At 49.6% G+C, this 138,264-nt stretch overlaps 6 protein-coding genes across 17 annotated transcripts; 5 read left to right on the top strand and 1 right to left on the bottom strand.

Moving 5' to 3' along the window:
• Positions 1-2,104: 2,104 nt before the first annotated feature.
• On the top strand, positions 2,105-5,838 carry PSMG3 (proteasome assembly chaperone 3). The gene is made up of 3 exons (XM_069870490.1): positions 2,105-2,163; positions 3,080-3,297; positions 5,290-5,838. The coding sequence occupies exons 2-3, from the start codon at positions 3,082-3,084 to the stop codon at positions 5,440-5,442; spliced, it is 369 nt and encodes a 122-aa protein (XP_069726591.1). The 5' UTR covers positions 2,105-2,163; positions 3,080-3,081; the 3' UTR covers positions 5,443-5,838.
• A 1,727-nt stretch (positions 5,839-7,565) lies between these two features.
• Positions 7,566-14,969, top strand: TMEM184A (transmembrane protein 184A). 2 transcript variants are annotated; one of them, XM_069870462.1, is made up of 9 exons: positions 7,566-7,775; positions 10,276-10,500; positions 11,194-11,359; positions 12,263-12,353; positions 12,445-12,520; positions 13,146-13,237; positions 13,636-13,805; positions 13,898-14,095; positions 14,500-14,969. In XM_069870462.1, the coding sequence occupies exons 2-9, from the start codon at positions 10,276-10,278 to the stop codon at positions 14,748-14,750; spliced, it is 1,269 nt and encodes a 422-aa protein (XP_069726563.1). In that variant the 5' UTR covers positions 7,566-7,775; the 3' UTR covers positions 14,751-14,969. The 2 variants fall into 2 exon arrangements, with proteins under 2 accessions (XP_069726563.1, XP_069726562.1); XM_069870461.1 differs by lacking the exon at positions 7,566-7,775 and adding an exon at positions 9,297-9,383.
• A 4,144-nt stretch (positions 14,970-19,113) lies between these two features.
• MAFK (MAF bZIP transcription factor K) lies at positions 19,114-33,502 on the bottom strand. Of its 6 annotated transcripts, none has more exons than XM_069870489.1 (3): positions 33,402-33,502; positions 25,073-25,152; positions 19,114-23,941 (listed from the first exon to the last, which is right to left on the bottom strand). In XM_069870489.1, the coding sequence occupies exons 2-3, from the start codon at positions 25,106-25,108 to the stop codon at positions 23,507-23,509; spliced, it is 471 nt and encodes a 156-aa protein (XP_069726590.1). In that variant the 5' UTR covers positions 25,109-25,152; positions 33,402-33,502; the 3' UTR covers positions 19,114-23,506. The 6 variants fall into 6 exon arrangements, with proteins under 6 accessions (XP_069726590.1, XP_069726587.1, XP_069726585.1 ...); XM_069870486.1 differs by lacking the exon at positions 33,402-33,502 and adding an exon at positions 29,350-29,789; XM_069870484.1 differs by lacking the exon at positions 33,402-33,502 and adding an exon at positions 27,221-27,455.
• LOC138727716 (lysosomal alpha-glucosidase-like) lies at positions 31,410-47,249 on the top strand. Of its 5 annotated transcripts, none has more exons than XM_069870442.1 (20): positions 31,410-31,578; positions 37,841-38,378; positions 38,577-38,722; positions 39,678-39,843; positions 40,369-40,465; positions 41,427-41,546; positions 41,810-41,928; positions 41,998-42,129; positions 42,902-43,012; positions 43,814-43,927; positions 44,080-44,164; positions 44,521-44,638; positions 44,992-45,125; positions 45,245-45,396; positions 45,561-45,709; positions 45,801-45,942; positions 46,143-46,241; positions 46,366-46,530; positions 46,611-46,757; positions 46,958-47,249. In XM_069870442.1, the coding sequence occupies exons 2-20, from the start codon at positions 37,851-37,853 to the stop codon at positions 47,018-47,020; spliced, it is 2,787 nt and encodes a 928-aa protein (XP_069726543.1). In that variant the 5' UTR covers positions 31,410-31,578; positions 37,841-37,850; the 3' UTR covers positions 47,021-47,249. The 5 variants fall into 5 exon arrangements, with proteins under 5 accessions (XP_069726543.1, XP_069726538.1, XP_069726540.1 ...); XM_069870437.1 differs by having other exon boundaries at positions 31,411-31,578; positions 37,817-38,378; XM_069870439.1 differs by lacking the exon at positions 31,410-31,578 and adding an exon at positions 34,925-34,943 and having other exon boundaries at positions 37,817-38,378.
• A 732-nt stretch (positions 47,250-47,981) lies between these two features.
• INTS1 (integrator complex subunit 1) lies at positions 47,982-76,129 on the top strand. Of its 2 annotated transcripts, none has more exons than XM_069870436.1 (47): positions 47,982-48,066; positions 48,709-48,999; positions 49,585-49,781; positions 50,012-50,149; positions 50,882-51,041; positions 51,396-51,501; positions 51,748-51,934; positions 52,073-52,218; positions 52,465-52,606; positions 52,955-53,131; positions 53,386-53,494; positions 54,101-54,221; positions 54,865-54,942; positions 55,427-55,584; positions 56,750-56,846; positions 56,946-57,037; positions 57,341-57,401; positions 57,783-57,980; positions 58,234-58,363; positions 58,551-58,730; positions 58,823-58,972; positions 59,541-59,720; positions 59,894-59,998; positions 60,518-60,685; positions 61,038-61,149; positions 61,568-61,726; positions 62,920-63,066; positions 63,481-63,579; positions 63,947-64,071; positions 64,756-65,010; positions 65,675-65,834; positions 66,448-66,588; positions 66,997-67,177; positions 67,261-67,384; positions 67,915-68,033; positions 69,070-69,157; positions 69,790-70,016; positions 70,302-70,425; positions 70,897-71,030; positions 71,430-71,622; positions 71,880-72,007; positions 72,493-72,605; positions 73,183-73,296; positions 74,200-74,270; positions 74,817-74,908; positions 75,025-75,134; positions 75,514-76,129. In XM_069870436.1, the coding sequence occupies exons 1-47, from the start codon at positions 48,009-48,011 to the stop codon at positions 75,627-75,629; spliced, it is 6,561 nt and encodes a 2,186-aa protein (XP_069726537.1). In that variant the 5' UTR covers positions 47,982-48,008; the 3' UTR covers positions 75,630-76,129. The 2 variants fall into 2 exon arrangements, with proteins under 2 accessions (XP_069726537.1, XP_069726536.1); XM_069870435.1 differs by having other exon boundaries at positions 61,565-61,726.
• An 8,816-nt stretch (positions 76,130-84,945) lies between these two features.
• On the top strand, positions 84,946-109,887 carry MICALL2 (MICAL like 2). The gene is made up of 17 exons (XM_069870453.1): positions 84,946-85,109; positions 91,966-92,014; positions 95,596-95,737; positions 98,147-98,298; positions 98,970-99,091; positions 99,474-100,139; positions 100,339-100,511; positions 101,369-101,444; positions 101,767-101,882; positions 102,393-102,542; positions 105,203-105,258; positions 105,567-105,690; positions 106,289-106,379; positions 106,758-106,831; positions 107,173-107,287; positions 108,236-108,282; positions 108,375-109,887. The coding sequence occupies exons 1-17, from the start codon at positions 84,967-84,969 to the stop codon at positions 108,470-108,472; spliced, it is 2,394 nt and encodes a 797-aa protein (XP_069726554.1). The 5' UTR covers positions 84,946-84,966; the 3' UTR covers positions 108,473-109,887.
• The last annotated feature ends 28,377 nt before the right edge of the window (positions 109,888-138,264 follow it).

Genomic DNA, 138,264 nt, shown 5'->3' with positions numbered 1-138,264 from the left:
GTGATGCATGATGCTTCCATGTAAATCTGAACTAGAGTGGACTCTCTTTGTCCTCTGTCATGGAAAAAGTGAAATGGAGGCTAGCAAGGATGGCAGGAAGAATCTGGTCCTGTCTTTCATGAAGTAAATTTATTCCCTGGAGAAGGCAGAGCAGGAATAAACTTCATAAGTCAGGAGGATTTACTGACAAGAGTTGCTATTATCTCTATCAAACAGGCAAAGCCTTTAGTGATTGTGGTAAGCAAAAAAAAGAGGAATTTTTCGCAGTGCTAGGAAACAGACTATTTGCCAGATTGCACGGAGCGCCGAAACGGTATCGAGCCTCTCTCTTTGAATTAACCACGAGAATAACCTGCTGAATTAAAGCTGTTCCGTGGACCTCTGCTGCTCTCTAACGGTGCCTGAAAGGATTCTCAGCACCAAGTTAACGTGCCGTTAAGTTCTCTTAAAATTTTTAATGCAAACCAAATAAAACCGTTTGTGAGGTCCTTAACAGGTGCTACCTGAACAAACAACCCACAGCTTAAGCAGCTGTGCTGCTGCCACACCTGGGATATTTTGTGTGCACAGGGAATGACAGTCAAGGAGAGCCAACACACAGAAATGAAGGTCTGGAGCATATTTTAGCAACTGCAGGAGTCTGCAAGGGTGCAAAGCTCTGAGAAATCCCACATTTCAGAGCTTTGCATAGCTTAGTATATAAAATTATTATCTATGAATACCCGTATTTCAAAGAAAAATAGTAGCACTGAACTAACATGTGGAAATGGGGAAAATGTTGGGACAGCAGACAAGGACCTGGGGGTCCTGGTGGATCAGAAGCTGGACAAGAGCTGGCAATGTGTGCTCGCAGCCCAGTGTCCAGCTCTGGAGCCCTCAGCACAGGAAAGATATGGATCTGTTGGAGTGGGTCAAGGAGGGCCACAAAAATGATCAAAAGCTTGGAACACCTACCCTGTGAAGAAAGGCTGAGAGTGCTGGGGTTGTTCAGCTTGGAGAAGACTCCAAGGAGGACTTATAACAGCCTTTGAGTACTTAAAGGGGACTTGTAAGAAAGTGAAAAACTTTTTTTAGCAGGGCCTGTAGGACAAGGGGTAATGGTTTTAAACTAACGGGAGAGGTTTAGATGAGATCTTGGGAAGAAATGTTTTACTGTGAGGGTGGGGAGGCCAAGGAAGTCGTGGCTGCCCCAGCCCTGGAAGTGTTCAAGGCCAGGTTGGATGGGGCTCTGAGCCCCTGATCCATTGGAAGGTGTCCCTGCCTGTGGCAGGGGCCTTGGACTTGATGACCTTCATGGTCCCTTCCAACCCAAACCATTCTATGACATGGATGTATGACATCCTTCGGGGCTCCAGTGGCTCAAACTCAGCCCGTTTTGGCCTGGGAGAGCACAGTCAGGGGCTTGAAGTGTGTCCCAACAGCTCCCAGTGGGTGGGAGCTGTCACATCCCATGTGGAAATGGGGAAAAAGGAAGAAAACATAGAATCATAGAATGGGTTGGGTTGGAAGGGACCTTGAAGATCATCTGGTGCCACCCTCCCTGCCATGGGCAGGGACACCTCCCATGGGATCAGGCTGCCCAAGGCCCCATCCAACCCGGCCTTGAGCCCCCCCAGGGATGAGGCAGCCACAGCTTCCCTGGGCAACCTCCTCCAGTGTCTCACCACCCTCAGGGTGAAGAAATTCTTCCTCATGTCTAGCCTAACTCTGCCCCTCTCCAGTTTATACCTGTTTCCCCTCATCCTATCACCACAAGCTTTGAACAGCCCCTCCCCAGCTTTCCTGTAGCCCCTTCAGGCACTGGAAGGTCGCTCTAAGGTCTCCTCAGAGCCTTCTCTTCTCCAGGCTGAACACCCCCAACTCTCAGCCTGTCCCCTATGGGAGCTGCTCCAGCCCTCGGATCATCCTTGCAGCCTCCTCTGGACCCGCTTTAACAGCTCCATCTCCTCCTTACGCCGAGGCTCCCAGAGCGGGACACGGCGCTCCAGCTGAGGTCTCACAAGGGAGGAGCGGGGGGGGGCCACAACCACGTCCCCCCAACCCCGCTGCCCGCTCTCCCCGGCGGGGGGCGCTGTCCCGGGGCCGGGAGGGCCCGCCCTGCGCCATCGCCGCGCGCCGCAGCGGCCGGAGGAGGCGGCGCTTCCGCCCAGCGCGCGGGGCCGGGTAGGGGCGGCGGGGCCGGGGCCGGGGCCGGGGAGATGGAGACTCGGTCCCGGTGCCTCCGCGACGAGCACGGGGGCTGCGAGCGGCGGGGGCTGCGGGGCGGGGAGAGCGCCCGGCGCAGGGAGGTGGCCCTGCCCGTGGCGGGGGGGACTGGGTGGGCTTTAAGGTCTCTTCTAACCCAAACCGTTCTGTGAGGGGGCTGGGGGGGCTGTTCACGAAGGCTTGTGGTGCTAGGACGGGGGGCAGTGGGTATAAACTGGAGAGGGGCAGGTTTAGGCTAAATATAAGGAGGAATTTCTTCACCATGAGGGTGGGGAGGCCCTAGCCCAGGTTGCCCAGGGAAGCTGTGGCTGCCCCATCCCTGGAGGGGCTCAAGGCCGGGTTGGATGAGGCCTTGGGCAGCCTGATCCCATGGGAGGTGTCCCTGCCCATCGCAGCGGGGTGGAACTGGATGGGCTTTAAGGTCCCTTCCAACCCAAACTATTCTATGATCCTGCTCAGGGACCGGGTGCCCCTGCCTGGCCACACGCCCCTCCAGGTGCTCCGAAATCTGCTTAACCTGGGCATTAGATTTCCCAGAGAAGCCAAGGGTGTCCCGTCCCTGGAGGTGCTCAAGGCTGGGGTGGATGAGACTTCGAACAACCCGGTCTGGTGGGACATATCCCTGCCCATGGCCGGGGGGTTGGAACTTTATGATCTTTAAGGTCACTTCCGACCCAAACCATTCTGTGACTCTGTGATTCCAAGTCATAGAATCATGGAATCACTAGGTTGGAAAAGACCTTTCAGACCATCCAGCCCATCTGTGCCTGTTGGAGCATAAACAGAGGGAAGAAGCTGGGCTTTTTATACCCCCCGCTCTGTGTTTCTAATCTAACTTTGTTTTATTGTTTTGTTGGGGTTTTTTTTCCCACAGCAATGGAAGCAAATCCCATCGTGATGTCCAAGCAGCACGAGGCGGTGGTGCGCGGGGTCCCCACTGAGGTGGTGTGCACGGCATTTTCCAACTCCATCCTTGTGGTGGTCACCCAGTACGGCAAGCTGGGCACCATCGTCTACGTGGACCCCAACACGATCGGTGACAACGTGGGCAGGCCCTCGCTCACCACAAAGGTGCTCTTGGGCAAGGATGAGGTGAGAGCTGGGTGCACAGTGCACAGGCAGCAAGGATAAGGGGGGAATGGGGTAGGTGGAGCGGTGTGATGTGCCAAGGAGTTGATGAATCACATCAAGTAAGTGGTGTTTGCGCAGCGGTAAGATTAATTTTAAAATCTCTTCTGAGGGAAGAGGGGTTCACCAGAAGAGTATGCTTGCTCATCTGCTCTTTGACATCAGAAATGTTTAACTAACTGTGAGTGGTTTGGGGATCTGTTATTTTGTGTCCTGAGGGATATGGATTGCTTTGCCGTGGTTATGGAAGGTTTGATAAAGCTTCTGTTGATTTAAGGGTTGCAAGATCAACTGTGCAGCCTTTGATAACCTTTTTGGGGGTTTCTGTTCCAGTGAGTTTGTTTTGAAGTCCTTTTTTTCACCCCTGCCCCAATCTGTGGCAGCCCCGTAATGGACTTCAGTTGCCCTCTCACGAGTGTGCCTGCCAGCACCTTCCCTTGATAAAGTTTAATTTGTTTTGCCTCAACAAAATGAGTTTTTATCGACCGTTTCACAAAGCTGGAGAGAAAGCAGAAGAAAATGTATTTCGCAAAGCGTCAGCTAGTCAAGCATTAAAACAGAAAGTTACAGAGCTACAAGATTATGAGGCTTTCCATCAGGGCTGGAGCTATCAAATATTACTTGCTAACCTTAACTGGAAAAACTCTAGCAACACAAGTTCTCACTGTTCACAGTAGTCTTCCTTCTCTGAATGGAAGATGGCTTTGCTTTCTGTGGTGTGATGGCTGCCAGTTCTGACTAGCTCCACTCCCAAGCTGGGTTTGAGTTTTATTTGGAAATGGGAAGTACCTTTGTTTACTTTGTTACATAGTGGTTTTAAATAATTTTACCAGTGTAATCAATCTAAACTTTAAGAAAAGGCTTTTGATAGTTTGCTGCCTTCCTGCTTGTCACCATTAACATCATTCGGGATGGTGCACACTTCCAAATCACGCTGGTAGTTAAAATCAAACAAACTCGTCCTTATGATAAATATATAATTCTGAGTGTACACCAAACCTAGACAAGCTGAATGGTTCAAAGCCGCACCAAGGGAGGTTTAAACTGGACGTTTTTTACCAAGAGGGTGGTCAGACACTGGAACAGGCTTCCTAGAGAGCTGGTCGATGCCCCAAGCCTGTCAGTGTTTAAGAGGTGCTTAGACAATGCCCTGAATGACTTGCTGACTTGGTCAGTCCTGAATTGGTCAGGCAGTGGGACTAGATGATCGTTGTAGGTCCCTTCCAACAGAAATAGTGTATGCTATTGTAGACTATTCTTGTGACAGAAACGTCATTAAGAAAATTATACCCCTTTTCTTCCCTTCTTCAGCCTCGCTGCTTTTTTCTGGTTTTCATTATTCTATTAAAACTATAACAAACATGTCTTTTACACATGGCATCCAAAAACTGTGTATATAACTCTATATGTCTCTAGGAATTGCAAAAGTAACATTTTTTTCCAGAGCTTGTCAGCAAAACATACCCACTTCAGCGACAAGTTTTTAAAAGGAAATTGTACTTGGAGACTTCTTCAGAAATCTGGTTATGATGGAAATAGAAGCGTTTTGATCAGTGGTATTTCATATAATTTGATATTTGGTGACATAGTTTGGGTGGGAGGATTAACAGAAGGAAAGGTTCTCTGTACCAACTTCCCAGGTTTTCCAAAACAGTGCAAAACTCAATTGAGAGTATAGCTCCGGTTAAGTTGTTTCATGATGGTTTGGGTGGCTGTCACTCATGGATCCAAACTCCTCCCTTTTAAGCTGGTTGAGAAAGTGCTTCCTGAAGTTCCCCAAACCATGGCTTGGCGTTGCTGACCAGCCACATAGCATGACTGTTCCCAGTCATACTGGAACCGCTGTCAACAGGTTCTTGACGTGCTCTGTGCTATTGGAGGACTCTTCCTCGCCAAACTTGCGTGGGAGGTTTCTCACAGCTGTAAGAATAGTACATCTGTATGTTTGTTTTTCAGCCCCTCGTCCACGTTTGTGCCAAAAACCTGGTGGCGTTTGTGTCTCAAGAAGCTGGGAACAAACCTGTTCTTCTTGCCATGGCTTTAAAGGACAAGACCATGGAAGGAATACAAGCTCTACGGGAAGTGATCCGAAGTTGCCAAGTGTGGTGAAGTTGTGCCATCTGGATTCAAGGAAATGATCTTGAGTCCATGACTCATCACCATTTATTTAAAAGGACAAAAAATGAAAATGATGGAACGTCTTTGTGCTGGTTTTGGACCTAACGAGGAATTTCATGAATTTTTCTCTACTGTGTAGAACATTTGTGGGTTTGTTACTGTGACAGGTTTGCAGTCCATATAGTCAGCAATGAGACGAGAACAATTGTCTCAACGTTCAGGAGAAATGTTCTTTTTATGACCTTGGGTGGGATGTGTATTTGGGAAACGGCCCGGCTCTGCGTTTGTGTCCTGTGGAGCAATAGATGCCAAGCTCTGTAGCTACACTGTACCGCAAAGGGGAAACGCCCAGTGCAGAGTGAATAAAAGAAACATTGATGAGTCTAATTTTACCTGTTTTCTTTTTCGCTCTGTGAAAGTCACTTTCAATTGAAATACAAGCCTCAGTAACAAATCAACAGTAATTGCATAATAGGAAAGATTTTCTTGCCTGTTTTTAAGGAAATGACTCCTATATGACTGCTGTTGTCCTTATGTCAGTCTCTTTCCTATGTAGTCTGAAAATGTTCCACTTTCACTCTGATTTTAAAGAGAGGCAGATAATTATGCTCTGCAGTTTTCATGAAAGTGGATGTCAAGGTGGAAGACAGGAACCCAAATTAGCGGCAAGAAGAAGACAGAATAACACCTGTTTATGAGTTATGTGGTACCAGCATGTCAGAGAGGCAGCACGTACGTAGCTTGAACCGCCTGCAAGGAGCTATCCCTCTCCTGAAGCAGCTGTTGTAGGAGACGGGGGGACAGAAGGGTTTGTGGGGGCTACACGGGGGTGTTTCTCCTGAGTCCGTTGAAAAAAAGTGTTGGGTGAAGTCATATGAGTTGTTGTAATGCTGAATAGACAAACTTTTGCTGTTTGCTTGGAAAGCACATTTGTTTTTATCTCTTCTTGTAACAAATAACACCAACTAGTAAATTTTTAAGCGAGCTTAAGTAGCGTGCTGTCACTTACGAACTTGACAGAGCAGGCAGAGGCCAGGGCTTGTATTTAGGTTGTGGGGAGGGAAGATCTCTGTTGTGTTAAGACCTGCTGGTATCTGCAGGATCAGCACAGAGCCCGTGCCTGCCCCACATAGACCCTGTTGCTGGGTCATTTCTGTTGCTAAGAAATTCCCCTAAATGTAGAAAAGCAGAAAATGTATTTCAAAAGAACTCTTCTCTGAAGTAAGGGTTATTTACAGTATTTAAGGGATTATGAGAAATGAAACTTTTTTTGAAAGTACTTTCAAACACTGCAGGCTTGCAGCTGCCCTTGACAAGAAATTTAATCTAAAAATAACTTTCCGAGCTGTGCTTCCAAGAATCAAAGATTTGCATCTGTCAGAACTCCAGATTTTCCCTCTTTTACACTTATTTTTTATGTCTAAGAGGGCTGAGAGAGGCATGTGGAATTTGTTAATGTTGATCCTGGTTTGCTAGTATGTATTCTTTCCTGACACAAAATTCAAGGTATTTACCAAGTCCTGGTGCTTTTATGGTGTCCATAGCTCCAGCAGCTTGTGGAAACCATACATTAATTAGTAAATTGAATGTAAATCCTATCTTCCACTGCAGTGATATGGTGACATACCACCACTATGCCCTGAAGACCTGAGTGTTACGACCTAGAAGCCAACTACAAGTTAACCACCTTAATTGCCTGGCTCTGTGTGCCACCAGTTCTGCACAGGGGGGCAGGTAAAGAAAGGTCGTGGAGATCTCTTCCATCTGAAGCTCGGGGCCAGGACAGACTTATCTTCCTGCCTTTCCATGTGCAATAAATTAGACCACAAGCGACTGCTCCTTCAACTTTGCTCTCCTCTGCTCTGCAGTAAACTCAAGCGAAGGCCTGCCTCAAAACCCACAAGTTTGCCGGCACCACCTGTCTTTTAGTCGCCTCTATCCTCCAGGTAAGGATTAATTCCCAAATGCAGGAAAACCTGCCTTTGTCACCCAGGCAGAGCTCTCACCCGCAGCCACAAGACATGTGTCGGGCTGCACCCTGGCTTTCTATCCGTGTTTGCTTTCCGGGCGTGGGTGCCAAGCGCAGCGGACTGGAAAGGTAAGTTCGGTGGCTTTTCTGCAGGAGAGAAGGGCCGACCCGCTGCTCCAGCCCCCGCGAAGCCTGGGGTGCAGCGGGGTGCAGGCAGGGCCCGCTGCCAGCAGGCGGGCAGGGCTGGGAGGGTGCCCAGAGGAGGAGTGTCCTGCGGGTGCAGGTGGAGGAGGGCGCAGGGGATGCGGAGGCAGGTGCCTGGCAGCCAGACCTGCTCCTGGAGGAGCCCCACAGGGTGAGTGGGGCGCGGGGGGAGGTCTGCGGTGGCTGGGGGCACCCACTCACGGAGCAGAGGTTGTTCCAGCCATCTGTCCCGAATAACCGTGGGAGCTGCTGCGACGGCTAAGCCTGCTGCAAGAGCCTTGTGCGTGTGTCACCCACTCCTCTGGATGAGCTTTCAGGAGGGCTTGGTACTGCCCTGCCTAGATTTATAGCCGTGTTCTACAGGTCTTTCTTCCTGGGTGGTGTGGGGGTGGTACAGAGAGGTGGATCAGGTAAATAACCCCTGGGTCATGGCTTTATGTGCACTGGTGAGGCTGAGCCTGGATGCTTCCCTCCCTGGGAAGGGGCTCAGGGATTTCTTTCCCTTTATAAGGACGCACAGCCAGCACCGCAGAGGCACTAGTGGGGGGCTGTAGAGGTTTTCCTGCCCTTTCTGACCACCCTGGCCCCTGGGGGCTGCTGCCAAGGTGGGGATTTGTCCCGTGTGCCTTGGGACACTGAGAGGGTGGGAGCTGGCACCCCACCCCTGGCAGCCTGCAGCTGGAGTGGAATCCCTGGCAAAGTGAAAAGCCCCATTTTCAGGTTGCCTGCCTGAACACCGGTTTCATTGCTCAGTTTACTTTCTGCTCTGTGCTCACTTAACATCTCTAATATCCCAGGAGGTGGATGTAACAGGTACGCACCTGTGTGTGGCAGGTATCTGCGAGGTGTCCAAAACCAGCCTGACTGGATGTGGCACTGGCACAGTCTCATCAAGAAGCTGAATTTTGCAGCTAATATTCTCTGTGTCTTCTCGCTGCCTTTGTTTTGGAAGCAAATGGCCCTCTAGCTGCATTGAATTGCTCGGCTACCTTGCGTAGCAAGGATCTAATTACCTCTAGAGCTGGGAGCCCTGTCTCCAAGCGGCACCAAGGCTTTGTTTTTAATGACTTGCTCCGCCACGTTCAGAGTGTGACAATGTAGGGGAGCTTGCCAGGACCGGCTGCTGGTGCCACCATGCTCGTACTGCAATGACTGCAGCCAGGCTGGGAAAGCTAATAGGAGTCAGAATGTCTCGGGCCAAGCATCTGTGGCACAGCACCAGGTTGAAAACAGAATAAACAGGTCTAGCGATGAGCACAGCACTTCGCTGCATCCTGGGAAGCAAGCTGGATTGCATCTGTCCCTACTGTGATGCTTGGGTGGAGGGAACATGTAGGCAAATGTGGCCCTATGTCCCCAACGTGTGGCAGGGTGGCCCCCAGAACGGGTGAGGAGCAGCAGGGCATGGGGCACAGCTGGGCTCTTGGCTCCCTCCCTGTGCCGCAAGCTATCTCTGGCCTCCTGTTAATGTTTACAAGGCAGGTCCAGTGGCGTTACAGCCTGTCCAAAGACCAGATCCCTCCCCGTCTCTCCCTGGGATCCTGCTTCCTGCTGGCCATGGGACAGTCACAGGGAGGAAAAACCTGGCTCCTGCTGCCTCTGTAACACTATCAGCCCTGCTCTCCCTGCAGCCACCTCCAGCTCCACTTCCCCGCTCGAAGGCGCAGGTACCGGGTGAGCTCCTGGGACCTTGCCAGCACACCACTAGCCCGGGCATCTCCGCTTACAGGCGGCTCCTGCCAGGCAGAGGGGAGGAAAGGTATTTTTAGGACTGTTGATCCGACACCAGCTGCATTTCCTCTGCTATGAGGCTGGGGTTCAGGGAGCGGGCAGGAGAGGAAGCCACAGGGAGAGCTCCTGCTTTGGTGTGTTTTCTGTGTTTAATTGCCGTGAGGTCATTCCCTATCACTCTTATCTGTGGCAGATATTTTCTTGCCTCTCACCACCTCGCGCTTACAGTTTTACCCCAGGCAATGGTTACCCAGCAGCTCAAATCTTTGTTTATTAACAATGTACTGAGAAGCATCTATATTGTTAAAGCTCCGCTTGCAGGTTGTTGTTAGTGTTTTTTTTAAAATCTCTATCGTTATACTTGGGGGAAAAGCAGCTTTCCTCAGATTAGCAGAAAGAGAGGCCAAACGTGGCAGTTTATGCATCTGTTGGCCTCGAGATATGGAGCTGCCCCATAAATATGAGCATATTATTAGGGGCTTGCTGTAGCCGTGGGTGAGGGATGCCTTTAACCCATAAGTCCTGATGGAAAAGGGTCCTGAACTCACAGGGCCAAAAGTGCAGGCAGATCTTTTCTTTTCGAACGGGATAGGGACCACAGAGAAAACAAGGAGGTGCAAGGCTGGGAAGGAGAAGTATGCGTTTTGGGGAACACAAAGACCACATGCACCTCCTTGGAGAAAAGAAGGTCTGCTCTTGAAGGACGTTTTTATCTTCCTGCTGGGAGAAGAAGACCCAGCCGTGGTGAATAGGCTGATTTGAGTGAGGGACACCCTGGAAAAAGCCTGGGGAGGAGACAAACCTCACAGGAAGTTTGTCCATAGTGTGTGGGCTGGGAAACCTGCTGGGACCTTCCCCTTCCACAGCTTACCTTGGTCCTACCTTCTTGTGCTGCTCCCTTTGCCTCTCCCTCTCTGCAGATGAGTAATGCCACTCATGCCTTGCCCTCTCCCACGGAGCCTGGCACGCCGGGGCCCAGCACAGCAGCCACACTGGCCTCAGCTCTCCCATCCCCAGACCTCGTCCTGCTCACAGCTGCCCACAATGACTCTGAGGATGGCCAGCAGCTTTTCCTGACCACAACAGCAGCACAGGTCATCTCTGGCATCTTTGTGTGGTCGGCGCTTATCGTCACCTTCCACCAGGTACGGGCTTGGGCGGAGAAGGGGCTCAGTGCTGGGTTTGACACAAAGGCAAAACTATTGATTGCCCCCGAGTTCATTGCAAATCACTCAGCTCCGGATAAACATTTCCTCCTGTTGCTGCCCAGAGGGGATATCTCTGCTGTCGGAGCCTGGTGCCGGCAGCTTGGAGTGGTGGACTTTGCCCATGTGTTCCCCAGGTAGCTGCCGGAGCTGGGAGAGGCTGCAGGGCATCAGCGCTGCCTGGAGACAACACCCAGTGGGGGTTCTCATCAGACACCCCAGGGTCTGCTGCGCTTTTGGGGTGCACACCACTAGCTGCCTTGAAACACACTGCCAGGGGGCACGTTTTTCGGTGCTGCACAGATCCATGTTGCTGACGGCAGCCCTGGGGAAAGGTGGTGGCTCCAAGCGCTGGGATGAAGCTGCATGGGGGCTGGCACAGTGGAGGCCACGCTCTTCACACAGCCCTGGGAAAGGAACCCCATTTCCACCTGTTTTCGTGTGAAGGGGTTGACCCAGGGACCCGGATGGAGCCTGTATTGTGCCTGTTCGCTGCAATGGGTCTGTGGTGGAAAGCTGGTGCTGCTTGCACACCCAGGAAGAAAACTAACACGGGAAAAAACTGCTGGGGGTACCTCTGGTTTCCTTCCTGAGTGGTGGTAGCCACTGTTCTGTATGCTGGGCTCTTTGCAGATTTACACACACCTGAGGAACTACACCATCCCCAAGGAGCAGCGCTACATCATCCGCATCCTCTTCATTGTGCCCATCTATGCCTTTGACTCCTGGCTCAGCCTCCTCCTCCTCGGCAGCCACCAGTACTACGTCTACTTTGACTCGGTGCGCGACTGCTATGAAGGTGAGCAGAGCCTCTCTTAGCAGGGAGGCTGATGGCAAAGCAGAGTTCTGACCTCGCTGACCAGTGTCTCTGGAGTGAGCTGCATAGCACAAAGTGGCAAATATCCACCTCTTCCACTTCCCACTCTCCCTTCCTCTGAGCAGAGGTTTTCTCCTTCCTTTTCCATCAGCAGCAGGGAGGGGATGCCCCACGAGCAGACACAAGCCGGTGCTTTTCCACTGCCTGCCTGCAGGCTCAGAAGTACCTCAGAGTAGGCTCCCAGGGATAGAGGTTTTCTGGTTGCCTTTGGGGTAGAAATGGAGCTTCTCTAAAGTGAAAGGTAGACTTACCTAAAAAACTGAGGAGTTGAGATGTTTTGAGGTGCAGGGGTAGCTTGTCACGATTGAGGATGAGGTTGCTCTTGTTGCTCTCCCCCCAGAACAGAGGGGTGTGGGCATGTGTATTACCTCAGATTTGGGGTATAAGGGAAATAAGTGATGGAGACATCCAGGAAGACTGTTCAGGACCTACTCCTTGCTGGCCACCAGCTGCTTGTCCTGCCCCTTAGCATTTTTGAGATCCTCCCATGCGGATGGTCTCTGGCCATTGCCCTGCTGCCTGGGCTTGTCTGGGTGTGCATGGAGGCTTTGTGAGCACTGCTGGGATGTCCAACTGCTGCCACATGCACACAGGGGCTGTGTGCATGGAGGAGCTGCTGCTCCTGCAACACTGACTCTGTTTGGAAGTCAGATGGATTTGACCTGCTGTTCCTCTCACTGGGCTCCCACCCATCGGTGTCCCAAATCCTGATGCCGTGCTGGAGTGGATGAGAAAACACCTGAGCAGGAAGGAATGTGAAATGTAACAACCCCCTCCCAGATCTCCAATCAACCCTGCTGATCACGCATGCCTTTGCCTTGCCAGCTTTCGTGATTTACAGCTTCCTGAGCCTCTGCTTCGAGTACCTTGGAGGGGAGAGCACCATCATGACAGAGATCCGGGGGAAGCCTATTGCGTAAGTCTCAGCACCCCCTGAGTTCCTCGGCCCTCCACCTGCTTTCACCAGCCAGCAGCCCCAGCTGCATCTCCTCGGCTTCTGCTTCCAGGTCCAGCTGCTTTTATGGGACCTGCTGCCTTCAGGGTATGTCCTACTCCATTGGGTTCCTGCGCTTCTGCAAGCAGGTGGGTACATTAGCACCGCTCCCCTCTGCAGCAGGGGACAAGGGCTCTCTGGGCGGTGGTAGGTCCCTTCCCTGCTGCCCTGCCAAGAGGGCTCTCCTTCATCATTCTCCTGAGATGCTCTTTTGGGTATTTTTGGTTTTTTTTCCTCTAAGAGAGGCAGCTTGCCGGCACCTGGCCAGCAGCAGGGCGCTGTGCTCGCTGTCCTTTCCTCTGACTCACTGCTGAGTCAGGGTCTCCTCCCACTGCAGAGCTGAGACTGCCATCTCTGTCCAGTCCCAGGTTTGCCTGGATGCCTCTCTGACACTCCAAGGCTGTGCTGCAGGCCAAATCCTTGGCACCAGTCTGTCCCCACGCCACCCAGTCCCCTGCCTCGGAGCGGCTACGCTGCCTTTCAGGAGGTCTCTCTTGGGTGCCCTTCTCCCCCCTGTCCTCAGACCTTGAGCTGGTTCATATTTCACCCTGCAGCACTGGTCGCTCCCGTGATGGAGAACTGGTGTCTCCTTTGCGTCTGCCCCAGGAGCAGAGAGGTTGGCTTTCATGGAGGGGTTGGGGGGTGGCAGGAGCTGCAGGGAGGGCAGCGGGTTGTCCCTGCAGTCCCGAGTGCATGGTGTCTCTCTCTGTGCAGGCCACACTGCAGTTCTGCATCGTGAAACCCCTCATGGCAATCACCACCATCATCTTGCAGGCGTTTGGGAAGTACCACGACGGGGACTTCAAGTGAGGATGCTGGGCCGGGACAAAGGGGGGTGACGGGCATGGTACAGGTCCCTGCTCCATCACAAGGGACAGGGTGTCCTGCCAGCACCTTCCCCCAGGGAGCTGCTCCATGGGTAGTGAGAGCACAGGGAGCCCAAAGCACTGGGGAAGAGAGACTTGCTGCCCACAAATAAGAAAGGGAAGAAACTCCCGTGAGGTCCCACCAACAGAGGAAAAGCTGAGACCGGCTCCCTGCTCTCTCCTTTTGTCCCTGCCTCTCCTTCCCGTCTTGGGCTGTGCTCTCCCCTGTAGCAGCGCCACACACTTCTCTGCCCTCATTCCTTCCCTCCTTGCCTCCAGTTGGCCTTGCTTTGCTGCCTACAGCCCAGGGCAGAGTCTCTCTCTCTCTCCCCCCACAGCGTCCGAAGTGGCTACCTCTACATCACCATCATCTACAACTTCTCTGTCAGCCTAGCACTTTACGCCCTCTTCCTCTTCTACTTTGCCACCATGGACCTGCTGCGCCCGTTTGAACCAGTCCTCAAGTTCATCACCATCAAGGCGGTCATCTTCCTCTCCTTCTGGCAAGGTGGGTCCCCCCACAGATGCTTCTCCTCCCATAGCCCTACCTGACTCAGGGACGCAGGACCAGAGCTGATCCCTCTCCCTTCCCCTGCACAGGGACACTGCTTGCCATCCTAGAGAAATGCGGGGTGATCCCTGAAGTTCAGATCATTGATGGGAAGGAGGTGGGAGCCGGGACAGTGGCTGCTGGCTACCAGAACTTCATCATCTGCATCGAAATGTTCTTTGCTTCCATTGCGCTGCGCTACGCGTTCACCTGCCAGGTGTACAGAGAAAAGAAAGAAAACTCAACAGGTAACTAACTCTTCCTCTCTTCTTCCTTCCTTCAGTGAATGAAGAAAGGGGAGACACCCCCCCTTATAGCATTAGTAATTGGGATGCTAACAGCCACTAGAGAAGTTCCTTTTCCCTCTTCCCTCGTGACAGCCATGACCCACAGCAAGTGGATAGGAAAAGAGACCTTGGTGTGGATGAGCAGAATCAGGGGATTACAGTATTATTTCACATTCTGCTGGGAAGGTTCCATCCTCTTTGAAACATGGAGCTGGGGCTGCCTTTCATCTCCTTGCCACTTGCCACCACAAGCAGACATGGCCCAAGATGAGGCCCCATTTTGAACCTCTAAGGAAAAGTGTCACTCCAGTCTTGTAGCTGACTACCTGACGTCCCATCACCTTCCCCCTCTCCCTCTTTTTCAGCAAACCTTGCCCCAATGCAGAGTATCTCAAGTGGGCTGAAGGAGACCATAAGCCCCCAGGACATCGTGCAGGACGCGATCCACAACTTCTCGCCTGCGTACCAGCAGTACACCCAGCAGTCCATGCAGGACGCAGAGCGCAAAGCGCCAGGGGAGAACGGGCACGTGGCCACCAAGCTGGAGGGACTGAGTGGCAGAAAGAGCAAAAACATCGAGAAGAGAGTGCTGATCCTGTCAGACGAGGACCTGTAGGAAGCATCGGAGGGGACAGTGACACTGGAGAGGTTTAAACCCGCGCAAATGGGAGCTGTCGCACAGAGGAGACAACCTGGTCTCAGTGGAGTACCAAGAAGCCAGGAATTCTACCCCAAAAGCCAGTCATTCAAAGGGAAGATGCAATAACCCAGGGAACCGTTAAATCATATAGTGCCAGCTTCTGCTGTCCCATCTTTACTGGTGCTAGGGACTGGGCTGACTTTGCTTCTGTGACCCAGAAGCTGTGGTCTGGGCTTTGCCGCCCCACTTGCTGGTGTCGTGATGCCAGCCCAGCGCCCACACTGGGGGATGCCAGGCAGGGAGGGGAGCTGGGCTGCAGGACAGACCAGCCACCCTCGCCCTTCCTTTACCTCCAGCTAGCACTGAGGACCAAAAGAAGTGCTTTTCTCAGCACAGTTCTGCTCTAGTTTCTCCCTGTTTGAATAAAAAATTATCTCAAACGGCCCCATGGAGAAAACCAGCCCAGGAAGGTGACTTCGCTTCACCTCAAAACCTGGTAACAGTTGAAAGACGTCATTCTTTATTTTTACATCTTCTCCCCTCTCCTTCCCCCAGAAAAGCCTACGGAGTTGGGCAGGGAATCTTTACCAGGGAGGAAGAGCAAGTCATCCTCTTCTCCCTCCGGCTGGGGATACAGCTGTCCGAGTAACTCCCCCAGGAGCGGAGTCCGGACCTCCCTCGGGGCACAGGCAGGGGCTCACAGCTGCATTCTGCCGGTGTCAGAAGCGCTTGTTTATGTCTGAAGTGAGTTATCGTTGAATGGATCAGAAGTTAAAAGGGATTCCAGCTTTCTTATCAGGGTCTTTATTAGGGAACCAGACTGTGACTAGTGGTGCTAAGAATGCACTTGCTGGGAACTGTCTGTTCCTCCTAACCCTTTGCTATTTACTGTCCCTCAGCTTTGTCCAACCTGCAAAAAGGCAAGCGGGACCTAAGCCTGGCTGGGTGACAGAGGCAGGGATGGAGAGGTGCTGGGGGCTGCTGCTGCTCACATCAGGACTGCTGGCAGAAAAAGATGCTGCATGGAGGGATTCTCCCCATATCAAACAGTGATGGAGAGCTCACATCCTTCTGCTAAACTTCCCCTCTGTTGGTTTTTTTTTTTTTTCCTCTGGTGTTTTTCAATTTTTAGCCCAATTTCTATTCCCCTGTTAATCAGATGATCCCTGGTAACTAACTCAGGCACTGTCCAGGCTGTTGTTTGAGGGTGGAAGCTGGGTAGTGAAAGGCCGAAGACAAGTCAACAGCCTCAGATTTGCACTCGCCTGGCAAACAAAGCAATGGGTAAGGCTTAGAGCCATTTTACACACACCTCCTACTGGGGTTTGGTTTTCCCTGCTCTTAAGCTGCAAAATGTAAATCAAAATATGAAATTATTTTATTTATAAATTTTTTTCTAATAAACAGCTATTTCTACCACGGAGCGAGCAAGTGTTTTCACTTAGCTCAGCAAGCAAAGCCCACGATCTGCCTGTTCCTGTTCTAATGCTGATGCTCTTAAGATCGACGTCCTCCCTGCCCCTCGATGCTGGCCCAGCAGAAATACCTGCACACGCAGCATCCTGCACATTTTGGCATTCCCATGGCATTTCTGCTCATCTTTTTCACTCCACAAACAGTGTGTGTGTGTGTCCCACTTCCTCTCTGCACCTTCCAACCCCGACTTAAGCTGTGGATGCAGCAATTCAGAGCTGCTGAATCCACTTTAGCCAAGCTAAGCCCAGACTCCAGCAGCAACAAGACATCCCCTGTTTATTATTATTGGAGAAATCAAATCTTGCTGTAAGCCCAGACTCTACGTGGGCAACCTGTACCTAAGCCAGTCTTGCAAGCCCCTCTGCTCTGAAGAACTGCTGCTCTTACCTGCTCAGCCGGTGACACCACTGCCGCTTTTCCTTCAATGAGGTCCATAAAATGAGCTCCACACTCTGTGCGTGCAGGCATCCATCCAGAGTCTTGCACATCCTGGGAGCAGGACCCTCCTGCCCGCAACATGCAGCCTCAGTGGTGAGGGGCACAGCAAGCGCTGAAGCAGGGACAACTCCCAGCTGAACATCTTGGTCTTCTCCACCCGTCTGGGAGAGGGACGGCTACAGCTGCAGGAACAGAGGCTGCTCTGGCTCCCAGGGCGAGGACAGACTGCAAAGGTGATGATGGCACATCTGTCGGCATGCTCATAGCCGCTGAGACAAAGACTTGCACAAGAACACAGCAAGAAACATAGTTGTACTTCATTGCACAAATGATCAACTCCGGCACATAATGGGCTGCATTCATTGCTCTTACCAGCAGGTGCAATTCCCACTGCAGACAGTAACATTTGCCTATTTATGTCAAGCCCTGATTACTGTATTATATGTAAAACAGGTCTTTTTTTGCAAGCAAAACAAGGGGGAAGAAAAAAAAAATCATCTGTGACTCATCCAAGTCAGCAGTGTGATACCAGCCTGAAGGAACCATGCTGGGCTGGCCACCAGCTGGCTGCTGGGCTGTGCAACAGCAGGCAACACTCCCCTCTCCAGCAGGCACCAGGTTGGCCTCCTGGTCATTCTTCTTCTTGGAGAGGGGAGAGAGGCAAATGCTCACAGCTCAGGCTGGGCGCCATCACAGCCCTCAAACCGTTACGCTGTCAAAACGCATCCACGGAGAACAGAAATGCCAACGGTGTTGTAGGCTGAACGCGTTTCCCAGCAGACACGGTCCTGCGCTTCTCTGCTAATGCGTCTCCTCCACTTCAACAAGGACACAGGGAAAGCTGGCAGCGAGCACAGGGGTGACCTACACAGGAGCCCGGCTGTGCCTGGAGCCACGCCAGCAGGCAGCTTGGGAGGAACAGGCTTTTCTCGCTGCCAGCAGCAGGCTCTGATGATGGTGGTCGGTAGATTTGTTTTCCAGTCATTGCTTGTCCTCAGGCTTTCCCCAAGGACAAGGCTAGGCTGTGGCTATCAATCCTCCTGGTGCTTTTCGGGCTTGAGTCAGGCAGGTTTACAATCTGCTCGTGTCAGGGATACATCCTCACAGGGCACACTCTGCCATCGCAGCCCCAAGAGCCGGGGCAAATCATGCTTCCTATGAGCAGAGGGGAAGGAAGGTGGCAGTGACTGGCACAGCACAGCCAGTGCTCCCGCACACAGCTGCTTGCCTCACAGCACCCAGTCAGAGCAGAGACTTCTTTTTAGTCTGTTAGCACCCACCAGCGAGACCCTGAGCCCAGCTGCTGACAGGCAGCAGGTTGCCATACCCTCATCAGGGAGCAGGATTCATGTTTTTGCAGTCCTTTTTATTGATGCTCTTCTCCCCCCAGCTCTGAGACTTTCTCCTCCTCAACCATGATGAAGGTTGTTTCCTTTCACTGGTGAACCTCCACCTTGCCCATTCCTGATGCCTTTTTCCTTCAGAACTAGCGCTCCTTCATCCCTCTGACAGACACAACTGGCTCATCTCCCTCTTCTCTCCATCATCATCAGCAGCTTCTCTCTGCCATCTCTCCAGGCAGGGTCTGAAGCAGATGGAGATTTTCTTGCTTAGCAGGGAAACTGCAATCACCTTCAGGCTTCACCCATGCCTCACTCAGCCAAGCCTGCCTGGCCCCACCCTGGCACCTAATGACCATCCCTTACCAGCCCATACACAAAGCCTTTTCAGCCCTGCTTCTCTCCACTTTGTCTATATAAAACCCTACCCAACTTTGGCCAAGGAAACTGGCCACTGGGAATGGGGGATTAAAGGTAACATGGCCCCAGGAGCTCACTGGCACAAGGTACCACCTCTTTAAAGCGCAAACAGGAAAAACAGAAATATTGAGGTAAGGAGTTAAAGCCATTTATTCACAAGTAGCAGCACTGGAAAGCGGTGAAGGGATATCTTGCAACCCAAAGGAGGAGGGGAGTGTCTCTCTCCAACACAGTTTCACCTGTCTCACAGCACAGGCTCTCCAAGCCAGCTCTGAGCATCACAACCGAGGGCAGGTGCCTGCTTAGCAATCATTCCCCACCTGAACTACCACAAACACCCCCCGATTCTATATTCCCCAGCTGGAGGAACAGATACATGTGGTCTGAGCATGAGATCTACCAGACAAGCAGCTTGGGCAAGCGCTATCCACTGGGCACGTTCCACATACACAAAGGAAGCACCACGGCAAGGCTGGGGATGGACAAGCTGGCTGTGCCGGGTCAGACGTTCACAAAGCCCGAGCAGCCACCGCGCTCACCTTGGCCCAGCCTCCCAAAACCACATCGTGCAGCAGCACGGCTGACAGGCAGCTGTACGCAGGCAAAGAAACCCAAGGAAAACACTCCACTGAAGAGAAATTCAAGCTCCAAAACGCTGACCATAGACCAGGGCAAGTCTGAAACCAGAAAATGCTTTATTGGAAAGGTACAAAAAAACCAGTCACTGCAGCTAAATTTACAGCAATAAATTACGTTGTGGCTGTCAAGAGAAAGTAATGGACACATACACAGGGCTATTCGCCTTACAAATAGGAATCCACATTGCTTGGTATATCAATAATTTATTTTATAATAAAAAAGCAGCACAAAAATAAATATTGAAATGAAATTACTGAGTAACCACAGAGGATAGAATGAGCTGGTGATAAAAAACAACTTAAAACAGAAGACTTCTATCATTAAAAAAATGAAAGCAAGTATCCACCATCTACAGAAACACCCCAGCAGACTGAAATACAGACAAAGGAAAACAAATCCACGTTACAAAAGGTTTTTTGTTTTTGTTTTGTTTCTTTTTTAAAATAAAAACAATCATGACAATGGAGTTTAAATGATTTGAGAGAGAAAAAAATGCCACCTTACCCTCCTCCCTGGGTCTGAGCCGTCCAGTGGCCTGATCGCTCCAGGCTCCCGTGGTGGCCCTGCCACAGCTCACCCACCAGCACCTTGTCCCCTCCCCAGCTGTCCCCTGTGTCACCCACGTCTCTAACCTTGCGCTTTTCGGTCTCCTCCGGCAGATGGTAGAGTTGGGCAAGAGCGGAGAACGCTGACTTGCTTCAAAGGGATGTGGAGCTGGCCTGGAGGAAAAGGTTCCCCACTCCCAATGGAGAGCACAGCAAACACGGCGACAAGAACACAGGTGGCCCTTCCAGTCCCTGCCCAACACTTTCATCGTCTCCTGCCTCCTGCCCAGCCCACGGTTCCCACGTCACACTGCAGATGAGGGCAACCAAAGACCAGGTCCAAGGGAGAGGATCCCAGCGTTCAAACCCAGAGCACCCGCTCCTCAGCGGGACAGGGAGGGGACAAATTAAGAGGGGCAAAGAAGGGAGCCCCAGTATCCAAACTACTGCAGCAGAGAGACAAGCGAGAGGTATGGCTGTGGGGAGCGCTGCCGGAGCTCTCTGGGCGACTCCGCGGGCAGCAGCCGGCTCCCCACGCGGTGCTCGCCCTGGGTGTCAGGCTTGCAAGTGCAAGACAAGAGAAAAAAAAAAAACAAAACAAAACAAAGACACAACAGAAACAAACCAAACCCCAGAGGAATGCAATGCGACAACCCCAAGCTGGAGGGCCCTCCAGGGTGGAGGGTGGAGGAGCTGGATCTCCAACACGGTCAACAGCTTTTGGGTCATTCCTCCCTCCACGTTACCTTGCAATTCTGATCCCTCTGTGGAAGTTTAGCCAGGACATTTCATTCCCCTCCAGGTCACCACCCAGGGAGCCCTGGACTGGCAATTTCTCTTAATAAAGATTTACAGTATCAAACTTGGAAAAAAAATTATTTTTTTTTTTTACGAAAAAATCTGTACGATAAAATGTATATAATTATATATTTATATATATATTTCTCTCTCTTTAAATATTTCCACGTGGTCCTTATGGATATCCAATATGGATTACCTACCATGGCTATGGTATCAACAGCTTTAACAACACCCAGGCCTCTTGTTCTTTACCGAGTGACCAGAGATTTAAGCGCCTACTGGCACTAAACTAGTGGTCACTTGGACAAGCCTTTGGCACCCTTCCAAGAACTGGAAAAAAAAGAAATACTTGGCTGCAAGGGAAGTGCCACGTAAAGATATGTTTCTCAACTCATTCCAACAGCAAGAAGACCCCACAGAACAAAGTTCGACCTCCATCCCCCTCTGTGCAACTGGTCTGATTTCCCCAGTGAGGGGGTCAAGGGAAGCCAGAGGGTGTTCCTATCTAGCCAGGAATGTTATGGAGCTCTGGAGCTGTTTTAAAGACTGGAAGCATTTGAGCATTTTCAAGTCAACTGGCCTTTTTCATTAAAGTTTTCATTCAAAGCTCCAACAGTGCCAGGAGTCTCCATTTTGCCTGTTTTCGGAGGCACCTGTAAGGTCTGGGAAAGTTTCCAATATTTGTGAGCTGGAGAACATGAGAGGACCGGGAAATGACAGTAACATCTTTCTCTTCCTCAGCTTCTGCTGTGGGAGTCAATAACTGGTACTGATACACAGGACACCAATCTGCCTGTTAGGAGATAGGGAGGGAGTGGAGGAGAAATGAGGTAACGCTAAGTGTCATCCAAACTCTACGTGCTGGAAAAATCACTTGAAGGAAACTCCCTGCTCCCCTCCATAACACGTGGATCTGGCAGGGGTAACAGGCCTTCAGGAAGCATTTCACTTACACCCTTTCTGGCTCAGTAAGGTCACGGATGTTGATGCTGAGGACTGAATGAGAACCCAGTCTGAGGTTTCTCTTTTCATTAACCTATTTCACAAAGGACCCTCCTGGGAAATCCAGAGACTCCAATGACAAGGTGAAAAAAAAGAAAAAGCAAGCTAACAACTTCTTCCAAAGGCAAGTAGGGCTTCACTAAATTTCTACAAACTTCCTGCCATTCATGGCAAGGCAAAACCTCAACAAATTACACCATGTGTCAGATGCCAGTTCACTGTCCCCTCTGCAACAATACTGGCACTTGATCATCCTCCCTCAGTCCAAAACACTCATGATTCTCCGTGATCTTTGTTTTCTGTTCTGGAGCCTAAATTATCTAAGCTCCTCTCATCTTAAACTTCAGCAATCTCATTCTCGTCTCACCTGCATGACAACAGGCATCGTCCATTCCACTAACCTCTGATCTGCCCTGCAAAACTCAGTCCCTTTTCTTTCCTACTTAAAAAAACCCAAAACAAACAAAACACAACAACAAAACACAAACACCAACATAGCTTTTTTTTTTTTTTTTTACAGTGACCTGGAAACATCTGTCTTTTCAGCGCTGCTGCGCCACAGCAGAATCTCTCCTTTTGGCTTCCCACTTCCTGCCCATTGCGGAGCCAGAAAACTCTCTCCCAAACCATTACTCAGAGCCATACGAACAACTTGACAATCCCAATTCTTCCATCTCCATACGCACCAATTTTCATCCTGCCCTCCGTGTGCCACTCGGGATAATTCACCCATTCCCAAAAGAAAGCATCAAGTTTCAGGGTCACAGTCACACAGGTTGCCTGAACACTGAGGGCTGTACACTGTCCTCTTTGGATCCCAACTTCAGCACCTGACATGCTATGGAGAGGAAGAGACTCCTCCAGCTCCCATCTGACCTCCCCGTAGCCCTTCTCTGGTCATCAAAGACTGGTGAGCCCAGCTCTTCAAGCAGGGGTGTTCATTGCTAACCTACCAAGGCTTTTGTCAAAGAGGAGGTTCCATAAGTTCTCTCCTCCCATTTGAACGCTATTGCCCTCTAGTTACAATTCAGTGCTTTAAAAACATCTTTCCTAAATACTCTGCACAAACCCCTTCTCATAGTGCTGAACCCAGCAGAACTGTCCCATCTCTTGCAGCCAGTTCTGCCTCCACCTGGCAATACTTGCAGCATTTTTCCTCCTCGTCTATCCCCCTCCTCCCCATCACACAGCTCTTCACAGCATTTACTGTGCCTCCTTCCCTTAAGCTTCAGTGAATCCAGAATAAAAAAAAAAAGCTGCTACTTCAAGCCTGCGGATCATTTGGAAGAAATAAACTGCATAAATATACCCAATTCACAGGCACACCTTAGGGAAGGAACTATCGGGAATCTTGGGCTTGGAATAAGGAGGCTGCAATGTAGTTTTTATAGGCCACACAGGTAATGGAGCATATTAAAATATGTAAAATATATATTTTTCCATATTTTAACAGCATGGATTGAAAACAAAAGGTTATTCCTAATGGGTGTGGTCAGACACAAGCATTAGTCTCCATCGTCCTCCCACTCCCATCCACTCACAGCCTATATCCCTGCCCTTGTATTATCAGATAGAAGTGGGGAAAGTAGGGGGGGACCCCTCTTACAGGGAGTAGGATGCCACTAAAAGAAACTCTTTTTTTTTTTCCCATACATTCATCTCACATGATGATTTCTACAGTCCATCTGTTTCCTGGCTCTTGAGCATCATTCACAAAGACTCTGCAGGCTCCTCAGGCATCTTCTCCCAGCTGGAAAGCTGCCCACGGCTGAGAGAGGTTTGGGGAGGCAGGGGGAAGCAGATCTTGCAACTTGTACTGCATACAGAGCTCTAATCCTGGACACAAGAGGTTGATGGAGCCACTGAGCCCAGACAGAAGCAGCCAGTTAAGTTCCCTTTGTAGGTTTGGTTTTTGGTTTTTTTCTTCTCTTTTCTTTTTTTCTATTTTTTGCACTTTTGGAAGAGAACTGTTAAAATGCCAATTCTTGACGTGACCAAGGACTCTGGAACAATGCATAAGAGCCTCTTCCCCTCCCTTCTGAAAGGCTGCTAGTTCCCCGCACCGAGGGCACTAGGACGCTGCTGAAAACGGCACAGAACTGGATGAGATTTCAGCTGATTTCACAATGGTGATGACACTGGTGGTGGCAACTTTGGTGGGGGTAATAGGCCCTCGCGCCACAGTACGAGCAAAGGTCTGGAGTGCTTCGTACTTGGAGCGCAAGGCGTCCAGCTCTAGCTTCATGCTGCTGTTTTCTCTGGCCAGCTTCTCCACCTCTTGCTGCAGCTCAACCCGCTGCCTCTCTAGCTCCTCTTTCTGAGTCACACGCTTGATGCGGCAGCTGGCAGCGTAGCCTCGGTTCTTCAGCGTGCGCCTTCGCTGCTTCAGACGGATGACCTCCTCTTTGGTTAGACCCCTCAGGTGCTGGTTCAGCTCCCGTACGGACATTGACACGAGTTCATCATCACTCAGCACTGGGGCATTCTCTCCTGACTCCTCCTTTACCTGCAAATACCAACAGCATGGGGGTAGCAGCAACCCTACGCGAACAGATGTTCCGGACAGTGAAGAGAGACAGGCCACCCCTCAGCAGCATGACATCCCTACACGGAAAACAACCCTGAAGCACTGCAGAGAGCACCTGCAGCACTAAAACATCTGGGTAAAACATGGCAGAGATTCAAGCACTGCTGTCATCTGGGTTTGGGTCACCTCTTAAGTCAGAGAAAGCAGTGAGGCTTAACCAGCCAGTGTGAACTAACAGTAAGATTTTTAAGGAGATAAATGTAAAGCAGATTGAAACCCTTTGTGTTCCTTTGTCAGGACCCAGAATTCATACTGAATGCTAAAGATGACACCGTTTCCCAGCATAATGCTGGGACACCAGCATGGCATCTCAAAAGCAGATTAGCCACTTGTATGCAAGGATTAATTCACCATTTCGTGGCTTTTCATTGAAGACTGCTCATGCAAGTAGTGAACAAAACCAATCCTGCTTGGCGTCAGGGGCCACCGCCTGCTTTGGTTTTCCTGGTGCACAGGCCAGACTGAAGTTATGTGAGAAAGACATCAACGCCTTGTGCCTTTTTCTCAAGCTGTTTTTCTACCACAATGATATTCAGGACGTTTAAGACATCATCCTTTTGTCTTTTCAGAAGTCTTATTCCAGGATTTTTGGAACAAAGAGCTAAGACACTGAAAAGAAACTCCAACAATGCATGCACAACCCATGCAAAGATCACCACCAAGCCAGTCCGAATCATTTACTGTTTCACAGATCTGATACATCAGCTGAACACATCCTTTCCCCAGTACCAACCAGTCCTCAGAGAAGTACTTCACTGACAGGCCTGGGAGCACTGGTTTCAGGACGCTGCCAATACCAGCTATAGTCAAAAGACTGTTGGATAGCAATTGGGATTCTCTAGCCTCCACCCCAGAGACTTCAGACTTTTCTGTATACTGCCAGTATTCTTCTACCCTAACCTTTCCTGCAGATAGTGATAAATTGTACTGATGCCCATTTGTCAGAGTCTGTCAGAATGAAAAAGAACAGTCATGTATGACCAATGTCACAAAGGTTCCGCAACAGCCTCCCCTGCCACCCAGCATCACCCACTCAGCATTCCTCCCTACCTTTAATGCCTTGTTCGGTTTGGGATTAGTCGTCATAACCTGAGCACAGTCTTCCGGACAAAACTGCTCAGAAATTGCAACTGGAAAAACAAAACAAGATTTTCAGGTTACAAGAATCTCGGAGATGAAAAGTAGGATGAAAATACCAAACACCCAGTCCAAATCCCCAGCTCAACCACCATTAAAAGAAATAACCACACAGTTGTTTAAAACACCGGGAGGGATTCAGAAACTTGTTTACCCATTCAGGTACAAGAAAGAGAAATCTGCGTTGACAAATGCACTGCTCTTAATGCTAAAGACTTAAGACCTTGTATTTTGCTATTAACTACACTAAGATCAAGCAGCAAAGACAGGGCAGGGAGGGGGAAAAGACACCAGCTCATGTCTGTAAACAGCAGTTAGGCTAACTACCATACACCACCTTGCAGAGCGTGGCCTCTCAGGCCCAGTCACTCACTCACCTCCCTCCGGAGGAATCTCAGACGCTCAGAATGGCCCATTAGGGACAGAATTAAGAGTTACCTCTGCTCATAAAAGCTGCGCTGAAAAGCCACAAGACAACAACTCCCTTCATTCTTATTTTGATTATTATTAACCCAGCTCTAAACTGAATCAGCAACCCAGAAGGAAGCTGCCTGGTTTGTAACCTTCTTTCAGTGCTGTCCCCACCCAAAGGAGACACTACCAGAAAACCCAAACAACAAAAACAAAATCCCCCAACAACAAAGCAAGGCAGTTCACCTCTCCCAATTCACTAAGACTGTTGCTTCCCCATCCTCTTAGTCTCAGGCTGTGAAAGCTGACCTGCTGGATATTTCTAGCGATGTTGAAGCATCTCTGCTGACAGAGAGAGCATCCCCTGCCGAGACGCTGCCCTTCACTCTCACCTTAGCCAGCGACTACACCTCTTGGAGCAGCACCTTGCAGAAAATCCACCTGCCCGCACCTCCACCCGATACCTTCACCCTGTGGGGACAGCAGCACGACACTCCATCAGGTACCTACTGCGAGAGAGGCGACCGCAGCCGTGCCACCATCACAGCCTCTGCCTATCGCTCCCCAGCGGGGAGGGTGCAAGGTGCTGGTCCCCCCCGCACCGCACAGCTTCGAGGGTTGCACACCCAGCCGCACCGCAGAGCGCACAGCGTGTCTGGCGGGAGTCCTCTCTCTTTCTCCCCTCCGCCCCTCCAGCCCAGCCCAAACCCTCCTTATTTCCACGTCTGCATCGTGTCACACATCCTAATCATTCATGAAAAATCCAGCCAAAGCATCCCAAGCATGATTCCCTTCTGATAGTTGCCATGGTGACCTTGGGAAAGTAGCCAACCCGGAGACAGTCACCATGGAAACAGAGAAGCCCAAAAGCAATAATGACTTCAGGTCATGTCTGTGCAAAGACATCACGAGGTCGTCGGAGAGTAAACAAACTCATTCATATCGGCAAACAGGGGGTGGCAGGATTTGGGGGAGCACAAAGATGGGGTGCAGGAACCAGTGGGAGCTGTGTGGGTGAAGGTGCTGGCTCAGCCCGCGCTGCTGTTACTTGAATTTTATCAGCGAAGACACCTCATAGTCACACGACTTACGTAAAAATCAAGATGAAGAGCACGGGGCGGGGGGGGAAAAATAATCCTGTAAGCGCAAAGCCATGAGATACTATCCTAGATATAAAGGAGTGTATTTAGGCGCCTCCTCTATTTTTAAGCCTGAGACAGCACAGCTCTCCATGTCTGGAGGAGGGACAAGGACAGCCACACAGCACACTAGCCAAGATGCTCCGTGATGAATGGACCACTTAACAGCAACTGGTGTGCACTGCATTTTCTAGCGCATCACCACGTCTTTCCTTCCCTTTCTCCGGCACTGCACCCCACCCTGGGCACAATTCCAGCAGCCCCTGCCTCCTCACCGGGGCTGCTGGAGCAGGCTGGGCACGGGGCAGAAGAGCAAGTGCCAGTCCCCTGCGGTCACCTCCAAGGGACGGGGATGCTCCTGACCTCCACCTGCTGCCACACGGCGCGTTTCTCACGAGGGCTGACCGGGCAGGATCTCCTGCGAGCGCAGGGCACCTCTTGAGACCCAAGCACTGCCCTTTCGCCATCCATCGCTTCCCCTCCGCGCCAGGCGTTCGCCGCCTACCCCTACCTCCGAGCCGGAGGCGCAGACGTAAGCGCTAGCACGGAGGAGGAAGGAAAAAGCTCCCGGTCTTGGCCAAACGGGTCCCGGCGAGTTGAGGAGAGCGGAGGCGCTGCCAGTGCGTAGAGGAAAGGGCCAGCAGCCCCCTCCCTGTCGAGGCTCAGCCCCGCGGCCGCGCAGGCAGTTGGTGCCATAGTTATGCAGTGAGTCACCCGCTGTTTACAGAGTTTGAGAGCTCACATTCCCACAGCATCAGAAACTCTTCCTTCCCCCGGCGTGCCCCCCCTTCCCTTGCCGCCCCCGTCCCTACAAGGGAAGGGGCACTGGACCGTCGGTCGTCGTCCGGCTGGGCACCCCCGGCTGCTAAAAGCGGAAAAGGAAAAGTCAGAAAGGAGGGGGAGGCTGTAGGCAGACCCATCACACCCACCCGTTGCACAAAAAGCCTTTTGATCCTCACCCAGCCCGGCTTCAAAGCGCTTAGTTCTACGCCAGCCGATGGAAAAATTGAACAGGGCCGCTTGGCCGCACGGAGATGGAAAGAAACGTAAAATACGGCGGAAAACAAGAGGCGAGAGGTGAGGTCGCCTCGGTTGGGGGTCACCACTCAGGTCCAAGCGATGCTTCGGCTCCACGTGACAAACCCCCTCCTGGTCACCTGTTGCTCTATGTCACCAAAGCGACATCTCCTTACCCTGCACATTCCTGGGCAGGCAGTGCAGACGCCCTCCTCGTGCTCGGTACAGGGATTTCTGCTGCACGCTCGTCTCTCCGTGCGCGGGGAAGCACCCTGGATGGTCCAGCATCTGTCCCGCTGCACCAAGGGTGACGTGCCAGAAGAGTGGCTGGCACAGAGATGAGCAGGGAGGCTGAGCACACTGTCAGGAGCAGGGATGCCAGGACCTCTTCAAACAAGGGTAGGAGATTGGGGTCTGCCCCAACCCCAGGGGCAGGATTTGGTAGTGCAGGTGGGAACTCTCAAACATACTCAAGTTTCACACTCAGACACGACCACCAGGGCGAGTCTTATCTCTGCACTAGGTGAACTTACAGGTGTGGTCCAGGCTGTGATGAAAACTGATACACCACCACCTGCAATCCTCACCAGCCATCCTCCAGGACCTCCTAGTCAGCCCGCAGCTCCTCACCTACAAAAGCCTTCTCATCAGGACTATTCCAACCTGGTTATTCTATGATTCTATGATTTGGGACCACTCAGCCACCACCAACAAGCAACTAAAATCAGCTCGGCACCTCCCACAGTTAAGAGGCAAAAGCACACGACAAAAATCGTAAACCATCCTGCAAACATGCCGTATCCATGTCTCCTAAATATGTCGCACGAGGGTCTTCTGGGACCCTGCCTGTGATTTGATTACTAGAACCCTTTTAGACTTTACCCTATTCCTGCCCTTCTTTTCTTAATTGTGTTTCCTGCATCACATCTAAAATTAGGAGCTCAGTTTTTTGGAACAAGGACCGCATTACATTTCTAATCTGTAAGCTGTACGACACACTTTGAACACCACATAAATAAAGCTGCGAGTAGTAAGACACCAACTCTAAGGGGCAAAGGCTTTCCAATACAGCTCGGTGCTTGTATTTAAAGCAAGTGTTTTGACTGCGGGTTACATAAAGAGCCCTTGTAATTCTGCAATAAAGTTACCCATTGACAGCCTTGCCAACGCCCACTCCCTCTTTCAGAGCACTCCTATCCCCTTGCAACACCCTCCCAAAAACCTGGAGCTCTCCAGCTGATGTCCCAAGGCTGATGGTATCAGCTTGGACCATCTAGAGATCCCCAGCTCCTTTGCTTTGAAAGGTAAAAACGACAGAAAGCCTGACTCGGGCAAAGGTAGGACAGAGCTTTCCACAGAAGGCTTGCAATTAAGAAAGAAAACATGCCAGAATGAGATTTCATACTTTCCACGCTACAGGGCTTTTAAAGTGCATTACGCATTAAGGAATTACTATAAAGTCATTGCCGATGCCCAACAACTGCAGATGAACTTTAATTTTAAAACTGTTTCTACACCAAAAGGCAACTCTGGCCAGAACATGAGCACTTGGCAGACAGCCCCGATGGTGTTAAGCTTCCATCCTCAGACATGTACAGCAAACTGAAAACATGCAACCCTCACCTTCAGCCAGGCCAGTGACGACTTCCAGAGGGCAGAAAAACAACGTGAGGTTCAAGCAGCGATGGGGATCTCTGCCATCGTGTCTCAATTCAGCACCAACAGCTACACAGGGAACACTCTACTCATTCCCAAATGCAGAGACTTCATTCCCGGAGAGCCGTTTTAGTAAAGTCACACAAATTTCATTTATCCACAAGTTGTTATTCCCAGTTCCCGAGCGCTAGCCAAATGGACGCCCCTACCCAGCATAACATCAGAGATGACAGGTGAAGGGAACTACAGATGCTTAAATCTTTGTTGACGTGTCTCTGCCGCTCGGAGGCACGACATGAATTTCCAGCACATTGCAGCATGGCAAGCAGAGCACCATCCCTCTCCCCATTATTCAAAAAGCCATTCTGCTCTGACAATCTTCACACATCCTGTAAGGCAGACTGATGCTTGTCACTCATTTGTAATGAGAGCGAGGAGGGACCGGCTGATGGTGTGAATCAGAGAATAGAAGCATATGTGAGGCAATATATTTGACATGAAGAGAGAGAAGACACAAGGAGGGGGTGAGTCACTGTTTACTGTTCTAGAGGAGCTCCATGCAGCCCTCGCCCAGCTGGCCAGCTTTCCATTTCCCTTATGGATCGGAACCAGCATCCAGCAGCAAAGAGGAGATTCAGGAACCTTCAGAGCACATTTGAGGGCTGCCAGGACACAGCTCTCTGAGGCACTCTCTGGGGAAGCCTGGACACGGATCAGACAGTCTTCAGTGGTTTGGTAAACAACCTAGTCAGATGCTGCAGAGAGCCTGTGGTTAGGGAGCAGAGGATACAGAGTGCCAGAAGGGTACGCTTGTGTGTCACCTCAGAAAATCCATAAAGAAGGTGGCTGAAGGGGAAAGGTACGCAGCATACAGCCCTGGTAGTGACAAGCATCCAGCATTTCTTCCATCATGCGCTTATAAAACGCGGTGACAGAGCTACACCAGAATTACGCCTCAGCGTCACAAGCCCAGAGATGCATCTACTCCAGACAGCCAAGCTGAGCCACAGAGCAACTAATAACTTGCTTGGACACACAGACAGATCCTGGGGCAAAGCTGGGATTCCTGACTTGACTGCTCCTGACCCTACATGCCAGCCACAGAGTTGGACATCTTCACCGACTGCTAATAATGGAACACAACAGCGTTGCTATGCAAGGTCCTGCTGTATCACAAAGTACTGGGATTTGCTACACAACCTGTCCCTCCACCCAGGAGTTTAGTGGTAGAGTAATCACTCTCATTACCGCCCTTTCCCGTACCAGCGCTTGTGTTGGTGGTCACAGAGCACTGCATCACTTGTGCTCGCTTCATGCTTGGAAGACTCTCCACCCAAGTTTGAAGATAGCCTGAAACAACAGCTCAGACAGAAGTGGAAAGTGCTTGTTCATCTCTACAGGGTTCTGAGCCTGAAACTTCCTGGTAATTAAAGTGATAGCAGCACTCAAGTATTGCACAGCTGGATGTTTACAAAAACGATCAGTAAGCAAGCTTATCCCACAAACCCCAACTGCCATGGGGGCCACTGCTCCCAGTTGTCCTTTCTTCACTTCCCAAACATCTCACACAGCTAGATATTTTCAATAACAAGTTCCGCAGCACATTCCATACCATTAATCATCTTCCAATGTCAATGGAAATAAGAGCATATCAAGCTGATCTGTGTTTTTCCCTTGCAGGAGGCACACAATAGTACCGAACTCCTTTGCTGCAACAGATTGCCGAGACGGGCGACAGCACAGAAATGAGATGAAACATGACAAAGCACACTGTCCTTGACAGGCAAGTGAAAAAAAAAAAAGCTAACAAATTTCTGCCTCTGGTTCAGAAACACTTGTGAGCACAAGCCTGATGTAATATAACCAGGAAACTTAACACGGCTCAAGTGCAAAGCCTCTGACCAGCCCACAGAAGCAGGCAGGGTGCCCTGACAGCAAGGGTCACCGCACGCCCCAATCTCGTGGCCATCACCCCATTGCTATCGGACTGTAATCCGGCACCTCTGCCGGGTAGGAGCAGAGTTAACCGCGGTGCCGCGCAGCCCTGCGCGCTGCCATTGGGCAACCACGGCGTCCATCACCTCTAGGAAGTGACTGCACGAGAAAGGCTTCTCCGCAGGCAGGACTGCGTACACACGGAAGGAGAGAGGGGAAAGCAGAGCAACACGCATCTATTCCATCAGTGATAATCACGAGGTAAATTCACTTGCTGCTAAAAGCCCTGAGAGTGCCATGGCACAACATGCCAGCGCAGGAGGGCGCGGAGCTCCGCTTCTTCACAGACAGAGCTCACGGAGACCGAAAGTGCAAGAAAAAGGCGTGCAGCTCTGTGGGGCAACACTTTCCTCCAAGCGGCTCCCCTCGCCTCCGCAATCCCAGCTCAGGTTTACGACTCCACTGGGGCAGGAGGGGGCGGCCAGGTGAGAGTGAAAATGGAGGCCTCGCCCTTTTCTGTAACAACCTGGCCCAAAGGGGGCTCGTTCCTAATTCGGGACCTCATGGCCTGCTTTCAGCACAACCTGTGAAATAAATCCTCCAGGAGCAGCCCACGAGGGAGCCAAGCGGGCTCGCAGCCTGAGGAAGAGGAGGAGGAAGGTGTTTCTCAAACAGACCCTGACACACCATGAGAGGGTGGCGATCTCAGTTCCCCTCGCTCGCAGCCTGGATGTTCCCCGGCTTACGGCACTGCCCTCGCAGAGAGCCTGGAAGAGCTTCCCCCACCCACCCACCCCACTCCTGACTAAATCCCCAAACTGTCCCATGACAGCACCCACTCCTAAAGCGTCACCATCCCCTTTCGTCCCACTGGAATGTCCCCGGGCAGGCACAGGGCGCCCCAATTTCAAGGCTGCTCTCCTCCACACCCCTCCTGCCAGCTCCAGGACCAGTTTGAACACACAACACGCTTCTCGCTCTTCCAAGCCCATAAACATAAACCCTATGTTAGTATTGAACACTCCATCCCACCACACAGGCAGCGAGGAGCTTGGACATCATTTCTCACCCAATAACGCGGGGCAGAGAGCGGCTCACGGTGTCCGCCACGCCACGCTGCCCGGTGTCCCAGCTCCCTCCATACTACAAAACCAGCTATTTTTAGTTGGCGGAGCGTGCGGCGTCACAACAGGTTTCCTCGCATGTATTTTAAGAGCCATTCAAAGGCAGAGGCAGGCTGCACGCTCATCCTTGGGGAGGGGGAAGCACAAAAACAATCACAACAGGGGTGAGAAGCACAGCTCAGCTGGGGACACAGAGACCCCTCCCGAGGGGATCCCAGCCCCGCAAGCCTAGGGGTGCGGAGGGAACCCAGCCCCACATCCACAGAGATTGGGGGGGGGACCCGCTGGCCCTCCTCGAGGAGACCCCAGCCCCATGTCCATAGGGATGTGGGGGGACCCACTGACTCCTCCAGAGGGGACCGCAGCACCGCAACCCTAAGGGTGAGGGGGGACCCACCGGCCACCCCCGAGAGGGTCCCAGCCCTGCGTCCACGGAGATGTGGGGGGACCCACTTGTCCCTCCCGAGGAGACCCCAGCCCCACGTCCACAGGGGTGGGGGGGGGGGGGACTCAACGGCCCCTCCCGAGGGGACCCCAGCCCCGCGTCCACGGGGGTGCGGGGGGACCCACCTGCCCCTCCCGCGGGGACCCCAGCCCCGCAGGGCGGCCGAGCGACACGAGGTTCGGGGGAAGGCGTGGCCGCGGTTCCCCGGCCGCGGTTCGCGGTGCCGCTGCCGCCGCCACCGCCCCCCCCATCCCCGGTTCCCCCCGCCGGGCCCCACGTGCGCAGCGCTCGGTGCGAGGGGCGGCGGCGGCACCACCACGTGCCCGGCGCGGTGGTGACTCAGCACTTTTTATCTCACCCGCCCCGCCCGACCGGACCGAGCCGAGCCACCACCTCCCCCCGAACCCCCCTCCCTCCCTCCCTCCCCGAACCCCCCCACAGTCCCCAACGGGAGCGGCGCGCGCGCCCCCGTCTTCCCCCCCCCCCCGGCCCCGCCGCGCCCGGGCGCTGCTCACCTGCGTGCCGGCGGGAGCGCGCGCGCGCGCCCGTGCGGGGCGGGGGCTGCGGGGAGGGGGGGGGGGGGTTGGTTGCAGCGCTCAGGGGAGGAGGAGGAGGAGGAGGAAGAGGGAGGGGAGGGGGCGGTGGCGGCGGCGGCGGGGTCGCTGCGCGGCTCCCTCCTCCCTCCCTGGCTCAGCGAGTCCCGCGGACAACAACAAGCGCGGGGCGGCCCCCTACGCGCCCTCCGCGCCGCCGACCAACCAGCGCCCCCGCCGCTTCCGGCATGGCGCGTCACCGCCGGGGCCCGCCCGCGCCGTTCATTCATGGGGAAGGGCGCGCGCGGGGGGCGGGGCCGCGGCCGCACGTACGCCCCCCCCCACCCTCCCCGCCGCCTCAAAACAAGGAGCTCCGAGCTCATGGGTCCGCTTGGGAGGGGGGGTGTCTAGCGGGGGAAGGATGAGGAGAGGCTGGGAGGGCTGGAGTTGTTCAGCCTGGAGAGGAGAAGGCTCCCAGGAGACCTTAGAGCGACCTGCCAGTGCCTGAAGGGGCTACGAGAGAGCTGGGGATGTTTACAAAGGCCTGTGGGTGTAAACTGGAGAGGGGCAGAGGTGATTTTGTCCCTCTGCTCCTCCCTTGTGAGACCTCAGCTAGAGGACTCTGTCCACTTCTGGGGTCCTCGGCGTAAGGAGGGGATGGAGCTGTTAAAGCGGGTCCAGAGGAGGCTACAAGGATGATCCGAGGGCTGGAGCAGCTCCCATAGGGGACAGGCTGAGAGTTGGGGGTGTTCAGCCTGGAGAAGAGAAGGCTCTGAGGAGACCTTAGAGCGACCTTCCAGTGCCTGAAGGGACTACCAGAAAGCTGAGGAAGGACTCTTCAAAGGCTTGTGGCGATAGAATGAGAGGGAACGGGTATAAGCTGGAGAGGGGCAGATTTAGACTAGACATGAGGAAGAATTTCCTCACCATGAGGGTGGTGAGACACTGGGACAGGTTTCCCAGAGAAGTTGTGGCTGCCCCATCACTGGAGGTGCCCAAGGCCAGGTTGGATGGGCCTTGGGCAGCCTGATCCCGTGGGAGGTGCCCCTGCCCATGGCAGGGGGTGGAACTAGATGATCTTTAAGGTCCCTTCCTACCCAAACCATTCTTTTTTATTATTATTGTTATTGTTTGTAACTCTAATATATTAGAAAGTCTGTGTCAGGCCCATACAATTTGTACTTTGCAGCCTCAGGGCCAAATAATTCTCATTGGAGCAGATCTAAGGGCCACAGTTGAGGCTTTGAGTAAGATCCTGTCTTTTGGTGCTCCCTTTGCACAACTAGAGCTGTAAAACACAAGGAGCCCCAGGTCCATGTGGCTGGAGCAAGCCTTGCCTGAAGCAGGGTTCAGACAGACGCACCTCCCTGCTGTTAAGAAACCCTTGTTTTTATTAGAACTGAGCTAATGAGGTTGGTGGAAGTTCCCAGACAATGGCATGAAGCTGCCACCTGGTGTGACTGAAGCAGCGTTGGTGTTCATCACTCCTAGATTTGCAAACTCTGGTTGAAAACCTTGGACAAGGTGAGCTCAGGGCTGTGGTACCCTCTGAGGTTTGTCTCCAGATATTTTTTTTACATCCTGGGGGAGGTTCTAGTGGTTGAGGGAGCCAAGACAAGCAAGGAGAAGAATGCTGCTAGTGGGAGCCTTTGGTCCACCCATGTCCCCAGCATGGCCACCTGCCCCCATCACCTCTCCAAGTGGTAATAACCAGGAGTGGCTGTAATAGCTAGGAGTGGCTGGAGCCATCCTGCATCATCCAGAGAGACAAACACAAGGCCGTTGTCCCTGAATGTAGGTAGGAGCCCTGGCTGCATCCTGGGTGGCAGTCTTGCCCTCTGGTGACAGGCCCATGCATGGGGCTCACTAGAATTGGAGTGTTTTCCCCTGTCTTTGCATGTCTGTATGGGTTTGGTGGATCACATAGGGCACAGGAGTGTCATGTTGCCTGAAATTCTGTTTCTGGTGAAACCATCCTGTTCACAACTCTTTCTGTTTTCATTCCCTGGGGAAAGCAACTTTGCTCCAAAGGTCTGTTGTCCTTTGCTGTTGACCTTTAGACTGTGGTGGCCTTCAGCAGTAAAAAAGGAGCAGCTCTCCAGTCCCGTTAGAGTGGGGAAGACTAGGCAGGGAATGTGGCTTTATATACTCTTGTTAACTACATCAACAGGAGTGCATAGGAGAAGGGACCTCTGGTGAAAACCTGGGTGGAAAATGGGCTTTGTTTTGTGAAGTGTGGGAGGTTGTGGGTCTAGCCCACCCACTGTGTGCTCAAAACACATCTGGCATCATGAGTACCCAAACCCGTGGTGGGGGATTCAGCACAGGCACCTCATTCACACTGCTTTGACTAGAGTGCAGTCACCCTGAAATTAGGGAGAGGCATTTACTCTGGGTTTTGAGACCCTGCATGCATCTCAGCTGGAAAAAAATCTAAAAAATTGCTATCTCCGTTATTCTCCCCCTCAGGGCTTTCAAACAGCATTCAGTATAATACATATATTTTTTTTAAAAAGCACAAAGTGCCCAAAGCAGAGGAGCGAGCTGTGGGGTAACCACTGGAGAGGAGAGTTTGGAGGCGCTGCTACTAGAGAGGAGTGGGGCTACTTTTGAGGTATTAATTAATTCATACTCTGGGTTTTGAGAATCTGTGTGCATCTAGGCTCAGAAAAATCTAAAAAATCGTTCATCTCCCATATTCTACCCCTTTGGGGCTTTCAAATAGAATCACAGAACCACTAGGTTGGAAAAGACCTCTTGGATCACTGAGTCCAACCATCCCTATCTACCACTAAACCATGTCCCTCAGCACCTCGTCTACCCGTCTTTTAAGTATCTCCAGGGATGGGGACTCAACCACCTCCCTGGGCAGCCTCTGCCAGTGTTTGATGGCCGTTTTTGTGAATTTTTTTTTTCTTGATATCCAGTCTAAACCTCCCTGGTGCAGCTTGAGGCCATCCCCCTTGTCTTATCCCCTATCACTTGGGAGAGGAGCCCGGCTCCCTCCTCTCCACAACCTCCTTTCAGGTAGTTGTAGAGAGCAATGAGGTCTCAGCCTCCTTTTCTCAAGGCTAAACACCCCCAGCTCCCTCAGCCGCTCCTCATAAGGCCCTCCATCCCCTTCACCAGCTTCGTTGCTCTTCTCTGGACACGCTCCATAACATTGAGTATAATACATACATTTAAAGAGAACCCACAAACCCCCCCAGAGCGCAGGCGAGTTTGGGGGCGCTGCTACTAGAGAGAAGCGGTAGGAGCCGCGCGCCTAGTCGGGTGTTTACGGCGGCGCCGGGCGCCCGCCCTGCCCGCAGCCCCAAAGCCGAGGGGAGACACGTGCGCGTAAGCCCTGGGCTGGGGGGGGGCCCGGGGCGCGACGCCTGCTGGGGACCCCCCCCCACCCCGTCCCCGTGCGTGTCCCCTCGCTTCCCACCCCCCCCCCCCCAGGGCGGCATCGCGGGCCGGAGCACGGGGGGGCACGGGCTGGTGGCTGCCCGGGGTTCGCCTGCGGGGCGCGGGGCTGGGGGGGTGGGAGATGCCGCCCCCCTCGCCTTCCCCGGGTGTCACCCGCGCGTGGGGAAAGCGACAGGCGGTAGCGTTAAGGCCGAGGCGCTGCGGGGGGGGGATACTCGGGGGTGGCCTTGGAGCCAGGCCCTCGGAATAAAATCTGCTCCTCGGGGAGAGCCGCTTTGCTGAGGTTTTGGAGGTTGCGGGGTGGAGGTGAGCAGGGTCTGGGTGCCTATGGTGTGGGCAGGAGATGGAGGGAGGAAAGTTGTATCTCTTATTTAAGGTGCTGGGGTCTCCTAAGTCGTCTCCATGTGCAGTCTGGGAGATATTTGCCTGAGAGGTTGTTAAAATCAGATTTTACCAGTGGGAAGCAGAACCTGAAGGCATATTCCCTGCCGTCCCTTGCCTAGCCCTCTCCAAGGCTAAAAGCTCTGACTCAGGGCCTTTGGTGCTGACAAAGGATGCTCGGAGCAGAGCGGAGGATGCTCAGAGTAGATGATGCTCTGCACCTTGGACCTGCAGTTACCAGCACCACAGCTCTGCTCCAGCAGGCAGAGGGAGCTCGGTTTTGCTTGTAGCTTCCAGAAATGCTGCATCTCATAAATTCAGACCGGGGAAAAACTCCCTAAGAGGCCACTCTACCACCCTTTGAGAGCAGGCCCGGTTCAGGTGGATGGTGCTTTATCCCTTGGGGTTGCCAGAGAGTCGTGTGGCAGTGTCTACCCAGACTCCGGCAAAGCCATCCTGTGCCGAGTTAGCCAAGGGTGCAGACATCACAGTGCAGGGTGCTGAGGCAGGCAGAGGTGGGCAGGTTCTGCCTGAACTGTGGGCATCAGTAGCAGTGAAGCTGTCCTTGAGACTCAATCAAGCTCCCCCTCTCTGTCTCCTTCCAGCCTGCTTCCATCTCCTTGCTCCAGCACCAGGACGATGAAGTCGTACCAGAAGCTGACAACGACAGTGCCACAGCCAGCAGCATACGGGGTGGAGGAGGAAGGGGCCACCCCAACACCCCCCGGCCGTGGGAAGCTGGCCTCGTGGTGGGTAGGCAGTGGGCTGCTGGTGACCGCCGTGCTGCTGAGCACCATCACCGTCTGGGTGCTGCGGCAAGTATCAGGGGGCTGGCCTGGACCCACACCACCACCTGAATGTCTCCTGGTACCTGAAAACCACCGCTTTGACTGCTACCCGGAACAGAGTGTGGTGGTGACCCAGGAGCTTTGTGAAAGCCGGGGGTGCTGCTTCATCGAGAGCCCACCACCAGCGGAGGGCAAGCGGGGGGTGCCTTGGTGCTTCTACCCCCCTGACTTCCCCAGCTACACTCTGGAGAGCCTCAACTGGACAGCATTGGGTATGGTGGGGTTGCTGGTGCGGAAGCAGAAGGCCTATTATCCCCGCGACATCGAGGTGCTGCGGCTGGATGTGGAGTTTGAGACAGACACACGGCTGCACATCAAGGTGAGCTCCCCATGGCTGCCTTCTGGAGCTCATGACTGTGCTCCCACACCCCTGCACTCTCCATCCTGTAGGTGACCATGCCCTGCTCAGACAGTCTGGAAGGTACCGTGCTCTAGGCATGTCTGTATGTAGCCTCAATGAGTATCTCCAGCCCTTTGCCCTTTTGGTCTAAAGAAGAACGTTTTCTCCCTTTTGTAGATAACAGATGCAGCCAACCCACGGTATGAGGTTCCCCTCGATGTTCCCCGGGCAACGAAGAGAGCAGAAAATCCCATCTACAGCCTGGACTTCTCCCGGGCCCCCTTTGGCATGCTGCTGCGGCGCAAGGCGACGGGGACGGTGCTGTAAGAACCCACCTTGTTCACATCCCACAGCAGCTGGGGGAAAGCTCACTGTCATAGGCAGGATCCAGCATGCTTCCCAAAGATTTTTTGCTAGGGAAAACTACACTTTGAGGTCTCCAGCTAGTAATTATTATTCATCATCTTCCCAGCAGTGCTTAGATGGGGATGCAGCAGCAGGTGGCTTCCCAGCCCCATAGGATAGCCACGTGCTTGTGGTGGCCATGGCAGGGCTGGGTGGGATGAGCCTGGGTGAGCACCTGTCCAAAAGCCTCCCAGTACCCTTGTCAGGACCTACAGCAGCCAAACTTTGTGCAGGTCCTCAACGTGTTACTGATAAGGGACCAGGAAAGGGCCACTAAAGGGTTGTGGCTTTGCCTGTTTCACCCTGCTTTTGGGTTTCCCTGGCTGTCCAGGCTATACCCACGGTTCCAAGCTTTTTGTGGAAAAGGACTGTGGGTGGCTTTGCTGTGCTGCTCTCTGTCACCTCCATGGCTTTGACTACACTAAGCCATTGGTGAACACCAGTGACTGGTTGACATATGGCCAGGGTGTTTTGAGATCCCATCCTTTCCTCCTCCTTCCCATTTGCTGGTGCCTGTGGTCCATACGTTACTTGGGAGCTGCTTATCAGCAACAACAGGCTGAGAAACTTCACCACCACATTGCCTTGGTGGTTAATAATAACCTGGGGCACAAACTTCTGGTGTCAAAGGGAAGGCTGCACCAAACTGGGTCAGGCTGGTTCAGGCTCGGGCTGTGCCTCGCATCCGGCCAGACCCGAATTTGCCGCCTGGGCCAAGATGTTTGGGCTGGATGAAAGGTGGGACATAGACTGATGTGCTGGCTTTTTGGGATACTGTAAGAGGATAGGGGTAAATTGTTCGTAGGAAATGTATCCCAATGGATCCCAGCATCCCCTCCTGACCTGCTGTTTCCTTTGGTATCACCCGGACAGGCTCAACACCACCGTGGCCCCCTTGATCTTCGCTGACCAGTTTCTCCAGATATCCACATTGCTTCCGTCCAGATTTCTGTATGGGTTGGGGGAGCACCGCAGCACCCTCCTGCACAGCCTGGACTGGAATACCCTCACGCTGTGGGCACGCGATGTGCCCCCCACGGTATCATCCCTCCGCTTCCCGCAGGGGTGCAGGGAGTGAGGACAGGGGTACCTCTCTCCAGCACATTGTACAAGCTAAGCCCTGGGAAAACGTGGCAGGAGTGGGCAGTGGTGCTGGGAGAAGCAAAGGGTGGTTGAGGCTGGTAGGCAGATATGTGCCAGGGAGAATTTCAGAGCAATTGCAAAATGCCCTTGACACTCCAAGGGCCCAGGGTGTTTTCTGCTCCACCCTGCCACTCATGCAACAGGTTGTGGTGAGGCAGGAGGCTTCCCCTTCACCCAGCCTAGCTCAACAGCAGCCCCCAAGCTGCGAGGAAGAAGGAGCCTCCCATGACCTTGAGCGCCAGCTCCAAATCATTCCTCATCTCTTGCCTTGTCCTCCACAGTGGGGCGAGAGATGCCTGATTAGGTGGTGAATCATGTCGGTCAGCAGATACGACTCAGGGCCCTTTATTTGCCCACAGGGATGTGGAGCTCTCCTGCTTTGCCTTGGACTGCTCTCTCACCCAGCAACTTCTCTTTGCAGGAATCATTCAACCTCTATGGTGCTCACCCCTTCTACCTGATGATGGAGCAGGGTGGAGATGCTCATGGGGTTTTCCTCCTCAACAGCAACGCGATGGGTAGGTGTCCTGGGGTACTCTAGGCCAGCTTGTCCCTGGAGGAGGACCCAGCAGGTCGGGGCAGATGGGAGCTCCCTGAGTGGCCAGTCCGGGAACGTGGGGCAAGAGGAAGCCATAAAAGGGAAAGATGTGGTTTGATGGCTCCGTTATTGAGCATAGCCATCTGTTTCCTGGCTACTGCGAGGCTCTTTAGCAACTGCCGAGCAGTTTAACCACATGCCCAGCTGCAAAGTTGCTGTTGGAAAAGCATGTCCCTCACGTGAGGGTCCGAGCCTGTTCCCTCTCCACCCAAAATGGCCTTTCCCCCAGGCCCAGCTGTGTGGTGTGGCTGGGGTGCAGCCAGGGATGCCGTCTGTCACCTGCAGTCTTCCCAGCTGTATTCTGCCAGATGCAGCCCTGGGATCTGCCTGTGTGTGCCAGCTGATAACACAGCAGCTCCCACGGGCTTCTGCCCTGTCAGGCACAGCACTGGCAACCACCCGGCCTTCCCAGCAGTTGCCGTTTGCAGCCAGCTGGGCCGATGCTGCACAGGCTCTCATAGCTCCAGCTGTGCTCAGCTTTATTGCAGCAATGTTCTCAAGAATGGGCTCACAGGAGGTGCAGTTTGAGGTTCAAGGGCTCATACAAGTAACTCTCACTTCACTTAGGAAGGGATTTGGGGGAGGACATGAAGGAAAGCCCTGCATGTGCTAGGTCTTTAAGTGGAAGCTGGGAGAATTGCACAGCTTTGGGCTTAAAGGGTAAATTTTTAAGAAAGTGAGCTTTCTCTGTGTGTAAATAAGTGATCTCCCTAGGCTGTGATTATTTAAGTGTCCAGGTGCCTGTTTAGCATCCTCTGAGTGGAAGGCAGGGATTTCTCTGTACCCCTGCCAGAGGCTGCTGCTTGGTCCGTGCTGCGGGCATTTGGTCTGGGGGTTGCTCTCTGGTTTTAACTGTCTTTTTCTCTCCCCTCCCCACAAAGAGGTGGCCCTGCAGCCAGCTCCGGGCCTGACCTGGAGAACCATTGGGGGGGTGCTGGACTTTTACATCTTCCTGGGACCCGATCCCAACATGGTCATCCAGCAGTACCAGCAGGTGATAGGTAAGTGCTCACACCCCACTGTGCCTGTCTGGAGGCAACTTACCTGCACCCCATCCCTGTCTCACCCCAGCTTCACCACCATCCCCAGCCCTCCCAGCTGGGGAAGGGTCAGCGGTCCCCTGACATCCACTGCCCTATTCCTTCCAGCATGTTAGGGGGCAGTGGTCACCTCTTTTCTCCCTTCCCCCTTTTCCTTCCTATCCTTACGAAATGCTGCTGTCATCTTGGAATACCCCATTCATGCTCCCACACTCCTGCTGCAGGTTTCCCAGCCATGCCACCCCTCTGGGCACTTGGTTTCCACCTCTGCCGCTGGGGCTATGGATCCAGCAATGAGACCTGGCAAACCGTGAGAGCCATGAGGAACTACCAGATCCCCCAGGTAATCCCCTAGACCTAGGGAGGGAGGGTCCAGGCTCTGTCACCCGATCACTGAGCCTGTGTCCTGCAGGATGCACAGTGGAACGACATTGATTACATGGACGGGTACCGAGACTTCACCTTCGATCATGAGAAATTCGCCTCCCTCCCCTCACTGGTGGAAGACCTCCACAAGCATGGACAGCGCTACGTTATGATCTTGGTACTCACCCTTCTGTTGCCCTTTGCTGCAGAGCTGGGATGCAAAGCAGAGGCGTAAGGGATGCTCACTGCCCTGGCTAAGCATCCAAGGTGCTGGGGCGGGGTTTATTCAAGGCTGATCCCTAGTGCTGGGCATGCATTGCAAACTGCCACTGGAAATCTCACTAATACAGAGGCCAGGGAGGCACAGACCAGGTTCTTGTGCTGTGCTCCTGTCTGTAGCAGAAGTGCAAAGATGCCTCTGTCCCGCATGAGCAAAAGAATGGAGGAACCGTGAGTCAGGCTGTTGAACTTGTAGGTGCTTGGCTTGAGTGCCCCTACATCCCCGTGCGTGCTGTGATGTTGTGACCCATCTGTGATCTCTCTTCTTACTTTTGCGAGGAAAGGGTGTGTGGGTTCTGTGTGCTAGGGGCAGTGGGGACCAGGGCGTCCTGGGGAGGAAAAAGACAGGTTTCCTCCCTGATGAATTCCCCATTGTGGCCCAAGCCCAGCTGTGACCCGAAGTTTCTTGCATAAGCACAAGATTTCTTATATTTGTTCCCCCCTTCCCAACATGCCCTAACAGGTCCTGGGGACTTGCAGAAGTGGCATTTTAGAAAATATGCCTGGAAGTGTTGAAGCAAGTTTCTGTTCCCCTTGGGGAAAACAGCCACTGTGTGTGAGCTCTGGCTAACGCTGTCTGGATTGTCATCTTCTCTGAATCACACCGGCTTGTCATGGGGAGGGGACCACGGCCTGGTGGAAAAGGCGCTAACTCTCTGCTCTGTCCCCAGGATCCTGGCATCAGCAGCACCAACCCTCACGGCTCCTACTGGCCTTTCGATGAAGGCTTGAGACGGGGCTTGTTCCTCAACACCACCCAAGGGCAGCCGCTCATCGGGAAGGTAAGGGGCTCTGGGGGGAAATCCCAGCCTTGTGGGGTTGTGCAATAGCTCTGGAGGGAAAGCCAAGCAGCTGAGGATCCTCTCCAGGACTATTGCCAGAGCTTGGCTCAGCCCTTGGCCTTGCGTGTCACCTCTTGGCATCTCTACCAGCCCCAGGAGCCAGGCTCTGCCCAGCAGAGGAGCCCGTGGAAGTCATGTGAGCTTAACAGAGTTGGCGGTGCTGCCCAAGGCCAGTCATCTGATTTCTCTCCCTTCCCATTTCTTGGCTGAGGGGAGTTTGTCCACAATGGACATACACTTCCAGATCTGCCTTTCAGCAGTTCCCAATCATTTTGTCCCCCCACTTCCCCAGCTGTTTGCACCCACCAGCTCTCCCTTGCCATCTACAAGGAGGGTGCTTTTTGTGCAGCCTGAAAACTTGGTGAAAAATTAATTGTCCAAATTCCTGGAGTGAGGCAAAGTGTGAAGAAATCAGCTCTTCCTTGATGTGACCTAGCCTGGATGGTGTCAGGGCTCATGCAAACAGAGGCAGAGCAGCTGCTCCATCAGCTGCTGCTGCCTGCCCAGCTGTGGGGAGTTCCCCAGCACCCTGAGGCTCACGGGTACCACAAAGACAGGAGGGATGCTGTGTGCGCAGCATCCAGAACTTGAAGCAGTCAGCCTGGGTTTATCTTCTGTCTCATTGCCCATTTCACCCCCTGGTCCTTCGGCATGCTCACAGTCCCATAGCACCCTGTTCCTCGTGGCCACCCCTGTAAGCCTCCTGCCCACTGAACTCATGCTTTTGTGGTCTCCCTACAGGTCTGGCCTGGCTTCACTGCCTTCGCAGACTTCTCCAACCCAGACACGCACCAATGGTGGCTGGAGAACCTGCAGCGCTTTCATGCCCATGTGTCCTTTGATGGCCTCTGGATTGTAAGTCCTGCCTTGCCCCCTGGTTTACTTCCAGGCCGGCACCCAGTGTGTGTCGCAGCAGGATCATCTGTTCCTCACTTGCAGCTTTTCCAGGTTTATGTGCTTAATCCCCAAAATATGCTCTTTAAATTGCTTTGATTTTCTTTGCTTAGGACATGAATGAGCCGTCCAACTTCATGGATGGGTCTGAAGATGGCTGCCCCCCAGGAGAGCTCGACAGCCCACCCTATACCCCAGGTACGAAGGAAGATGAAATATAAGTCTGGGCTGGTGGGTACCACATGCTTTGAGATCACTGGTAGCTGAGTGCTGTGGGAGAAAAACGTTCTTAAGAGACATGTCTCTGTTTTACACCCTGCACCTCTCCATTCCTACTTCTTTGTGTGGGTATCCGTGCCCAAGCCTCACACGGTTGTCGGGCCCGTGTTGGGGTGCAGGATGGAACTGTCTGCATGAGCTCTTGGTGCTGGGTTGGCAGCAATGGCTGGCGCCTATGTGTGGGAGGGCTGGCCCAGAGCCAGCAAGTGTGGGGTGTCTGTGTTCCCTGTGACCTGGCCCTGCCGCCTCCCAATGGGGGATCTCCCTCCTGGCAGCCGTGCTGGGCAATTCCATCTCTGCAAAGACGGTGTGTGCCTCGGCGAAGCAGAAAGCTTCGGTGCACTACAACCTCCACAACCTCTACGGGCTGATGGAAGCCAAAGCTACAGCAAGGTACCCAAGCATCCTGCTTCCCACTGGCCTGGGGATGGGATGGCACAAAATCCTGCTCTTTAGGGTTGCATTGGAAAAGAACGGAGATTTGAGTGCCTGACCTGAAAGGGAGATGCTCTGGCTGCTCACAGCCTCCAGGACGGGAATAACCCAGCAGAGGGCTGGGAGCTGACACTGCTCTGGGGGGGCAGGTTGGTCCTGGTACTGAGCCTTCCCTGTACCACCTGGGCTGACCCTCTGGCACCACAGGGCTGACCTGGGGCCAGACCTCTCCCTTCACTATTGTCGGATAAGATGAGCTCTTGGTGGGATGCTCTCACTTCCTGCCTGTGAGTCTTCCCATTGTTTTCCAGTGCCTTGATCCAGATCCTGGGGAAGCGCCCCTTTGTCATCTCCCGCTCCACCTTCCCCAGCCAGGGCCGGTACTCGGGGCACTGGCTGGGCGACAATCGGAGCCAGTGGAAAGACATGTATTACTCCATCCCAGGTGAGTGGCATGGGCTGCACACAGCCCCCCTCCCAGCACCTCCAGCTCCATTGAGCTTTCTGCTTGTTTGGAGACACCTTCAAATCTCCCTACGCTCTGCTGACCGTTCCTGTCCACAGGGCTGCTGAGCTTCGGTCTCTTTGGCATCCCACTGGTTGGGGCGGACATCTGTGGCTTCTCCGGCAGCACCTCGGAGGAGCTGTGCACCCGCTGGATGCAGCTCGGCGCCTTCTACCCCTTCGCTCGCAACCACAACACCCAGAACGAGAAGGTCGAGGGCAGTGCACCTGGTGGGAGGCATCCCAGTGGTGGGATGCGGGATGTGGAATGTGGGACGGGGTATATGGGACGCAGCTTGTGGGAGGGCACGTGGTAACAAGGATGCCCGTCAGGGATGGAGATGGGGTGGCCACTGAGTCCCTGCATCTCCCCCAGGCCCAGGACCCAACAGTGTTCAGCCCAGCAGCAAGGACAGCCATGAAGGATGTGCTGCTTACCCGCTACTCCCTCCTGCCCTTCCTCTACACCCTGTTCCACCGTGCCCACCTGCAAGGGGACACTGTTGCCCGGCCCTTGTTTTTTGAGTAAGTGCATTCCCACTGGGAGCTGGGGAGACACTTAGGCTGCATCATGGAGAAGCGGCCTCCATCTGAGTGTTGTCTCCATCTGCTGTAGGTTCCCCCAGGATGTGGCCACGTTGGAGCTAGACAGGCAGTTCCTGTGGGGCCGGAGCCTGCTGGTGACACCAGTGCTGGAACCAGGTGTGGACTCAGTTTCAGGCTACTTTCCCCGAGGCGTGTGGTATGACTTCTACACGGTGAGGAGCACTGCGACACTTGGATGGTGGTCAGATAGTCCTTGCTTGACCATCTCAGGGCTGTGGGTGGGGAGCCATGCTTGAGCCCAGTGAGCCCCACTGGAGGAGGATTTTGGGGTTGGCTGCTCCCCAGATCCATGCCCGAGCCCCCCACTGTGCCCCCAGTTTCCTCACTCCCATGTTTCTTACCACCTGCCCAGGGCTCCTCGGTGAACAGCAGCGGTGAGATCTTGAAGATGTCAGCCCCCCTGGAGCGCCTCAACCTGCATGTCCGGGAGGGAGCTGTTCTGCCCACCCAGGTGAGTGTCCACCCATCACCTCCATGGGGACTGTCCACAACATGTGTCCCTACCAGGACTTCAGCTCCTGGACCCCTATCCTGGATGCTCAAAGCCTTACAGCACCCTTGTCTTTGAACTCCAGAAACCAGGAACCACCAGTGAGGCAACTCGAGGAAACCCCCTGCGTCTTATTGTGGCCTTGTCCTCGAATGCCACTGCCTTGGGGGACCTCTTCTGGGATGATGGCGAGAGCCTGGACACCTTTGAGCGGGGAAATTACTCCTACATCGTGTTCAACGTCACGCAGGTGGGAGGTGGTGAGGAGGGCAGGAGTGAGGGGTCCTGTGGCACCTGACTAACTTGACTTCATGCCATCCCCTCCCACAGAACATCTTCACCTCCACCGTCCTCCACACCAGCACTGAGGCCACTGAGGTCACCATTGGCACACTGAGCATCTTTGGGGTGCAGGAGCCACCCAGCAAGGTCCTCCTGGATGGCAAGGAGAAGCCCTTCTCCTACTTGGACAACCAGGTATGGCCCCACCCTGGGCATCTCCATCCCTCCTCCCCCAGCCCTTATTCAGGGTTGGTGGCTGAGGAGGTGGGTGGGGATTCTGGAGTGGCTCTCCTCCCTTCAAGGGGACTGGAGCTCAGCCAAGCTGGGTAGGGAAAAGGATGCTCTGCATCTCCCTGCTGAGGCTGTACCCCAGAACGTCTCCTCTCCTCCCACAGGTTCTCACAGTGAGTGACCTTGGCCTCAGCCTCAGCCAGGGCTTCTCTCTGCGGTGGCTGTGAGTGGGGGGCCGCAGGTCACTCTCACCTTGCCAAGACCACCTCTTCAGGAGACGCTCAATGCCCCAGCCCTCAAGGCTGGGATGCTGCCATGGAGCAGGCAGTGGGGACTGTCACCTGCTGCGGGGTGGGGCTTGGCTGCCGGGTGCCCCGTGTGGTCCGGGGTGAGCGGTTTGGGTCGAGGTGTGGGCGTCCGCGGTCCCCGCTTCAATAAAGGCATATGGAGAGCTTGTCCCGGGAGTGTGACGTGGGGATGGGGTTAGTGGCACAGGGGGTGAGGGTCCCCATGTTCCCTTAAGACCCCCACTTTCAGTCATAGAATCACGAGCTTGGAAAACACCTCCTAGATCATGGAGTCCAACTAGTTCATATCTGCCACTAAACCATGTCCTTGAGCACCTCATCTACCTTTCTTTTAAACACCTCCAGCGATGGGGACTCAACCACCTCCCTGGGCAGCCTCTGCCAGTGTTTGATAACCCTTTCTGTGAAATTTTTTTTCCTGATGTCCAGCCTGAACCTCCCCTGGCGGAGCTTGAGGCCATTCCCTCTCGTCCTGTCCCCTGTCACTTGGGAGAAGGGCCCAGCTCCCTCCTCTCCACAACCTCCTCTCAGGTAGTTGGAGAGAGCAATGAGGTCTCCCCTCAGCCTCCTCTTCTCCAGGCTAAACACCCCCAGCTCTCTCAGCTGCTCCTCTTGTTCTCCAGCCCCTTCACCAGCTTCGTTGCTCTTCTCTGGACTCGCTCCAGAGTCTCATCATCCTTCTTGTGGAGAGAGGTCCAGAACTGAACCCAGGACTGGGGGTGCGGCCCTCCCGGTTCCCCCAGCTCAGCCTGTTGGATCCCGGCCCCTCTCGCCCTCCCGCCCGCAGGGGGCGCTGTCCGGGCGGGGGCGGGACTGGAGGCACCGCCCCGGGGCGGGGCGCGGCCCTTCACTTCCGGCAGCGCCGCGGTTCCGCTTCCGGCCGGCGGGGGCTGCGCTCGGCGGCACCATGAACCGTCCGAAGGCCGGGGCCGTGCGGCGGCCCAGCGCGGTGCCCAAGCCCTCCGGTGAGTCCCGGGCGGCGCCAGCGCCTCGCCGGGGAGGGGCCGGGCCGCCGCTCTCGCGTCTCCCTGTTGATCCCGAAAATGATGCCGGAAATGCCGGCGAATAAACTTTCTAAGACTCCTTTTGGAGTTCTGGAAAGTGAGAGCTCTTTATCAGGCCTGGGCAACGGCAGGGAGCGATCTCCATCGGCTGTGAGCTCTGGGCCCGGAGCTGGGCCCGGAGGGGATTTCACATTTGTGTGCACGTGTATAAATTTTTCTTAAGTGTATTCCTTTGCTTTCCAAGGACTACATTTAATGATATGATGAACTTCACAACAGTCAAATCTCTTGCCAATTTGGAGTTGTCTCCAGCTCTTTGCCTGGCGTTGCGTTTGGGATGGGGAAGGGCTGCAAGCAAGTGATTGCGGAAAATGCGTGTTCAGCACAGATCAGACAGAGCACAAGATGTAACAGTGTCTGGGAAAGCGCTAGTTGTAAAAACCATGCTATGAAAACCCATGCTGTCACAGGGATGTTCTGTCTGACTTTCAGAAAACTTGAACTTAACTCTGCTTTAGCTTAAATCAAAATATTCCGCTTTTTGTAGTAACAGCTACTTTTTGTATCACCATGCTGTCACATCTCCCTGCTGTCCACTTGCAGCGCACCCACCGCCAGGAGACTTCATCGCGCTGGGCTCCAAGGGGCAGAGCAGTGAGGGCAAAGCTGCTGTCACGCTGCTGAAGACAGCACCCACTGGGCTGCCCTCTGAGCGTAAACGGGAGGCGGCAGCTGCCTTGGCGGGCCCAGCCGGGCTGACTGGCCTGACAAAGCGGCCCAAGCTCTCCTCCACGCCTCCCCTCAGTGCTCTGGGACGCCTGGCAGAGGCGGCTGTAGCAGAGAAGCGAGCCATCTCGCCCTCCATCAAGGAGCCGTCTGTCATCCCGATCGAAGGTGAGGGCTCACTGCACTTCTGCCATGTCAGGCGGGTGAGGATACAGATTCAATTTCTCTGTCCCTGGGCATATATTTCTAGGGCCTTTTCCTAAACTCCTACATACACATTTGTGCTCTGCCTTTAAGGGTTTCTCCTGCTGGGTATAGGGCCAGAGTCACAATTCTGTCTCTTTTTCTGTTGGTGTTGGGTTGTGTTTATTCTCTCTGATAGTTGTGCAACAGCAGCATCTAAAAAGGCTCCCTGAGCAAATCTTGTAGTCTGCATTGTGTTATTTTATTCATATGTTTATTTAGTAGGCTCAGGATTTGAACGTTACTTGGGTTTTGAAGCATCACTGTTTTCTGGTGTTTGGTGCATTGACAGAGGAGTATCCTAACACAGACTAATCAAAAAACAATCAAGGGGTATCGTCTGGTGCAATGCAGAACTTTTAATAGCAATTAGGTGGGGAAAAGCTGTTGCACAGGCTAAAGGTGAGCTTGGACCATGCTTTGCTTTCCTGGTGACTGGCTCTGCCAGCATCCCAGAAGGGTTATTTTGCATGAGAATAAATACTGATACCCATGTGGGGATGATTGCAGTTGTCCCCACGGTGCTGCTGGATGAAATTGAGGCAGCAGAGGCAGAAGGCAACGACGACCGTATTGAAGGGGTGCTGTGTGGAGCCGTGAAGCAGCTGAAAATGAACAGAGCCAAACCTGATACCACTCTGTACCTGAGCCTCATGTACCTGGCAAAAATCAAACCAAACATATTTGCTACTGAAGGAGTTATTGAGGTGAGGGCTGTGCCCTGTTGGGACTCTTGTGCTTGCTGACGTGTTGTTGGTGCCAGCTTGCGAGCAGAGCTGCAGTTGCTCTCAAGCCAGAGGTCTCATTTTGCACATCTTTGTAAATACCACACTTCTGTGGCAAGCTGCTGCAATATGTATTTAATGTCCTAAAGTTTTTCTGTATCCTTTCTTACTTAATTGTATTTAAAGTTTACTTCCTGTGGATGATATTCCAGGCACTGTGCAGCCTACTCCGAAGAGATGCCTCTATCAATTTCAAAGCCAAAGGCAATAGCCTCGTGTCTGTCTTGGCCTGCAACCTTCTCATGGCAGCTTATGAAGAGGATGAGAACTGGCCAGAGATCTTTGTCAAGGTTGTTAAACTAAGGGGGCTTCTGCCAGAACGTGAGCGGGCTGGGTGAAGGTGGCCAGGGCTGGGGAGGCTGTGTGTGTTCGGGGCAGGACAGAGGCAGAGGATTTATTCCCACTGCAAGGGAAGGGGTTGTAGTGACCTGTTACCCAGTGTGGGGAATGCAGCTGGAGGAGACAGAAATTGGAGTTTGGCCTTATGCTGTATGGACAAGGGAGAAAACAGAGTCCTTGGTTTTATTAAAGGAAAACCTCCACTGGTTGTTGAAATGCTGTGGTCTCCTTTACCTTTTGTTGCCTTATGTCTGCTCCCTTTTGAGATGCCTTTGACAATCTGTACTGCTATAAATGTTCCAGAGGCTTCTTGCTCTCTAGTTTGTCTGTAGGGATTAACACCACCTGTTGATTTAAAAACTCTGAGCTTTTAAAAGGCCAGCTTCTATATTTTGATGGTAGAAATGGTTGTAAACTCTTTGCTAAAGCTTAGTCAGCTTTGCTGCTTGAGAGGGTTGGTGCCCAGTAGAGCTTGGGATGTGATGGTTGGTTTTTTTGCTCTTACGTGATTTACCTGCAGTCATCTGTTCTCCATTTTTCATCTTTGCAGTGATTGTGCTGCTTTCGTACTTCACAGCTAAAAACAAATACAGACTTGGGAAGCGCATAAATACTGCTCTGATTAAATGGTACAAAAAGGGCTTGAGCATGGTTTGTGTTGTCTTCTGCTTTCTGTCCTGTAGGTTTACATTGAGGACTCCTTAGGGGAGCGCATCTGGGTGGACAGTCCTCACTGCAAGACATTTGTGGATAACATCCAAACAGCATTTAACACAAAGATGCCTCCTAAGAGCATGCTCTTGCATGGGGAAGCTGGACGTAGTGGAGGGGACCTTAGTGCTGGTAAGAAGATGTTTGGGAAGCGGGAACAAAGGGGTAGGGAGAGAATGGAGCCTGGTAAGCTTATTGACTGGTGAGAATAGTTGTGTTACTGCATGTAGTGACAGAGACCAGGCTTTGAGTTCCAGGCAATGCTTTTCTGGTCTTTGAGGTTCTACATGATGTTTGAGGCAGGCAGTGAAAGAGGCTTGGGGAACGTGCATGTATGTGATAGTGTGAGGAAGTTGTGTCACTGGTTGTGACTTTCTGCAGTGTTGCTGAAGGGGATCCTTGAAAAAAGCTGAACGCGTAATGAGTGAGTGATCTGTAGAAAGAAGAGTTGTCTCATGAAGCATGCTGTGGGCTGGTCTTTCTTAGGGAGTAGTCCACACCCTTCCATGACGGAGGAGGAGGACAGCCAGAGTGAGCTTCTGATTGCAGAGGAGAAAATGAGCCCAGAGCAGGAGGGCCAGCTCATGCCCAGGTACAGCATCTCTTCTGACACAGCCGTGTGGCAAATCTGTCTGTGCTTACGCACTCTTGCAGTTCTGCAGCAGGGAGCTCCCTCTCTGCACTAACTGTCCCGTGGCTCTTGCTAGGTGGTGTTGAACATCAGATGTTTTTGTTTGTTTATGTGTACCACAAACCAGAAAGGATACTGATGTATCATGCAGCAAAGTGTGACCAAGCTGTGAAAAGTGAAGAATAAAATGTAGTTTGTGTGGCCCAGGTATGATGACCTTGCAGAGAGCGTGGAGGAATATGTTCTAGACATGCTGCGGGACCAAGTGAACCGTCGCCAGCCAATGGACAATGTGTCCAGGAACCTCCTTCGACTGCTGACGGCAACCTGTGGCTACAAAGAGGTGCGGCAAATGGCTGTGCAGAGACTGGAGATGTGGTTGCAGAATCCGAAGGTAAGTACAGAAGCTATTGAAGCACAGGAGTCCTAGACCTGGTCTGGAATCCAGCCAGGAAGGCCACAAACTGTGTGCCAGTTAGGTTTCTGACCTGTGGTGGCAGGTGACTGTAGCCTTTCTGTTCCTCCTGTGCAGCTGACCAAGCCAGCTCAGGACTTGCTGATGTCAGTCTGTATGAACTGCAACACCCACAGCTCAGAGGACATGGAAGTTATCTCCAACCTGATCAAGATTCGTCTCAAGCCAAAAGTCCTTCTCAACCACTACATGCTGTGTATCAGGTGAGTGACCGGGTCTGATGTGAAGAGAAAGCACTCTGGAAGGCTTGATGGTCTTGGTGTCTCTGCATAGCGGTTTTAAACACCAGCTTGGACCATGGGATGTTCTGTGTAACATTTGAATTGCTGGACAGATGTGCTGTTCTATCCTCTTCACTTTTACCTGTTAAATACTTCAAAGAAAAATCAAAATAGTGGGTCTAGCTGCAATGAAACTTCAGCTCAAGTACATCTGGTCTTCTCTTGCAGAGAGCTGCTGAATGCGCACAGGGATAACTTGGGCACCACAATTAAGTTTGTGATTTTCAATGAGCTATCAAATGCAAGAAATCCCAACAATATGCAGATCCTGTATACTGTGCTTCAGCATAGCTCAGAACAGGCTCCAAAGGTAGGTATAGTGTCTTGTATGACTGCCGACAGTCATAGAACCCCACCCGAGAGACAAAGTTGAGCTGGGGGTTCACATGAAACCTTTCCACAATCAGCTGTGTGATCTGTATCATACTGTTTAGAAATTACATTATTGCACTTGTAGGAATAAATATGCATGAGTGTTTTCTGACTCCTGCATTCTGAGTAGCCAACCTTGTGGTAATGAAGTTTTGCAAGAGAAATGTAGTAGCTCCCCAGGGGTCTGAAGGGCAGACATACCATTAGCATTGTATCCATATGTCTTTTAATTTTATGGATGCAGTACAATCCACTGAAAGTTTTTTCTCTTTCTGTATGGCCTCAGTACCTAGCAATGGTGTTCCAGGATCTTTTGACTACTAAGGATGATTACCTGCGGGCTTCACGGGCTCTGCTGCGGGAGATCATAAAACAGACAAAACATGAGATCAACTTCCAGGCCTTCTGCTTGGGTCTTATGCAGGAACGGAAGGAGGCCCAATATGCAGAAATGGAATTCAAGGTACTGCTTTCTTTGACCCTTGTGCTGCTGAAGGTACCAGTGCTGTACTGGGCTCTTCTATGTGTGCTTTTCTGGCCATTCTTTCTTCTGCTATTTGTTATCCAAGCGAGTCAGTGTTTGTCTCACATTTCATAGCAATGGTCCCACATCCCATTTCCAAACGTCTGTGAATGTCATTTTTGGTGATGAAACACTTTTCCAGAAGGCAGCTTTGGTATTGCTGATTCAACTAATTTGTTTTTTTTTCTTTTAAGGAGCGGTTTGTCATCCACATAACTGATCTGCTGGCTGTCTCCATGATGCTTGGTATCACAGCCCAGGTGAAGGAGGCTGGAATTGCTTGGGACAAAGGAGAGAAAAAGAGTAAGCAGAACCACCTAGGATCCTTCTGAAGACGGGCAGCTTGGTAGATATCTTCTGCCAGTGCTGGGGTTGGGGGAACATTGTGGCTGATGTTAGGAAGGGGTGGAAACCCCTGTTTTGAATAGAGACATGGGGGTGCTTGCTTTCATTCTGAGACTGATGGAGTTGGCATATGTGACATTTGGATAGCTCGGTGAATATATAGGTGCTTTTTATATCTATTGAAGTGGTGGGAGAGGGAACTGTGTATGGAGGGGACTGAAGAACAGGGTCGCACCTGAAGGGTTAGCTATAAGCTTTACCAGTGACCTAATGCTGAGAAAACAGGCCTTTGGAGTGGCACCGAAGTGACTGCCCAGATGTCCTCTTCTTGCAGTGCTGATTTGTCCAGGCTGCATCCTAGGGTTTTGTTGCAACATGACAAAGCAGAAAGCACGTGCTGACGATGCTGAGATGCTTAATGTTGTTTGATATACCTCTCCCTAGTTTACTGTTGATGCTTTGCAGCTCTGGTTACTACCTGCTCTTGAAACAGCCACCCTCTCCCACTTGGCTCCTTGACAAGGCTCTGATACACATGTAGTTTGTAACTTGACTGTTTTTCAGACCTGGAAGTGCTGCGTTCTTTCCAGAACCAAATTGCTGCTATCCAACGAGATGCTGTCTGGTGGCTTCACACAGTCGTTCCATCTATCAGCAAGCTGGCTCCAAAGGACTATGTGCACTGGTAAGAGTGTCAGCCTGGTGATCTGTCTGCATAACCAGTCACCTTCTCAACATACTATGAGAAACCATGTATATATCAGGGTTTGTCAGATTTCGCTGCCTTTATCAGCGGAAACAGTTTTAGCAGGGTTCGGGCTGGAACTGTCTCCCTCTCACGAATTACTGCAGGTGCATCCTCTTACCAGAAATACATGATAATGGAGAATACTTCTGATTTCTATTATTTGTGTTCACTCAATAGGGAATTTTCAGTTACCTGACCAAGCATGATCCCTGAGGACCCGTCATTGTCCTTTTTTCTGGCATGCTTTTTCAGGCTCTGTGGTTGAGGGCTCCATTTATAGTGTTGTCTTGTCTGCCTGCTTCTGATTGTCTGCTGGGGTCTGGTTCAAGGCATTACTGAAGCAGATCAATCTGGAATTAATAGCATGTGACATGTGTTCAGGGGAAGTGTAAGTGCCCTATGCCCATACTGTGTAGTTCTCTCTCTTACGATTCATGTTACTTCTGCTAGACTCACTTATCTGAGGGGGCTTCTTCATGTGTAGGGTGGGAAGCATTAGCTGGAATTTGGGGAGACTGAACTGTTGAGTGTGTTTGAGCCTCACAACAGGTGATGTTTACTGTCCTTTTCATCTCTACAGCCTTCACAAGGTGCTTTTCACAGAACAGCCAGAAACCTACTACAAATGGGACAACTGGCCCCCCGAGAGTGACCGCAAGTGAGTGCAAGCCTTATCCTTTGGGGTGGGTACAGGCACAGAGCTGCTGTAGCTGAAGGCAGAAGAATAGTTGTTTTTTGGTGTTCCTTTTATAGCTCTGTGTTTGGAAAGGCTTGGAACTGTGCTTTGATTTACTTCATCTGTTACATTGCCTTAAAATTGAGGGATGTTGCTCCATTCTCCATCTGTTCCTCTTCCTCCTTCACTCCTGTTCTCCGTGCCAAGCTGGTCTTTATCTTGATGCCGTAATTGTAAGGAGGACAGTCCTGCACTGTCTGGGTTGTACTGAGGTAACCTTAGGAAGCTCAGACTCAAGCAGGGTGAAGTGCAGAGGTACAAAGCAACATGAGCAATATTCCATAAAACAAAGGGTTGTAAACCAAGCTGTGATTTATCACCTGCTCAGGTGAACTCTAAGGTTTGTGGAAGGTTTCATGAATCCTTGTGCTGCTGTTGAAAGAAGTGTGATTCATGTCTCATGCAGCTTCTTTCTTCGCCTCTGCTCTGAGGTGCCTATCCTTGAAGACACTCTGATGCGGATCCTTGTGATTGGTTTGTCGCGGGACCTTCCTCTTGGCCCTGCGGATGCCATGGAGCTTGCTGACCACTTGGTGAAGCGAGCGGCAGCTGTGCAAGCAGATGGTAAGACTGCACAAAGCTTCAGCCAGCCAGTGGTTCCTTTTTTCTGTGTCCTCTTATTGCCACCCAGGGCTGAGATGGCTCCTGCTACCTGCCAAAGAACTTTTGCATCACTTAGCCATCATGACCAAAACATGCTTTAAGTATTTGATTCAAAGCCAGACACATATTACTGGTGCTTTCTCACTAGAGAAGCTTATATTCTCTTACTGTTTCTCTCTATTACTGATTTTCTGTCATGGAATGTGTGGGAAATTATTGGTTGTGTGGAGGATGAAGGACTGTGAATAACCACCCAAAGTTTGGGGTTAGCATTTTAATTTCAATTTAGTCCTTTATACAAACTGTAAATTGAATAGAAATGTTTAGGCCATGCAAAAATTAAAGGGTTGGAAATTGAAGTAGTTAAAGTAACTCACTCATGCTCCTCTCAATTCCATTGTTCAAACTTTATTACAGAACAGCAGTTACAAAAGCAGGTTTATCTCTTAACCTCTCATGAATTTTATTCAGCATTTGTCCAAATTCCTGTATCCTTGGAGAGTTTGTCTGTTCAATTGAACTGTATGTTTGTGTGCAAGAGTTGAGGGACGGGGTTGTTGGAGTTTGATTCTAGAACATCTTACATGCTCTTAGTGCTCTGATCCAGATCTGGTCTGTGGAAGTGCAATATGCTGGACTTCACTGTTGAATGTCCTGTGAAAATGTCCCCAGCCTCCCAGTACAGCATTTTAAATGCTGTACCATTTCAAATACTAGAAGTCTCATTAAGGTGGAGTGAGTCTGAAAAGTTGAAATGCATTTTTAGTTCCTCTGAGTCCCAGAAGTTGTGAGCAGATTCACTGCTTACCTGAAGGAACGTATCTGAGTGCTGAAAAAGATACAGGTATTACATTGGATGCATTTGGGAAAAAACTGCCCTTATGAAGAATTTAAACCAAATTGCAGCTGAAAAGGTCGATATCCTTATATATTGACTTGTAGCTTTAAGTGTTTCTGCTTTTTAAGTGGTATTGGTTTTTTGTTCCTGTAATATCGTAGGAACAACCCCACTATAACATAGTTGCTTGAAGTGAAATTTTTGTTATACTGTGATGCTTTTCTTGAAGGACTTTCAGTCAGGTAGACAGTTCAATAACTTCCATAGCCTTTTCTTCTCCTCCTCCAGATGTCGAGGTTCTGAGGGTAGAAAGAATCCAGCTGATTGATGCAGTCTTAAATCTGTGCACTTATCACCATCCAGAGAATATCCAGCTACCCCCAGGGTAAGGCTTCTAAACAGTGCATGATTAAGGAGAAAAGCCATCTTGAGATGGGCTTAAATAACCAAATCCAACCATTTGTGTCTTTTGATGGTTTTGCAGGTACCAACCTCCAAATCTAGCCATTTCTACCCTCTACTGGAAAGCTTGGCCTCTCTTGCTTGTAGTGGCTGCGTTCAATCCTGAAAACATTGGTGAGTGTGGATGTTTCTTGGGATACTAGTTCTGCTGCAAAAATCAGCCAGGGTGCTTTCTGTTGTGGTTTGGTTGCCTCTGTGCTGGATTGGTGAAATAACTGCAGTTAAACTGTGTGAGTAAAAACGCAGTGTTGGGGTTTGGACCAGCATATGGCTGGCATCACGTTGTCTGTGCTCTGAGTGTGGTGAGCTGCTCCAAGGTGAGTTTGTGTCTGACAGCTTTGGAGTGTGTTAGAATATATATAAAGATCCTCCCTTTTTTCCCTGTATCCCTGATTGCCCTTATCTTCTCTTTTGTAGGTCTGGCTGCGTGGGAGGACTATCCTTCTCTAAAGATGCTCATGGAAATGGTCATGACCAAGTTAGTATGCTTAAATCCCTACACAGATCAAATAGGCCACCAAAACCACTTATTTCTGTATGAAGCTTGTGCTATCTGGCTCCTTCCTTTCCACGAGGACTGGTGTAAAATAAGCTGTCAGCAACACTGGAGTTCAAGTGGGAAAGGTGCCTTCCCCCAAGAGAAATGTTATAAGCAAGTGAATAAAGCTGAGAAACAGGGAGGGATGACTGTGGTGTACCTTGCAGAAAAGGTCTCAGCCTCCGTGGTGCTGTTGGGAAGCTGCCTTGTTTCTTCTGTGTTGCCTTACGGAGCTGATGTTCTTGGATCTTCCTGACTGTGGTTGATAGTTTTCTTTGCATATTCAAAACTAGTTTTCTTTTTTTAATTTATTTTTTTCAGTAATTATTCGTATCCTCAGTGTACCTTGACGGATGAGGAGACGCGCACAGAGATGATTAATCGTGAGCTTCAAATCTCCCAGAGAGAAAAACAGGAGATTCTTGCATTTGAGGGTCATCTGGCTGCTGCATCCACAAAGCAAACAATTACAGAAAGCAGCAGCCTCTTGCTGTCTCAGCTGACAAGTCTGGACCCTCAGTAAGTAGCCTTCTGCAGTCTGGTGCCATCATGAAGTCCCAGTGATTCTTAGTCATGAAACGCTATTGCTCACAGGGTGGTTTATGTGGGCAAGAACCCTGAGATTTGGTAGCCTGTGGGATGTACATCACATTCAGTCCTTGTCCTTCTCTTGTCTCTTGCACACGGCCCTCACACACTACTGATCTGACTGACCCTCATCAACAGAGTGAAAGAATATCTGCCTGTGGGTAACTTCTTGTTTCTCTGGCAGGGGACCCCCACGAAGACCTCCGCCCCATGTCCTGGAGCAGGTGAAAAGCCTCAACCAGTCGCTTCGCTTGGGCCACCTCCTGTGTCGCAGTCGTCATCCTGACTTTCTGCTCAACATCATTCAGAGACAGGTGGGCTCCCTCAGTAGCTTGACTTAGTTGGGATCTGATCCCTTGTCTCTGAAGCTTCAGCAGAATCAGGAGCAAAAGGAAGCTAAGGAAGATGCAGGGGAAGGTGGTTTACTAGTCAGGAATTAAACGATCAGTGTGCTGCAGCTGTGTTTTGCTGATATTGCATTGTTGCTGTCTTGCTTCCTAGGCCTCATCGCAGTCAATGCCATGGCTGGCAGATCTGGTTCAGTCCAGCGAGGGTTCCTTGGATGTCCTACCTGTGCAGTGCCTTTGTGAGTTCCTGCTTCATGATGCTGCTGATGAGTCAACTTCAGGTGAAGAAGAAGAGGAGGGTGAGAGTAAGGAGCAGCGTGCCAAGAAGCGCCAGGTGAGTAGTCTCCTGGGGGACCAGTTCTGTTATCTACCTTCTGTGCATCCCAGATTCGATTTCATTGGGAAGGCTATCTTCTCATTTGGCAGAGACAACAGAAGCAGAGGCAGTTGCTTGGACGGTTGCAAGACTTGCTGTTGGGTCCCAAAGCAGATGAACAGACAACCTGCGAGGTGCTTGACTATTTCCTACGACGCTTGAGTTCCTCCCAGGTGGCCTCAAGGGTCTTGGCCATGAAGGTGAGCAAAATGAAAATCTTCTTAACTAGGGTTTGTCAGAAGCTCAGGGCGGAGTCCTAGATTCTCATGAGTCCAGGCCCAGCATAGCGAAATTGTTTCATGTTATCCTTCTTCAGTAACTTGTCTCAGTCTCCAAACCCCATCAAATGCACTTCTGCTCACTGCTGCTTAGACCCCTCTTTGTTTAACAGCCAAGTAGTGCTTTTCTTAAGATGGAGCTGGATTTTGCTATGTCTCTTGTGAAGTTCAGGTGTAGGTTCAGCAGCTCATGTGCTACATGGAGTAATTGGCAGTGGCTGTTGTCTGTGGAGAATGTAAATGAGTGAGTGAGAGCATACTTATGGCAAGTAGAATTGTAGAGAGCTCGGAAGGGTTATGCTTAGAGAAGACTGAAATTTAAAGCAGGGCAGCTGTCAAGCAAACACATTATATGAGGTGTGAAACCTGTTGTGTGCTGCATTTGGGTTCCATGATGTTTGAAGCTTGTTTCTATTGTGCTTAGTAGTATGAAATTAGTGGTCCAGCTGTGACTTCAAATACAATAGGTGAATCTGTGTGGCTTCTGCAGGGCTTGTCCTTGGTGCTGTCAGAAGGGGGACTGCGTGATGGAGAGGAGAAAGATCACCCCATGGAGGAAGACTCTGGTGATTCTGAACTGCTGCAGGGGTATCAGTGGCTGCTGAGAGACCTCCCGAGGCTGCCGCTGTTTGACAGCGTTAGAGCCACAACATCTCTTGCCTTGCAACAGGTAGGTGTTAGTAGCTGGAAAGGGTAAGTGCAGTGTTTATGCTAACATGTATCTGAGCAATCTGCATGTGGGTATGATATCGGCATGTTTATATGCTTGCAGAAGAATTTTTCTTGTGCTGGTGCTCGTTTTCATTGAACTCTGATTTCTAATGAGTGGAATTTTATTTCTAGGCCATCCACATGGAGACAGATCCCCAAACCATCAGTGCTTACCTGGTGTACCTCTCCCAGCATGCTCCAGTGGAGGACCAGGCACAGCACAATGACCTCGCTCTGGTGAGATGTCAGGTTGCTAGGGCAGAGGGATTGTATGGTGGAGACTTGGCATGTCTTAGGACAGTGGTAGGCATGGGACTTGCTGTACCAGTACAGTGAGGTGTTTGGGACCATGTGAATCTGATGTGTGTTTGCGTTTATGAGGATGTGTTGGAAGGCAGCCTGTGTGTTTTGGTTTCATATCATGAAACGCTATCAGAGCAATAACCTCCAGTCCAGCAGCCCATTTCATATGGTATGGGGACTACAAGACTGGATAGTGATTTGAAGTAAATGCTCACTTTGTAATGAGATGCATCAAAATGCAGCTGTGCTAGGACTGAGGACACTAAGGTGTCACAAGAGACATGCAAATCACTGGTGTTTTTCCTGTTGTGACCACTCCACTCTGGACTCCACATGTTTATCTCCAGGGTGGTATTAACTGGACTGATGAGGCAGACTGGGGAGTGTCATGCAATGAAGCAGGAGGACCTGGCTTTGTTCAGTAAAGACCCCATGTATCATTTCTGCCTGCAGGATGTAGCCCGACTCATAGTGGAACGCTCTACCATCATGTCTCACCTCTTCTCCAAGCTCTCATACTGTGCTGAATCAGATGCAGTGCTTGTTGCTCTTCTCTCCATCTTTTCTCGCTACATCAAACGCATGCGCCAGAGCAAGGAGGGCGAGGAGGTGTATAGCTGGGTGAGTGCCTCCCTGTCTTTCTTAAGCAGGTAGAAGAAATTGGATAAGTTAGCAAGAGAAGCACGTTGTGGGTTACTGAGCATGTAGAAACCACATCTGGCTCAAGATTTCCCTGATCTGAGAATAACTGAGGTTGTCACAGTATCAGAGCTAAGAGTGTGTGTACATGAAAAGCTTTCTTAACTTTTTTTTTTCAGGTATCTTTTGTGCCACTGTGGGAGATATTGGGCTGAGTGAAACTTACGTCTGCTCAAATTTGTCCGTTCTCAGGTTCTCCTTTCATCTGTATCTCACATCTCTCCCTTCTCTCCTTGTCTTTATTCATTGTGGTTTTTTTTCTGCCCTTTTCCAGTCAGAGTCCCAGGATCAGGTGTTTCTTCGTTGGACTAGTGGGGAAACAGCCACTATGCACATCCTTGTGGTTCATGCCATGGTTATTCTCCTGACGCTAGGGCCACCTCAAGGTTAGTGAAGTATGTTCGGACTTATTCAAGGGAGCATGAACAATACAGAGAGCCTTTCCTCTATCTGCCATCTCCTAAGAGGTCAGGCTGGTGTTAATCCTTCTACTCACAAGCTTGTCCTTTGCAGTATTTGTTTTTAGCTGTAATATCCATCAGAATATTGCTGCACAGAGTGAAGGATTTGCAGGCTTATTTTTTTGCCTTCTGCAGACAGAAGGAAGTCCTAAAATGATGGTGTCTGTCCCTAATAAGCCATAAGGACTCAGACTTCCTCTAGTACACATTTTGACTTGATAACGTTTGTTCTCAGATTATTTCTGACCTTTGAACAAGAAAGGGTCCTGGTGTATAGAGAGGGGCAGGGTGTTCTAGATGCTTAAGAACACGGGAGATAATTTTTTAATCCACTCTTAAGCAGGGGATGGTGATTTTTATACCTTACTGGATATATGGTTCCCGGAGAAGAAGCCTCTTCCGACTGCTTTTCTGGTTGACACCTCAGAGGAGGCTCTGCTGCTCCCCGACTGGCTAAAGCTGCGTATGATCCGCTCTGAAGTCCCACGTCTTGTGGATGCAGGTGAGCCCATGGGATGTTTGTTGGTGTTTCAGAGTCTCCTGAAAAGAAAGGAAGGGGCTTCCCTGCTCAAATGCTCTGTGTGCCAAGCCATCCTGCTTGGGTACCTTTGGGTGGGGTCATCTGTCACTGCAGACCCTGCAGCTGAGCAGGGAGCTTGGATTTAGAACGCAGGATGTCTCTGGGTTTTGTGACAGTCAGAATCTAAGCATACTATAGATTCTTCACTTAGGGCTGTCAAACAGATGTACAGAATATGAGCTGGTTTCAGGCAGGGGATGTTCTGGGATGTCCCAGGATGATTCCCTACTCAGCTATGATGCATAGTTCACGTACCAAGGGTTTAACAACTGATACAACCTTGCTAACCATCAGACCCACAGGTTAATCCCCACAGCATGAAAAGCAGAACTTGGTGAAAGCTCAGACTGAGGAAGAAGTCAGTGCCTTTGGATAGGGCTCCTTACTGCAGTCTGGAAGGCAGTTCCTCCTACTCCTATCCAAGTGCTGGATCTTGCTGGCTTTTATATGCAGTCACTGTTACACTTAAAGTAGGGGAGCGAGTCTGTATATTGTGCTTTCAATTATTCTAAATGAAACGAGGGACTTTGAATTGGATGCCATCTTTGTTACAGCAATTCAGATTGAACTAAGATATGCAGTCCCCTGAACAGCAGGCTCAGCACTGCTTCCAGAAGGCATGGTGTGCTTGCAATGTGGAAAGCAGTGTCTGAAGGATGTAAGCTATACCTGTAGTTACTTTTGTCCTTCCATGGTTCATCAGTGCTCTTTTTCTTCTTGGTATTCAGAGCTTTTGTCCCTTTCTTACTAATTAAATGACAGCTCTCTGTAGCCAGTGATTGAATTATTCAATAATTCCTGCCTGCAGCCATCAACAGATAGGGTGGAAGTTATTTTTTAATATGAATGATTGGGTTCCTGAGGTTTTAATCAAATTAAACAGAAGATCAAATTAACCAGTGAGTAAATTAACTGGAAGATGCAATAAGAAGGCAATGATTTGCAGAGCAAAGAAAACATAGTAGACAGCTGTCAGGGTTCTGGCTGTAAGCTCTCCGTAGCCCTGTCATTAATGTGCCACAGCTGGTCCAGCCAAAAGCACAAAGATCAGGTAATAAAGATGACCCTCTATGAGCAGCTGAGAGGTCTGAGGACTCATTGTTTGTCTGTTTCAGCCCTGCAGGACCTGGAGCCACAGCAGCTGCTTCTCTTTGTTCAGTCCTTTGGAATCCCAGTTTCCAGCATGAGCAAACTTCTGCAGTACCTGGATCAGGCAGTATCTCACGATCCACAGACACTGGAGCAGAACATCATGGACAAGAGTAAGAGCTTCATAAGAGTCTGACTAGGCATTTTACTTTTTCTTGAACAGTTTTCATGAGTATCTCCTGAGACTTCCTTGGAAAAATCCAAACTAGTTCAGCAAACTGTGCTTAGGCTGCTCTGACAGGCTATTCTCACTGTAGGCACTTCTTCTGAGCTTGTCTGAATGGCTCTTGACTATATTTCCTGAAGTAGAGAAGAATTTTCTGGATTGGATTGTACAGAGACTAAAAAGTAATCTAGAGGCTAACTTCTAAAAGAAGCAAAGCTTAGAAGTATTGTGTTCACAAAGTGCTTAGGAGCTGCAAATTCTCTTCACTGTGGGAGCTGTGAAGAGCAGACAACAACCAGTTCTGTTCTGCTTTACTAAAAAGGGTGAGATGATGATGTGTTTGTGTTTTCTCCTTTTTCAGACTACATGGCTCATCTTGTGGAAGTTCAGCATGAGAGAGGAGCAACAGGAGGCCAGACTTTCCACTCGCTGCTCACGGCCTCCTTACCAGCCCGCCGAGGTACTGTCTGGGATAGCCTAAGCTTTTGAATATCCAAGTCATCTTCCAGCCTTCTGTTGCTGTTAGAAGGACAGGAAAAGCAGTCTTCAAGAGGAGTTGTGTTGCGATCTATCAGCAAGCTATAGTTGGGCACCAGTCCTTGCTAGAGTTTTTTGTTCCTGGCAAAGGGAGAAATTCCAATATTTTTGGTGTTTACTAAAATGATTTGTTTGGAATTATATGGAAAATAGGTCTTGCTCAGCCTCAAGATGAAAGATATTAAACTCCTTAGTAGAGACTTTAGAGCTGAAGGTGATCCATTGTTGAGGCTCCAGATGCTGGTTACCATAACAGCATTTTGCTTTCTTTTCTTTTATTCCTCTTGCAGATAGTGCTGAGACTGCAAGGTCAAAATCTAGTCCTGAGAACTCTCAAGGCCAGGGCCGGATCCGGGCCTTAAGCCAGGTGCGGGTTCTGGGCCCAGAAGATGATCTAGCTGGCATCTTTCTGCAGGTACTTGTATAACCTCTAGCTGATCAACTACTTCCCTGCAGCAGCTTTACAAAATCCATTTCTCTTGTATCTTCTGACCCCTTCCTCCTGCAGGGTCTGTAGGCAATAAGTAGGAAAGCCCTGCATGTAGTGAGGCTGCACCAGTACAGCCTGATGGGATTGATACTGGAAGGACTTTTTTTTCCATGTAGTTTGAACATGATATGGCTTTTGATCATGCCCAGTGCTGTCAGTGCCTGTTACTGTCTCTGCACCTTGTTTGTTCTGTGTATAGTGCCTCTCTTCTCAGCAGTGGATGAAGGATTTGTGAAATGCTCGAAGGGCCTTGGCAGTAAAGCTGTGTGCAAACAGCATTTGTGCTCTGGCTTGTCTGCTTGCAGAGCCTCCTTCTCTCCATTGAATCCAGAAGGAGACTACGGGGAATTAGTTGGCCAAGTTGGTTGCGTGTGTTTGGGTAGAATGGCGATTCCCCCGCAGTGTCAATATTGATAGTTATGTTGGGGTTGCATAGATGCTGTGCCTGTTTCTGTACCAAGCACTATAATATTGAAAAAGCTGCATTGGAGGGTTCCAGTTAGTCCATAAATTGTACAAAATTAGTCAGTCCTCTGCTTCAGGATGTTTATGGTATAGCAAGTCCTTTCATTTGCTGTCATTATCTTATTCCCTTCTGTATCCTACCAGCTTTTCCCACTAAATCCAGACCCACGATGGCAGAATTCAAACCTGCGCCCGCTTGCCCTGGCCCTTCAGCAGGCTTTGGGGCAGGAACTGGCTTGTATCCGCCAGGGGAACACTCAGGTGACTGGGATCACAGCACAACTTCTCCAGGCAGTAGCTGCCCTGATGAACTCACCGCACAGTGGTGCGTTGGTGATGACAATGCATCGCAACCACTTCATCTCCTGCCCGCTGATGCGCCAGTTGTACCAGTATCAGGTGAGCAGTGTAGGACAAGAATCTTTGTAGCATTGAACAAAGAGGGGTGGGGAGGAAGCAAAAAAATCTACAGTGCATCTGCTTTGTTGTGTATAGACCCTCTAACTGTGTAATGCTGGAAATGGAGTCTGGGGAGCGTGACACAGAGGGACTTAATTTGTCTGGACTTGGGCATCTGGGTGCAAACTAGCCACGTTAGCCTGAGAATTTGGGCTTACACACAGAGTCAGATGTATAATACTTAGTCTGTTAACTGTGCAGCACTGTGGATTTGCAGCTGTGGGTCTCTGTTCATTTTGGGATCTCTGGTCTGTGGTGTTTTGTAGTGTGGACATGTCTTGGAAGCCAAGGCATTTGCAGACAACTTGAGAGCTCAAGTCTGTGATTCTCAAAGAAATCTTCAGACTAGGCTGAGATTTATCCAATTAAATCTCATTTGTTTCATTGTGATTAAAGAAGGCACAGAGTCACCACTTATTGCGCTGGGAGGGGTATTGTGTGTGTGACTGAGTCTTCTGCCTGGCATTTGTACACTAGAAGGTGCTGCCTTGATTTGAGGGAGCTGTGGTCTGACAGTGTAGGTGCCACTATTTGCACCTTTCCTTCTATCTTTGTGGTATTCTTGAAATGTGTATAAGCAAGTCTTTTTGGCTGCTCTCCCCAGCGCTGCATGCCACAAGACACTGCCTTTTCCTCGCTCTTCTTCAAAGTCCTCATGCAGATGCTGCAGTGGTTGGAGAATCCTGCGGTGGAAGATGGTCCTCTGCGTGCTCAGCTGAAGGCCTTTGCTGTGCAGTACTCCTCCAGGCACAGGATCAGTGATGGTACTGGCATTGTGCAGCTTATGGGACTCAGTAGACTAAGTGGGACAAGAAGGGGACAGAAACAAAGCTGCATCCAAAGCAGAAAGAGTGGGCTGCCTTTTGGAGTGCTATGCTTAGGAATAGTGAAGAGAGGTTTTGTACTGTGCTATGTAAACTCCATGGGGATGCAGAGAAGCGATTTAGCTCTGAGGGTTTGCAGTAGACATCTAGTAGCATCTCATCAAGCACAGTAGCTCTTTCAGGAAAATATTCTAATTGCTTAGGCCTGGAATATTGTGCTTGCTGTAGTCCTGAAAGTTGGGCATGCAAGAATGCCTCTGGAACAAGGTCACACCATGACTTGTAGAGTTGTTTTATCATCTGCCATCTATTAGGAGGAGTCTATGACTAACAGCTTAGGCATGGAATTGGATTTGTAGTTATAAGAGTTTTCTTAGCCATGTCCCTCTAAGATGCAGAAGATTGTTTGGTGGGAGTAAAATGGCAGTAGAGTGTAGTGTGCTTGTATGTTTGAGTACTTGTGCCCTGGAGGCACATGAGGCATCTGTAAAAGGGAAGCCTGATGTTGGGGCTGGCTTGGCTCTTTGACGCCAATGCTGTGACTTCTTTGCAGTTCGAGGTGGCTTCTTGCATCTCACAGAGGCTCTGACTTTCCGTCGTGACCCTGACTTGATCAGTTCCACGGTCCGTGCCATCATTGCAACCCTGAAATCAGGAGAGAAGTGTAACGTGGAGCCAGAGCTCATCAGCAAAGGTATAGCTGTCTTGCTTTCCTTCCCTGTTGCAGCAGCAGGTTCAGCTGCCCAGTAAGGGAGTGCAGTGGCTACTGTGCAGGCTGCAGGAAGCTGCCTTCTGCCTGGATCAGAAAATGTGACCTGATCTAAACTTGGTCCTGTCTTCGATCAGCTCCTTCCCCCGCACTGGTATGTGCGTTTATAAAATGTGGTCTGGGGCTGGGATTGAGTCTCTCTTCAAAGTGTCGATTTTCACTAACAAAATGAGAAATAGAAGCCTACCATCCCAGATAAAAATCGCATCCCTCTTCCTTACTGAGCCAGGCTCTCAGGAACATTGAACTGATCACCTTCATGATACTCTATAAGGTTCCATAGCTTTCATCACATACTGAAGTTAATGAGTGATATCTTTCTCCCTCTGCTAGTCCTTCAAGGTCTGATTGAAACTCACTCTCCATACTTGGAGGAACTCCTGACTGTCCTCTTCTCAGCTACTGTTGAGACCACTGCCAGGTTTCCTGCCATGAAACCAGTTGCTGTGGTGAGCTCCTTGTTGCTCCAGGACAAAGAGGAAACCCCAGTGAAGCAGGAGCTGGACAGTTGCAGGTGAGCCTAGGCAATGATGGGGATTCACTGGTAGGTCTGGTTTCGTAACATCACCACTGATACTGGCTTTGTTGTCTCCTCAGTACTGAAGCCGCTTGGCTAGGGCCTTCCTCTGGCCTTCTTAATGACTGGCTGGAGATGTTGGACCCAGAGGTGATCAGCAGCTGCCCTGACCTCCAGCAGAAGCTACTGTTCTCCTGGAACAAAGTAAGAGTTCTTGGGAAGAGAAACTACTGTGCTAAACCCACCTTTCTGGGGCACTCACCTGCACCTGGAAGCAGGGCAAGGGGTAGCTTTGTTTTGCCACATGTTGCTATCCCAGTTCCAAAGCAGTATAGGCTGTCTAGGAGGGGGATTCTGGTGCATACTTTTCAGTACAAGGCTTGTGTTTCGTCTTATCTTTGTATTTCCTCAGTTGTGTTCTTTTCAGGATTTTGAAGTGCATTACAGACAAAACGTAGCCCCATAACAGCCCAGCCAGTTGTGTTTTCACTGGTATTTTTGCAGGCAGATAAATAGTCTGCCCAGAATGCTGTGCTGAAGCTAAGACTAAAACTGAATTTCATGACTAATGTCACATTCTGTTAAAGTACTGCAGCTCATATCCTAAATCTATGTGTTGTCTTCTGTGCTGTCTGCCTGAATTGTCATCCTTCTGTAATATACATAGTATGTCCTACACCCACCTGGCAGCAAGGATCTGTTTGTTAAATCTCTTTCTTGTTTGATCCTTTCAGGCAGGGTCTCAGGTGCCCTCCTTCCGCCCATATCTCTTGGCTCTTCTCACTCACCAGTCCAGCTGGACCACGCTGCACCAGTGCATCAGGCTTCTACTTTGCAGAAACCGGGAGCAAAGGTGAGTCCTGTTTTTTGGACCTAGCAAGGAGTTTTGAATCGGGCAACTCTGTCTGTGAGAGAACAAACAGAAGCTGGGAACAAGAGCTGCCACGTTCTATGGTGCATCGGCCAGGAGGTATAACCCAGCCAAAAAGAGGCTTTGTGAGAAGGGTTTCAGTCATGCTGATTTGTGTACCTTGATATAAATATTACCTGCTGTTCGATGGAAGCAGCAATAAAGATTTGGCTGTGTTCTAAACAGGAAGTGCTAATTACTGGGTAAATCTGTTTAGCATTACTTGTTGATAATCTTTGTGAACATGGGGTTTGAAAGATGGCTTGGCTGGCAAACTGATGGCAGTCTCTGTACCTGGGCAGGCTCTGCTAGATCTTTTGGATGTACTAAACTCCATTATCAGTCTTTCTCTAATCCTCTTCCTGGCATCAAGCTCCAAGTTCTGATCTCTGGAGCAGCCTGTGCTCTCGGCTTCTGTACGTTGCTCTCAAATACTGAAGGGACGCTGTAGAAGTGTCTTGCTTAAACTTGTTATGCTTATGGACCAGGAAATTCTAACACCTAATAGTAGTAATCCAGGGCATGACTAAAGCAGCGATACTTCTAAATCTACCAGTATTTCAGTTTGCTTATTGTTTTATTATTGATTTCTTGCTCACTAGTAATTCCATTACTTTCTGCAATCCAGGATAACATGTTTTGTATGCTGGACAGTAAGGTCATGGTCTGATTGTACTAATTGTTCATGTTGATGAATGATTTCTACCTTTGTGATGCAAGGTTATGTAGCTGCCACACTCTTGCTGAATGCCATTTGTTGAGCTCCATACTCTGTACTGTGCTTACTGCAAATACTTAGTCATAATCTGGGAACAAAACCAAACCCCTTCATGGGACTTAATGGATCCTATTTTTACATTTGCAGATGTTTCTTTCTTCACAGTACTCATTATATTTAGGGATGCTACCATGTGTTTGTGTGGCACCTGAGGACTGCATTGACTCTAATTGCAGATCTGTCTTCTTTGTCTTCTGGCAGGTTTGACCCAACTGCATCCTTGGATTTCTTGTGGGCCTGTATTCACATTCCTCGGATCTGGCAGGGAAGAGACCAAAGAACTCCTCAGGTAGTGGTTCAGTTCTTCCAAGATTCCTTTCTGGATGGAGCGAGAGGCGATGCTTTCACAATGCCTGATTTTTCCAGAGCCCAAGAGGTGGCAGGAGTGCTACAGGTGCAGCATGCCAAGTTTGCTGCCTGCATCTCAGCTGATCACTTAGCTGCTCTGCTGTGTTTCATATTACAGTGGTTAATTTTGAGTCTAAAAAGCTGAAATGAACACACATAAGTTTGCCCACTTGGCATTTCCTCTGCAGCTCCTGCAGCAGTTGCCACAATATCTGTTAAAGATCTAGGCACAAAAAACTACAGTAGTGAGCAGGCTAAAACCCAGTGTGGGATAATTTCTATTTTGCCAAGAAAAGGGGATTGCATCTCTTCTCCACAGAGGAATTTCTTTGGTTTGGTGACTGAATTATGGTTTCTGACCCATCACACGTGCTGGGATGGAAGTAAATGAGTTCATAAGTAGGAGAGGAGTGAAGAGGTTTCATTTGGGCCTGTGCTACATACTTTCAGAGTGCTAGATGGGGGCAGTTGTTAAGTCTAGGTGTAAGAGATGTTCCGTTCCAGTTGGAGAAGGTGTGACTAGAAGGAACCAAGAATCTAGGGATTCATTTGGGGTGTTGTCTTGCATTACAGAAGCGCCATGAGGAATTTGTGCTTCACCTAAAGGCATCAGAATTGATCAGCATGGTGGAACTGATCCTGGCTGAAGCAGAAACCAGATACCAGAACACAGAAGAGGCCTCCTGCACACTCATCCAGTCTCGGCTGCCTTTGTTGCTCAGTTGTTCTCATGGGGACCTGGAGAGCATCAAAAAAGTAACGGAGTACCTGACTAGCTGCATCCAGCAGTGGGGAAGCAGGTGAGATTGCAAATGGAGAGCACAGTCTACTCTAATTGTAGTTACTTGTCATTTTAAATGGTACTTATGGTACTCAGATCAGGATCCCTGTTGGCTGTGGATTATTTGGGAAGTTGAAAAGAAGCAAAGACTGAAAAAACACTGATTCAGATTTGCGGTGGCTACTCTTTCACATAATCTGTCTTCCATATGCAGGAAGGCTGCTACTAATCTGATGGGTCTGGGATGTTTGCTGGTTGCAAGAACGTAATAACCAGAGGATGACCTCTCCCTTTTTTATTTCAGCTCTGTGGGGAAATGCTGCCAGGACCTTCTGCTTCAGATATACCTGCAACTGCCTGAGCTCCTTGTGCCTATGCCTGAGATGCTTCTTACCAGTGAAGGAGCCAGAGACAGCAGCACTTGCAAGGTAAAGTCAGAGGCATAGGAAAGCCCCTTTCCAGAGCTGTACCCCGAGTTGATGCTACTTTGATGCCCAGTCTAAAAGGAGAGGACTGGCAAAAGCTTCCCAGGTCACTTTGGTTTCTTTACCTTGCTCTTCTGCTACACCTTCCCTGCCTGCTTTCTCAGGAGCAGAGTTGAGGTGTGGTTTATTTTGCAGTGTCCTATAAAACAGTATAAGCTGCACAAGCTTCTGTGTGCCAAAGCCTTCTGTAAAGCACAAGTGTGCAGGCATCTGATCCTGCTTTGATGTCTGTAGGGACTGTGGACTTCAGATCCTGTACCAGCTGGAACATTACATCTGCTCACAGATTCTACCTGAAAATAATTTGTTAACCCCCTCTATGGTTCGAAAGGAATTGGAGAAATGCTGATGAAGAGCTAGGGGCTCGACTGTGCTTTAAACTTCTTAACTGTTTACTCATTACTCTTCTTCTAGCTCGATGCCCTAGTTCACAGATTCATTAACCTCCTCGCAGACACCAGTGACTCCAAGTCATCAGAAAGCCGTGTGTGGGATGCCAATATGGCCTGCAGGAAGCTAGCTGTGGCTCATCCCATCCTACTTCTTAGGTACCACTCTCCCCTTTCACCTTTTGTGTGGCTGGAGTTCATTGAAGAGCATCCACCCTTGTCCTAGAAAGGGAACAAACTTGCAGCAATCATGATGATTGTGACAGAATACACATTCATGTACAAATGTCAAGAGAAAAAGCCACGAAGTTATATCTCATATAATGAGACAGCACTTCTTTTGGCTTTTTGTTTGTCTCTAAACAATCACCTTGCAATTGGAAAACAGAACAGAACATGAGTGGGAAATGGGGCCTGCTGATTTTATGGATACAAGGATCAAATCCAGAACCCTAGGAGAGGATAAGGGACACTTCCTTCTAGAAACTGAAGTGTAACAATGTGTAACTCTTTCTAGAAAGAGGCTAGATTTTGATTTTCTTCTGTTTGGTATTTCAGGCACTTGCCAATGATTGCAGCTCTGCTGCACGGCCGTGTTCACCTCAATTTCCAGGAGTTCAGACAGCAGAACCACTTGACCTTCTTCATCCATGTCCTGGGGATCTTGGAGCTGCTCCAGCCACAAGTCTTTCAGAACGAGCACCAGGCGGCACTATGGGATTGTCTCCTGTCCTTCATCCGTCTGCTGCTGGTAGGAAATTTTCTGTTCCCCTTCCATGCGCGGGTTCCAGCCACTAGAGGGAGAAGCTCATGTAGCGTAGGGCCAGCCCAGCTCTCTCCCATTTGAAGGGAAAACCTTCATATACCTAAGAACGAATAAGTGTGTCAAGTACCTTGGAGAGCTTAAAGATAAGACAGGAGCTCAAGAAATTATTCATCGTACAAGGTGCAAGATGGGACGGTGTAGCATTGCACTTTTTGTAACTCATCTTCTGAATCTTTCCTCAGAACTACCGAAAATCCTCACGGCACCTGGCTGCCTTCATCAGCAAGTTTGTCCAGTTTATCCACAAGTACATCACGTGCAACGCCCAGGCAGCTGTCTCCTTCTTGCAGAAGCACTCGGATCCACTCCAGTAAGCTTACTTACTCCTGTTTGCCCTTGGTTAGCTGCTGGAGAGCTTGCGTAGTCACACTGCCGTGAGCTAATGAGACAGAAGACAGCAAAAGCAAAATGGTTATTAACATGGCATTCTTCACCCTCAGCTCCCTTAAGTCTCTATTGAGATGAGCAGTGCTTTTTTGTAGGTGAAAGCTGAGCCCAAGGAAGTCAGATGACAATTTCAACTCACATAATGGCCTAAATGTCCTATTGAGGCATTGGAGTGCCCTGCAGTCATTTCCAGTGGGCCAGAAGGAGAGTCTTTTCTCTGAGCAATGGCTGCAGGGTCCCACCTGCATATATCGGGGGAAAATATATTTGAGTTCCAGTTATGATGAAAGGAAAAATCTTGTTTCTTCTTCTGAAAAACTACTTGGTTTAGTGTACATATACGTGCTCTATTTGTCCTTGTGCCCTTTCTGCTAAACAGAAAGCTAAACATGCCATCTCTTCCCCCAGTGACCTATCATCAGACAACAGTGACCTAGCAATGCTGAAGTCTCTCCTGGCTGGGCTGAGTCTGCCCAGTAAAAGTGGCATCTTGGACAGGGGCTCTGATGAAGAGAAGGATGGTGAGTCTGAGAGGAGGGAAGAGTTATCGCAGCTGGTGAACCTGCAGTTTGTTTTGGAGCACAGATGCTTTTGTGGGCTGTATGCTGTGGTTGTTCTCTTAACAGCCCAACGAAAGGGTGTTTAGAGCGGAGAATGGCATTTCTATACTTGGCGATTTGGAACCAGTATCTGGGATGGGTTCATTTCTTTTCCTGTCAGTGGTATCGCTACTGGAGCAGAAGAACAGCTCCTAAGAAGGACAAGTTTTATTGTGGATTTTGCCTTCCTCAGCCTTCAGAATTGACCTGTTAAGATACCCTAAGGGTCCATCCACTTCTCCACTGTTTTCTTTACAACTTGCATGGGAAAATTATTAAGTATTTAGACAGCTTAGGAAGATTCCTTCTCTTTGCATCTGATGAGGGGTACCAGGAGGTGCAGTGAGGCTGAAGGCTGAAAGCCAGGAATTGTATTACAGTGTTGCTGGTCAGCTCATGGTATACCACTGTACTGCTAGGGAATGCTGGGCCTGTCTCCCTGTTAAAACTGAACATACTGTCCGGAGTGACCTGTTCCCTCTTTCTCTCTCTCCACCAGATGAAGCAGCAGCTGGCTCTCTGCCCCTTGTCAGTGTGTCTCTCTTCACTCCTCTCACGCCAGCTGAAATGGCCCCATATATGAAGAGGCTTTCTAGAGGACAGACAGTTGAGGGTAAGTGATGACTTGCAGAGCTGTACAGGGCAAATGCAGACAATTGCCAACCCTGTTACTTACCTGTTATCCACAGGAAAGTTTCCTGTTTCAGTCTTGTGTTTGGAAGTCTCCAGCAGTTTGAATGTGGTTTTGTTTTGGATGATCTTGTCCATAACCTTGTGTGATCCTGTGACAGAGGCTTCCTGTGTTGCTGTTATCATTTAGCTGATAACAGTGTTGCAACTGCCTCTGCTTTAGAACTCTTCAAGGATCTTGTAAGTTCTCTGGGAGATAGTATGAATAATTCTAGGAGCACTGCAGTTTATGTTGAGCCAGGTCTGGAATGCTGATAGGAATGCCATATTTTGAATGATATAGAAATACCAGAGTGACTAGAAGCAGTATTTTTTTTTCTTTAGAAACACGTAAACAGCCTTCGTAGAAGAAAATCGTGTTAACCTGGCATATGGGAATAACATGCTACTTCTCAAAAGGTCTTCTGAAATCACCAGGTGTCCGGTGTTCAGACCTAATTTGTGGTATTGGGGTGACAATTTTCCTTCCATGCTAGAGATGCAGGGAAGAAATCCTGCCTGGATACTGGTTTTAAGAGGCTTTCTGTTAAGACCTTTCAGTTGCAGGAAATGTGTTCTGGAACTGAAATCTCACACTCCACTCCATTCCTTCTCTTGCCTGTGGTGTGACAGTGCTGGTGACCTCTGCCTGGGCAGGTCAGGAGGTGCTGATGTGGCACATGACCCACCTGTTCTCATCCTTTTAGAATGCCTTTATTGCTCTAGCTCTGTGTGTAGGTGGGAAAACTTGACTTCTTGGGAGATTGTGTTTGTAGGGAAAAACAAAAAGATCCTTTGCTGGATCAGTGAATTCTAGTCACCCATTTCAACCTGTGTCTTCCACCAGACATCCTGGAGGTGCTGACAGACATTGATGAGATGTCCAGGCGGAGGCCAGAAATCCTCTCCTTTTTTGCTGTGAGTATTAGTATCTCAAATTTGCCACTAGAAGGAAGAGATTTTTCTCACTAGAGTCTGTGTTGCACAGCCAGCTAAGTACTCCCCTTTCCTTCCTCTGCTTTTTGGGTGGTTGTTGCAGCATCTTTGGAGAAATTTTTCTTCAGTTAGGCATTCAGATAGCAGGCAGTATTTACTTCCCTGCTGTCTTCTCTCCATTGCACACTGGGTCTGCCAACATCTACTTTAATTTCTCTTTATGTTAAAGGAAGAATTAACCCTCTATCCTCTTCCCAGTATTGGAGCAAGGAGAGAGCAGAACAGTTCTGTCAAACAGTGGAGCCTAGGAAAAACTCAGCTATTCCACGTGGAACTAGATTATAGAAGGGTGCTTTAAAGTACTCAAAAACAGGATAATCCTTCTTACAGAGAGGGATTTTCTGGCTCAGGCAGTACCTGCTGGGTGTGTGTTGGGCTGGATCGGTGCCGGAAGGGTAGCAATACAAGCCTGAGGAGTTGGCGCTCTCTGAATTGCCCTATGACCCTAATACGTGTATCTTCTTTCAGACAAACCTCCAGAAGCTGATGAGCTCATCAGAGGAGTCCTGCCGTAATCTAGCCTTTAGCCTGGCTTTGCGCTCCATTCAGAACAACCCCAGGTGAGGACCGCTGGAACTTGGGCTGTCCCAAGTCACTGACGGGCACTGGCTGCCCACTTTGCATGCCTGTTGATGGAGATCTGGACTGTGCCAGCACTATCCTGTTTTACTCCTAGCATTGCTGCCGACTTCCTTCCCACCTTCATGTACTGCCTGGGCAGCCGAGACTTTGAGGTGGTGCAGACCGCACTGAGGCACTTGCCTGAATACACCCTCCTTTGCCAAGGTAAGTTGATGTCTGCCACCTCTGGCGTGAGCTGGGCCTCACAAGGGTCAAAGCTGGACCATTGGAAGCTGCCAGTGGTCAGCGTTGCCTAGGCTAGTCCATCAAACACCCAGGTGAGCTATACCAATAGTAGCTTTGGGCTGAGCATTACAGGGGAGATTCATAATAGAGACAAGGAAGGAGACTTGCTCCCTTATGATTTTCTGTGTTGTGATCACATCCCATGGAGCTATTAAAGGGTGGATTGCATTATTTTGTTATGGAAGGAAAGAATTTTTTGGACAGCTGCAAACATTCATCCCAGTGTTTGTTGGTAAATTGCTCTTGCCTGAAGGTCAGAGCTCTTGGTCAACCCTCGTGCTGTCTTTCCCTTTCACAGAGCACGCAGCAGTGTTACTGCACAGGGCCTTCCTGGTGGGGATGTACGGCCAGATCGACACCAGCTCTCAGATTTCAGAGGCCTTGAAGGTTCTGCACATGGAGGCCACAATATGAACAGGTGTTTTTGGAAGCTTCACTTCCAGAAGAATTAATTTAACTGGACTCATCACCTGCATTGAAGCCTTGTAAGAAGACGGTGTATTTCAGCCCTTGTGCCGAAGGATCAAAGACATGATGTAGCAGGTCATACTGTGCTGGAAAAGGAGAGTGTGCTGACTGAAGATCAGAAAGGACAAGGATCCATCTCTCTGGTGAAGACACCATTGCTGTGGGAGAAAAATCTCCTGAACGTTGTGCCAAACAGGGACCACTTCCTTCGTGGGGTCTTGGAGCAGTGGCTGTTGGCTTGTTTTTCTGGTTTTTTTCCTCTCTCCAAGTAGGCTGATCTGCTGGGAGAGCAGAAGGGAGCACTGGCCCTTGCACTTGAAGTCTCTGCACTCTGTGTTGGAGGGAACATGCAGATCTGTGCAGGGGGAGAGACTGCTTTGTTTTCTAGGTGTGGGTGTTCATGGGTTTTTTTTTTCTTTTTTTAATTAAAAATCTCTTTATTTCCAGTGTGCCTTTCTCTGCTCTGTGCTGCCTTAGATGTAGCTTGACATCCTTCTCTCCGTGTCCTTCAGCCTCTTGTTATTCTAGACAAAACATCTCTGGAAGGCCTGTCTCCATGGCCAAATGCTCACAGAGCTGTCTTGGCCTTTTACAAGATATGCGGGACACTGAGAAGGTTTAGAAGGGTTGGTAGGGTAAATAGATGAGTTTGGTCAGCACCAGCTGCTGACAGGATGACTTTGAAGAGCTTCCTTAGAATACCTTTCTTTAGAAACAAATAAAACAGACTTCCTGGTACGTCAACAAACATCCCAGCAGCTGGCCATTGTCACACTGGAGTCATCGAACAAGCAGCTGGGTGTCCTCTTTGGGATCTGCCATTTCCTCCGTGTGACTCTTCTGACCACTGCTCTCTGGCCGTTGTCTGCTGATAGGGGTGATGGCCACTTTGCCAGCTGTCATTTGAGGACAGAAAAAGCAGTGTCTTCCTTCTCTTTGCTCCAGAGAAATAACTGCTGTGTATGCTCGTTCTCAGTTCTAGTCAGTGGTTTGCTTTTGTATCATTTGTCTCTATTCCTCTGGCACTCCACTTGTAATTAGAGAATCTTTGTAGTATTCTAAAGACAAAGATTCTGGAGAAATTTTATGAGTAGGTGTCAAGAAGTCTATTTCTCCTTGCTGGAGACGGGGACAATTGTGACCTCGGGGGTGGCTGGGTGAAATATGTCTGTTCCTGCAAATGAGGAGCTGGTGAGCACTTCTGCTGTTGTGTCAAAATACGAATGAATGTCCGGCTGGCTTTGCAGAGAGATGGAAGAAGAAAAGAGAGATCTGAACCTCCCATCAACTGTAAGTTGCCTTTAAATAAAGAGATTAGAGCCATCACTCAAGGATGGAACATGCTTTTTTCCACAGCAGCATCTGCTTCACATCCAGAGCCACTACTGTGGCAATTAGCTTCATATAAATTAGGTGGAGGAGCAGCTGAAAAAAATCAAGTCAGTGAAATGGTTTTCCTGAGGGGCTTGGTGACAGCAGGATTAACGCATGTCTAAAGGGTTCCCAGTGAGATTACTGGCTCCTTTTACTGTAGTCCCTTATCAGACATCATTAAGGTACTGCTCAGTTGCCTGGTTCAGAGGAGCAGGGGATGCTTGGATGTTGGCAGAAGTACTTAATGATCTCTCAGATCAGGATGGCCGTGCTTTGCAGACCACTACGGGGAGAGGTAGAAGGGAGCATCTCTCTACTGTCATCAGAAATAACTTTTTGGGAAATCAGGAAACAAATTCGAAGAGATGGAATGGTGGTGGAACTTACTCTGCAGAGCTGGGCCTCCTCATAAATCTCCTGATACAAAAAGCATCATCTATGATTTGTTAATCTCTCTCCTTTTTGCTGTATTGACGGTTCCCATGATGCATTTGCTCTGCTGCCACCCTCTGCTTGGATCTAGCAGAGCTAAACGGGTTGCCCTGGCTTGAAGCACGTCGCTGAAACCAAAGCAGGGCTGTCAAGGGGTGCCTGGCTGTGCAGAAACAGCTCAGGACAGAAGCCCATCCCTCCTTTCTGGGAAGGCAGCTGTGACAGTTCTAAAACAGTTAGCAATGGCATTACTGATGCCTTGACACTTGCCTGCCTTTTAATCATCGCTCTGTAACTTTCATCTCCGCCTGGCTGAGCTCTTTCTCTCCTCCCATCCCTGCTGAGCTGACAGTGTTATCCTTCACATGTCTCCTGGGCTTCTCCTGGGGCTGGGGCCATCTCCTGTCTTCAAGGAGAGCTGGTGCCTTGAAGGGTTGTTCCTGGTTAAGGCCATGAGGTGCCCGTGAATCATCGAGCTGGAAATCACTGCTTCCCATCTGCATTCCAGACAACGCATCCAAATGTGGTGCAGAATCCCTTCTTAGACACTTTTCTACCATGATCTGCTGTAGTGAAGAGATTCCTAGGAGGGCCATAGGCTGCGAGGGCTGCAAACATCAGGTACCTTTTGTGATGGTTTTGTACCACAAATTATTTCTCTGTGCTGCAAAGATGAAATGTTTTTATGATGCATGATCAAAACCTCATGTTTTACAACCTAGATGTGGCAGCCCTGGGAAAAGGATGGACACTTGTCCAGTGTGCACATGATGGACCTTTGCTGGGCACGAGTGGGCATCCCTATCCTGATCATCACCCATTTGTGCCAGGCCCGGTGTGACGATGCCCCAGCGCAGGGTTGTGCATCCCAGGATCCATGAGGGGTGTCCTGGAGCACCATGTAAGTGTGGCTGTGAGCAGGATGTGACTAACCGTGGAAGTGCCTGCACGCTCCTGACTCAGTAGCAGCTGCCTCTGGGGCATGCTTGACTTTGGGGAACTGGAAGAGTCCCAGCACTGAGCTCAGAGGCAAATCTGCCTGATCTGCTCCACCAGCAGTAGAAACGCAGAGAGAGGTACATGAGTAACAGCTAACAAACGCAATTTCATGGTTAAAGGCATTAGTGTTTTGCCAGGCATTAGAAAAGAGGAAGGAGAGAGAAAGAGAAGCCTTCCTTTTTCAAGGAGGAGCGTGCAAGAAGTCTCACACAAAATGGGAGAGGAAAAACTCCATCTCTGTGTGTAAATGTGGGCTGTGGACTCTGTTCCTGGGACTGTTCTCTGGGGCCCTGCCATCCTCTTCCTCCAGCCAACCTCATCTGTGACCCCGGTCAGTGACAAACACAATCCCAGCGCTGCCTGCCCTCAATTAACTTCTTTCTGGCTATACCACGGTTCAGGGTGGTATGATTTATGCTTAACTTGAGGAGTGGTTCACTGAAAGCTAAAAATGGTAGCCTGGCTGCTATAGGGGTAGCATTTGCCTAAGGTGGACTGATTTTTAAATGTCTGCATTGCTTTTCTGTGTGTTTAGATAATGTGGCCTTAAAGCAGCCGAATATAGAGCTTGCATTTTCTCCTTCCCTTTTAAATTTAAAAGACCTTTATAATAATACGTCTGCCTGTCCTGGGTAGCTGGTGGTGTCTTGCCTTTGGCGTTACCCTGTTTGCATGAACAACATCCCTAACACAAGAAGATAGTGGGCAAAAAGAATGTCAAGACCCCCAGCAACAATTAAAAAATTCATTAAGCTATAATAGGCCAGTCATTGCTGGGTAATTATTAAGCTGTAAGAATTGCTAATTGTCTTATTAGCATTAAACAATTATGCAAATAATGGAAAACATACCATAAGAGTAATAAAATTACTTCCCTTTCTCTCTCCTTTTTTTTTAAAAACAATAATGAGATTTAAAATCTATGCTGATGCTTAGCAACCTGATCCAGAAGAAAGTGTCCCTGCCCATGGCAGGGTGGTTGGAACTGGGTGATCTTTAAGGCCCCTTCCAACCCAAACTATTCTATGATTCATGGTTTTTCTCTCCAGAGTTTATTTGGAACATCCTTGGCAGGAGCAAGACTCCTAAGGGCACTCAGCTGAGTGAGTAGGACCTCTTAAACCACATCTACTGTGGTGCAACCACACCAGGCTGTTCTGCAGGCACCTAGGCAACAACACAGGGACAGGTGCTTCAGGTTTGGTCTGGGGGGAAACAAGGCAATTTGTAGTTTTTCATATAAATTCAGTGTGAAAGCAGAAAGTTCTGGCCTTTAAAGTTATGCTGTCTCAAGGATTTTATTGCTGTCAAGTTAGTTATCTGAGGTAAGAGCCAGGCTCTCTTCCAGGTGAGGTTCCAGGGGCATTTTGGAGGTCAGCAATAATCTGAATGACATGCAAGTCCCTTTGTGTTCCTGTGAAACGACAAGACCTTGTTCACCCCCACCCCCAGGAAAAAGAGACTTCACTTATTAATAATATAATTATTAATAATATAATATCCACAATGAGACTGGAAGATACAAAGCGCTTTAACATTGTTAATTGCTAACCAGTGTTATTGGGTTTCCAGGCTCTGAACTCTGCTCTGCTGATAAGATGCCGCACTTCAAAGCAGCCACGCCAGCTCCTGCTCCAGGGCGGGTCTTGCATCCACAGCGATGCCACGTTAGAGATGGGTTACCTCACCTAATCTCATGATCCAAACAGGTTTTAATCAGCAAAACACAGTTTCACTTTTACTTTCTGATAGGAATGGTGAAATTTGCAGCTCCCAGAGGACTGGAGGGAGCATGCTGCCACAGCAGTGGGAAGATCAGAGATCACCACTGGCTGTTCAGCTTTCTCAGAGGAGGAGAGGTCACCTTCTGAAACAAACACCATCCCCAGTCCCCTTGGAGAGCTTTGTTCAGCTTCCTGAGACTCTCGGGTGACTTACCAAGCAGCTGTTTACGGCCTCTCAATTTTTTCCATCTCACCTGGTTCACCAGGGGAGGTTTAGGCTGGACATTAGGAAAAAATTTTTCACAGAAAGGGTCATTGGGCACTGGAACAGGCTGCCCAGGGAGGGGGTTGAGTCACCTTCCCTGGAGGGGTTTAAGGCACGGGTGGATGAGGTGCTGGGGGGCATGGTTTAGTGTTTGATAGGAATGGTTGGACTTGATGATCCGGTGGATCTCTTCCAACCTGGTTATTCTATGATTCTATAGGATGCAGCACATCTCCAGCCCTTGTTGCCTGGAAATAACTATCCGACCTCTAGCATGTCCCTCACTTCATTGTTTCGGACAACAGGAAAGCTGGCAGGTCATCTTGCTGTCAGGCAGAAGGGACAACAAGAGAGAGAGACCTGTATCTTTTTTGATATGACGTTTTGTTATATCTGAGTGATAGAACACACTCTGACACTCACTGGTTTTGGTCCTTTGAGCTTTTAGGATAATGGATTTACCATTTATGAGCCTCTCAGAGGCTCATAAGTCTCTGAGAGATTTACCAAAGTGCTTCTTTCTGTAACTTCACATTTCATCTTCTCTCAGTGGATATTCGTGTTCAGACTTGAATTCTCTAATAACTTTTTACCTGCTACTTTGCAGGTCAAACTAGCCAGACTCCGAGGAGATGCAGGCATCGTGCGGGAGCATTTTTGTGTGAGTAGCTGTGAAATTGTTTGGGCTTTATTTTCCCTGTCTCGAGCCTTTCTACCTCTGTTGAGTCAGCCTGACTGCCTTCTGGGAAGAGAGAGCTGATGAGGCATGTTACTGATGAGACACACACTTTTTTCTTCTCATTTTGAATCCCTCAATTTAATACAAGCCATTGGCACAGGAATGTGTGAGAGCTCTTGGCTACCACACACGCTTCCGATTGTTGGGAGAGAACAGCCCTGCATACAGCCTGCAGCAAAATTATGAAGTAGCTCAATTTGATCAGCTGATTTCCCACAATAGTTAAAAGATGTAGTTATTCTATGATGTTACACTCTGTTAAGAAAGAAAACAAACCTGCATGACTTCATTCTCAGCTTCATGAGGCCCCACGTTGTCTGATATAAGGAATTGGCCCTTTCTCACTCCCTTAAGTCCTCAAGCTAACTAACGCTGGTTGTTTTTCTTTGGGCTTTAGGGTGGTCCTAGTCATATATTCAAGTTTTTTTTCCTAAGTCCAGGCTGCTGTATACAGGAACCAGGATAAATTTAAGGGATAATGGCAGAGGGTGTGATCCCCAATGGTCATAGTCATAGCAACTGTCAGGAAGCACTCGGCATTTCTCTGTCACAGTTCGGTATCTAGGAAAAGAACTGTGGAAGTGAAAGAAAAGGAAAAGTATTTGTAAATAGAGAAGAATAAATCACTCCATGTGTGGACTGCTACTCTCTAACAAGCTTCCAAAGATGTCTCTGGAAGGCATCTATGAGAGCAGGCACTGCGCTTGCAGGACGCGCTCTGCTCCATGAGCTCCATGGGCATCACAGCTTGGAAACTTCACCAGCCACAGCACTGGGAAAAGCTCAGGTATGGTCCACAAAATGGTCTGAGGCCATTCTTTTCTCCTCCGAGGAAAAGAAGTAGAAGGGAAAAATACAATACAGAGTAAGGGTTTGTAAGCATCATCCCATGAGGAACAGCGGTTGTGGGTGATCAGTAGGCAGCTGCACAAGCAGCTCTGCTTCCTTCCTGCCCTGTTCCTCACTCTACTGCTTGTTAATTTACCTGTTGGTGCATTAGAGACTCATCATAGCTATAAACTCCTGCAGAGCTCTCCTTAATCACCAACTAAGAACACTGCACAAGTCACTGATGTCTGTATTTTGAAAAGCCGTTAGTGGGCCAGTAGTAATACTATTTCTGCATTAGCTAACTCCTTCAGCAATGTCATTTTAATCACCTTAGTGTATAATGTGGACCCAATTCTGGTGTACCAAGGGCTGTACCTCCAACCTAACCCTCTCTTGGGATGCACAACTTGGAGCCTACGACTAATAGTTTCTTCTTCTGGTGCCTGTAAGCCTGGATGCCTTTCTGATACGACCCCCTCAGTTAAAGACAGATGACTTGCCTCGGTGCAGGGAGAGATGAGGTGAAATGTAGAGGCCTGTGATATACAGAAAACCACAGCTGCTCTCCCTGGTCCAGCCTGGCTTTCCACTCCATGGGTCTGTGTCCCCTGCCACCCAGCCCCAGCTGCTCCTTCCCCAAGCATGAGGTAATGAGAAGGGGCTAACTGCAGCGACTCATTAAGCCAGGTTTGTTGGAAGACAGATTGTCATGTTAAACAAATATATTTTTAAAATCTAAATATCATTCCCTGGGTCGTACCCCATCTGGGCCATTAAATCTGAAAGGGGTAAGTAACTACAGCTGCGTCAGAGCGGAGCTCAGAAGCTGATTTTCACTATTTGTACTACCAGCAATTGGCAACAACTCCTTTTCCAAACATCTTTTTCTTCTCCTCATTTTCCAGTGCTGCACTATGTAGATTGCCAGCACGGCAGGGGGATGCACACTGCTAAACAGTCTTTGGGATGTACAAAAAGCAACCCTGCAAATGCATTTCCTAAACCCATCACATCCTCTTTATTTTCACCAAGCCTTGTTACTTGATGACAGAGGATGGGAAGGGCTGCTCATCATTAGTCAGCTGGCTTTTGGTAAATTATGCAAATTTTATCAATCTAATGAAAAGCTGGTGTGGAAACAAAGCGAGACAGCTCAGCTTTCAGGGCCCCAGCGCTGCAAGTTTCCAACTTGCAAGAAAGCAAGTGTCTCTTTCAAGAAAGGGGATAAACCCCCAACTTTGAGTTAATCCAGCATTTCTTTTGATTGGTCCCTAGGTAATGTGATTAATTTTGAGTATAGATGTTCATGCTTTCCTTCACAGAGCACCCCCAGTATTCTGGAGCAGGCTCATTGTGCTGCTTTTCCTCCATGCCACACCATTTTTGTTATGGTTGTGCAGCAACATATGCTAAGGCCTTATTACAAGGGATTCCTATAAATGGCATAAAGGATTAATAATGTATTTATAACACAACTTTGTTTTAGTATAAAGTGATCTATAAATTTGTAATAAATGTTTTATAATGTTTTTGTAGCCTGTTATAAATGATAAATGGGAGACTATAGATGCCACATCAAATATTCATGCTGCATTGTGTGCATTATTATGCTGTTACTGTTCAGGAAACCATTAATAATAAAGTGAATGGAGATGTAAAAGTTGCTGACATGCCCAGCAAGCCATTTATAATGAAACGTATAATCCTTACCATAAAGTAAATACATTGGCCAGTGATTGTTGATGAAACAGAAGCATACTGAATTATTTGTGAGGTATTTATATATTAATGTATATTATCCATATCATGTCATAGAAATGCCATTAATATATTATATTATATGTATTATTAATTATTTTTACCTAATTTATAAGCAAGTCCTAAAGTGTTACCTTGTCTCTTGGGCAGTTTTGTCAGCCGCTGGAGATCTGGTGAGTTACTTCATATGATGTGTGTGCCATGGGGCTGCCCTGGACCTGTTGATGACGATGGGGCTGCCCTGGACCTGTTGATGATGGTGGGGCTCCCCTGGACTTGGCGACGATGGGGCTGCCTTGGCCTTGGCAATGACAGTGCTGCCCTGGACTTGGTGGTAATGGGGCTGCCCTAGACTGGTTAATGGTGGGGATGCCCTAGATTTGTTGATGATGGGGATGCCCTGGACTTGATGATGAAGGGGCTGCCCTGGACTGGTTGATGATGATGGGGCTGCCCTGGACTGGTTGATGATGAAGGAGCTGCCCTGGACTTGGTGATGACAGGGCTGCCTTGGCCTTGGCAATGACGGGGCTGCCCTGGACTTGATGATGGGGCTGCCCTGGACTGATTAATGGTGCGGATGCCCTAGACTTGTTGCTGGGGCTGCCCTGGACCCTGCTGATGCTGGGGCTGCCCTGGGCCCCCTGATGCTGGGGCTGCCCTGGACTTGACGATGATGGCAGGGCTGTCCTGGACTTGCTGAAGATGAAGGGGCTGCCCTGGACTTGCTGATGACAGGGCTGCCTTGGCGATGATGGTGCTGCCCTGGACCCCAATGATGCTGGGGCTGCCCTGGACCCCAATGATGCTGGGGCTGCCCTGGGCCCCCTGATGCTGGGGCTGCCCTGGACCCCGCTGCTGCTGGGGCTGCCCTGGACCCCAATGATGCTGGGGCTGCCCTGGGCCCCCTGATGCTGGGGCTGCCCTGGACCCCAATGATGCTGGGGCTGCCCTGGACCCCGCTGAGGCTGGGGCTGCCCTGGACCCCATTGATGCTGGGGGCTGCCCTGGACCCCAATGAAGCTGGGGGCTGCCCTGGACCGGCTGCTGCTGCTCCCCGGGCTGCCCCGGCCCCGCGGCCCGTCCCTGCGGTGGGAGGAGCGCCCGCCGCCCCTCGCCCGCCCCTCTCGGCGCCGAGCGGGGCCCCGCGGAGCCGCCGCGATGTCGGCCATCCAGAACCTGCAGCTGTGGTGCCGGCAGCAGTGCGAGGGCTACCGCGATGTCAGCATCACCAACATGACCACCTCCTTCCGCGACGGGCTCGCCTTCTGCGCCATCCTGCACCGCCACCGCCCCGACCTCATGTGAGTGACCGCGGCTCTGCCCTCGCCGCTCACGGCAGTTTTCCCCCCCCTCACGTTTTTCCTTCCCCCCCTCACGTTTTCCCTTCTCCCCCTCACGCTTTCCCTTTTCCCCCTCACGCTTTTCCTTTTCCCCCCTCACGCTTTCCCTTCTCCCCCCTCACGCTTTCCCTTCTCCCCCCTCACGCTTTCCCTTCTCCCCCCTCACGCTTTCCCTTTTCCCCCTCACGCTTTTCCTTTTCCCCCCTCACGTTTTTCCTTTTCCCCCTCACGTTTTTCCTTTTCCCCCTCACGTTTTTCCTTTTCCCCCTCACGTTTTTCCTTTTCCCCCTCACGTTTTTCCTTTTCCCCCCTCACGCTTTCCCTTCTCCCCCCTCACGCTTTCCCTTCTCCCCCCTCACGCTTTCCCTTCTCCCCCCTCACGCTTTCCCTTCTCCCCCCTCACGCTTTCCCTTCTCCCCCCTCACGCTTTCCCTTCTCCCCCCTCACGCTTTCCCTTTTCCCCCTCACGCTTTTCCTTTTCCCCCCTCACGTTTTTCCTTTTCCCCCTCACGTTTTTCCTTTTCCCCCTCACGTTTTTCCTTTTCCCCCTCACGTTTTTCCTTTTCCCCCTCACGTTTTTCCTTTTCCCCCTCACGTTTTTCCTTTTCCCCCTCACGTTTTTCCTTTTCCCCCTCACGTTTTTCCTTTTCCCCCTCACGTTTTTCCTTTTCCCCCTCACGTTTTTCCTTTTCCCCCTCACGTTTTTCCTTTTCCCCCTCACGCTTTTCCTCTTCCCCCCCCACGCTTTTCCTCTTCCCCCCCATGCTTTTCCTCTTCCCCCCCCACGCTTTTCCTCTTCCCCCCCCACGCTTTTCCTCTTCCCCCCCCACGCTTTTCCTCTTCCCCCCCCACGCTTTTCCTCTTCCCCCCCTCACGCTTTTCCTCTTCCCCCCCTCACTTTTTTCCTTCCCCCTCCTCATGCTTTCCCTTTTCCTCCCTTTCTCCTATCAGTGGCTGAATCACAATTGTTTTACACGTATCCTTTCCACTGCAAGACAAGTTCAGGCAGTAATTTCTGGGGACTCGTTTCCTTCTTTGCTGTTGGTGTTTGCTCAGGCTGCGCTTTCCTCGCTGCGCAGCTCAGAGTCCGGAGGCGAGGGCTATTTAAACAACATACAATGGAAGGGCAGGGCCCAGCAGCCACTGGATTCCCACACATCACTCATTTTTCCTTGGAGAGCTCTGTCTGTGGGAGGCAAAAGGCTTTCAATGCCTTGCTGGTGCCCCTGTGGGTTTTGACTTATCTGGGAGGGTGGATCGCTGTGAAGGGAGACGTAGATCCTGCTTCCAAGTTGATTTTTCTTTTTTAAACTTCTGTCTCTTTGGCCTTTGAGGTGTGGGGATTGAGGAGGGAGGTCAAGGCAAGGGAGTAGCACAAAGATTGCCCTAGAGCATTGCTTTAAGCATTAAGTCTCTCCCAGTCAGGTGTATGCAGCTGGTAGAGGACCCGGCTGGGTTTTCTGTACTTCAGTTTTCTTCCTGTTCCTTGAATTCTGCCCTTTAACTCGTGTTCCCAGGGCAGCTTGCTGCTTGGGTTTTTGTGTGGAAACTTCTCTTGCAGGTGTTCCACTTCTGATCAAATCCCAAGGAGATCAACTCTCCCTCTCTTGCCTATGTTGTCTTGAAGCTTGGAAGAGGCAGGAGCAGGCTTGAGCAGTGGGAGGTTAGTGTGGGAGCTTCAGGCACACTTTATCTGCAGTCCCCAGTGCTTGGGCAGTCACCATGGTGCTGCTTGTTGCTGTGTGTGGCTTCCTGACTTGCTGTCACGTCCATATGACTCTAGATATTCCCTTTCCTTCCTTTGATTCACAGTCCCAAAGATAGAAAACACCAGGGCAGAAAGGTTGATGTGGCCAGGAGGTGTTTGTAAAGGGACCATGATCGCTTCCTGGCTGACTCTGCAGCTGGCCCATCCACAGCATGGGTGTACACAGGGGCTTGGTGGCTCGAGAGCTGGAATAATCCTGTTTACCAGTTTAGTGGGTTGTTCATAATCCCTGAACTGTGCCTTAAGGGTTATGGATAGACGTATCTTAGATAGATTCTCCTGTGCTGAAGAGGGAAAAAGTTCCTTGTGGCATGTCTCTGTTCCCATTCATTTTCTTTTGTGATGGAAATTCTGCCTGGCTTTATTCATGACCTTACAGAAGCTTTTTCTGACTTGGACCAGCTCAGCAAAGACTGCCTGAAGGTTAGAGTAAGAGAAGATTTTATCAGTGACCTGCCTCGCCGGTGACAGTGAAATAATACAGAAAAGCACCAGGTGTATCCTTGAGCTGAGCAAAGTCCTGCTGGAAGGAAATTATGCTTTCATGTGATTGGTGGCCAGGTGTCATGTGCCAGATCCTGGGGCTGGATACTCGTGCAAATTCTCCATGTCTCTGTAAAAGCTTCTCTGAGTGTTGGTGGTGCAGGAGCCTTCAGCAGAGAAGCGCGGCTTGGGTGCACGTGTCGCTGTGACTCCTGCTTCCCAGAGGTTTGAAGTGGTTTATCCTGAGCTTCTCCCCTGGCTTCTAGCGAAGGTCCTAGTTGAAGATTAAAAGCATCATATTGAAAATAAAACTTGAAAAGTTACATGGTTCAGTAACAGCATTAAGAGTTTTGCAACAGTGTGTTTTCCATTTTGGTTTACATAAATGACATTCTTGGGCTGAGTGCAGGGGATTTCTCATTGCAGGAGTGTGAGACATTCCCAGAAAAACTTCAAGCAGTTACAAAACATGGTCATAATCATTTGTGGTGTGTGTGCCTCAGAGGATGGGCTGGTAAGGGTCTCTCTTCCCTTCCTGTTTCCTTGCTGGAAAACATATGGAAAATATGATAACTTCTCTCAAACTTGGCTGATGTTGGTTTGTATGTTATTGGTGAACAGAGCAGGCTGTGTAAAATTAGAAATGCGTTTCCCACTCACTTCCCACTCACCCAAGGATGCTCTAGGGGAGTGGAGATACGTGGTGAGTTACCATGGAAATTCATTTCTCTGTTGCCCCAGCTCAAGAGTGCTTCATAGCCAGCCCCAGCCAGGCACACAGGCAGGTCACAGTCCACTTTATGGGATTATTGTGGAACCCCGAGTCTCCTCTTGTCAGAGGGATGTGAAGCCTCATGGCAGCATGGTGGGAAGCTGAGGTCGGCAGCTGCTGCCTGTGGTGGTGGTGGTGGCTGTGGAAGCTCCGGCCATGAGTTTAGTGGCTGTGGCCTGATAAATGAATTGGGAGAAGCAGAGGAGCTGTTGCACACTTGCTCAGATATTAATGCCAGATGTCAAGGAAAGGTTTTGATTAAACTCCTTTTCTTTGTCCGGGATGTTGCTCTTTCCCAGACCGTGGGCTGGTCTTCAGCTCCGTGTTCTGGGAATAGACTGGTTGTGAAATCCTCCTTGGGAGCTGAGCAGCAGTGGGTGCTCATTCCTCCAGCAGTGTTTCCTGGGCCTCTGTCAGCTCAGCGGGGCAGGACGAAGCGGACAGTTGCCAGTATGGACAGGGAGTGCCCTGCTATGCTGAGGACGGGTTGCCTGCTGTTTCCATCTCTTTAGCAAAAGGCTGAGATGAAGCAGAGCTCGGCCTCCACAGGGCTGTGGTTTGCATGACGGGCATAGGGAGGATGATTCTGGGGTCAAGGGTCTCATCTGTTGTTAGTTGCCCCCAGCAGAACACTGCAGCTCACCAGCCAGACTAGAGCAGTGTGGAGCAGGCATTACAGACAAGAGAATGAGGTATTGGGGATATCTTCCAGCTGGGATTTCCAGCCTGTCCCCTCTCCCCAGGTTTTTTGCACATCCAGAAAGACCTTAGCTGAAAGATCCTGCTCCTGGGAGAGCACACTGGATTTGAACCTTCTTTTCAAGGAATGTGAGCAGGCAAATGTTGTTTCACTCTTTTTCAGAGATCCTTTTGACTGAACATATCTTATCTATAAAGAAAATAGTACAACAGTGCTGAGAGGCAGAAGCTTTTTGAGGCCATCGTGGATTTGGGACTTTGTTTGCTCATTGTGTTCCGAGGTAAAGTTTCCAGCTGAGTTAGTGCTTCCAGCAGCAGCAGAGATTCCTCCTACAGCAGCACATCTGCTTGCAAAGGACTGTGGAGTGCTTTGCGAGCACTGGGTCTGTGCAGCTGGAGCAGTGGGTGGTCACGGAGATTTGTGGTCATGAGGAATGTTTGACCAATTTTTGCTAAGAGAAGGATTTTTTTGGGAGCCAAAAACTTCACTTCTATTCCTGTGCTAGTGAACTCCGCTCTGATTTGTTTTCAGTGCTGGAGGCCCTCTCTTGGGTCAGATTTATATTTCACACCTCTTCCAATTAATTCAGTTGCGTGTGTTTTCTCAGTGGAGAACTCCTACTCCTCCATTTGTATTATCTTTGCTTCCTTAGGATTACATTGATCCAGAGAGCTTTGATATTCCAAGATAGCAGATGCACCAGCAAGATCAATTTCCAAAAGAAATATTACACGTAAGCAGTTCACCTGACTAACCAGGGAAGTTGTCATGCTGAGAGGGCAGGAGGCTCATGAAATGACCAGGTAACCTGGTTGTTTGCACTCTCCGTCGGGGAATGGAAGGGGATTTCAGACATTTGCCATTAGATATTTGGATTTTTAGGTCTCTGTTACGTGCCACACTGTCTGAAGCTGCACGCACACTACCACAACAAACAGTGTTCAGTGAGAGAGCAAAATGCACTGACTGACGATAAGTAGATAAATCTAGTATATTATGTCTTACATGTCAGAATGACTGAGGAAGCTAAAGCCCCCTTTTGCTCTTGCAGATGTTTTCCTTTGTTCAGGTTGTCCCTGCGACAGAGACTTCATTTGTGAGCAGAACCGGGAGTGAGGACAGAGAGCTGCAGTCATCTCCTTCAGCTGGCACTTTAAAAAAGCTGATTTTTGTGCCTTACGTAAAACAGGATGATTGTAGCTATTGTTTTACTGAATTTTTTTTTGGGTTGTGGTTATTTTCGTTCTTTTTAATCCATTGTCTCAGGGAAGGGAAATCTCTAGGAGGGAGCACTGCTTGGAGAAAACCTTTGCAAGTTCCTTTATTTTGTACAGGAAAGAGTGTATGATTTAGGGGTGGGATATGCCTTGTCTTTATGTGCTTCCTGGGAGAGTTTGACCTTTGGGTCTTAACTGTTGTTCATTCTGTCCGTATTCCATATGGCAATACCAGATGTGGGAAGCAGAAAGGAGGCATAGGCTGCAGCAGGATGGACAAACATCTTTGAAGGAGCCTCTCTTATTTATAATGTAATGCTCTACTTTCTGTACCTGGCTTGCTCCTTACTGTTACGAGTCATGGAAGAAGTTCCCCCACTGTGATACAGATCATATGTTTGTCTCATGAATAGGTCGTTGCCAGCCAGCTTTGCCCTGGTTTTCACACAGTTATCCTGGCTGCTTTCAGAGGGAAGGGACTGGCTAACAAGGGTAGGTCCACGTTGGCTATAGAGGTGCTATGTACAAAAATGCAAAGTTTTTGCTGTAGCCTGTTGTGTTTATCAGCGAGAATTTTCTCTTTGATAGCAGCCTTTTGCTTAGCTCTGTGCCAGCAGGTACAAGGACTGTAAAGTGAAACTGGGTTATCAGAAAGGGGTTGACCCTGCCTGCTGGCCTGGGCAGAAGGACGCAGTGTTGGAGAGCAGGGCTCCCAGCCAACAGTCAGGTTTGTATTCCCCGTTTAGCAAATGACAGCCAGTTTAAAATAAAGCTGGTGGTGAATGTTTCCTAAGGAAGGGACGTGCTCTGCTCTGGGTGAGAAAGCATGCCGTGTTGTAGCTCTACTTGCAATAGCACAGACTCACTCTCCCTCATGCTTGCGTGTTCTGCCAGGTCCCAGTTTCTGAGTTCCCAGCACAGTGTAGAGAGAGGTGGCATCTGAATTGAACAAGAGAGTGGGAGAGCAAATCTGCAGGGAGGGAAAGAGGGAGGTAATGTCCTGGGTTAGCAGAAAGGAAGAAGGATTGTTGACTTTGGCTTGTAACTGCAAGCAGTAATCATCTCTTCCGTTTCAGTTATTGGTTATGATTACGAATCAAAGGTGTCAGCCCTAGGGAAAGGGGAATACGATTTCTACGGGCAACATTAGTTTTGTCAGCCGCAGTATTGTGTTGTGGGCAGAGATATTTCCTAGACAGATATCTGGTGCTGGTTTTGTAGAGCTATGCCAGAAGAGAAAAGAGAATTTGAAACCAGAATTTGTGCGCTGGTGGGATCACTGGAGAAGTATGAGATGCCTGCAGTGTCTGAGGTATCCACACCTGCTTGGAGCTGAGATCTCTCTGTGTGAAGGCAACTTGCAAGATAGGAGACAAGCATGGTTGTGGCTGTTTGGACAGTACTTCCAGGGAGAAAATGCTGCACTTCTCCCTGACAGGCATTGATGTGTCTCTCGGAGGTGGGAGAGGGAGGAGCAAGGCTAAAAACCCACTTCATGAGTTTCTTCTGGCTTTCTCAGTAAAACCTGTGAATCTGTGTGGGATGTTTTGGCTTCAGCGCATCCCGTCCGTGGGAGGCTGCGGGAGTCAGCCCTGCGAAGGTAGATGTGCCAAAAATGTGTTGTGCTTCCTGCAGGCAGATGGATGTGCCTGCTGGGTCTTCTGCATGTCTCTGTCCTGGGAACTAGAGCACTTGTGTGACTGTCTCGGAGCGGGTCTGCCGTGCTGCTCCCTCTGAAGCATCTCTGAGAGGCAGGGTTGGAAGAGGCGCTCTGTTCTCCAAACCAGTGCAGCTGAGAGGGGTTTGAGAAGCTGGAAATGAAGCAGCTTGTTCTACATCACCAACATGAAGATATTTCTCTTCTTTCTCCATTTCAGAAACTTCAACTCCCTCAGTAAAGAAAACGTGTATGAGAACAACAAGTTGGTAAGTGACTCTGTTTGTTTTACTTTTGGTCTTGTCTATGACCTGGTGCTTTACTTGTGTGTCTTAGCAGCCGTGCAAGACGCAGTGTGCTGAGTGTGCTGTATTCAATTCCTTTGCCTTATTCGAAACACATCCAGTCTTCTGATTTGAATGGCAATGTCTAGGCTTGCTTGGCTGCTTGAAAGCACTCTCAGACTGCTCACAGTTCTTTACTGGCTGCACAGCGATGCCTGTGTCTAATGTGTCCTGTGGCTCCAGGAAGTTAGTCAGAGGTCATGGAGGTCAAGACATTGGTATGGATGAGGGATGGAGCAGGAGCTGGGAGGCAGCTGGTGTGAGAGATGGAGTGCATGAAGTCTTCCTTGACTTCAGCTTGTTCCCAGTGCAGGCGATGAAGGCTGCTTCAATGTGGAGATGTCATAAAACCTCATCCTGCCTGGACACCTCTCTCCAGGATGGGGTTTGAATTTCTCTTGTTCTCTCCGTGAAAAAAGCAGAAGTTGGGCAGACCAGCCCAGCGGCCTCCTGCACGGGATCTGAGCATGAATTTAGTGTTCCAATGAAGGATTTTTTTTTTTTCTGCCTCACAAAGAGAGAGGCAGTGGATTAAAATGCTTCTCTTCCTTTGGCATCATTCCACGCAGCTTCATGGCTGCTTGGCAGGAGCTCGGGATGTGAACGAACCACAGCAGCTTGCTCTTGTCCAGGCCAGAGGAATGACATTCTCTGACACGGTGATCCCACTGAGGTGGTCCTTACCTCCAGGAGAGCTAAACTCACTTCCCCACGCTCCTCAGCTTCTGCTTCCCTTTGGCCCCAGCTGTGTTCATGGTGCCTGTAGGGGACCCCTCTCTCCTTATGTTGGCATTGCAGTATGTGAGCAGTTATTCACAGCCTCTGGGATTCAGCCCACCTTGTTCCTCTCCTCTAGGCGAGATTCAGAAATGAGTGGTTTTGCCCTTGGGGTTTAGTATTTGGCAGGCATCGGCGCCTCTTCACCATGGACAGTCGTCCTGGCCAGAGTGCTGAGTGTTGCTCTGTCTCCAGCTGGGCTGGTAGTGTCCGCTCTGCTGGCGACTTTGTTTTTCTCTGGGAAATGAGCTGTATGACCTGCCTCCACTGCTCTTATTAATGAAAAGCTTCTTTGTGCCTCTCAAAAAGAGTTGCTCCCATCCTTTGTCACAGCCTGTGTTCCTTACCCTTTCCTTCCCTCCTTCCATTTCTTAGTTTATGCCTTTTATTTTGCTCTTTCTTCCTTTTACCATCTGCTGTAGGATGACTTGTTTGTGTTGCATGTTCACTGCTGGTATCCTGCTGCCTTGGCTCTGCTAGGAGTGAGTTTGATCCCTCCATCTCCCTCTGAGCTCCTGGGCTGGCCTCCCCCATGGACTGCTCTGTAGGAGCTCCTGCACTTTCTTCCTTTGGCTGCCCTTGGAATATGAGTGGGTCTGATTTCTCCCAGCTCTGTTCCTCAGCTATTGTTCAGACCTTCCTTGATGCCTCACTATTCAATGACTTCTTTTCAGGGGCTGCGTTATTCAACTAAAAAAATCTCATCCATGCTGCAATTTGCTGTATAAGGTCTTCTGCCAAAAAAGAATGTGTCACTTCTCAAGTGCCAAGAAAACCAACCCTAAACCCTAGGAAAATTTCAGTCAGTGGCATTTTTTTTTTCCTGAAGATTTTGAAAATACATGAAGAGGAGAAAGGTTTCTAGAGGCTTTGGATGCAGTTCTTTCAGTGCTAAGGGATGTTGTCATGGTATAGCAGGTACAGCAGTGGCCTGTGTCAGAGCAAAGCTGTGCCTGGCTGGCTCTGATGGCCTCAAGCGTATTGCTGGCTCCTCAATGGATGTGCGAGCAGCGGCACTTACCTCCTTTGTAAAGCAGTTGGAGCTACACTGATCAAAAACGTTATGCAGAAATGATGTGTTGCTTCTTTAAAGGCTAGACTGGGCAGGCAGGTAGAAAGGAGCAACTGGGCCATGTTACAGGGTGAACTTGTTGGATTTTCAGGCAACAGCAGTTCCCAGAAACGCGAGGATGATGTAGGCGCAGGGGACACTACTTCCTAATGCTGCTCTCTGCACTCACCACCTGGTTCTGGGCAAACCAACCCAGTGCATAACACACCCTCCCCTCTGCGGTCCAGGCAGCCCCTTGCACTTGTTCTGTGCCTGTTGCACTTGTCTCAGATAGCACCGTCTGGCAGGAGGTGGCATGGCCTGCGTTCCCGCTAGACTGCACACTGGGAATGCCCAGCAAGAAAACTCCACTGGTCAGACCAGTTGTGCAGCCAGAATGCAATGGGGAACACTCCAAAGAATATATTAAGTACCAGGTTATGAGACAGGAGAGTGCCAGGCTGGGCTGGCAGCTGGGGTGACACAGCCAGAGGAAAGTAGCTGAAAGTGGGCTTAATGTCAGCTCAGTTACATTTTTACTGGGATACCCAATGGAAAAAATGGTAATCATTTTGCTAAAAAATAATGGCTGTTTGTTTCTTCTAAGCAGTAATTGCTGGCTTGTACACCCACACTGTTGTGTGTCTGTGCCAGAGGTCAGATGTGGAAGGCTTTAATATGTTAAAGTCTTTCTTTAACACTTTCACTGTGGGGTTTCACAGTAGCCTTCCTGTGCCTTCACTTCTGCAAGTGCTGTTTTCCATGGCTGTGAAGGCATTTCAAACGGGGTGCTCCAAAAGACAGGGGAAAAGGAAGAAAGAGGGCTGGAGAAAGTCCCTAGTAAAAGCCCTGCACTGAGCTGAGCAAGGGCAAAGTTGCTTTATGGATGTTGCAATTTTTTGTCCTCGAGTAAAGGCTGTTCAGAGGCAAAAGAAAATAGCTTTTCCCTCCTTTATCTGACTTTGATCCTGCAGTTTCAAAGCAGAGGACACCACAAGGAGGAATATTTGCCCCAAATACATGTTAGGCAATATGAAAAAGGTTAAACTGGAAGGGAGATAGGTATCAGGAATTGTTCTGCTGTATTCCTTTTTTCTCCCTCTCTGGTCTGGGAGAGAGAACCTCCCTCCTGCAGCTCGAGATTTCGCCTTTTTCAGATGTGGGAAAGCAGGCAGTAGGCGGGAAGCATTAACATTTGCATAGCACTCAGAGATAGAAAGCTGCCTGCAAACACCTACCAGTGCACCGTTAATTGGGGAGTGCTCCAGGTTGGGCTGGAAGCCTGGAAACGAGTCTGCCAGCCTGAACTGACACAGCCCCTTCTGCCAGGCATCGCTCTCTGCAGCTGTGCATATCCAGATAGAGGCAGGCTTGAGGAAGAGCAGGGGAAGCCCAGGTGAGTTCCTGTCCAGTGAGCTACAGCCAGCTTGCCAGGCCAGATTTTTGGCTCCCTGCCTGAATTTCTCAACACAGTGGCTGGAAGCCATGACTCCATTCGTTGGTTCCTTTAGCGGCTGTACGATGTAGGAGTTAAACTTGGGCAACTGTTCCCCAGTAGAATTATTATTCAAGTGGGACTGTTTGTAGTGGAGTTTCATATTTCTTATGAGGAGCAGTTTTGCTGCCAGGGCTGGACAAGAACCCTTTTTTTTTTTGTCTTCCTTCCTTCCTTATCTAGGCATTTCGAGTGGCGGAGGAGGAGCTGGGGATCCCAGCCTTGCTGGATGCAGAGGATATGGTTGCTCTGAGGGTACCAGACAGGCTGAGCATCCTCACCTATGTTTCCCAGTATTATAACTACTTCCATGGACGGTCTCCTAGTAAGTATCCTATTATCTGGAGGGATGGGAAGGATTGGGGCTTAATTTTGTGCTTTCCCTTGCCTCCTAACAAGCTTGGAAAAGCAAAATAGACTGCCCAGAGGCCTTTTGGTACCAGGACTGTTTCAATGGAGGATCTGAACTCTTCACACACTGGCCTACAGTAGCACCAATGCTGTTGGAAAGGCACAGGGCTGTGTCTTGTCCTAGAACTAATGTCTTAAAATTTAACATACAACTAAAATTTTGTATCATTCAGCTAGATGGGAATAGTGAAGGTTCCCCTCTGTGGTTCTCCACTAATCTTTCCATTTTGGAGCACCTCCATCCCTGTTCCAGTCCTTCCCTCACTTGGAGGGCTGGTGAGAACACAGAGCCTAACAAGACTGAGCTTGTCTGTGAGGCTGTGCCAGTGGAACAGCATCCATGGCAGGGCTTGTATGGTACAGCAGGACTGATAGAAGGAAGTAGAAGAAAATGACCCCATAACTGGCATAATAGCAACAGCAATTCTTTCAAACATAAAACAGGCCACAGAGCTGCCAAGGCATTATGTTCACGTAGTGGAGAGTTTATCTGGGCTCACAAGAGCATTACTGTAGGCTTGGTTTATATTTGGCTGTAAGCTCATAGAAAATGAAATAATACGATAAACCAATTTCACAGGTTCCTCCAGAGGAAACTTTAGAAAGTGGGACATGAATGACTTAGCTGGTTAAGGTGAATCTAGATGGAGAAGACAGATATGTATGGAAAATGTCCTACATATTGGAAAGAAAGCACAATTCAGTCAGAGAGCTGCCTTTAATGTCTAAACTCTTCCCCTTCTCCACCTCTTAACACATACAAGCATGCTTTTCTCTCCCTCCACAACCTCTTCTCTCTCCCCTCTTCATGCTTTATTTCTTGTTTTAAAGCCATTGTGATTGAAGTCAAACAAATTCCATCATGTTTGTGCCAAGTGGTGGGAATCTGGGTCAATCTGGGGTCTTTACCTCCTCCCCCACAGCATCTTGCCTGCCACGTCATCAAGCACAGCGCATTTTTATACTCTCTAGTGTCCCACAAAATGCTCTGGTTGCATTCCTGTTGCTGGGGTGAATGTGCATGTCTGAAAGTGAGCCCAGGCGGGAACGTGCCCTCTGACACCAAGCAGAGTCCTAATACCACAGTCGTGCCCTTTGAATGGGCTCCAGCAGGACCATGAAATAAGCAGGAAGCAGAATGCCAGAGAGGGCGAGTGGCAAATATTATTGAGGTCAGACATTTATAGAACAGTAGAGCTGAAGCCACCTATCTTTGTGTTGGGATTTGGGAACTTGATAAATGACACAAGTGGGAAGTGAGGGGGCAGCCTGGGTCTAAACCATTTACTGGGTTGGCTGTCGCCAGTCTAGCGGTCACTGTGGTAAAAGCCCTGGCTGCTGGGAACTGTGCTTCTTCTCTGCTCCCTGCACCCTGCCCAGACTCCCTCTGTATTTACAGAAAAGGGTATAATCTCTTTTCGGATGGGTGGTCATTTATTTGGTTGCTCTTCAAATGAATCTGTGGCTCAACTATCCCACAAGGAACACAAAGACATCTCATTCAGAATAGAGAGTGGCACAAAAATAACATCCCTGTGAAACAGATGAGGAGTCTAGTCTATAAAAATTGTGCCTGAAGACTTATTTCTCAGGGAAGCGTCCCTGCACTTACTATGGCACGAAGGATCATTCCTTGCTTGGCTGAAGTGTGTTGAGGATTCTCTTTTCTCCATTTGTTGTGAATTTAGAGGGTTTCTTTTTCATTTGCAAAGGCACAAGGAAGAGGCATTTGCCAGATTCTTATGGCAAGTCTTGTTGGTTTCTGCATCAGCACCACCATGACACCTCCAAGTCTCTGTTTTTGTTGAATTACCCATTTTCAGTAGCCATTTCTGCATTCAACAAGCCTGTTTGCTCCATGAGAGTCCCAGCTGGGATGTGTGTTGGATGCCCACGGCAGTGAAGGTTCAGGGTGTGTGAGAGGTCTGGAGCACAGCAACTTGAACAAAGCAAACCTTCTGTGCTTCAGTTCCTCAGCTGTAGTACCCAGCAGCAGTGCCTGTTTCAGTGGTGATAAATTCCAGCCACACTGTGAGCTGGGTACAAACTCAAGGACTTGTTCACACCATTGATGGATGATGTTTTATGTTTTTTCATTCCCTGACGCAGAATTCCCTGATAAGAAAAAAATCAGCAATTTCAGCAATTTGTTGCCTCTTACCCCTCACTCCATGACAGAACTGCTTGTGCAGGAAGCCTGTGTTTCCTTGTACGGTTTGCATGTTATCTGTCAGGCACCTCTGGATCTTCTTATGTTATGACTCTTCACCCCAAGGGGTTTCCTGATGTTACCTTAAAATCTTCCCTTCTTTCTTTCTTCTAGTTGGAGGCATGGCTGGAATCAAGCGTCCTTCCTCTGAACCTCAGGAGCAGCCTCTTGGGAAGAAAGCTGTTGCAGAGCTTCCTAAGCCAGTGCCTCCAAAAGTGCCTCCTGCCCACCCACCAGCCAGAGCTAAGCCAAAAGAAACCTCCCCAGTAAGAAATGGGTTTTGGGGTGTTCTTCATACCTTAAATCTGTTGAGGGAACTAGGAAGTATTATGCTGGTTCAAGGCTCCTAGTGGTAAGGAGTTAATCTCCTCGTTATGGGGAATGTAATCCAGAGGTATGGTTACTGCACAGATTCAGGCAGGGAGTCATTGGGAAGCCATCAGCTAGCTGGGATTCATCTGGTGGTGAATAAGGTGTGAGGGTCTTAGGACGTGGCTGAGCTGTCCCTAGATCTTGGGGGTGGCGATATTTAACAGAATGTATTATTTTTGCAAGAAAACATTGATTGAATTCTTGGAAATGGTTTCAAAGCAGAGTAGGGACAAAAACGCATGGAAGAAGGCAAGTTCCTCTCTCACCAGAGTAAAGGACCTTTCCCAGCTAATTCAAACCAGAGACATTTGCACTCTAGTTTCCCACAGCCAGACAAAACACCCTGGTCTTCTGGCTTTGTGGGAATAAGTACCCCTTACCCTGTCCTGCCAAAGGCTCTTCCACTTTGTATCAACTGTGGGTTAATAGAAGCAGAGGTTTTCTGTATATCACATCTCTGTCCTAGCCAAGCTGCTGTGCATGTCGAATTCTCACCTACTTTGGAGATTTGTAGCTGTACGCAGCGTCACAGTGCTGCCTGCTCACCCACTGCATTTCCTCACAGGAAGGGATCCTGGCAGAGAGCGGGAACATCCCTAGCAGCAGCTGTGGGATCTGCGGGGGCCACGTGCACCTGGTGCAGCGCTACATGGTTGATGGGAAGCTCTATCACAGGAACTGCTTCAGGTACAGCTCTTCAAAGTTGTGGGAGCAGGCCTGTGGGTCGCAGGGCGGCAGCCTGGTTCCTTTGGGACTAGAGGGAGAGCCACGCAAGATGTTAGAGGACATTTTCATCAGAGCAGGGGCAGCCTGGGCCTGTTCTTGACGTATGCATATGGAAAAATCTATGCACAGATCTGTTTGCATCCACACCTTTCCTACTTCAGTCTGTGCTATCAGCAGCTCCTGGTTTGCTGCCTGAGGAATGTGCACGCTGCTCACTGCCCATGTGGTACCTTCACCCTCCCTGTGCTGGCAGTGGAATTGTGCCTGTACTCAGATGTGTCTTGAGGGCCTCCCAGTGGAGGAGTGCTCTGGAGGATGTTTTCTGAGACTTTCTTATCCACAGATGCAGACAGTGTTGGAATGTGCTTCTTCCTGGAAACTACAAAGCTGGGCCTGAGCCCGGTACGTTCATCTGTACCAGCCACCAGCAGCCAGATAACATCCAGATCTCTGGTCTCCGCAGCACTGGGAACAAACCTGAGAGCGCCCCAGCCCCTACCACTGCCAGGGCATTCCAAAAAGCAGCAGAACCCAAGAAACCAGAGCAGGTGTTGAAGAAACCCAGCCAGGAAGGACTTGCTAATTCAACCAAGCCATCTGTTTCATCTTCTGGAAGCTGTGGTTTCAAAAGTGTAAATACTCCATGGTCCTCTTCAACTGTAAATAAATCCGATGACTGCAAAGGTATCCCGTTGGGAAATAAAACAGATCGCTGCGGAGGTACCACCTCAGGGCCTCTTTGGACAACCTCCACGACAAAAATGCAGCAAGCCCGAGAAAATTTTTTTCAGTCATTAGAGTCCTCTAGCAATAAAACCTGTGATACTAAAACCCCTTCTTCTCATGGCTCTGGTAAAACTGCCTCTGCCAGAACAACTGCTGAGGTCAGACCAGTCAATGCTGAGAAGGATCAGGCACGTCACTGTATTATACAGGCTCTGGCTGGATCAAACACCTCTCCAAGCAGGACAGGAGGACTAAATTCCACTGGGTCCTCGGCGTCCAGCAGGTAAGTACTATTTCTCCTTCCCTTTTTACACCCAAAATGATCCTTGGGATAACTCAGAGAAGTCCTTGCATATTTCTTCCCTTTTCCCGGACTGCATTTGTGACTGAGATTTAACGACTTGTAGAGGGACTGATCCAAGTCTTTGGAACAGAGGCCAATAAGGATGTCTGTCCTTTCAAAAGGTTGTTCTTTTTTGCAGTGGCAAGTTTTCTCCCACCAGTTCTCAGTGGCAGAGTCAAGCTCCAAAAGCACAGTCCAACAAAACAGAGTACAGAGCACTAAACCAGAAGATTACAGACCCTGTGCCCAAGAGCCAGGCTGCCAGCAAATCTGTTGACTCTGTGCACAAGCCAGAGTCAAAAGGCATGAAAGGTGAGGATGACCGATTCACACACAGCTCTGCCTGGACACAGCATGCCAACTTCATGTCTTTCACTTGGACCACCACAATGGATGCATCAGTGACTCTACTTTCTGTCCATACCACCACATGAGGGTTTTATGAGTTGTGGGGCTCAGCACACCTTCATTTGTCCCTGTGCAATTGCTACTTCTAGCTTGGCAAGTTCTCTGAGGATCTCTAGGTATTTGGGATTGTACTAGATGTCAGATTTTGGGGTCACGGTGGATTTCAGAGGCTTAAGTAGACTTTCCCAGATGGAAGACCTTGCCAGAACTTCACAATGCTTTCATGAATGTAATTGGGACTCACTCAGCCTCCTTGTCTGTTTTGAACCGAGTCTCCACCATGGTGGCTGAGCAGTGGGCCAAGGGATCATGTTCTGGTGGTACCCAGTGTCCCAACTGCTTCCAGTCGGCTTGTCTTTTTTTTTGGGCCAGAAGCAGTACCTGTCTGCAGGTTTCTGTGAGCTTGTGGGTTTTCTGTCTGTCCTCCTTCCTGCCCCATGCTTTGGTCTCCGAGATTTGAGCTCTTTGTGTTATATTACTGTGGAACATGCCTGTTCATTTACACTGCAGCTGTATTTCTGTAGATGTGTAGGTTTAAAAGCATTTTAGCTGAAAGGGACAAAATGTCATTAAGGTTATTTACCAGCATTTTATGTGAATCTGTCAGTGTTAAACATGTCGAACTGGTGCTAGTTTGCTGCAGTAACATCATAGTATCTAACCCAGTGCATGGCTTATCTCCCAAGATCCTCCTGACCCTCAAATCTGGCTTGTTTCTTTTTATTAGATCTGATCTTATCTTGCTATGTCCCTTTCTTTAGGAAGCACAGATGCTGGTGAAGAAAAGTCTGAGAGCCCAGCAGAGTGGAGATCTCGGTTGAAGCCTGTAGCCAACAAGTGAGTGTCTTGGAGCCGGTGGGTCTCCATGACAGGTGAATGGGGATGTCCATGTCTGCGGCTGTGTTTGTTGTTTGTGCACACAGGTCTGTGTGCACATAGGAGGGAAGAGCTTCTGTGTTTTAATGCTTTTGTTTTCATCAATTTGATGGAAGAGGCAAAGGTTTTCATTTCTGGGGAGGGAAAGCATATTTCAAATGCTGGACTCATTAGAAAGATGTGACCACCCCAGACAGAGGTCCAGCCCAGAACGTCCAGAACTCTTGCTGTGGGCCATTCTGCAAGAGGGGAGGTTTCCTACCTTTGTCTTTCTTCTTTGCAGAGACCAAGGTGGCTCTAAGAAACCTACTGATAACTTCCAGGTGGGAACAGGGAGCCCAGCACAAAAGGAGACAAAGCCAAGTGCATTAGTTGTCCCATCAGCAAAGCAGGACTCTGGTATGAAGGATATAAGCTTTGCCTTCATTTTGCTGGTCAGGAAATGGATGGGCATTAGTGCTGCAAGGCACATGTGAGGAATGTGTTGTGGAGATTGTGCCTTGCTTTCAGAGATTTTTGCTCTCTGCACCTGCTTTGGCCTCGTGGTACCATTATTTGGAGAACCATCCTTCCCCAAGGAGAGGATCTCAGTCTTCACAGAGTACCCTTCTTCTGCAAGACAGCTAGCAAGATTTTGTTTGCTATCTCTTGCATAAATGCGTAATGGTGATAAATCTTGGTGATGATTCCCAACCATTTATTCTTTTCTACCCTTCTCTCATACTCCATCCTTGTAATCGGTGATTTCTTCCTATTTCCTTTGGTCTTGCACCCCTTGCTATCATCAAGAGAGGAGAACTAGGACTGTAAATGAAGGTGGCTAGTGGTGAGTGACAGAGATGCTGGGCATTTTATGAGATGAGGGTTGAAATTTCTTACCCTAAACGTTGTCTGTGCTTTTTAATGCAGCTTCATCTGGTGGATTCATGAAGAAGAAGTTGATCCCCAGCTCAGAGCTTATCAGGAGCTGTCAGATTTCAAAGCAAGCCTGGGAAGATCCTGTGGGCTCTGCCAAGAAGGAAGAAGATGGCAATCAGTTGAAGAAAAGCACGGCTACATGTAAGATCTCTTCTGCCTGCTTAAAGGCACTTTCTCCTCTACACTGTCAAGGAACAGCCTGAGTGATCAGCATGGGAGATCTGTCCCCAAGTTTTCTGTGGCTAAGCCTGTGGCTGTTGTCTTAGGGAAAAAATCTGTGTCATTAATTTTTATTAGCTAGCTTGGCCTAAGTAGGAACCAGCCAAGCCAGCAAATTCAATGGGAAGAGAAGAAAGTAGAATAGGGATTTGTCAAGGTCACTGCCCTGTCATTCTTTAGACTCAAATCTATGAAGAGGACCACCTCCTAATCTGGGAAACTGGGATCTAGTTGATGGCTGTTCCTCTCCATCTGAGTGGCTTTGGGAAACGAAAGGAATGCAGAGAACTGTCAGCCAGAAGCTCCAGCTGGCAGGATCCATGGTAGCAGCAGCCAAATCTGCTGCTTCTTGGACTTTCAAAGATGTCCTGACCAGTTCTGACCAGTTTGTCCCTACCTTTAATCCAGTTTCTTACTCCAGTATGTTCAATGACAGCTGTACTGTATACCACTCCTCCTTTGCGCAGCTGTCCTTACTCCTGCATGTCCTGCCACAATGTAAATGAGTTTTCTTGGAACTAACCTGATGTTAGCTGCTGTCCTGTTTGCTCAACTTGTTTGTGCTTCCCTTTCTTTACCCCATCTGGCTTGGTCTTATCTGTTTGGACTAGAAGGTCCTCAGCCCTGATGCTGATGGGATGGGTCCTGATGGCTTGGTGGCCTCGTGCTTTAGTATTTGTTAGCTGATTGCTGCATTGTCTTTAGCCTTCATGTCTGACAGCTACAGAGCAACCTCCAGTTATATTGTCTGTGTTAAAAGTTTAGCATACGTTCACTGCCATCATTTTCCCCAAAACTTTCCATCTCACAAGGTTCAGCATTACAACTTTCCCAGGAAGCAAGCTGTTAAGATAAGGGAGGCTGGTTTTATATCCATCTTTCTAAAGCTTAATGATTGCTGTCGGGGAGTGCCCACTATGGACAATTTTCCCAGCAGTCTAACCTCCATTTTTCATGTGTGTGCAAGTCTGCCATCTGAAAGGCACTTGGCAGCTTGTGGGTTAAGGACAGACTGGTTGCTCCTCTGTATAGGTCTTCACCTCAGCACTCGGAGAGATGCTGTGAAGTCACCCACCATTTCTGCCCTTAATCCTGAGTGTGGTGAGCATTTCTGTAGATCATTCGTTTTCTTCAGTGTGGGTCGTGTTTTCTGTTGTCAACTGTCCTGCTTCAAGTTTGCAGGCAATCAGCCAACCCATCCTGTGACTGTCAAGACAGATCTTGAGGATGTCAGGGGTTATCAGACTGTGAGCTGATCAGGAGAGTTTACTGGCTGTTCCCCTCCAGTGACCTTGGTCTTTCCATGGTCAGTGGTGCTGCTTTCTGCCTTGGTTGGAGGTGCTGCAGAGATCACTCAGAAAAGCCTGGAGGTGCAGGGCTGAGCTGGGAGAGGGAGGTATTACTTGGGCAGTGGCAACAGGCTGTCCAAGGCAGGCCACATCCTTCTTGGAGGAACTTTTAAGAGAAATGCGAGTTGCAGGTATGTACAGGGCAGCAAACCAGCTGCATCCAGAGGGAAGAATAAGCTAATGAAGGCCAGCAGTGAAGGGATGACACAGTTGCTTGCCACATTCAGCATCTTCTCTTTTTGCACTCTTCCTAGAAAAGGCAGAAGAGAAGGCACTGGACAATTGGAGAGCTGTCCTTGAGCTCTCCCTTGAGGCAGCACCATTAACAGAGACTCTCAGGAGCAACCCCCTTGTCTGTGTGTCCTGTCTTTCTCCTTGTGTGTGCTGAGCCTGCCCTGCTGCTGCCTTTTTTACAGCCCTGCTCTTACTAGAGTTTTCCTTCCTCTCACATCATCCGTGTACGCCTCTGTTCTGTCTCTGTGGTAATTATCCATCCCAGCCCCTTGGGTATCCGAGTACCTCACACACTTCTGTAGTTATCCTTGCAGCACAGTTGGGCAGAGGAATCAGAGGCACAGTGGAACAAACACACATTGCTTAAGGATTGATTTTAATAGGTATCCAGGGCCTAAATAATGCTGTGTAGTAGGGCCGGAGGGACTTCTCACCTAGGAAGTGTTTTGTGGAAGGAATTGAACCTTAGTTTCCTGAGACCTATGCTAAGGTCCCCTGGACCATCTTTGTTTCATCAGTATTTACTGATACTTCTTTGTACAAGAGCACTAGAGGGACATTTTAAAGTATATTTCGGTGTTTCCTGTGACAGTAACCTGGTATTTCTGTTTTGTACTTCAGAAGCTTAGTAAGGGGTGACTTATGCTATAATAAATTCCTTTGAGTTTTAAAAGATAATGGCTGAAGACAGAAGCTAATATTCTTGGGTGCAAGCTCCCAAGTCATGCCTGGGTTAGGTGAGTGCCTGTACCCTGGGGATGCAAGCAGCACCCTGTGACTGCAGGGTATCTGAATGTCCAGCAGCAAGGAGTAGATCAGGCTGTGCTGACTCCTGCAGACACAGCTCTCACCTTAGTCAGGTGTGCCGATACCTGTGTGTTGTCAATGCCCTCTGGGTGACAGGGACCTGTTGTGTTTGCTGATGGTGTAGACACTGACCCACAGCACAAAAATATTTAAAGTTTGTTGTGGCATTTCTCTTTTTCCCCCTCTTTTTAGTTAAACCCACTGTTCCGAAAAGCATCCAGAGCCCTGAAGCAATGTCCCCAACTAAGGTATGGCTTGAAACCAGGTGTAACGGGTACAAGCTGGGGTTGCTGTTTATCCTGCTGGAGTGCTTGCTTAGAAATATCTGGGGTTGTCTTATTGGGAGGGTTTATTTGAATTCCCAGGGAAGAGGTGAAAGGCTCTGGGACAGAGATGAGATTGAGAGACTGCCAGTTATCTCCCCTGCAGGGGAACAGTAGAGGCTGAAATAAGACGGAGCACAACAAAGATCTGGTAGACATAGTCTCATCCAACAAAGGAGGGGGAGTGTTTGTGGATTGACAAGTTGTCTTTGGTCCTACATTTGTTTTCCTAGCTGCACCCAGACTACCTCCCTGAGGAGGAAATCCAGAAGAAGGTGTGTGACATAGAGAAGCAGCTGGATGAGCTGGAATTGAAAGGAGTGGACCTGGAGAAGCAGCTGCGTGGCTGCGAGGGAGGTAAAGGAGGCAAAAGGCCAGCTTTGTTATGATGGGGAGGTGTGAGGCTCATGTTATACCCCTGAGCATTCTTGGCTCTGTTTCTAGGAGCTCATGCTACATGTGAGAACCAGTTTGCCAAAGTTACCTGGTATAGCAAGATAAAGCCTTGGGAATTTTGAACTCTCTGTGGCTGTTTCCTAATCGATTGTTTCAGCAAGATCTTGTGTTTATTTGGCTGAAGACCAGTGAGTTTTGGGAATGGAAGGCTGCCATTAGTCTGGCTTTTGGATCCTATGCCAGTCTGTACATGGTGACTGGCTCCAGTTACGCAGGGCTAAGTGAGTTCATTCAGAATGGTAGAGTTGAGGCAGCCATATGGAAGACGATCTGGGTGCCCTGTGGCAGAGTATCTGTATGCAGCTTCCTTGAATATGCAGGGAGTGATCTGCATCCTTTCCTTTGTACCCATGAGTACTAAAGATGAGATGTTTTCACTTGAGGTTGCCTGTGACTCATACATGTTATCCTAGGCTCTACCTCAAGATTTTGTGTCTAAGCCAGAGAGACTGAACTGATGCAGTTTCTGGAGGAGTCTTGACCTTTGTCTTCTTTGCAGATGAGTCTGAGGATGCCCTCATGGTGGATTGGTTCAAATTGATCCATGAGAAACAGCTGCTACTCAGACAGGAATCAGAACTGATGTACAAGTAAGTACAACCAGAAATTCACCCATCTGCTTATGCATTTCACCTGTGAGTGATAAACTGGGAAGAACAGGGAACATGGCAGCCCAAAAAATAATATGCCAGTTGGTGGGATGAGGGAGGGCTTGAGGATGTCTCTAGAACTGCCGGCATCCTGAGGTATGAGCTGATGGGCCTTTGAGCAATGATGAGAACCCAGGGTCTGTGATGAGTTTGTGGGGAGAGAAACCTTACAAATATGATGGAGGAAGATTTCCCTCGAGCCACCTGTATGCAGGTGGGTCAGCAATGAGAGGTCATCACAGAGATGATTTAGCAGAATATGAGAAAGGTCCAGCCCTGGGACATGGAAGGGCTCACCCCTTCTGTGATCCCTGCCAGGATGAAACAGCAGAGGCTGGAGGAGCAGCAGTGGAACATTGAGACAGAGCTGCGACGCCTTATGAGCAAGCCAGGTAAGGACCAGCTGCACCAGTCCTGCTGAACCCTGGTAGTATGGAGCGCTCTGCTCTGTTTGTCATCCCTGGGCTGTCCTTCAGACCTGGATGACACCGCCAGGGACTGCAGTTTCTCTGTGAGGTGTCTCCTGACTGTGCTGTCAAGCTGTCAGTTGCAGACTCCCTGTAACATCCAACCCACCTGTGCTTTCTGAGGGGATATAAGATGTGCTCCTGAGCACGAGGATAATAAAATCCTGGCCTGTGAGAGGGAATTGCTGGAGCAGGGTGGAGGCGGGAGCTACAGTGGGGAGGTACTTGCCTGTGGCTGTGAGGTGGGCTTCCCTTGTCTTGTGCAGAGGAACTGAAGACACCCAGAGAGAAGGAGCGAGAGAAGGAGCTGTTGCAGTCATACCTAAACACTGTCAATGATCGGAATAGCATTGTGGAGTGCCTGGATGAGGACAGACTCAGGTGAGGGCCCTCAGATGGTGGGAGATAAGCCAACACCAGGGATATTTCCATTGTATTTCTACTGCCCAGGCTGTAGGGGTAGATAAATGACTGCAATCCAGACTTTTGCTCCGTGAGAGGTAGGTGGTGACCTGTCACCAACCATCTTGTCCTAAATGCTGCTCCATTGCTTCCTTGGCAGCTGTTAGAATTGAGATCAGGACTGCAGCCATGTTCAGTGCTCTCTCAAATGTGAAAATGTAGAGGGCACGGGGAAGAGAGGGAGAGGCTGGAGATGTGTAGGTCGGTTGCAGCGTGGGAGCTGCAGGAGGATGCTGGGTACTTGAAGCCAGGAATGCATTCATCTGCTGCAACAAGTGAAAGAACAACTGTAGCTGAGAATTGGATCATCCCCAAGTTCAAAGGAAGACTGTTCTGTCAAGTAGCTGGGTTTGTGCCTCCTGTTGCTGAGAACAGCCTCCATTTCTTGACCCTGGGGCACCTGTTCCAGCTCAAGGATTCTAGTAATGCCCAGGCTTCTGGCTTTGGCCTTGCCTAGGCCTGAGGAGGTAGCAGTGAGTTTGTCCCTGATTACCTCACCTCAGCAGCACCCCAGGCTACTGATGTCAACCTTTATTCATCTTCTTGGGTGTGGTGGTGTCTCACAAATCAGTGATCTCTGCTGATTCATAGACCAGTTGGGTAAGGGCCTCCCTGCTACAGTACTGGGCTGCCACAGTCTGGAAGTCTCCGCACAGGCCCTTGCTTTCAAGGCAACCAGATACAATTTGCTAATGTCTAGGAGCCTTCTACCTGCTGGGTTTTTTCCTCCTGCACTCTGAGAAAAGTGTACTATGGAGGTCAATCGTTTCTGGCTGGGAGACTAAGAGTCTTTGCATGCGTTTTGATGTCTACCACCTTGTCATGAAACACAGCGAAGTGTTCTAAAGCCATTCTCTTCCACCACAGAGAGCAAGAGGAGGACCAGATGTTGGCAGACATGATCCAGAGGTTGGGTAAGCGCCCTTTCTGCTCTTTATGGAGCAGCACTGGGTGGCACTGGGGCTGTGTGTCTCAACCTACTCTGTGTCTGCTCTGTCTCCTGCAGATGGATCTCTTGAGAGCCAGGAGACAGAGAAGAAGAAGAACAAGTTCCGCTTGTCCAAAATATGGAAGCAGAAAAATAAGAGTAAAGCACAGGAGTGACGTTCCCCTGCCCAGTGGTCCAGAGAGGGATGTCATAGGGGTATTCCTTGCTCACTGCTGCTTTCCTGAAGTCATGCAGGACTGTGATGAGGCTTCTCTGCTCTCTGACAGAGACTGCAGGTTTGTGGACCAAAGGGACAGTGTGAATCCCCTCTGGCCTTGGCCCAAGGACCCTTTTCCCAGAAGACTGACTTTTAAGACTGTTTTCCTTCTTTGGATCTAGCTTGAGCTGGCTTCAGCTCAGGAGGGCAGAGCTCAATTTGCCAATCCATTGCCTGGGTCCTTACAGTCCTGAATGCAGGAGCATGGCACTGCATGGCCCCACGGTGGTCTGCTCATGCCAGTGGGAGCTGTACCAAGGACACTGCACTGGTCTGCAAAAAGGCAGCTCTCCGTGCCTTCTTCTCTGTGTTTGCTGGGGCTCTTTGGCCATCATCGAAGACAGACGGGGAGTTGCTGTGGGGCACAAGAGATCAAGGGCCTCCCCTTTATTATGCCAGTGCAAACGGGAGCTGCAGACACGACAGAGCGGAACCACCTCTGTATATATGGGATGTCCTAGACCTAGAGGGGTTTCAGGAATAGAGCTGCTTCCAGACCTCCTTTTGTAAGGTGCTGTAGTTTCTCAAAGCCACGAGGGGTTGCTTACTGCTTCATTCCCTCTGTGGGGGAGATTTGTACTTTCTTATTTCTTTGACTGCATTTGCCTGATGAAAATGAATAGGTCTTCTATTAACAACCTGTTGCTAGCTGGGAGCGGAAGGGAATTAATGGAATAGCCTCACTCATGAGTCTTTTGCATGGGACCAACATTCCCGAGGCTCCTTTTGTGGACAGCCAGCGCCCTCAAGGGGTGCTGCAGTTCACCTTAGTGGGACCAGGAGAGTGCAAGCAGGTCCTGGGCTGTTGGAAGTGAGTTTTTTTACTCTCCCTCAGTCCAGAGTGACTGCAGCCAGACATCTGCCACGGATGGCAGCATCGTCTCTTCCCAGTCAACCTGGGGAACAGGAATGGAGGCAGACAGGGAAAGATCAGAATAAGTCATGATGCCTCTAGCGCTGGGGGGTGTGAGCTTTACTGTGCTTCACTCCACTCTCCACACCAGGTACTTTGAGTTTACTCTGGGTCTTGTTCTATAGCAGGGCCTGGGATTTTGCAGGGAGGAGGTTTGCTGCCCACTGTGCCCGCTGGCAAGGCAGAGGCGATGCGTCCCTTACCCACGAGGTGGCAGTGGGACTCTCTGTCCCAGGCAGCCTGCCCTGGGCACCACAGGGTGTGCTTGGTGAGATATCAAGTGCCCGAGGGACTTTCTGGTGCCCACAGCGTGTGCCGTGTGTGCACGTGTGATGGGTCACCCTCTTCCTGCATATGCTTTTGTCCAATAAAGAAGTGCTGGTGCAAATCTCAGGATCCCAGCATGAGTACTATGTGAAGTGTACTATGTATGGGCCGTCCTGGTTGCTGTGAGTGCTGACAATCACTCTCTGGAGCTGTGAGTGGAAGCAGGAGCTTAGCACGGAGAGGATCCTATGTCCAAGAGCTTCCAGACCGGCTCTGAGAACAGTAGCGCCAGGGAGTTACTCAGCGATTTAGTTTGTGACGAACTCCTCCCAGCTCTTCAGATAAGTTCATTTTCCCCCTTGCTGCTTTAATATCACACGTCCCCAAGCCTTGTGCATTCCCAGCCAAGCCAGCAGTCTGGGGGAGAAGATGAGAGGTGGAGCTTGCTCTGCCACAGTAGTGCTGTGACACTGCTGAGCTGACTAGGTGAGCCATGATTTCAACAGGTAGAACATTGATGGTAGCACTGTCACCACACTCTGCTCAGTGTTAGCCTCTGCTCCCCCAGAGGAGAAAATGAGCTACTTTTGGGGGACATTTTTGCATTTCCACCACTCTCCTAATCCAAGGCTTGAAATGAGCTGTAGACAAACTAAGCCATTGGCTAAAGTGGAGAAAGGGAAGGGCTTTTTTCCAGCTGGCTGCTTTTAGCTGAGCCAATTCCCCTGCCTGACCCCTGTTTGCTCTCCCTGCACGAGCATCTTTGCTCGCCCTGTGGAAGTGCTCCAGGAGCAATGCAGGAGGACTTGGCCTTGGGACTGAGCAGGGTGGGAGGTGGTGGGAAACCCTCTCTCAGCAGCTTGTACCTAGCAGTCACCCCTGAGTAACTGGGCAATCCAGGCACCCTCCTGTAACCGAACAGGAATCAAATTCCTCTCCGTTCTCCACAGGTAAGGAATGTGCTCTGCTCCAGCCCCATCAGACACCAAGCTCTGAGGTCAGCCTAGCAGGGGGTTGACTGATACATTGCTGTGTGCATGTGGGTTTCTGCATTTCAGTGATGACTGAGAGCTTAACTACTCTTTTAGGTCAGCTGTTCCACTTCAAAAATGGTTTTAAGGAGGCTGAGCTTCCCACTCATTTCCTGTGGGTCTCCTGTTGGGTTCGTGGCCTTGCTAGTTCCTGGATACTCCAGGTGCTACCACTGCTTTCTTTGTAGCTGAAGAGGAGTAGGAGGGGTGCTGTACAGGGTCTGGAGGCTGCACCTCTGAACCCCTGCTGTTTAGCAGACTCTAGGGAGTCCTTTTGCAGGCTTGGGGTGACACGAAGGCTGCTGTGTGCCCCAGCACTTCAAGACTTGCAGATGAAGCTGTGATTAGGCTCTGTGTGTGTGTGCGCGCACGCATCTCTCTCTCTTCTGCCGTTTTCTTTAATTACAATCTCGGAGGTAATTTCTGACGCATCATTAACAGTTCTGAGTAAACAAGAGGAATTCTCCAAATTATTCGCCATGAGCACAAAAGGAAATTGGCTTTCATCGCCTCCTTCTTCATCCAAGTAAGAAGCTGATCTGCAGTAAGAACGAGGAGGAAGGGAGCGTCGTGGCTGCCCTCAGATGCCTCAAGTCTACTTGAGACAGAGCAACAACCCATCCAGTTTATCCAGCTGACTGAGAGGCCAATGCTGCCTCCAGCTTTTTGTCCCTACTGCTGAGCTAAGTGGCCGGGGCTTGTTGTGGTTGGGACTGTAAATGCAAAGTGGCTTTTGCCTGAGAGAACTTTGGTGCTCCTTTTGAGTGTTCACCTCCCATTTCCAGCTGGATGAATTGGTACCCAAGCTGCTCAAGAGACCAAAAGCATCTTCAAAGCTTGTCTTAGCATGGAAGGTGACACCCCAGTCTTTGACTGTTGAGGTGAAAGGAAATCACAGAATGGTAGGGGTGGGAAGGGCCCTCTGGAGACAATCTTGCCAAAGCAGTTTCACCTCGAGCAGGTTGCACAGGAGCACATCCACGTGGGTTTTGAGTATCTCCAGAGAAGAAGACTCCACAATCTCCCTGGGCAGCCTATTCCAGTGCTCCATCACCCTCACAGTAAAGTTTTTCCTCATGTTGAGGTGGGATTTCCCGTGTTCCAGTTTGTGCCTGTTGCTCCTCATCCTGTCACCGCTAGGAAGAGTCTGGCCCTATCCTTTTGACACCTGCCCCTTAGATATTTATGAGCATTGAAAAGGTTCTCTCTCGGTCTTCTCTTTTCTGGGCTAAACAGACCAAGGTCATTCAACCCCTCCTCATAAGGGAGATGCTCCAGTCCCCTCATCATCTTCGTGGCCCTCCACTGGACTCTGTGCCGGAGGTCAGCATGGAGTTGAAAAGGAAAGGATGGAGGGCTGATGTGGAGGGATTTGGAGCCTAGAGAACTAGGTTTGGCCCAGAGCAAAAACTCAGAGCGATGCTGGTGTGCCCTGTCAGAGGAGCAAACATGCTTGGGAGCTGAGGTGGGAGGAGGTGGCTGGAGAAGGGCCTCTGTCCTGAGGGTCCGTGGCAGGGCATTCCAGCCTAGGGCAGGGCGTGAGGGAAAGAAGCTTTGTTAGTGGCACACGGAGCTCCGAGGAGGCAGTAGCACCCACTGGAGCACCCACCCTCCTCCCCACCCTGTGCAATGTGCTGACAGCCCCTTCACCCACGCTCCGGCACGGTGGCAGCGCATCTGCGGTAGCAGCCAAAGGAGCGAAGGTTATTTATATTCATGTTGCAGCTCTGCCAGCCGTGACTCTGTTATCTGCCATGCATGAATATTATTTGAATACAGAGTGTGTCGTGACTATTCTTCCGAGTGAAACGAGGGATTTGCTGTGGGATGGGAGCCCTCCCTCCAGCTGTCAGTCAGGAGGGGTTTCCTTTTCCTGTCTCGTTGGAAGCCGCGTCCCCAGCAAGGTGAGACAGTGGACACTTTTTCTCTTGTTAATATCCATGTCTAATCTCCTCTCAGAGGGGCCCTTTGTCCTAGACTGTAGCCAAGATGAGTAATTCAGGGATAGATGAGACGCTATAATTGGTTTGTGACAAATTAAAACATTTTTCCTTCGGAGCTGAGAGCAGGACTGTGGTCTGGAGCTGTCAAGCGTCACAGGGGAGGGTGATTTTCAGAGTAAGCGCATTGCAAATTGGCTCCAGATATGCCTTGGAGTCTGAAATTGAGCTCCAGCTGGTGACTCTTCTTGGTTGGGGCTTTATTTTAGGAGGGCACAAAGGAAACGTGCACAGGGAGAGAAAGCTTGGTCCATAAAGAGAACATCATGTGATGAGCTGGGAACCCAAGTGAACCGTGGTGGGGATGCTGGGGAGCACCCAGAGGTATGGTGGGAGTGAGTGTGTCAAGAGCTGGAACCCACCATTGCCTGGCTTTGCTCCAAACCGCTCTCCATGCTTCCTCCATCACATCCCCCCAAGGAAGGACCATGATGGAAATTTGCAGCTCACACCATCTCTTCCCCTTGGTCGCAAGTGGGTGCCATGTACAGAACATCCTCGGGAGCTGCAGTGGGGTCCTTGCTCAATAATACTTGTTTTCCTTAGCTAAGGAGAGTCCACCTGGACTCCACTTGGAGAGCAGGGTACCAGCTAAAAGTCAGAGGTGATCAGGGCAGACGGTCTGATGAAGTAATTGGTTTGACCACAATGTGTTTGTGAGCTGGTTTGGGGCAAAGGGATAGAGGTGGGAGGAAAATGACTTCTTGGTGCCACTGTTCAGTGCTGCTTTATGGAAAGTACTACAGCGGTGCCACCTAAGCCATGTGATGGAGATAGATGGAGAATGAAGGAGCGCATGAACAGCAGGCTTGGGAAGGATGTGAGTCCGTAAAGGGGGTTTAAAAGAGGCAAAAGGAGTCATCGTGTGGGCTGGTTTGTGTGTAAAAGGTGGTGGGAAAGGAAGTTCTGAGATGGGAAGAGTGGACAAAGTCCAGAGGGCAGGAATGTTGAGGCTGGGACTTGTCAGGCTGGTGGGGTGGAGACTGTAGGCAGATTCAATACAATAATGGATTAGATGAGTAGAAATTAAACCTTGAATTGTTTGGTTCAAGATTTTATGTGCGACGCTTAAGAAAAAGGAGGCCAGGGAAACGGTGCCGTGAGTTTTCCGGGGAGGGCTGTGTCTCAGAGTGAAGGAGGTGGTCTGGAAGAGAAACTTGTTGGTATCAAAACTGGGAAAGCACAAAGGCTGTCAGGAAGTTAGAACTAAGTTCAGGTGCTGGAGGTGTTGAGGAGAGGAGGAGGAGATCTGGGCATCTAGAAATGAAGAGTATAACTAGCAATCCAGGGTGGCAGGGTGATGGTGACAGGGAGTTGGAAGCCTTGGAAGTAAAGATCACAGAATCTAGTTTAGCAATGGAAAGTGCATAGATGCAGCAAATCCTGAAAGGCAGGATCAGATGGTGAGCTGTGACTGGTGTCACTGGCATTAAGACGTTAGCTAATCCGGTTTAAGGGGATAAGCCCAAAGAAAACTGTGGAGACCTAAATTGGAGCTTGTCAGTCTCCTGTGGAAAGCAGAAGTGTGGAGGAGGAGGATTTGCTGAACAAGACCCTGGATGGTTGGTCAGGAACAGAGAGTGACTGGAGGAAGGCTGTGAAGATGAACAGTCAGGACACATCAGGTGGGAAGGAATGACAGGAGTCACTGAAAGCTGCACAGGGTAGAAAAAACCCATTCACTGTGGCAAGGAGACACCATAGCACAGCCCTTATGAGGGGTGGCCAGGGCAGAAAATCATCATGGGGCTGTGGGAGGGCAGTGGATGGGAGAAACCAGGGATAACCTGCTTAAACAGAGATGGCTGTGACTTAATGCGGTGAAGGGTGTGCTGTATTTCAGAATTCACGCTCAATTTTGCCTTCTTTTCTTACTCTTAACTGTAACGTTGTTGCAATAGAATATATATCAAAAGGATAGATAAAGTTTGATTGTCTTGCTGATGAGGGTAAAATAAATATGTAGCTGTGTATTTTTTATTAATATTGCTGGGCATATTTCATAAAGGAGACGTGGAGGCAGTGAGAGTTTGTAACTGGAAATACAAGTCCTAGAAGAAATCACAGGTCTAGTTTCAGTCCATATATAGTTTCCCTTGTAACAGTTTGTTTGGGAGCTTGCTGGGCTGCTCGGTCTCTCCTTTAATATCTGACCTATAGCTCATCCTGTTGGTGACCCTGGTAAGGTAGCAGTGAATCTATACAGAACACAGTGATTATGGTCTGGGAAGCTCATATGATGCATATCAAAGCCGGTATGTGAATTGCGTAAGTGTGATGTAGGTCTGGCACTAAAGTGATAAGAGTCATATCAAGGGAATAACTTAATTAACTGGTCTTGATCAAAGAACTATATGAATTCAATAGCCCAGTTTTCAGCGCTAAATGATGAAGTATAGAAAAACTGTACTTGACGCAATTATCAATTTTCCTGTCCGAGGAGCTTTGAAGTGGCATTAAGAAGGGACAGTCTGTTGTTCCATATAGGACAACTTTCTCCCTCCCTCAAGTGATCAGGAGGCAGAGGGGCTCCCTCTCCTTTTCAAGTGCTCATTTGAAGTGGTCTGAAGCATAATAAACACTGGATGCCAAGGGGAACAGTATCTCAGCTTTCACAAGTTAATTGTTTCAAATGGTGTAAATCAGGAACAAAGAGCTGTCCTTTCCCTGCCAGCCAGAGAAAAATTCTTGATTTCCCTATGGCTTTTATTTTGCTCAGGATTTTGGAGGTGAAGTGGTCCCATTTAACTTCCAGTGGTCCTGGAACTTTTGATCCCCCTGGCGTGTCTGCCTGGCTGTGTGCTGTTCAAACGAGATTCTGGGTGTGAGTTGGGTTTCTGTGCTGAGCAACACTTTGTGCCACAGGGGGAGGGAAGCATCTGGCCAGCATGAGCCACAGTGGTCCAGACTTGGCTTTTTTGTCTGGCTGAGCATCTTCTTGATGGGTTCCTAAGCTGGTGACTCACACAGGTACTGGAGCTGGGTTTGCACCTTGATTAACCAGTTGCTATAAAGTATTGACATTATATCTGGAGGACATAAACAGAGATGCCCTGCCACAACTCAAGCTCAAGGAGATGTATTTGCCCATTAGTTTTAATGGATTTTCTGAGCAAAATCTGGCCTGTGTAATTGGTCTACAGCTAAAAATTGTGTCATGACTAGTCAGTGAGTATCTGGCTGATGAAACACACCACATTATGGAAGCTGAGGTTTAACCTTCTGCACAACTTCACAACTATTTTAAGGGAGTTGGGCTGCCCTTCACTGCACCCTGCGTCCTCTGGTGGCTTCTCTCCCCTCCTTCATGACCGGTTGATGTCCTGGAGACTCACCCTTCTGCTTGGTTAGAGTCAGCGCAGGAGACAGTTCCTTTCTCCACTGTTACCTAGGCAGATTTCAACGAGGTCTTCCAGAGAAGTGGGCCAGTATGTTTGGATATACCTTATGAAGAAGGACACCTAATCCGTGTTCATTCATCAGTGAGAGTGATGAGGGAAAAGCCCTAATGCTTCCAGCTGCTGTTACCTATAAGCAGAATACCCCACTCGTCTCCATCCCTGGGCATTGTGTCCTTCCCACTGGTTAGTACCTCATTCCAAAGACAAGGAGAACCGGGGATGTGTCATGTCTGCCAGCTATGGTGTGAGGCTGCTGTGGAAAGCTGTGAAGTCTCAGAAAGACCCTTGGGAAGCCAAGGATTAATTCAATTTCCTTATGGCTCCAGGACTTCCTGCTGCAGAACACAGATGGACTTCGGTTTCGCTCTCCAAAATGAGGTGGTTCCTCCTCCTTGGCAGAAAGGGTGTGCGATTTCCAAAGGCAGCAAGCCCAGGGTCTGCTCGCTTGGGTCTTCCCCAGAGTAGGACTGAGCAGTGGAGGTGGGATGATTGGCTCTCTGAGCCGCTCCGCTAGTTTTTCTCCAGGAGATGGAAGAAAACTGGGTGCTAGTAGCCGGGAGGCAAAGCTGCAGCTGGCCATGCCGGCTCGGCACGGCGAGGGCAATTAGAGATCAGAAAAGCTGGGGTGGCTTCGTCACATTTCCCTGCTGCCGTTCTGGAGGTGATAATATAATTCATATCAGAAGAGTTAGTGGGCTGAAAATGAATTGGAGAAATCAATCCAGAGGGTATAAATGAATTAGCATGTAAATGAGGACACTTGCTCTACATAGTTTAATATTGCCTGCAGCTGTAAATAATTCCAGGGATGGAATCAAAAGCCACAAACAACTTCATTTTTGTGCACCTCCCCCGTCCGGGAGCACCTGCAGCTACGACCAACCCATCCTTGCCGAATCATCGCATTGCAAGGGAATTAAAGGAGATGAGATGTATATGCATTTTCTTTTTCCCCCTGATTGGCGATTATTTACAAGGCTGCTGCTCCTGGTTTTGTGCACCAAGTCACTCTTTGTGCACGCACGTGGCAGTCCGAGCGGCAGGGAAGCGGGAGGCAGGGTACCAGCTTGTGGTGAGATCTTGTGCAGCGCATCGTGAGCCAGCCCAGGCACCTCACGGTGGGTTGATGTGTGTGTGAAATAGCAATTTGTCACCAAGACCTGCAGCATGAAAGGCCTTGACCAGGGTGGAGGACTTACCCTTCTGGGGTGTCTAAGGGTGGGAGAGGTGGGTGCTTGGAGAGCACGAGCCGACCGTGAGAGCAGCTGCTTAAGTAAAAGGGTGCTTGGAGCTACCTGGAGAGATGGCATTTCCAGGAGAGATAGAGAAATGTTTGCACTAGGAGCACAGTGGGACTTTGAGTGCCATGTGCAGTCTGGAAAACTGGAAGAGTTGCAGAGAGGGGTCGTAAGAGCAGGGAAGGTGTTGGAAAGCCCCTTTAAAAGAGGGACTAAACAAGCACAGCTTACTTAGCCTAACAAAATGAAGGCTGAAAGGAGTTGTGATTGCACAGGTTGATAAACACAAGGGAGGGAGAAGAGCTAGTTAAGCTAAAGGCCAATGTTGATACCAGAACATGCAGATACAAACTAGTCATGAATAAATTTTAGAGGGAAATGAGATGGAAGTGTCGAGGCACCAGAGCAGAGACTGTGGACGAGCGCTGGAGAGTCCACACGACGAGGCTGCTCTTGCACTGGTGTTTGACTGTAAAATAGGATTATAGGAGCAGGTCCCTTGAGATCAGGCAACTACCTTTTGTGAGCTGGCAAGTCCTGCTTGTTGCCAAAAACCCCTTTTGATTTTCTGGCAGGGGAAGGATGCAGATCTGAGGAGGGCATATGTCTCGTGTAGCGACTCTAAGAGTGGTTGTTGAGAGCTTTTGGAGTGGTGCTGATGACAGGAGGTTAAAGATGATCCTCGACAGTCTTTTATCAGTGCTTCCCTCTTGCTTTTGACACTGACGGATCACTGAGTTCCCTCTTTCATCAGGTTGGAGTTTCAGGTTCTGCACTAACTAGATCTCCCAGGTGGACTGGAAACACTGATTAAGATGGATAGAGTGAAGGCAAGTCCATTAAATTGTTAATAAAGAATATTACACACATACCTTAATCTGTAGCTAGCCTGACACTTTATAAAAGTACATTAGGATATAATCCAATTGAAGCCACAATATCGAGAACATCTTATCTCATCACAAATTGAAATTATATCATATTCCTCATTTCTTAAATTAAAAAGCTAAAACCTTTTAGTTTGCTCTCATATGCTTGTGTAAAACTTAATCAGTGGTTTTAACAACATTATTTTTCAATATGGGCCATTTCTGCTCTCATTTATTTACAAGAGAGAACTTCCTGGTAGGAGAAGTGATTCAATTTGCAGGAGGATACATCAAGCACTTAAGGATTTTGTAAGGATTGATTGATTATTTATCGTGTTATCTTGCCTGGAGACGTCTGATATGGCTGTGGTTTTGCTATCTCTCATTCCACCTAATGCTCTTCCTTTGCATCTCGCTCCCCTCCAGTCCTAAGGGCGCTCTTCCCACACGTGCACGTGTGTGTTGGAGGAAAAAGGGGTTGGGGAAAGCAAAGCTGAGACTTTCCACGCTGGGATGAAGATGCTGGACTGGGCAGATATGAGAGATTCATTTCACTCAAGACAGTGCAGAGGTAAGAGAGGCTAAAGGGTGGCTTGAAGTTTGGCCAATTTTAACCACAGGCTGTGGTGTCGAGTATATCCTTCATAGAATCATAGAATAACCAGGTTGGAAGAGACCCACCGGACCATCGAGTCCAACCATTCCTTTCAAAGGAAGGAATTGGGGCACAGGGAGGCCGTATGGTTTGCTGGAATTCCCTCCAGGAGCAGAAAACAGCCTTGGGGGTCCATCAGCCCTGGTTGATAGTGGGTCACCTCAGACAACACTATTCAGTGCAGCTGTAAACACCTTCAAGTTGTGCAGTGAAGCCCCAGGTGCTGTCTGGGAGCCTCCACGGGGCAGCATCTCCTGCTCAGCCAAGCTGTCCTGTGATGCTCTGCCAATGGCTTGGCAAAACCATCATTGCCCCTAGGCTTGTGATGAATCTGGTGTCCCAGTGAGGCCAGGCTTGTGGTGCGAAGAGGAGACCACCTCTTCAGGCTTAAAGGCAACCAGTCTTGCAGAAATAGCCTTGCAGGGATGGGAATGCTATTTTTTCCTCCTGCCTTGCTGTAGCAAGAGGGTTTGTTAGCGATGGCATGTCCTCCGTGGAGGTGTCAAGCTGTGGTTGTCTTTTCTGGCAGGGGGAGGCACTGGGAACAAGAATGTTGGAGGTTTATTCGTTTCACTGCTGCAGATTTTGGCAAATTGCTCTCCCTGCCATAGTTTTCCCTGAGCAGTTTGAGATCAGCTGGGTTTATTCGTTTATGAGTATTGGAGTGCAGGAATTGCTCTCTTCTGTTGAAAATAAACAGAAATCCTGAAGGATGGCTCCAGGGAGAGATGAGCCTGTGAAAAAGCACCAAGCTGCAAAGAGTACGTTTGGTTTGTCTTATGTTTCTTTCGCTTTCCAGTCTTTTAGGGTTCCTGTTGTAGGGATTGCATTGAGATGACAAAGTAGAGAGGTTTGAATAATGGAAACAATCCCCTGACTCCAGGAACTCGGATTTAAATATCAACAAATACCTCAGAATGCACCTGTGAGTGCTGATGGAGCAGCTGACTCGGTGAGTGTGGAGGTGAACAGCTCCAGAGCCCCACAGAGCCACGTGGTCCCGATTTGCTGAACCCAGTGGAATAAATTCCTGTATAGGATAATCCATGTGCATGGGTCCCTGCAGGATTGGGGCCAATGTCTGCAAAGTGCTGCGAGATGCTTGGATGAAAAGGACTACAGAAGCGCAAAGTATTACTTTTTCATGATTACTACAATTGCCATCCTTGGGGCTGTCCAAATGTTGTTGTTCCAAGTGAAAATATAAAACCCTTTTGGCACGTTTCTTTTTTTTTTTTGCGCTGTGATAAATAGAAATGCAGGAGGGAAAAAAAATCTCCTCTTAACAGTGAGAGAAGGAAAGCAGTCCCTGTGCAATTTGTTACACATCTCATATGTCTCTGACTGCTAGCTGTAGAGATATTTAGAAGGAGTATTTAGACAACCCAGTGCACAGCCTCTGGAGTACTGGCTTCTGCTTTGGTCCATGCTTGGTTGAACCTTTACAGCAGCTTTATGGTTTTTTGACACAGCATTTCAGGAGAGGCTTTGATTCTGGAGGATGCCAACTGCACCAAGTGGGGCTGAGTTGTTTAATCAAATTATTTGAAGGGGTTTGCCAGAAATGGGAAATGACCAGTTTCTGTCCTAATCTCTGGATTGAGATGTCAAGTTGGCCTCCAGCTCAGAGCACTGAGCTCGCCAGCAGCCGGAGAGTGGAAAGAATTCTCCAGCAGAGAACGGCTCAGCGGGGCTGCCAGTTGTGGAGAGTGATGCCGGCCATCAAGGGTCACGGTGTGGTGCTGCTGGGGTGGGCTGGCTGAGGCTGTGGGAATTTTGCACATCAGGAAGACCAGACAAAGCTTTTCCAGCTGCTACAGAGCAGAAATAAGGTCATGGTTGCCCCTCAAGCTGCCTTCTTTCCACCGGGCTGTGGGGAGGATGGGGAACAGCCAGGGTGTGCTCTGCTCCTGCAGCTTCCAACTGGCTGCAGAATATAGGCTGCTCTGCTTCCACCCCAGTTTTGGGTTTTTGCTGAGCAGGATGGACCTACAAGTGGCCTGGCATGGAAGAGGCACAAGCATGAAGTAGTTTTGAACTTAGTGTCGGTGTCAGGTGCTTAGAGGTACTGGGGCTTTGAGTGAAGTCTTGGTGTGATGGATGGCATAGGACTGTGCTGATGGGGTGGGCAGAGGGCTTCGTGGGATGAAACACGCAGCGGAGCGCAGGACACTTTTCTCTTCAGGGACCAGATGGGTCCATTGCCCGTCTGCTTTTGCTTTCAGTAAGTGTTTGGATTTATCGACGATTGAAGGTGAAACCAGAGCACCCATGAACGAGAAGGCACATGCTGCAATATCACATCACAGTAGAGCTGGGACTCTGAGTTGAGTGCTATGGGATTGCAAGTGAAGCCACCTACATGGGGATGAGGGACCCCTGCTGCCCTCCTTCCCCTGCCTGCCCTGGGACTTGCCAGCAGGTAGGCTTTCCCCAGAGCCAGGGCAAGCACTTGAAACCACGATGCCGGTCTTGACTCTGCTCTCCAGCTGACTATGTGGCTGGTGCCCCTGCTGTTTAGGCTGGACATTAGGAAAAAATTTTTCATGGAAAGGGTCATTTGGCATGGGAACAGGCTGCCCAGGGAGGTGGTTGAGTCACCTTCCCTGGAGGTGTTTAAGGGACAGGTGGATGAGGTGCTGAGGGGAATGGTTTAGTATTTGATGGGAATGGTTGGACTGAATGATCCAGAGGGTCTTTTCCAACCTGGTGATTCTATGATTCTACGTGAGCCCCAGAGCATGCCAGGAACCCCTTTGCAGAATGAACTGACATGAGTGTCTGGGGCATTTCATGGCCTGATGACCTGAGCTCCTCACTACCTTCCTTCCCCGGTAAGCTCGATGCTGCTTTCCCATCCATCACACAACTCTTCCTTGGCAAATGCTTCTTGCCATCTCTTCCCTTCTCTTCCAGCCCTGAACTGTGGGGCACTTGCCCTCAGCCGTAGCAGCACCGGGGCATTTGCAGAGCCCCTGCTCACCATCTGCGCCGCACGGTGCCGGCGGACGCTGGCTCCGGTGGGTCGAGCCACCGGGCACCCCGAGCCTGGCACCCACGGCACCACGGTCACGTGCAGCCATCAGCTGATGGGGACGATGACTCAGCCGGCAGCTGTCGGGCCCCTAAAATAATGACAAAAACAATTAGCAGTCCAAGCAGTAGCCTCTCCTTAATTATCTCCTCCGAGTTTAATTAACTAGCTAAATTATCAGCAGTAATGTAGGCATTAATTATGTCAAATTACAGTGTAAAAATCACAAAGTGTGGAAAATGTCAATTCAGCTGTGCTCACCTGCCGGGCTGAGACAGCGCTGGTGACAGAGGCTCAGCCCGGTGCCGGGGAAGAGGCTGCTCCCCATCCCCAGGGGTCGGATCCTGCCACGACACCCTCAGCAGGACCTGGGGGGACACCGACACCGACGGTGACAGAAGCCGTTTGGGTCTGGAGCTGTTGGGGGCTGCCTGGACAGGCGCAGGAATGGGGAGATAGGAGCATTTTGGCTCCGGTGGAGGGAGGAGAAGGAGCGTGGCTCCCCAAACCAGATGGCTTGGATGCTGAATTATTAAATTATGAATATTAATACAAATCAGACATGGAAGAGGTAATAATTTTGCTGCCCTACAGAAATAATTAACATAATTTTGATAAATTACATGATAAGAGAATCTCAAAATTGAGGTAGATTTATCTTAATTAATATCTTGGACTTGCTCCGAAAGGTAAATTGTTCCACTGGGGACCAGGAAAGGGTGAAGAAGGGGGCCCTAGTTCCACGAGCTGGACTCTTCCTAGGTTTAATAGTGGAGGAGGGGACAGAGCAGCCCCTCCGGGCTGCACCCCAGCTCAGCTGCACCGGGAAAATGATATTGGGGTTATTCCCACTCCCACAGGGACACCAAGTGACTTCCTTCAGGCTGCACAGATTGATTGGAGAGAGAGATTTGAGCTGGCATCTCCAGGCTCCTGTGTACACAATGCATCCTTCTGCTGGGCCTTAATGGAGGCTTTGCCATGGCTTTCTGTGGAGGCAGAGCTGGGTGTGCACCAAGGTCCAAGCCCAAGAGATAAGTGGCTTCACTAGAAACTGGTGCCCAAGTTCCCTTTGACTTTGTTTCACGTGCCTCTGCTTGGGCATGTGTGCATTGTAGCACGTGTGCCTGTTTTATTCATCCGTCTGTGTTGCTGCACAGTCAAGGGTGATTGGCAACTTCTTGTTTTCACAGTTTGTGCAATAATGTGGATAATTTCCCACGTCCGTGTCCAGCCAAGGGCTGTGCACATGAGTGAAGCCTTGTATGCTTTCTGTGCTTGCACACGCATCCTTCCCAGTGCATCCCCAGCACCTTCATCCTCCCACTGGAGACAAGCAGAGGTGGATGAACGCTCCCTCCTAGGGCCTGTGGAGCAACGTCCGTGCTGCACATCTCTGACAACGCCTCTTCAAGGGACTGGGGCAGGGCTGCAACTCATGTGGATGGAGATATACCATGCAGGTATGGCGTGTTTTTTTTCTTCAGGTGAGCCACCAAGAGCTGTACATGGCTGAACAAGACAGTGGGGACATCCCAGGGTGGAAGTCAGCCTAGAAGGGAAGGGGACATTCAGGCACGGGTGGACGAGGTGCTAAGGAGCATGATTTAGTGTTTGATAGGAATGGTTGGACTCGATGATCCGGTGGGTCTCTTCCAACCTGGTTATTCTATGATTCTATGATTTGTTTCACCATCAATCATCATGTCTTAAGCTGTTTTGCTGCTGCACCACGTTTTCCTTCAGCCTGTGTGACTTCAGGGAAGCCCACATCCCTCTCCAAGTGTATGTGCAATGAACAGGCAGTGCCCTTTCTGTTTGCCAAACCATGGTTATTGCCAAGGTCTTTGTCTTTGTGCTGCTGCTGATCATCAGCTCAGCCTGCATAGGTGCAAATCTGCCCCCAAAAATGTGTGGGATGTGCAGATTGCTTTACGCTGCATAAAATTTTGCACTTGAATCCTGGTGTCATCCAAGAGACCGTAACCTCACACCTTCAGCAGAGGTGCAGCACAGAGCAGGCTTGGAAGCAGTGATTTAACCTCTGAAGCAATAGGCATCCCCCAGGTGTAGACAATGCATATGCTCGTATGGAGATCATCGATAGCTTGTGGCATCAAAGCTGCAACTCGAATTACAGGGCTAATTACAAAATTAAAGGAAATTATTCCTTCCTATGACATTTTTGCAATACCAGTTCAAGCAATGTAGGAGAAGACGCTATCTGCACATTAATAGCGTCCATTTAAATGTCCAGACTGGTAGCTCCTCTGCAGTTATATCTGTAACCTAGTTACGTTCCAAGTATATGTCTGCCGAAAAGGCTTATAGCTCGGATACATGATATATTTCTGACACGGGTGAGCAGGAGGAGTGTGAGGAGCAGCCAGGAGAGGCTGTTCTCAGGAGGCTTCGGTCTTGGTCTCAAGCTCGAGAGGTTTTTAGATTCACATCCATGCATTTGCCAGCTTAATTGGCAAAAGCTTTAATTTTTCAGAAGGGTTAGAAATCTTGTTGATCTGTTCCCACTGGCAGTATTTAAATCCTCATACACTTTCTTTTTTCAAAGAACTGTACAAATGTTAACTAATACAGCCCCAATTAAGCATAATCTAGATGGGGAAACAGAGTCACATGCTGCGTGAGTCCTTTAGCCTGGACAGGGCAGTTGCCCTGTCCCCATCCCATGCTTCATCCAGAAGGCACTGTTATTTCTTCCAAACATTCCTCGCTCTGCCTGAGCCCCTGGCCTTGCTGCTGTAAAACGGGGCTGTATTTCATGTGTTTTGGCTGGGCAGGAAATAATGGAAAGAAAACCCCTGAAGTCACCCACTGCTGTGACACCAAGGCATAGGCTGGGAGCAGAGACTTGTCTTGATGTGGCAGCATTGATACATCCAGGTGAGACCAGAGATGGTGCCCGGGATAATAAGAAGTATTCCTGGGGCACAAGAAGCAATAGGAACTAGTATGGGCGATGTCATTCATGGAAAATAGACAATAAGAGAACCTTTGCCTTGCTGGGAGCTTTTAAATATGGACTGAGTGCTGCAGCCACAGGTTAAGTTTTTTTAAGGAGCATCAGTGCTGTTATGGAGCATGTGGGCTAGCACGCACTGCAGTCCCCTGACGCTCCTTCTGCTCCTCACACAGCTCCCAGGGTGGCAGAAGAGGGAGATTTACCTTGGGGTCCCCTCTTGTGTGGATCCCACCTGACCATCCTTGCAGCTGGAGACGTCGGCCGACCTGGCAGAAAAGATGGACGTGAAACCACGTGTCTGGATGGTGCTGGAAATCCTGTTAGAACAAGGGCACCCTGCTGAGGGGCATCAAACGTGGCGCTGTGCCACCCACCACCTCATCTGAGTCCCATCAGGGCTTGTGCAGGTTCACTGGCCACTGGCCACCTGCTGCAGCCAGCTGAGCATCCCTTCCTTCCATGCATACTGAGGGGCACCCGGCTGCCGTGGCAGGATGGGTGCACCCTTGTGCTGCTATATACATATCTATACATTTTCCTTGCCACAGCGAGTTCCAGCCCAGGCTCTGGTGTTGCAGGAATACCCCGGGTGTGTTGCACCACACAACCCTAGGAGCGTTTCTCAGCCAGTGAACCTCACGCTGTGTGCGGATATATGCATGCACACACGCATGGATGGACGGATGGATGGACAGGCACCAAACCCGCTGCATCCAACGATTCAATTTGAGTCCAGCCTTAACCCCTTCGCTGCTGCAGGAGGCATGTCCTGGGCCTCGGTCCCGTTAGGAGGGGGGGACGTGCTGCTGGTGGCACCTTGATGGAGCCGTTGAGATGGGAACGATGTGGCTGGCCCTGGGGAGAACAAATTGTTCAGTTATGTCTGTGGTACAGGGTGGAGAAAGGAATCTGAAGCCCAGTGCAATGTAGGGTATGAAGGAGACATTTTATAGGGTCCGGGTGGAAGGAGAGTAGGATGGAGAGCGGGGCCAACTGGAGCCCCCCCAGTTCAAGCAGCAAAGCCCAAGCTGTAGGAGGAGGATGTGGAAAGTGGGGGAAACCGAGGTAGGGAAATAGATGGGCATATATGAAGGGAGGCAGTTTTTTTTGCATGACCACTCTGCTTCTGTAGAGCGAGGGCAGGTCATGGGGTGAAGGAGGCTAAGCTGAGCCAGCAGGGAAGCACACAAACCACCTGTACACGTGCACCCTTATGGGTGCGAGGAAGGTGCCCCCACATGGGAGAACGCATCCCTGATGTGGGGCTGATGGAAACCTCTATCCTACCCCTCTTCTTGCAATCTCCCCTCTGCTGGGGCTCACGCTGGGGAGACTGGCTCTGCTTCTGCCTTTTGTGGTTGCTATTTCCACTTTGTTTCAGGTTTCTCCTCTGTTGGGACTTTGGGCCTTCCCGTTCCCCAGTAATTATATAATTACTTCACAACATGCTGCAGGAATAGTCAGGGAGACGGCTACAGCTAGCACAACAATGGTGACAAGTAAAACATTAATTTCTGGAGTTCTTTTAATTAATTCATCAGGAATCGTGCTGTGCGGGATGATTACGTTAAAGTGTTTAATTACAAATTTATATGTAATGATGCACTTTAATTACTTTGGACTGGTACAATATTATTGGGCCCTTTTCCCAAGATTCCTGGCACTGGGTTTGGGCTGCACATAAGCAGTGCCATGGATGCTTGTGCCTCTAAATTATTTACATGGCATGGGAGAACTCCAGTCCTGATTGATGAGAGCAAATTCTCCCCTTAGCTGAATGGGAACAAGGGCTGTGGGGAATCTGGAGAAGGGAGGTCAGCACGGCGCGTGTGTGTCAGGCAGAACATCAGGGCATTTTTTGTTGGAAGAATCAAGGTTAATCTGGTGGAAACTGAAGTGATAGAGAGCCAGGCGTGATAAATATTTATCAAAGGGACTGGTGTCAGGGTGCTGGTTCACTGACGCAGCTACGTCCCGGATGGAGATCATGAAGCAGCACGAGATGCTGCTGCAAACAGCCCTCAGCAAGTGTGTAGGGTGATTTTCTCAAGCTCCGCTCCTTTTGCTTGTGCCCCTTTCCTTTGTCTTGCCTGTCTTTGTGTACATGTGTATGTATGTGCATGCACACTCATTTCCTTTCCCTTTAGGCTCCTGATCTCCCCTTGTCTCCTCTCTATTTGCCTCCGTGTACGGGGAGCATCTGTCATTCTTCTTTCTCCTTTGTCAGTGTCCTCCAGGCTAGACAGACCCCAGAGGGGCTGCCACGCTGCTGGAACAGCCTGTGAGTTAAAGTGCTTCAAGTTAAGTTTGAGGTTGGCCTGTCTTTAAACTAATCTAAAATATAACCAGTTATGTAGTACAGATATAACCAAAATAACTAGTTATGTAGTACAGATATGCATGTATGTGTGTCTGTGTGTGTGTGTATATATATATATATCTGTGCTGCATAGGATAATCTGCAGGGCAGGCACTGCCTTCCTGTTGTGGGATGGCAGCATCCAGCACATGAGGAACTAAAAAAAAAACCCTCTTCTGTTTTGCTTGAGTTTGAAGAGCAGCATCAGGCAAGGAAGGAATCAGACAATTTCGTCTTCGAGACAGAAGGGAATAGAACTCAGCTCTGGGTGTGTTAAACTGCTGGACCCCAGCACATGCACCGGTGTGGCTGGTGTAGTGTCACCGACACCTGTCTCACAGAGAGATTGTGTTGGGGTAATTGCAACTAGAATTTGCTGGCAAATAGCAGCAAATGGACTCTGTAAGATGCTCTGCTCCACTGCAGCCAGGACTTTGCATGCTTATTTCTCGTGCACTTGCACAGATGATGCACTGCTTTGTCTGGGAGTGCAGGGTCGTGAGGTCCAAACCATTTAGTTGTGTTATTCAGCTTTGAACACACAAAAAAGGTCACTAGCTAATGTTGCATTGTCTCTTTCTGTGGGGGCACGCTGCTTTTATTGGCAAGTTGGTTTCCAGTGGACCTGGCAGAAGAAATGGGAGTTTTTCTGGGAGAAGGCAGAGGTGCTGGGGCAGAGGCAGGCAATGGTTATCCTCATGGGCAGCACCCACTGCCTGCACCCTGCAGCACCAGAGCTCAGTGTCTGCTCTGCTGCAGCTGAATTAAGATTCAGATCTATGTTGTAGGTGCTGCAGTCATCTCGTCTCCTCCATACAGCCAGACAGAGCAAGTTTCAGAGCTTTGCCTTGGTGCTGAGCCCTGGCAGATTGGTAGGTGAGAGCAACTTCAGTGGCTTCATCTTCTAGGGATGTCAGCAGTGAGAGGCTGTGTTGACTTTGCCTTCATTCATTTTTCTCAGAGCTTTTGCAAGTCTTTATTGGTTCATAGCTATTTTTTAAATCTCATTGTCTACTCTCCAACTCTCCTTGCCTTGACCCCTCTTGAGCTGCTCCTCCATCTCAAAACCATGTTTCATCACTGTCCTGTAAAGGGAGTTTGTTCTCCCTTGCTGGGTCAGCCCCAGGGGAGCCCAGGTTTGGGTGGGTAACGCTGGGGATCTCCCATGGGAGAAAGAAGGTTGGGACATGGACAAGGTGCAGCCAACAGCAAAACAGAAGGAGGTTTAACAGAAAGGACCAAACCCCCTGTCTGCTCAGCTCTAGTCATAGAACACTTCTCCACCTGGAGAAATGGGGTAAAATTGGATCTTTTTGCAGTCTCTGCCTGCTGCCTGAACACCTGTAGCTCAGACGATACCCAGTGACAGCCCTGGGAATACTGGTTGCAATTTGGCCTGTGGCCATGGAGATCTTCAGGAGGAGAGAACACCACAGCTCCTCCAGGGTTTAGACAGGCAGGAGAGTTTATTGTGAGGGTGATTGGGCATGAAACTAAATGGAGAACAGGATGGGCTCACTGGGTCCTATCTGAAGCATTTAGTGCTTAGAAGGCTGCGATGGCATCCATGGGGCATTGCCTAGGGTTACTTATGGATCCAGATTTACAGTCCAGGCCTTTCTCTGAGCTCCTGGCAGTCTCCTCTCATCCAGATCCTCCGAGAAGATGTAGCATAGGGCACGTGGGATATAACCTTGCAGTGTAGGGTACCCACCCTCGGTAAGCAGGAGCCCAAAAGCTGCTGTGCAAGAGAGGTCCTGGTGAAGCAAGTCCATTCATGTTGGCTTCATGTGGATAAGCAAGTTGGAAAGATTCCCACTGGAGACAAAAATACACATCATCCTACTGATTCACAACAGCTGCTGCTCCTGATACTGAGGCAAGGGGAGAACCGTCCTTTTTTTCTTTCCATTGGGAAAGTGGTGTTTGCAAGCCTAGTTCATTCTAGAAAGTTTTCTCTCCTGCATGTCCTCTGCTGTGACACTGGATTTGCAGAGGCCATCCCAGCAGATGGAAATGGTCCCTTGCTGCACAGAGGGGAGAGAAGCATTTCTTCTTTGCAGGCTTCCCATGCCTCTTTCCTTTACACCCATAAGATGTGGGTGTGTTCAGGCATGGAAGCTGGAGGTGACAGACATCTCAGCGAGTGCTGAAGTGCCACAACTCAGGTGTTTCGAAGCCAGAGCTGGTCCTGGCACTCAGTGTGCATGTGCTGGGCTGTGCAACCCTTTTTCTGGCTGTCCTCAGGGAAGTTTTTTGCAAGTGGTGGCAGGAGCAGGGCTTCCTGGCAGTGTGGAGGGTAGGGGGGAGGCTGTGATCGAGGTGCAGGCAAAATGAGTGAGCATCACGGAGAGCAAACCAAATGGACTCATGTTCATCCTGAAACCATAGGCTAGGACTTACCCTACATGTTTGTAGTAGTCATAGATCCTGCACGATGGAGATGTCAGACTGCCATGTAGAATTCAGGTGTCTTTTTTTACTTTTTCTTTCTTTTGCCCTGACCAGTGTCCAGAAATTGATGTAGTGCTAGTACTTACTGAGGGAGGGAGGAGGAAACAGGGTGCTGCACAAACACCCCCCTCTGCCAGGTGTGCCATGCCGGTCAGAGGCACAGGGCAGTTTCCAGGGCAGACCCCAGAGCAGAAGGAATCATTCTGCATAAGTAATTCCTGTTTGTGACTTTTCTCCTGCCCGCATTGAGTTGATTCTGGCACTGGAAGCAGAGGCCACTGCCTCTTTGCGATATTTTGGGTGCCCCATGTGTGGTGACGAGGAGCCACCTCTCCAGCACCCAGTGCCAGAGGGATTGGGAAGCTCCTAGGGGACTGTGGAGATGATGCCTGAGCTGTTTTAATGGAGCTGAGGTTTGGTGAAGGCTCCTGGGGTTGTTTAGCCTGGAGAAGAGGAGGCTGAGGGGAGACCTCATTGCTCTCTACAACTACCTGAAAGGAGGTTGTGGAGAGGAGGGAGCTGGGCTCTTCTCCCAAGGGACAGGGGACAGGACAACGGGGAAGGGCCTCAAGCTCCACCAGGGGAGGTTTAGGCTGGACATTAGGAAAAAAATTTTCACAGAAAGGGTCATTGGGCACTGGCAGAGGCTGCCCAGGGAGGGGGTTGAGTCACCTTCCCTAGAGGTGTTTAAGGCACGGGTGGACGAGGTGCTGAGGGACATGGGTTAGTGCTTGATAGGAATGGTTGGACTCGATGATCCGGTGGGTCTCTTCCAACCTGGTTATTCTATGAAAAAAACCCAACAAAACCCTCTTACCCCGAGTCATCCAAGCCCTGTCCCCAGCGGCGCTGCAGCACCTTGTCCGTGCCACGCGTGGCTGGCACCGTCCGTCCATCCGGGCTGCTGCCACGGGGAACGGCTCCTCAGGCAGCGGGGCTGCCAAGGCCAGATGGTGTTTGTGAGCGGCGCCAGGTCCCAGCTGAGCGCTGCCCGGCGAGACGCACGCAGAAGCTGCCGCCGCAGCCGGCGCTGCCAAACCCGCGGCATATGCTGCGCTCTGCCCTACACCTGCCGATGGGCAGCCTCCGCGCACCGCTCGCGTGGCGCCAGCGTGAAGGAAGGAGGAAAAGCGGCAGCCCCATCTGGAAGGAATTTAGCAGATAAATAAGGGCGGTGAAACCCGAAAATGGAAAAATAAATAATAAAAAAAAAAAAATGAAGATGGCACAATAGGATCCGCAGCCACCCCGGTAAGGTCAGTGTGGGCTGAGAAGCACCCAGGGATGGCAGCGCATGAGCAAAGGGTGGCTGGTACGTGTCCCCTTGGCATGGGGACTCCCATTTTCACCAGGACCCCCTTTTTTTCCCCGTGCAGAGCCCAGGGCCACCTCCCTGCCGTGTCCCCGCCAGCCCCGGAAAAGGTGGTGGGAAACTACTGGGGGATATTTAACTTCTTCTCAGCAGAAAACCCCAAAAGGATCGTGAGCAAAATTGATGGGAGAACGTACTTTCTGCCTACTTTGAATTTACTTTGGTAAATTGTACGTGCTCAGGACTTGGGTCTATAATTTATTGAAAGGAACCAGACTGGAAACCAGCTTCATACTGTGAGTAATTTCTAGCATTGCTGTAATCTATCACCGGGAGACAGGGCACTTTGTTTCTCTGAAAAATTATTTTTATAGTTGGCTTTGTAACAACAGCAATTATTATTATTATTAATATTAATAACTACTTGTGTAAGGCCTTTTTTGTGCCGTTTAGAAAGTGTTTTGCACATGGGTCAGTAAGTGTTAGCTGCATCTCACCGGAAGGGAAACTGAGGCACAGATTTGGCCGCTGCCTTGCTTAGGCTCACCCCGGTGTGCAGCATCCTCACTGCCAAGACACAGCTTGCACCACTGGATGCTGCTGTTCTTTGCATGTTTCTACAATATTTGAGGTTTTAGCGGTGATGAAAGAGCAGGTCAGAAAATAATTTTCTTTAAAATTTGGGTCTATTTTCTTTAAAATTTGGGTCTAGCTTGGTTCAGAGAATTATTAAGCAAACTCCAGAAAGAAATAGCCCTTGCCATGCCGTGGTGGCTAGAACTGCTGTGTAGGTTGTCCCCTGCTTGCTCCAGCTCAACTGGGAGAGCATGGAAATGAGCACAACGTCTCACCTCCCAAACAGACTCAGACATTTCCTCCACTTAGTTGTAACGCAAGGGAAGTAGAACATTTTAAAAGCCTTTGACTCTGCCCAGGGTGGCTCCCTGATGTCTGGCCCCAAGACCATCGTCTGGAGCGCAAGGACATCTGCCTGGATGTGAAAAGCAGGACCCGTCCTCAGTGGCAGCGGTGCCAGGGCTGGGATCTGTGGGACACGCGCAGAGGGACATGGCTTAGTGTTTGATAGGAATGGTTGGACTCGATGATCCGGTAGGTCTTTTCCAACCTGGTGATTCTATGATTCTTAAGTCTGTGCTGCCAAGCTCACCAGCTTGGCTTGTTAGACAACGCGGTGCCACTTCACAGGGATCTCCCCACTCTCCAGTCTCGCTTTCCAGAGCGGAAAAATGCCCTTTCTGGGTAGAGAGTAGCAAAGAACTGCTGCTGGAAACACCCTGGGTGCTGGGGATGGGGGAAGAGTCCCCAGCCCAGCTCCTGGGGCAGACAAATACAGATGGGAATGCCTCAACGTCACCCTCTCTCATCCTCTCTGCTGCTTAGGCAACATGCAAACTAAACGTGGTTGTTAAGGACACGCGTGATCTTACTGTAATTTAGAGAGTGAAAATACTCCAGGTGATAATTGTATTCTTCAGAGGAAATGGTGAAAACTTCCTATCCATACGTTGTTCAAGACGCTTTTATCTGTAACAGGAGAGCTCTTTGACTGAACTTTAACCCTGCCTCTTTTCACTTCTTGCTTTGTAGCAAGAATAACAATATTGAACATTTATGGAGCAGTTTACATTGTCCTTAAGTCCATTTGCAGGTATTAACTAGTGAAGCCTAGGGCCACTCCTGTGAAGTGGAGGGGCACCGCAGCATTACCTGCATTTGGAGGTGGAAAATTGAAGGCAAGAGAACAGGTAGGACAGAATCAGGACTGGAGCCTGGACTTGCTGCATGGCTCTAGGCAGCATCCCTCAGTGCCTCGCTGTGGCCCACCATCCCTGGGTTCACTTGCAAAATGTTCACCTCCAATAAGAAAAGTGGGGAAAAAAAAGATACTCTCCATTAGGAATTTTAGCACTTTTTTTTGGAACTTTTTTTGGCATTTTTTCTTTATTTCTTGAATGCAATGAAAAAAATGTTCTGAGCAGAGCCATGTTCCTTAATCCTGTACAGCAGCAACATAATCTGCATTTGTTCAGAGCCATTCAAGCCGAATCATCCCTGAGCACTGCAGCTGACACGCAACCAATGCAAGGCAATAAATCCACCCACCACCTCCCAATGTAGACACTTTCAGTTAAAATACAGCAAGACAGCCAGGGCACAGGTAGGGCAGGGCAACAGCTTTCATTCCTTTACCCAGGAGCACACTGACCTGAAGCCTTTCCACGAGATGCCCATTTCTGCTCAGTTTGTTATGCTGAAGGTGGATATGTAAGATTTACTGTACAGGTATGTGAGCCCCAGACACGTTCTGCCTGCGCTGTCCATCTGCCCAGGGTTTCTGGCCATCAGCAGTTCTAGCAACGTCTGCATATCCCTGAAAAATTCCCCTTTTCCACCTGGAGAAAATTCCAGGAAGGTGTGTCTGAAGAGACACGGCATGTGGTGGTGGTAGTTAATTATCCAGCATCCCAGTGGGATGTCACTGTTGTCACTGTTAATGCTGGAGAAGCAGAGCCATAAGGGCAGCACCACAGCCCCGCTTGCATTCAACACCAGGCATCAGATAGAAAAGCAAAGTGTTTACGCTGTCAGGCCCATCGTTTCTGCCTGTAGATGTTGGATAGGATGCAGGTAGCTGCTCGGGGAAACCCTGCCTCGCAGAGAGACCCACAGAGGTGCCAGAGTCCACAAAGCATTTTTTTTTCCTTTAGTTTTCTCATGTTTCCCAGGACTTTCAAGGCTTATTTTTCTCCATCTAAGGGTGAGGAAGCCAACAGATGGCACTGTGCTGTTTCTGGAGGAGCACAGCCTTGCTGAAGGCCAGATGGGGGATGCCCAAATGTTGGAAAAGCATTGAGCTTCACCCAAGTTTCTCCCCATGCAAAGGCAGAGATGAAGTCTCCCAGTGACCCTCCCTCCACCCTGAACTGGTGTTGCTTTGGCCCAAAGCGCGATGCAAAATTGATATGTTTGTACACAACCTCGGGACGTTATCTGATAATGGGAAAAGGGATGCAAAACCATTCTGCAAAGCGGATAAGTGTTAGGAAAACTCAAATTCCCATCAAGAACATTTTTCTCCTTGCATCCTCTGTGGCGTATGGGCAGATCGGACCGTCTTGGACCTGTGCTGGTGCCTGGCTGAGGAAACCAGTTGTGGTGAGCTGATTATTTTGGCAGGAGGCACAAGATTCCTTGGAAACATGACTGGATCGGCCAGTGACCCTCATCTGGAGCTTGACTTTAGCCCTGGGGACTCCTGCTGTTTGGGACCAGCAGAGCCGAGGTAAGGGATGGCGCGATGCTGGGGTTGGTTCCTGGCAGTAAAACCCTGCCTGTTCTTTTCATTAAACCTGCTCTGTGCGAGAGTGCCCTTTATTTCACGTGTCCCACAGGTGTGCACTTGCTGCTATAGGAGCAGAGACATATTCACCGCTCCAGCCATAGGTTTGTGCCTCATAGCAGGGTTGGGTGGGTGGCTTGGGCTGAGTTACCCCCTATCACTCAAAATGTGCTTGTTTTCCAAGCTAAATCTCCTACTTGTTTCCAGTCCAGTATTGTCAAGTCCCATGGAGCCATCCCCAGTATTCCCAGTCCTCTCTGGGGGGGTATCACCATCATCGTTAACGTGCTGCGCTCACTTGTGTCCAGCTCCATAATGAGCTTGCGTGCCTGGAGACCTCTTCTCCCTCCTGTAATGTTATTGCATCCTCCCTTCAACAGCCAATACCCCTGATGGGGTATATCCCTGATGGGAATGGAGAAATCTGGGCTCCAGACCCAGCATTGGGAGCTGCTTTTACCTGGTAGCTACATCTGAACAGGCTTAGCTGTCAAGGAAACTCAGATACGTGGCCCAATCTTCTTGTCTTAAGCTCGAGACCTTTTCTGGGGAGTAAGGCCAGCAGTGAGTGTGCACCGCAGCTCGTTACGCCGCGGTGCTGCCTCTCTGCCTTGCCTTCCTACAATCTGCCATTGCTCTTTTTCCTCCCTCTCTCTTCTAGAAAACCCTCTCAAGGTCTAATCCAGCAGAGGAATGCAGCATGTGCTGCCAGATCCTGAGCATCCCTGTCTCCTGTGGAGCCCCATGCATGCTCCGAGGCCACGCTCGGCATCACCGGTGCCCCCAGCCATCCCCTGCACGCAGCTGGCTTGACTCCACTGCTATGGATGCTCTCTTTCAAATTGCTGAAGTCAAATTAGGGTAAGTAGTTGTATTAGGCTGACCTGTGCCTTGTCAATCTTTACATCATTCGAAGGCAATTTAGCCTATTCATTCATAACAAGAGGCTATTGATTGAATAATCTCTGTTATTAGCATTTGGGTAGAACTTGGTCTTTGTTTTATTTTACTATTTTTTTTTTGTTGGTTAACTTAAATCCTCTTCTGTTTTGCCCTGCTGTAACTGCCACTGCAATTACAGTAAAAAGTATGAGCGAATACTTGATTAAGCCTTGCAGAGATTATTACAAAGCAAGGCCTCTTTCCAAATGCACATATTTCAGAAGAAATAGCATAAAGAAACATGCACGTGTGAATTCCTAGAATCTGCAAGCACAATTTATCCTCGCAGGTCAATAGCTCATATTGTCTGCTCCGCCAAATTGTTCAAACATATATAATGCTCTCAAAACATTGCTTAATTAGATTCTAGAGAACATTGACACACAAACAAAAGATATTAATATCAAGGATTTCTGCATCAAATGTAGTTTACACAGATCAAAGAACATTTTTGGTGCAAAGAGGTTATGAATGTGACAGGTTGTTACTCCACAAGTGCAGAATATATCGAGAGAGAAGCAGTGATCACAGAACAGAGCACAAAGAGGAATGAGTATAGACTCATGAGGGACACAGAAGATAAAGCTGCAGAAGCAGAGAAAAAGGAAAACTATCGGAGAGGCAGGGAAAACACCTCACAGAAACAGTGACAGGCTCTGTGGCCGTACACCCGGCAATGGACACGGAGCTTTTTGAGGATATAAGGTTGGGAATCGCTGCTGTGTGATAGGATAAGGCTCATCTTTCTTTCACAGAGAATGCATATTCAGAGTAAGATCCAAAATTTGAAAATGTGCTTGTAGGCAAAATCTTCCTCGAAATTAATGGCTAAGGTCTGAATAGAGATTTGGTCCTTAGCTGGGAGCCTCTTGTTTAGCCATTTGATGTGGTTTGTGTCGCTTGAAACGGGGGTGAGGCAGCGAGGAGGGGAAAGAAAGGGAAGAGGATATGAGCTGGAAGAGCTGTGAAGTAACGAGTCTAAGTCAGAGGTGGGTTGTCAAAAGATGTGCAGTCCTAGCCAGGCTTGAGATCTTGGAGGGCAATAAAATAGGGAAGGGGACAAATATAGTTAACAATAGCTTGTCCTGAGTTTCACAAGTGCTACTGTGAAGAAGTGATGTATCTGCCCATGCCCAGTGTGGGGAAGACTGATGGTCTCTGTGGGGTGTGGATGTCCTGTCCCCATCACCTAGGAGTAGCTACAGGGTCTGGAAGCAGCTTTGTGGAACCTCAGTGATACTGAGACAAGCGGGACTGCCCCAAACCTGCAGCCTGAACTGGGGAAAATTTCAGTCTGGTCAATGAGATCTTAATTCAGCTTATCCACAGCACCTGGAACAAAAGGTGCCTGCCTGAAACAGAAGCAAGGAGCTGGAAAGAAAACATGGGAAATGGATGTAAAGATAGGCACGAAGCAGCAGGCCAGGAGAACAAGCGAACTGCTAAAAGAGCAAACCAAGAGGAAGTCAATAAAATTGACTTAAAATACATATGAATGAAAAAAAATTAATAAGCCAAAGCTGTATTTAATGTCAATATTGTTGTAGTAGTCTGAGAAATCATGAATAAATAAAAGCAGATGGTGGATTGATCATGCAACATCAAGAAAGGCACTTGTGAAGAATATTTTCTTCTCAAGGCACACAGACTCATATGTGTGTTTCTTATTTGCTTTAATGGGAGTCATGTTTGCAAATTCCTCTGTATTGAGAAACAGGTAAACTTCAGTGGTTAAGGTTTGTTTTGACACAATCATTTCCTTTTTCTCCTGCAAAGTGTTAACTTCCATTTCAAAAGCGATTCACCTGCTATATATCACAGCAACCTGCCAAACCCACTGTAAATTATTCAAAAATACACTGACAAATCAAGGACTAGCATTTTAAAGCAGGGATAATTTGCAGCATCATTGAAGAGTACCCTCTCCCTTCAACTTTTCCCAATGAGCACTAAAATCAAACTCTCCCTCTTCCATCAAGAGAAGGAGTGTTCTTCTCCTAACACTGACTGAGTTCCTGGGGCCTCCGTCTTAGTCTTGAGAGATGCTGAGTGCTCTTAGAACCCACCACATTGAAAATACTCACTTCCTTGAACAATTTTGCATCTACTGATTTTACTTCGTGGATAATACATCATAATATCCCATTCTAAAAACCGAGAAAAGAGGAAACCATATCACGATGAGTTACATATTCCTGGCACAGAAGGCTTGCTTTTAGGCTCTGTTCCAGAAGATCATTAAGCTTTCTGAAAAATGTTATTTTTTTTAGGCTCTTTCATTAGTTAAGTAGGTCCTTAGTTATACTGCAGTTGCAGAAACCAAGCAATTTGTCTGTCTGTCTGTCACTACTGCTCAATGCCACAGTATGTAGACTTCAGAGACCAAAATAACATCCTTAACATCCTGAGAAAGTGCATTATTTGTCTTAAAATGTAACTCTTATTACTAAAATCAAAGTGAGAGCAGTAAAGAAGTGGCCAGGTGCAAAATTGTCAGTGTGTGTTCAGTTATGTGCCATTATTATCCCCATTATTATCACGTAAAGTGTGTTGTTGTGGAACACCCAGTTCATGGGATGGGCATTGTGTACTTTGAGAGGTGCTGAACTGCTGCTGGTTATGGAGCAGCCTTGCTCTTTGGTCCCCAAGACAGTGCAGAGAAAGTTGAGAGCCTCTTAATTTATCACTGTCACAGTTTGTGTCTTGTTTCAAACCTGGTTTTGTAGATCTCAGCTCAGGTGTTTTTCTGTTTGCTTTGTGCCTATGATAGTGAGATCCAATTTATGACTTGTGCTCTTCAAGTGTTTGACAGTCCTGGTTTATCTGCCCCAGGAGTTTTGTTTTTCCCCTGGAAATGATTAGGTGGTTGTGAATT

This window comes from Phaenicophaeus curvirostris, chromosome 16 (genome assembly GCF_032191515.1).
Source record: "Phaenicophaeus curvirostris isolate KB17595 chromosome 16, BPBGC_Pcur_1.0, whole genome shotgun sequence".
Lineage (NCBI taxonomy): Eukaryota > Metazoa > Chordata > Aves > Cuculiformes > Cuculidae > Phaenicophaeus > Phaenicophaeus curvirostris.
This window is presented reverse-complemented; position numbering and strand designations above follow the sequence as displayed.

What these genes read in the sequence shown, in the direction of transcription:
- PSMG3 (XM_069870490.1), top strand. Translation starts at nt 3,082, where the DNA reads ATGGAAGCAAATCCCATCGTGATGTCCAAGCAGCACGAGGCGGTGGTG. An exon ending in TGCTCTTGGGCAAGGATGAG is followed by an intron (nt 3,298 to 5,289) that starts GTGAGAGCTGGG and finishes TTTGTTTTTCAG; the next exon opens with CCCCTCGTCCACGTTTGTGC.
- TMEM184A (XM_069870462.1), top strand. Translation starts at nt 10,276, where the DNA reads ATGAGTAATGCCACTCATGCCTTGCCCTCTCCCACGGAGCCTGGCACG. An exon ending in TTATCGTCACCTTCCACCAG is followed by an intron (nt 10,501 to 11,193) that starts GTACGGGCTTGG and finishes GGCTCTTTGCAG; the next exon opens with ATTTACACACACCTGAGGAA. An exon ending in CTTCCTCTCCTTCTGGCAAG is followed by an intron (nt 13,806 to 13,897) that starts GTGGGTCCCCCC and finishes TCCCCTGCACAG; the next exon opens with GGACACTGCTTGCCATCCTA.
- MAFK (XM_069870489.1), bottom strand. Translation starts at nt 25,108, where the DNA reads ATGACGACTAATCCCAAACCGAACAAGGCATTAAAG. An exon ending in AACCGAACAAGGCATTAAAG is followed by an intron (nt 23,942 to 25,072) that starts GTAGGGAGGAAT and finishes TGGTATTTGCAG; the next exon opens with GTAAAGGAGGAGTCAGGAGA.
- LOC138727716 (XM_069870442.1), top strand. Translation starts at nt 37,851, where the DNA reads ATGAAGTCGTACCAGAAGCTGACAACGACAGTGCCACAGCCAGCAGCA. An exon ending in AGCGCTACGTTATGATCTTG is followed by an intron (nt 42,130 to 42,901) that starts GTACTCACCCTT and finishes CTCTGTCCCCAG; the next exon opens with GATCCTGGCATCAGCAGCAC. An exon ending in GCCCGGCCCTTGTTTTTTGA is followed by an intron (nt 45,710 to 45,800) that starts GTAAGTGCATTC and finishes CATCTGCTGTAG; the next exon opens with GTTCCCCCAGGATGTGGCCA.
- INTS1 (XM_069870435.1), top strand. Translation starts at nt 48,009, where the DNA reads ATGAACCGTCCGAAGGCCGGGGCCGTGCGGCGGCCCAGCGCGGTGCCC. An exon ending in CCAAAGGACTATGTGCACTG is followed by an intron (nt 54,222 to 54,864) that starts GTAAGAGTGTCA and finishes TCATCTCTACAG; the next exon opens with CCTTCACAAGGTGCTTTTCA. An exon ending in CTCCTTACCAGCCCGCCGAG is followed by an intron (nt 63,580 to 63,946) that starts GTACTGTCTGGG and finishes TTCCTCTTGCAG; the next exon opens with ATAGTGCTGAGACTGCAAGG.
- MICALL2 (XM_069870453.1), top strand. Translation starts at nt 84,967, where the DNA reads ATGTCGGCCATCCAGAACCTGCAGCTGTGGTGCCGGCAGCAGTGCGAG. An exon ending in GAAGAAAAGCACGGCTACAT is followed by an intron (nt 102,543 to 105,202) that starts GTAAGATCTCTT and finishes CCCTCTTTTTAG; the next exon opens with TTAAACCCACTGTTCCGAAA. An exon ending in ACGCCTTATGAGCAAGCCAG is followed by an intron (nt 106,832 to 107,172) that starts GTAAGGACCAGC and finishes TGTCTTGTGCAG; the next exon opens with AGGAACTGAAGACACCCAGA.